This window comes from Lynx rufus, unplaced genomic scaffold (genome assembly GCF_022079265.1).
Source record: "Lynx rufus isolate CCGP_SWC_20201006 ecotype Redwood Valley unplaced genomic scaffold, mLynRuf1.p SCAF_7, whole genome shotgun sequence".
Classification (NCBI taxonomy): domain Eukaryota; kingdom Metazoa; phylum Chordata; class Mammalia; order Carnivora; family Felidae; genus Lynx; species Lynx rufus.
In genome coordinates, this window is record NW_025814889.1 from 88001054 (window position 1) to 88145232 (window position 144179).

General features: G+C 34.4%; 1 protein-coding gene across 4 annotated transcripts; it reads left to right on the forward strand.

The window, feature by feature from the left end:
• Positions 1 to 1013: 1013 nt before the first annotated feature.
• Positions 1014 to 119930, forward strand: USP15 (ubiquitin specific peptidase 15). Of its 4 annotated transcripts, XM_047066624.1 has the most exons (22): positions 1039 to 1170; positions 23762 to 23889; positions 31510 to 31640; positions 41015 to 41141; positions 47432 to 47577; positions 51510 to 51571; positions 69817 to 69903; positions 76291 to 76435; positions 98413 to 98586; positions 100012 to 100170; positions 100250 to 100474; positions 105427 to 105510; positions 105601 to 105695; positions 105791 to 105982; positions 106884 to 106999; positions 107173 to 107445; positions 107828 to 107898; positions 108215 to 108330; positions 108951 to 109100; positions 110690 to 110793; positions 114784 to 114872; positions 117941 to 119930. In XM_047066624.1, the coding sequence occupies exons 1-22, from the start codon at positions 1082 to 1084 to the stop codon at positions 118121 to 118123; spliced, it is 2946 nt and encodes a 981-aa protein (XP_046922580.1). In that variant the 5' UTR covers positions 1039 to 1081; the 3' UTR covers positions 118124 to 119930. The 4 variants fall into 4 exon arrangements, 3 of the variants coding, with proteins under 3 accessions (XP_046922580.1, XP_046922581.1, XP_046922582.1); XM_047066625.1 differs by lacking the exon at positions 69817 to 69903; XM_047066626.1 differs by lacking the exons at positions 1039 to 1170; positions 23762 to 23889; positions 31510 to 31640; ... (3 more) ...; positions 69817 to 69903; positions 76291 to 76435 and adding an exon at positions 92315 to 92434.
• Positions 119931 to 144179: the final 24249 nt, after the last annotated feature.

Here is a 144179-nt window from a genome sequence, read left to right on the forward strand (position 1 = left end):
CACACACACACACACACACACACACACACACACACACACACACACACACACGAACCCAGTGCAGCTCAGTTTATATTTCAGGTCGGGATTTCAAAAAAAGAGGTAATCAGTGTGCTCTAGTGGACAGATAGCACGTGGGCCTTGGAACCTCGGTTATGAACTTACCTCTCCACTTACCGTGTGACCTTGGCATTTGATTTTTGATACTCGATTTCCCCATTTGTAACATAATTGGCTATAATTAAAGCTGCTATTACTACATATTTCAGATATACACACATTGGGAAGGTGTGGTCAAGAAAATGTTACTTTATAACATCGGAGATACAGGCTTTCTTGCACGTTTTCTTCCTCTGTAGTATCTGGCATTATTTGATACATATTTCACACCCTGTTCACCGAGGAATCGGAACATGTTTTTCACTGCAGTTTGGCGTCTGGGTGTGCCTGGGGAGGCGTCACAAAGAGCCTATAAAAGGTTTCCACCTACAACAGGAGTAGGAGGGCAGGAAGGAGTCCAAGAAGGGCATCGAGGCCAAGTGTTCGGTTTCGGATTGCTCTTTGTTTGGGCCAAACTTCACCGAGCTTAGGTTCTGCGACTAGCAACCTAAAGAATGGTGTCTCAGAATGGTTAAAATTCTCTGCCTGCCGTATCTTAGTCGTCCCCACGCCCCCCGCCCCACCCCACCCTCCAGCGTGATTGAATGCGCAAATAAGGGTTTTCAGCCGTCTGTGAGAAAGAGGGAGGGGAAGGCAGAAGTCGAGGATGGACGGGGCGGTGGCACCGCTCTAGAGACAGAGGACCCAGGGTCCCACAGACAAGACATAAAACCTGGCGGTCCCGGGCCACAGGAGGCCAAGACGAGATGCTGAACGGGCGGGGGCCGATGGGGGGCAGCAGACCACGGCGGCGCACTCGGTCCGCCCCCGGGACCAACTCTTGTCCCGAGGTGCCTCCCCCCATTACGTCTCTTTTGGTTTCGACCTGCCGACTGGGCGGGGCCGCGGGACGCCATTCCCACAATGCTCTGGGGCGTGCCGCCGCCGTCGCTGCCGCCTCCGCTACCGCTAGTGGAAGAAGATGGCGGAAGGCGGAGCGGCGGATCTGGACATCCAGCGGTCTGACATCGCGACGCTGCTCAAAACCTCCCTCCGGAAAGGGGACACCTGGTGAGAGAAAGGCGTTGAGGTGGCCGTGGTTGCGGGAGGATGGGGGAGAACTGGGCGGGAACTGCGGGCCGGTGTCTTTTGCTAGTGACAGGTGCGGGCAGGTCCGGCGGCCGCCGCGCTGGGCAGCAAGAATTGGGCTGCTCCCGAAATGCTGGGGCAAAGGTTGGACCCGAGATGAGGGCCAGGGTTCGTGGCTTGTCGGGGCGCGCTGAGAGGTGTGCGAGGAGCGGCGACGGCGACTCACTCAGTTCTTTTCCTTTCCGTCCTCCTTCCTTCCGTAGTGCCGCTCCCACCTCAGGCCTTCCCGAATGATAGGTTACAGTCCTTCGGCGTTAAGTCTCCGAATTTTTGACAGGTCTAGGTCCCGCGGCTGATCAAGAGCTCACCCTCTTTCCTCCTCCAGTCGTTTCCTTTTCCCGGCATTGTCGGCATTCAAGTTCCTCGTTATTCTGTTGCTCGTATTCTTCCGGGAGGCGGGCTGCAGGATGTTTGCGGTTCCTACTACACAGGTGGCATGTGTCAGGGCGCCACTTAAGAGAAAGAAACCCTAGTTTCCAGGTCCTTGTCAAAAGGAGGGATAGGAGTACAGATCCTTAGGCTAATGAGGAGTACCACGTGGTCTTGTGCTTTCGGGGAGGCTTGGTGGAAACCGGCAGCATTTCTCTTAGAAGCGCAGCCCTCTCCTCGTTTGAAGGATAACGCAGGCCTGCAAAAAGTAGATAAGTCCACTTGAGGCTTAAGTCGCTTGCTAATAGTCAGACTTATGAAATACCAAAGGATATCCTTAAAACAACTGAAGGAAGTGTGTATACATTCTAATACTTGTCGGCCATTGCAAGTGGCGTTCAGAATAACTTAGATACGGGAATGTGTAGCGTGAAGAGCAAGTGCTCTGTTTATTAAGAAGGATGATGTTCCCCTTCACAGTGGTAACCATTATTTTCGTGTCCCATTGTCACCATATCGCTGGTATATAATTTAGAGTGTTTTTTCACCTCCTCTATGACTTATTGGAAGGAACATAAGATTTAGACCTAGTTAGGTCACTGTTTTCACCACTTAACCTGTGGTGTGACTTTGAGGAAAGTTAATTTAAATCGTTGTACCTCAGTATCTTCATCTATGAAAAATAGGCAATAATAATGTCATTATGGGGTTTTTGTCCTGATTCAATGAAATGCTCTGAAATATTATGTTTATGCGATAGCATTAAATTTTACTTTCTTGTCACCGCCATTTACTTCTAATAAAATGCTGTAGTATTAGGACGTTTTCAAGTTAAGCTAGTAGATGGCAGTCTTGGGACTTGAATTTTAATACTTTGATCTAAGTCTTGGTACTATTTTCCTACTTTGTGAAGCTACATTCTGTGCTTATATGATAAAAATCCCTGAGGGTGTAAACATACACTTGTTGCAGTACAACAGAAAATACGCTCTTTGGATGATTTAATCGTCATTATTGTTCATATTGGAGTGCTTATAACATGTTTATTCTTGTGTGGAAATTGGGTATTTCCTGAGACACAAGTTTACCTTAGTCTGTGGATTATTGAAGGTAATTCTTGCTTCCTACGCTTAAAAATTCTTGATTCACCTAGCCAATTACCACCTCATAGGAAGATAAATGTGGACTTCCATGAAATAGAAATCTAAAATTTAAATATGCCTCTTATTCATGTGGCTATTACTTCTCTTTAATGTGTGTTTTTGGTATACTGAGTAATAATTGGTGGTGTTGACACCATAGGGTGATAGGAACAGTATGTGTATTGTGGGCATTAAACTTTTTAAAGTTTAATGTTTCTCAAATAAAAGTATTTTTGCTTTTTGGCAAAGTTATTATAAAACATTTTAAAGATCTAAAAGAATACGGGAAGTCCAAAATTTGCATCTTTTCAAAGCTTTCATTTTAAAGAAAAGGAAACTGATGCCCGTATTTTTAGGTAACAGCAGAATGTGAAAAATTTTATTCTCAAATTCATTACCCTCCTTAGTTAAAGGGAAAAAGAATGCAGGAACAGGATAGTACTGGGGATTTGCAAAAACCAGTTTGGTTTATATGTAAGGCAGTTAATTTGCAACTAGGTGAAACCTGTCAAAAAAGGAAATAGTTCAGATTCAGTTTGATTCAGAGCTTTAAGGAGAATAATTTGGTAAGTACAAATTTGATTATGTACACATAATTACAGAACTGGTAAAGATATTTAATAATTTAGTTGTTACTTGGGTTCATGTTTTTGGGACTCTTTCAAACTTATTTTTAACTCGTTAAAAAGTTATTTCTTTTTAATGTCTTTTTAAAAGATCTTTAGATTAGTCATTTTTGCTTATTGGGGCAAATCCAGTCTGGTATTTTATAACTGAAATGGATTATATGTAGATGGAACGTTGTCTTCATATATGTGTGGAACCATCTTGGGAAAACTGGGTTAATGAGAAAAAATGGAAGATTTACCATAAGTTTATTCTTAAAAGTTTAATACTAATGTTTGATGTTATGGTCAAGGGAATTAAAATGAATAAATTTCATTAAGTAGTTTGTGAGCACTTTTGGATAAGGACGGGTTTCATAGTAGTCTTCTCGGTAACTAACACTTAAGCAGGGGTACAGATTTGATTCTGCTTGAAAACTAGAGTTTCTGTTTATTTGTAAATAGTGAATGTTTTTTTAATCTGCAGACTGACTTTCTATAGATAAAAATAAGTTGCACAAGTCTGAAATGAGGAAGAACAAATTTTATAACTTTGATACTAGGTTTTATAGTGACAACTCAAAATTGATGCAGAATTATACCTCTTAAAAAAGTGAGGTATAAAAGTGACACTGATCTGCATTAGAAGGAGTAAAGAAGTGGTCTTATAATGCTATTTCTTAATCTGTATTTTAGCTCAAAGGAGATATTCAGAAAACCATGAACAAGGTTGTTAGAATTTAGTAACTATAGAACTAAGGATAAAGAAGCTAAAATTGTTTAGATTGAATGAAAGATAACCTTCAAATACTTGGTGGCTTCTCATGACATGGAGAGAAGAGGAAATTTTGTTTAAAGTATGTTACATGTTAAGTATATTAGGGATAAAGGAACCTATTCAAGGGGGATAGGTAGTTAAATAAATGACTTACTAAGACAATTTGTGGGTTATGGACTACTCTCTTTGGAGATATAAGTAAATAAACAGATAACTACATATCATCAAAATCATCGCATTATTTCCCCATTTTTATGAAATTTTATTTCTCTACCAGTCGTTTTCACTAATTTTTATGTGTGATTTTAACTTTTATGTACAGTCTATGGTAATGCATAGCTAACTTACAAATATAAATTTTGCGTCTTTTTTTTATTTTACTTTAATGAGAGAGAGCGTGGGCAAGCCAGGGGAGAGAGGGTAGGAGGGGGAGATAGAGAATCTTTAGCAGGCATGGAGCCTGACTCAGGGCTTGATCCCAGGACACTGGGATCATGACCTGAGCCTAAATTAGGAGTCACCAGCTGAGCCACCCAGGTGTCCCTGTGTGTCACTCTTGTATACACCCTAATAACTATAGTAGGTTTAAGATACTTCAGAGAGTAACTTTAATTTGTATTTGGAGTCATTGCACATGATATGTATGATATTTTTGTTTAAATACAGTGGCAAGGAGTGGCCCATCAGATCAAGGTTTTCACATTAGGAGACATTCAGTTTTAGTTAGAAATTTTTACTTAGAAATCTTTGAGGCTTTATTTTATATGGTCTCTTATGTTTCTGAAACTTTGACACTGACAGAAAATACCTTAAAATGACAAATCAGTTTATAATGTAGAAGAGCACTATTAATCAGTGTAACCTCCAGATTGTTTACTACATGCTTGCTAAAAATTTCTTTTCATTACTATTACTGTAAATGTTAATTTTAGTTGTGCCAAAGTGTTAACCACTAAATTAGGGTACATGTCACATCATTTTCAGGAAATGAAACCAGAAAGCAAAACTGTTTTTTTAGTGTTGGGAAATTGGTGAAAATAAGGGCAGAAATAGTGACATTATTAAAGCATATTTTTTACATTTTGGTTGCTTAAAATCCAGAAAGGGAATTTTTCCTAATTTAAGCCTTCTTATAAGTTTTTAAATCACTTCTAAGTTCTTAGTCCAAAATTAATGTACCTTATTTGCCAGGAAGATCCAGAGCTTTTTAGTCAGTGATTTCATTTATCTGTTTAGTGACATTTAGGCTTTTCCCCCCAAATCCTATCCTTTTTGCCCCGTTAGCACATGTAAAATATTAAATGTTCTTTTTACAAAATAGTTTTGTGACAAGTATTAATCTTGCTTGTACATAAGTATAATAAGAAATTAGTGTCAGGCCACAATGTATAATATTACATTTTTAAAAAATTTTTTTAATGTTTATTTTTGAAAGAGAGAGACAGAGCACAAGTGGGGGAGGGGCAGAGAGAACCAGAAACAGACTCCAGGCTCTGAGCTGTCCGCACAGATCCCAACACAGAGCTCAAACCCACTAACTGTGAGATCATGACCAGAGCTGAAATCGGTTGCTTAACTGATTGAGCTACCCAGGTGCCCCTATATTACATTTAAAAACCACCTGCTAGGTACTGTTTTAAGTACTTACATATGTTAACTTGTTTACTCTGCTACGATTCTAGGGCACTAGAATGTGAAAGTGCTGTAGGAATCTTAGGCTCAGAGTATTCACATAGAGATATATTTGGGGTTTGTTTTTTTAAATATAATTTATTGTCAAATTGGCTTATATACAACACCCAGTGCTCATCCCAACAAGTGCCCACCTCAGTGCCCATCACCCACTTTCCCTCTCCCCCACCCCCATCCACCCTCAGTTTGTTCTCTGTATTTAAGAGTCTCTTGTGGTTTGCCTCCCTCCCTCTCTGTAACTATTTTTCCCCCTTCCTTTCCCCCATGGTCTTTTGTTAAAGTTCTCAAGATCCACATATGAGTAAAAGCATATGATATCTGTCCTTCTCTGGCTGACTTATTTCATTCAGCATAATACCTTTCAGTTTGGGATTTAAACCCAAGTGGTCTAGGGCTTTAATTCAGGCCCTAAAATCACTGTACTATACTGCCTCTTATTTTGAAGATGCATTTTAAAATGTCCCACTTTAAAAAGGCAAAAAAAAAAAAAAAAGGACATGTTTTCTTTTTAAATGGAATCTATTTTATATTTAGTAGCAGAATTCTACCATTTTATTGCCAACTTGTCTTTTCCGAGTGTTCAGTTTAGATATGTAGTATTTAGAAAAATTGTAATGTCTTTCTCCTGGAAATTGAAAATTTAATTCATTTAAAGTTTAATGGGTGATTAACTCGGTATGTAGAATAAATGTTATTTTGATCCAGAAGTTTATTTAAAATAAAGAAATTGAGATGATTTATTGTTGAAACTTTGAATTTAAATTGTTTATCAGTAATTGTAACATTTTATTAGAGGCTGTATGGTTCCTTCTCATACAGTTTTACAGAAATAACACATCAAGCAGACAGGAAGAACTTGTAGGATATTTTTGTTTTAGTTACCTTGCCTGTATTTTAAAAGTGTTGGCTTATAGTAAACCACAAACACATAAGGATCCCTTTTTGGACTATGAATCCATAGGAACAGCCCAGCCCAGAAATGCAAATATGAAAGTTTGGTATTTTATGTTCCATGTTTACCAAGTGATTTTGTTTTTCAAAAACAACTCTTCATTAATTTTCAAAGTCAAAAGACTTTTGAATTAAGACAGTGAAAATATTGATACCTCTTTAACATCTTCCTGAAAACTGATGGTTCAAGTAGCATTACTGCAAAGAGAACAATCAGTTTTGCCATATTAGTCATTAGATATATCCATTTTATTATATGAGTTTAATGTGATTTTTCTATTCCTCACTTTGAGAATCACTTCATTAATAAGCCATGATTATTGATAAAAGTGAATTGAAGCCATCAGACATATTAACAAGGAGATAATGGGAAGGTTAAGAACAACCAATGAAGGTGTTTACTTGCATTATCTGATTTAGTCCTTAAAATAAGGATCAAGTATGTATTTATATTCCTTTCTTATAGGTAAGGAAACTGAGCTCAGAGAAATCAATTGATTTGCATGTGGTTCACAGGTGGTAATGCCACCACTAGTGAACATTTATTGAATGCTAACACTGTGTCGTTCACTGTTGTAAATGCTTTATACTTAGAGTAAGTTTTCTTATTTACCTTGTTTTATAGATGCTTTGAAGAGTTCAGAGCTGGTTTAAATACCTGGTTTATAATGATTTAAATACTAGGTATTATCAATATCTCTTTAGTATTAGGAATGTCCTCATGCTGTCACTACTCAAATATATTGCAAATAGTATTTCATTAAATCATTATTCCTCCTTAGCTCCTTTATAGAGTTTTTCAACAGTTACTAAAACAGTTGTTTTTCTTCTTGACTCAGTTCAGTTTGTGCCTTTTATTTTCATTTCCCTAGTTTCCACTGCAATTCATACTCTATATCTTATATTTTTTCCATCGAAGTCATCTCTCCACACTCTTTTCCCATCTATTCTTTAAACAAGGGAAAGGAAGGAGCTCCTTTCAGTTTTATCATCCAGTTTACACAGAAGTCACTAACTACTAAAGAAACATAGAATAAGACTGGTAGTAAGTAACCTCAGTTTTGGATACAGTTTAAATGACATATCTGAAGGCCTAATGAAGAGTAACTCTTCAAAAAGAAGGAAAAAGGGGCGCCTGGGTGGCGCAGTCGGTTAAGCGTCCGACTTCAGCCAGGTCACGATCTCGTGGTCCGTGAGTTCAAGCCCCGCGTCAGGCTCTGGGCTGATGGCTCAGAGCCTGGAGCCTGTTTCTGATTCTGTGTCTCCCTGTCTCTCTGCCCCTCCCCCGTTCATGCTCTGTCTCTCTCTGTCCCAAAAATAAATAAACGTTGAAAAAAAAATTTTTTTTTCAAAAAGAAGAAAAGAAGGTGAGATTTTAATAGGAGGCAGAAAACCTTTGTATGATTAACCTGTATTTGGTTATGCCTACAACACTTTTTACTACTTCCGTCAGTAAGATTCTGCATGGTTTCTTTATAGCCCTCCCCCTGAAAAGGAGGGTAATGACTACCTTTTCTTCTCCCTGAGGAGGAGAGCTAGCTGTCCCTTCTCTCCTTTTAGTTTTGAGAAGACCCAAATAGTAATGTGATAATTCCTTACTGTTAGGAAAAATCATGTAGCAGAAGCAGCCATAGAAAGGACCTCCTTCGTGAAAGAAGTCAAAGACTTTCACAAGCAAGTCCAAGAGTGGCTCAGGCTATTCTAAATTTTAGAGAGCCAGTTAAATCAAAACCTGGAGCATTAAAGACCAAATTAATTACCCGAGTCAAAAGAGCATAAAGTTCCTTGAGTAAAATGTTACAAAAAAAAAAAGATTAAAAATGATGAGGTGAAATGATCATAGTAAAAGAAATATGAAGATTTGGGTTGTTTTATATTATTTAACTATGTTTAAAAAGATTGACCAAGTTTAACAGTTTAATCACAGGAGATTTATGTTTGATATAGATGGAAAATTTATATTCATAAATTTGAATGGGTTTCAAGCTGTAGAAGCTTAATTCTCTGGAGAAGTACAACTGAATAGTTACATGTACCATACAGTTATGGTGATGGTTACAAAAATTATCACTCATTTACCGTGTTAAGAGCTTTATACCTGTTCTCATTTTGCAGATAGAGAAACTGAGGTACAGAGTTATATGTACATAGTCACACTTGGATCAGTGGTAGAGCAAAGATTCCCAAGCTAGATAGTCAACTCGAAAGCCCACATTTTAAACTGAGTGCATGATGCTCATTTAAAACTGAGCCATATACTCATATTTTGGAAGCAGCTTTTTGAAAGAAGAATACTTTGAAGTTTTAAAATCAGGAAGTGATAGCTTTATCATATCAAAATAACACTTTCATCTGTTTTCCATCTGAGGAACCTGTAGGATATTCTGTGGCTCTCTCCTTGGTTTAGCTTTCTAGTCTCTTAGCAGTCTCATTTCTAACTTACATAGCTCTGCTTTGGTACTGATGGTGTTTCCCATTTCCTGCAAATTACTTACTGATTTCTGCATCATAGGGCTTTACACATCATTCATATTGTTTCAAGTACATTTTACTAATTCTTGACATTGACTTTCTTCAAAACCTAGCTCAGCACCAATTTCTGTAGAATCATCCCTAATAATCCTATCCACATATATGACCCTTCCACTCTAAGAAAGAAAGAAAGAAAGAGAGAGAGAGAGAAAGAAAAGAAAAGAAAAGAAAAGAAAAGAAAAGAAAAGAAAAGAAAAGAAAGAAAAGGGTGCCTTGTTGGCTCAGTCCATTGAGCATCCAACTTTGGCTCTAGTCATGATCTCATGGTTCGTGAGTTCAAGCCCATGTTGGGCTCTCTCCTGGCAGCTCAGAACCTGGAGCATGCTTCCAGTTCTGTGTCTCCCTCTCTCTCAGCCCCTTCACCACTTGCACTCTCTCTTTCTCAAAAAAAAAAAAAAAAAAAAAAAAATTAAAAACGTTTTTTAATAGTAAATAACAGCTTTATTGTGATGTAATTCACATATCATACAGTTTGCCCACTTAAGACTTACATTTTACTGGGTTTCAGTATTCTCTTAGAATTGTGCAATCATTACCTTAATTAGTATTGGAATATCACCCCTCCCCAAATCCTCTGTAACTATTAGCAGCTCCCTTCTTCCCCCCGTTTCTCCTCAAATCCCCCTGCTCTAGGCAGCTACTAATGTGCTTTTTGTTCTATAGATTTGCCTGTTTTGGATATTTTGGAATCATATACGTGATATTTGTGTCTGGCTTCTTCCGTGAAGTATTAGTACTTCATTTCCTTTTATTACTGAATAGTATTTCATCGTATAGATAATATACCACATTGAACTTATTCCTTCATCAGTTGATGAAATTTGAGTTGTTCATATTTTTGACTCTTAAGAGTAATCCTGCTGTGAACGTTCATGTGCAAGTTTTCGGGTAGATATAACTGATTTCTCTTGAGTATAGACCTAGAAGTGGAATTGCTGGGTGTCTATGTTTAATTTTTGAGGAACTGACAGGCTCTTTTCCAAAGTGGATGCCGTATTTTACATTGCCATCAGCAGTATATGAGGGTTCCAATTTTTCCACATCATTGTCAGCACTTGTTAATGTCTTTTTTTGATTACAGCCATCTTAGTGGATATAAAGTGGTATCTCATTGTAGTTTTGATTTGCATTTTCCTAATGATTAATGATGTTGCACATCTTTTCATATGGATATTGACCATTTGTATACCTTCTTTGGCAAAATGTTTATCTAGATCCTTTGCCCATTTTTAAATTAGATTATTTGTCTTTGTATTACTGAGTTTTGAGAATTTATGTGTTATAGATACAAATCCCTCATTAGAGAAATGATTTGCAAAATTTTCTTCCATTCTCTGGGTTTTCTTTTCACTTTCACAATTTTACTTGGCCTCCTTCCTGAGTTCCTTTTTTAATCTTAGTTTAGATGTAAAAAGAGGTCATAAAAATTAGTTCTTGCTAACTGATGAATTTAATGTGCAAAGCAGAAAATCGGTTGGACATGCTTGAAATTTAAAATGAAGATATAAAGAGATTAATCAAGGCATTGTTTTATTTGAAAGGACTTCATCGCTTTCTTTGGTTAAGTTTAACTGAAACAACGAAATCCTGAGTTATAGTTTGGTACTTTTTTAAAAAGCCTGTACATTATCTGGTTTATAATGGCTTAAAATGCTAGATATTATCGATACCTCCTTTAGTCTTAAAAATGGTTTTATGTTCTTGCTATGTAAATGTAATCTAAATAGTATATCATTAAATTAGAGAATGAATCTTAGAGTGAATTAGCATTGAGAATTGTTTATTCTGCTAATTCTGCATAAATAGTTATACATGTTTTTTTCTGAAATTGTGTGCTACGTTGAATTAGGCTGAAATATTTGTGTATTTTCTAAGTGGTAAAAGAATTACTATTTTATGTATACGTTGCAGAGAAAAAGGTGGGTTTTTTAGAAAATAAATGACATATTTATGTCAGTATTAGACAAAGAGGAACTGCTTATCTAAAAGTTGTAAGTATAAACATACTAATGGAGAAAAGAAAAGAAAGAACTATGCATTCATTAGCTCTATGATTTCCTAAATGCAGCTACTGAGATTCCCTCATTGCCCCATACTGCTTTTAAACTTCTTTGTGTCTAAGACTATTTCTCATTTATTGGCCCCTATATATCTTTCCTTAAATTTGCTTCCAGCGTGCATAAAAACACTAAACAACTTTTAGAATTCTGTCTTTACCCTGCCACCACCAAAAAAAGAAATAAGAAGAAGAAGAAAGAAACTTGGCCATTTTAGTTCTTATAGTAGGTTTTCAGCATTTGACGACTGTCTTAAAATTAACTTTATTTTGGGTCCTAAAACTGACCCGGCTACTTTGGAGCCACTGAAACCTATTCCGTCCAGACCACAATACAATTTGTTTTTCTTGATGCATTCAGATATTTAGCACGATATAATATAGACCTTTTTGAAGTACTTACAGCTTTATGTAAGTTTTTTACTCACTAAAGATTTGATTTGTATTTGATCCTCCCAGTAATCTTGTGAGGTATTTCCAGTGGTCTTCATGAAATGTAAATCAGATCATATCTTTTCCCTGCTAAAAATCTTACAGCGGCTTTCTGTTACACTTAGGATAAAATCCTTATTATTACCCTAAAGGCATTGTACAGTCTGAGTGCATTCTACATCTCTAGCCTTGACTAGCATTTCTCTCCCCACCCCCCCCCCCCCACCCCCTTATAAACTCCAACATCATTTAGTCAGTTCCTCCAACATACCAGACTCCCAAAGTTCTGGTCCTAGCACATGCTGTTCCTCTTGTCTAGATAGCTGTTTTTCTTACTCTTTCTGAAATGACTTCTATTCATATGCTAAAATGTTACTTTTTCAAAGAGGCTTTCCTTTGATCTGAATAGGGAGCCCTTATATATTTTCATAATTTCCAGTACTTTCCCTTCACAGCACTTATAGTATTTTACTACATGTGTTAATTACTTAATTAGTGTCCTCCACTGGACTCTGAATTCTGTGAATATAGGGACCTTGGCTATTTTGCTAGCTATCTATTCAATATGGAATAGTATATATGTAGTAGACGTTCAGTATTTATTGAGTGAATAAATGAATTGCCATTTCTAAGTTGAACAATCTAAAGGTTTTAGCACTAACCTCTTTAAGATATCACAGCAAGTAATGTTAGAAGATTTTGGCCTAGTCCTTTTTCTTTCGAGTATGGTTGACAACTCTATACATGATGCTCTGCTTACCACAAGTGTGGCTAACATCTGTCACCATACAACACTATTGTGATGTTATTGACTATATTCCCTCTGCTGTACCTTTTATTCCCAGGATTTATTTATTCCGTAACTGGAAGCCTGTATCTCCCACTTACCTTCACCCATTTTCCTCATCACACAACCTCCAGATATTATCAATAGTATGTCATTAAATGAGAGAATTAATCTTAGTACTTCCCTCTGGCAACCATCACTTTATTCTCTGAATTTATATGTCTGATTCTGCATTTTGTTTGTTTTTTAATTCATGTTTTGTTTTTTAGATTCCACATGTAAGTGACATCATACCGTATTTGTCTTTCTTAGTCTGACTTATTTCACCTAACATAATACCCTCTATAGCCTAGTTCTTTCTCTCTTCTAAATTTAGAAATTATATATATTCCAGTCTGATTTCAGGAGGTAGGAAGATTTGTAAGCAAAACTAAGCATGAAAACAAATTGAGATTAGATGTGAAAAAAAAATTCACCCATGATTTAGTATTCACCTACCATTCTGGAAAACCTCCTAAAAGAAAGATGGTGTTCACTTTTTGTGTAGCCTTAATTGACATGAAAGTGTTACTCTCGTATAGGCGTAGTGTGAACACTCAGGCTTTTTCTACTAAATTCTTGATAGGCTAAGATCTAACATTTACCAAAGATGCCCCACTTTGAAAATACTTATTTTCTTCATACGTAAAATGGCTAATAGTTGTTAAACTATGCCTTTTGAATAAGTATTTCACTTTTTATTTATAGCTTGGTAATAACATTATGATGTCCCTCTACTATTTCAGTTTTTAGGAGAACGCTTACTGTTTCGTAAAGAGGGGAATGGTACCTGGTTTTACTAAGCATCTAATACGTCTTTAGGTCTTTATTAAATGGGACTTGTAATCAAGTTTAATGTATTAAAAAAAAGCATTGAACTTTAGAGTCTGAAAACTAGAGTGCTTAATGAAAACAGGCCTTCCATTACTCATGTATGCAAGTAGAGTTGTATTTCATTAGTAAGTCACATTTTCTGAGTTTTGGTTTCCCCATCAACTAAATAAAAAAAGAAAGGAAAGGTTACTCTAACTATAAACTAACATGAAAGCACTTTATACAAAACTTTTTATAAATATAAGGTTTTTATATTTTGTTATGTGGTAGAATTCTGATTGAAGCAATGAGCAACATGATCATATTTGTGTCTTTAAAATGTCTGTGGCAGCAGAATGGAAGGGAAATTGGAAGCAGTAAACTTAAAGTGGAAAGACAGGTTGGGCAGCTATTGCAATAATCTATGCCACTCAAAAATGATAGGGGAGGGAGGTACAGAAATAAGGTACTTTTCTGAAGTTACTTGGTTACTAGATGTTATGGGGTAAGGAAAGGAGGAATACAGGGTAGTATTCTGGTTTCTGGCTTGGGAAATTAAATTATTGATGACATTTATTAAAGGACCCTTAGTGAAGGAGTAAACATGAAGGTGTGAAAATGATTAATGACTGGACGTTGAAATGTATGAAAAAACCAAGTTGACATGGACTAGTAGGAATTGGAAATATGATTTAAGGATGTGAGGACTGGCCCTGGGATGCAGATTTTGGAATCATTGGTATGAAGTACAATATCATTGGAGAGTATGAACAGTGAGTGAAGAAGAAATTAGCAACTCTGTGAAGTAGTAACATTTGAGCAGAGGAAGCGAAAGTTGCAAAAAAACAAAAGGTAATATCACATAGTTTAACTTAAAATTTTTTTTGCTTATTTTTGAGAAGGCGAGACAGAATCCAAAGCAGGCTCCAGACTCTAAGCTGTCAGCACAGAGCCCAACGTAGGGCTCGAACTCACAAATCGTGAGATCATGACCTGAGCCAAAGTCAGAAGCTTAACTGACTGAGCCACCTAGGTGCCCCTCACATAGTTTAACTTTAGAAAGGCTTGATAAGGTACATAATACTATGAATCCTTTGAATTTTTAAGAAACTTTTTTTTTAATTTTTTTTTCAACGTTTATTTATTTTTGGGACAGAGAGAGACAGAGCATGAACGGGGGAGGGGCAGAGAGACAGGGAGACACAGAATCGGAAACAGGCTCCAGGCTCTGAGCCATCAGCCCAGAGCCTGACGCGGGGCTCGAACTCACGGAGTGCGAGATCGTGACCTGGCTGAAGTCGGATGCTTAACCGACTGCGCCACCCAGGCGCCCCTTTAAGAAACTTTTTGAGGGCTCTTTGGGGTAGGAAGACTTCTTGTACAAGGGTGAAGAGTAAGTGAGGATTGAGGAGTAGAAACTTAAGCTTGATTGCAAGGACAAATCAGAAGAATGGAAGTAGATACAGAAGGAAATGAGTGTAAAAGTTGGGAGGTGATGTAGGGGAAAAGGGTGAAAGAATTGGCCCTTTTTACATGCTGAGTGGGAAAAAAAAAAAAAGATAAGATACAAGGAGAAACAAGAGAGTAGGGGTTCTTAATGGGGTAAGTCTCCAACAAGGCAGAAGGAAATTAAATCCAAAGCTTAGGATCAAAAATAATTACCTTGGATTTAAAGAGGGTTACATCCTTCACCAAACTGTAACAGAATCAGATAAGATTAAGATGTGACGCGAGAGAGTTGGACAGAAAGTAGAGGCATCTAACTTCCTCAGAAAGTAGGGAAGCAAGATTGTCTGTTCAGCCTAATGGATGAGAGAGTTAGACTGGCAAAGTTGAAATTTTTGGAAATAGAGAAGGCTATCTGAAGATATGCTGGAGGATTGTGGGTTATCTCTGAAGGATTTGAGAGACTGAAGACCATAGATCTTTAATCTCCACGAGATTTTCTTTACTAATTTTTGAACCCAGATAATATTAACATAATGATAAAAATATTTTCATATTAGCGTACTAGTGTGGAGAATCATGGGTAGTGCAAGGGTGAGACACTTATGACGTTCCTCGTAACCCACTGAAACAGAGGGAAATGGTAGTGATTAAGCTACAGCCAGAGGCCTCAATCATAAATAAAGTGATTTTGATCATATTTTGGTGCATGTTCCTCATGGCATTTTATATGGGAGCACAGCCAGATGTCTTCAGATTATTAAAAAAGGACTCTATAGATTTCACCTTTGGTCTCATCTATAAGGTATAGAGTGTTGTGCAAGAAACTTAAATTAGTGCATTCATCACAAAGCAATTTATTATTACCCTTCTACACTTTGGACTCTGGATATTTGTAGATTGGTATTTAGATGAATTTTAGATGGTTGCAAATCTATAAAGTAATACTTCGTACTAAAACTTAAACCAGCTTAAAATCAGTATATGTGTCAATTTTAGGATTTTCGATTGTTTTGCTTATATCATCTTCCCAGATATCAAGGGTTATAATCTGTACTTTCTATATTTTATGTGCTTTTCTTTTCTTTTGAGATATCACCCAATCATTTCTGCTTTTCTGGCTTACTTACTGGTTGCTCTAGTTACCAAAGGAAATAATTTCTTGAGAATGAATACATTAATATGTGTCAGAAGCATAATTTGATAAATTTAGAAATAAGTAAATCATGCTTTTTCCAAAGAAAATTCTCCAAAACTTATGTAAACTTTTAATTAAAATTCAAATGTGAATTTATCTATTTGGAAAAGATCATATAAGATATGAGATTAGTATAAGAGATAACATAAACCTACAATTTCAAAAATAAATAGTAAAACAAACTGCATTTTATACATTTTGTTGTACATATTTCTATCCCAATTTAAAAAAAAAAAACAAGTTGTATTTATAATTTTCTTATTTTTGTGGTGGAAATGTCTTTTCATTTATTGACTGTCACTTAACTCTTACCAGTTTTGACCTCAAAATTATTCAGTCTATACATTTGACTCCATTTTTGTGTGTGTATATGTATACCGTATATATAAACTGTTATTCTATCTTAAATAGAAAATATTAGCCATGTTTAATGTCCTATTTCAGGAAGACAGAAGAGTATAAAGGAAAATATAACAAAACACTTGTGTACACATCTCTTAGTTTAAAAAAATAAAACATTGGGCACCCAGGTGGCTCAGTTGGTTAAGCATCTGACTTCAGCTTCTTTTATGAGGTCGAGGCCCGCATTGAGCTCTGCACCCTCAGTGCAGAGCCTGCCTGGGATTCTCTCTACTCCTCCCCCACTTGTTGATGCACATGCTCTCTCTTTCAAAATAAATAAACTTTAAAAATAAATAAATAAGCAAGTAAGTAAAACATTACAGACACAGTTCAGTGTCCCTGTGTATGTTTCCCTAGTCCCATCCCCTTCCCTCCCTTGTCAGAGGGAGCCACTGTCCTGAATTAGGTTATTGTTATTACTTTAAATTCTATATTTTATTTAGTTTTATAATTACTAAAATTGTCTTATGTATATTAATATATGAATGGATCATTAAATAGTATGTACTGTTTGTGGCATGTTTTTAAGTTTTCTGTGGTTGCTCTGTGTGTGCATATCTGTTATCTTTATGTATTTGTGTTATGTTACATGTGTCTTATTTTTTTGGTTCAACATTGTAGTTTTGATATTTATCCTTATTAATACATGTAATTGTATTTTTCATTAGAATTCTTGTGTAATACATTTGGTATGAAAAGTGGATATTAGGTTTTTTTCCTCCTTTTTCATTCTTGACAAATTATGCTGCAGTATATATTCTTACAGTTGTATTTTTGTAAATATGTGCCAGAGTTTCTGTAGGGTAAAACTTAGTAATGACAATACATGATCGTGTGGTATATACATCTTCATCTTTAGTAGATATTGCCAAACTACCATCCAAACTAGTTGGAAGGAATTAGCAGGTTCTAGTTTACTCCCCTGTGGCAGTATACAAGTTCCTGTTACCCTACATGTTCTCCACAACTTAATATTGTTGACACATGTGCACATGCTTGTGTTCACCAGCTTCATGATATGGTTCAGAACAATATGGTATGGTGTTAGTTTCTTTTTTTTTTCCATTGCTGATGAAATTGAGTATCTTCTCATATGTATAGAGGCCATTATGACTTTCTCTTCTGTGAGTTGCTTTTTTTTCCCTTTTTCTGTTAGAAGAATTTTTTTTATTTACTAACTTGAAAGACTTTTTCATGTATTGTAATCCTTGGTCGGTTATGTGGAGTATAAGTATCTTCCCCAGTCTGTATGTTATCTCTTTACTTAATGGTGTCTTTGTTGTTGAATGGTAGCTTTTCATTTTAACCTTGGCAAGTTTATCAGTCTTTTTTTGCTTTTTGTCTTAACTCTTCTATATTCTAAGGTAATGAGGTATTTCTCCTATCTTTTTTTTATACTTTTACTTTCACATTTACATTTTTAATCCAACTATAACTTATTTTTGTACAGTTAGTTCTGTTGTAACACGGCATGTGTTCCTAAAAATCACTGTGTAATATGTAAAATCATGCAATAAAAAACACAGCATATGGGAAAAATGGGTCTGGGACACAGCACTCATAAAATTTTTGTCAGTGACACATTAAAAAACATAATAGGTGCGCCTGGGTGGCTCAGTTGGTTGAGAGTCCGACTTCAGCTCAGGTTATGATCTCACGGTTTGTGGGTTCAAGCCCCATGTTGGGCTCTGTGCTGACAGCTCAGAGCCTGGAGCCTGCTTTGGATTCTGTGTCTCCCGAACTCTCTGCCCATTCCCTGCTCATGCTCTGTCTCTCAATAATAAATAAACGTTAAAGTTAAAAAAATATATATATAATAAAAGTGATAGCACAGTTTTACATACGTTAAATTGTTAAGAAATATAGAACTACCATAATAAATATGACATTTTTCTTTTGAAAATGATGAAGTTGACTTGCGGAAGTAGGATTTAAAGGGTTGCAGCTTGTGAGTTATTGTGGAGAGTTGGAAGGAAAGTTTTCTGAAACCTGCCAAGAAGTTGTGGGATTTTTTGTTTTTGTTTTTTAATTTTATTTATTTAAGTAATCTCTACACCCAACATGGGGCTAGAACTCACGACCCTGAGATCAAGAGTCACATATTCTTCCAACTGAGCCAGCCAGGCGCCCCTGGAATCTGCCAAGAAGTTTTAACAGCAGATGTGGCAAATGTGACTCATAACACACATGAAGGTTTGAAGTGTGTGTGCTTTGTGCATTCCTAAGCCGTTCAGTGCAGCTGAGTAGTTTTCTACGTCACCTTGTGTGTGTTTAAGTGTTAGGACTATGGTAAAGCAGTCTAGGCATTTATGGGGCAGAATTGAAAAAGCTTCCTATTAGGGTTTCTAGGCATCTTACCTGCCTTACCCTAGTCCCAGCCCTGCTTGTGTATTAAAGTAGTGCTTTCACATATACCGAAATTTGTGCTATTGTCCTCAAATATATTAATCATGTTTAGTATATAAATACATTTTACATTTTCAAGTTTTCAAAACAAACATTAGAGTAGAACAGACTGCATATGTGAGGTAGAGCTCTAATTTTTTCCCCCACACATTTAACCGGATCTTTCCCCACTATTCATAATCATGTTTTGGCATATATCATAGTTCCACATACACATGAGTCCAATTCTTGTTTCTTTGTGCTGTTTTCATTGGTGTCTTTGCTTCTTTCTATGCCATGATCACATTTTTTTACCCACAGATCTGGCACTAACTTTGTAACCTTGGGCAAGTTATTTCTGTGTGCCTATGAAATTATAATAGTACCTACATTATTGGGTAGTTAAAGGAATAAATGAACGAATATATTAAAGTGCTTAGAAATATGCACCTGGCCCAAGAATAAAACTCAAATGTTAATTATTTTGTTATTAAAAGTAATTTCTTTAACTTAATAAAGAGTCTTGATAACTAGTAGGCTGATATTGCCATCTTGTTTTTCCTAATCTAAACTGAGAGGAAATGGGAAAGGCTTATGGAAGGATTCCCTGAGAAAGTGACATGTAGAGTATCTGAAAGATGATAGGAACTAAATAGATGTTGGGAGCAATAGGAGAATATTCTAGGCAGATGGAGCTGTAAGGCAAAAAATGGAGTATCTAGCAACTGAAAGAAAGTTCTTGTAGTTAGATCTCAGCACAAAGAAAATTAGTACCAGTTGAGACTAGATAGGTAGGCAGGAGTAGATAGATCAGGCAAGCCCTAGTAGGCAATGTTAAGGATTTTAGACTTCATCTTAAAATCAAAGTTATAACAGTTTATAAAGATTATTATTTCATGAGTTTTTTTCTTTCTTAGCGGTCTAAGAATAAAAGTCATGAAAAAATCAATCTTTACAAATGGTTCTAGCTATTCAAAAAAAAAAAATCCTCAGAAACTGAAATTGGTCCATCTGGATCCTAATAGCACACCAAGGATTAAGAGTGCTGTTGAGGGGCGCCTGGGTGGCGCAGTCGGTTAGGCGTCCGACTTCAGCCAGGTCACGATCTCGCAGTCCGGGAGTTCGAGCCCCGCGTCAGGCTCTGGGCTGATGGCTCAGAGCCTGGAGCCTGTTTCCGATTCTGTGTCTCCTTCTCTCTCTGCCCCTCCCCTGTTCATGCTCTGTCTCTCTCTGTCCCAAAAAAAAAAAAAAAAAAAAGAGTGCTGTTGAGAAAGGCACCTGGGTGGCTCAGTCAGTTAAGCATCCAACTTCAGCTCAGGTCATGATCTCAAGACTGGTGAGTTAGAGCCCCATGTCGGGCTCTGTGCTGACAACTCAGAGCCTGGACCCTGCTTCAAATTCTGTGTCTCTTCCTTTCTCTGCCCCTCCCCTGCTCATGCTCTTCCTCTCTCTCTCAAAAATAAATAAACATTAAAAAATTAAAAAAAAAGAAAAAGAAAAATGAGTGCTGTTGAGAATGTCTAAGTCCTGTCTTTGTTCACTTATTTGTAATCGTTGAGAGGTACTGATTCTGTTGTAGGCTTTTATCAGTTCACATTGAGGAGTCTTACATTTTGGCAGATACGCAGATTAGGGGTTAAGTTTTTATAGTATAACAAATCTATGTATATGTCTTGAAATATTTTTTTTTTAGTTGTCAACTTCATCTAATACTATTATCTTTATTGAGTATACTTGAGAAGTCTACATACTTTTTTTAAATTTTGAACTATTTATTTTTTTCAATTTCTTTAAATCCAAGTTAACATATAGTGTAATAATGGTTTCAGGAACAGAATTTAGTGATTCATCACTTACATTTAATACCCCGTGCTCATCCCAATAAGTGCCCTCCTTTTTTTTTAATTAATTAATTTTTTAATTTACATCCAAGTGAGTTAGCATATAGTACAACAGTGATTTCAGGAGTAGATTCCTTAATGCCCCTTATTGGCCCATCCCCCCTCCCACAACCCCTCCAGCAACCCTCTGTTGTTTATATTTAAGAGGCTCTTAACGTTTTGTCCTCCTCCCTGTTTTTATATTATTTTTGCTTCCCTTCCCTTATGTTCATCTGTTTTGTCTCTTAAAGTCCTCATATGAGTGAAGTCATATGATATTTGTCTTTCTCTGACTAATTTCACTCAGCATAATATCCTCCAGTTCCATCCACATAGTTGCAGATGGCAAGATTTCATTCTTTTTGATTGCCAAGTAATACTCAATTGTATGTATGTATGTGTATATATATATATAAATACACACACACACACACGCACATCTTCTTTATCCACTCATCCATCGATGAACATTTGGGCTCTTTCCATACTTTGGCTATTGTCAGTAGCACTGCTATGAACATTGGGGTACATGTGCCCCTTTGAAACAGCACACCTGTATCCCTTGGATAAATACCCGGTAGTGCAATTGCTGGGTTGTAGTGTTCTTCTATTTTTAATTTTTTGAGGAACCTTCTTACTCTTTTCCAGAGTGGAGAAGTCTACATATTATTTCTATAATAGATGTTCCTGTTTTTTCCTACATTTCCTTCATCTTTCATTACCACAAAATTCCACAAATAAGATATAGGTAGCCTATAATAGAAATATGGTGGACTTTTTAATTGAAAGTAGTGTTGAAAGCAGATAAATATCCATCAAATGGGAGAGTATCCTCTTACAGTAGTAGTATTATACAGAAAGTAGTCACTTCATGATCTGAGAGTTGAACTAGAAATATTATGGCAAAAGATGAGATGAATACTACCCAGTACAAACTTACACTATAACAGTAAAGGATTTATTAAATACTTTGGCAGGTAAAATGCCATCTTTTAGAAGTATCTTTTAAATATAAATAGAATTTGGTAGTATTTCCCAAGTAGTTTTAATGTAAGTTTTATAAATTGCTTGTTATTTATAGTATTACTGTTAATCTATAAATTCAGTGTGATTCCAATCAAAATCTTAATCATAGTTTTTGTGGAACTTGGTAAACTGACTCTAAAATTCATGTGGAGGAGCAAATGGCCAAGGTTAGTTTTGGCAATTTGCAAAATCAGCAAGCTGAGGGAACTTGCCCTAAAAAAATAAAGATTAAGATTAAAGTAATAAAGATACTATGAAATTGGCACAATGATTAAAAAAAATAGATGAAACAGAGGAAAGGCCATTTAGTGTGACATTAATTTGCAAAGAAAGCAAGTGAAACATCTGAATAATTTTATTTAGATATAGGAGACACTCTAAAAGATGTTTAGTGAATGAGGTACAATTAAGTATAATTTTCTTTATTATTTAACATGTAAAGTTATTGCTAATCTATTTATTTTAGAGACAGGGTTTTCTTAGGACTTAGTCTCTGAACTTTTTCTCCACATAAGTCTCAAGTTCTGCAGTTTGAGGACTTTCTGTTACATAGTTCTGACTATAGGTTTGGGGTACTAGTGTATAGATAATTCTACAAAACCCATTTTTAGGGAATTAAACTGCTGATGAATATTCTCTAGGAATTTGCTTCAGATATTTTCAGATATAACTGTAGGATTTCATTCCTATACTTAGTGCTGCATGTGGTAAGCACAGATACATAATGATGATGGTCTCCAAATAAACTTGGCTACCTGTGTTAGTACACATGTGGGCTTTAAACATCTTGTTGACCTTTACTCCTGATTTTGTTTGTGATTAAACCTAGTTAAGTGTGGGGAAAATATTTCTGGTAAAGAATTTAAAATAATTATGAGTCCATGGCAAAGCAGTATTTCATAGTAGATATAAAATAATCAGAATTAATTTGTAAACTTTTTTACGTTTATGATTTTTTTTTTTTTTAATTTTTTTTTCAACGTTTTTTATTTATTTTTGGGACAGAGAGAGACAGAGCATGAACGGGGGAGGGGCAGAGAGAGAGGGAGACACAGAATCGGAAACAGGCTCCAGGCTCCGAGCCATCAGCCCAGAGCCCGACGCGGGGCCCGAACCCACGGACCGCGAGATCGTGACCTGGCTGAAGTCGGACGTTTAACCGACTGCGCCACCCAGGCGCCCCTATGATTTTTTTTATATTTTCTTTGCTAGAACACCATTATTTGACTTCTTCTGTCACTGGCCATCTGATGAGAAGCCAATTCTAGATATTTGAAAATAAGATGAATACAGTTTCAATAAAGTAAAGCTTATAGTGCTTGGGTACCACACTTTGGAAACCACCAAAAAAGAAAAAAGAAAAAGAAAAACAATTCTGCTTGCCCCAGCAGATTTTACTACTGTATGAAAAACAGATGGAGACAGTATTATTGTTATTAACTTTGTTAGTGAAGAAACTAATTGTTTTTATAGTTTTAAAAAAGGTGTTATTATAGTTATTATAATCGATCTTGCAAACTTTTAATAATCCATTTTCCTTATCCCCAAAAACATAGAGTAAAATATATAAAATTAACGTACTGTATTTGTAAGTTTTTTGCAGAAGAACCATTTTCATGTTTCTTTATAGTTTACCATGTTATATTTTAAAGTTTGTTTTAATTGATTCTTAAGATTACCATTTGAATTGGTTCAATTGTCAGATATTTTATTGAATAGTTACTGCATTTTTTAAGAGGTACTGTTAAGGATTTTTTTTAACATGTATGTCAATACTTGTCCTCAAATAGTAGATATTTATAGAACAGTAGAAATAACACTTTACACAAATGAAATATTCTTTTTCCAGATACTGAGTCACGTTACAGTTATTCTCAATAATCCTTTGAAGTAGGCATATACTGTAGTATAAAATGAAGTATCAAAAATAGCTTCTTTGCTGTTCCTATAGTTCCTTTACTGATTTCTTTTCTTTTTTAGGTACCTAGTCGATAGTCGCTGGTTCAAACAGTGGAAAAAATATGTTGGCTTTGACAGCTGGGACAAATACCAGATGGGAGATCAAAATGTATATCCTGGACCCATTGATAACTCTGGACTTCTCAAAGGTCATTATTTCTTTTCTTCAGTTAGGTTGTAAATGTGTTCATTTGAATATGTTATAGTAAATGTACGTAATTTGGAAAATGTTAATGTAAATAGATATATTAGAAATTTCTTTGGGACTCAGTTGGTTAAGCTCAGCTCAGGTCATGATCTCGCAGTTCATGAGTTCGAGCCCCGTGTCAAGCTTTGTGCTGACAGCTCAGAGCCTGGAGCCTGCTTCGGATTCTCCCTCTCTCTCTCTTTCTCTCTCTCTCTCTCTCTCTCTGTCCCTCCCCTGCTCATGCTCTGTCTCTCAAAAAAATGAATAAATGTTAAAAAAAAAATTTCTTTGTATAATAGATTTGACCTAATGAACTCAGATTATTCTATCATAATTAGTTATTACTGTGTATTATGACAGATTGTTTTCATTTATTATGTAAGAAATGTTTATTATTCACATCTTTAAATGAAGAATGTAAGTTAGAAAGCACTATCTTAAAGCACTATAGTGCTACATTATTCCTAATGGACACATGATTATTTAGTTGGGGAGCACTGATAAATGTTTACATTCTTGGATTTTTGCATCAATCTTCTCCAACCCTTGCTACTTACCAGTTTTCTGTACCTCTCATTACATTTAAAGGGTATAAAACACAAGTACCAGAGCTTCCATTTCTGGCCAAGATGGAGTAACAGGGACTAGATTTACTCTTCCACCTGAGCAAACTAAAACCTTGACAAAATATATAAATCAGTGGTTCTCAAAACATTGGATACCAGGCATCAAAGAACAGTGATCCTTGAGATATAGGAAACAAATGTGGTAAGCCCTATGATTGCCTCAGCTTACTGCATTGATACCAGTTTTCAAAACAAGGCACAGAAGAGGAAACCCATGTAGAGCCTGGCACTCCCCCCAGTTGAGGAAAGAGTTTGGGATTCAGGGAGACCCAGGCCACCAGAGTTTTCAGTTTAGAGTACCAGATAGGAATGACCAGCAAAAAGAGACAGAGACCTAGAGATATACAGAGTCTCTCTCATACCTCCAACTGAGTATTGATTAGCTCATGTATGTGAAGGGGGTACCCAAGGCCAACGAAAGAAGCGCCCAAAAGAATTAGAGGGAACAATCATTGGGGCTCATATAGGACCAAGAATAAAGTGTTCATAACAGAGTGGAAAGCCTTATAATTCATGGAGTATACTGCGAACAGTTTTGCCACTGTAATAGGGCAAAATTAATCGTCCTGTCCTTTTATCCTGAAAGCATCAAACTTTATATCTTAGAACAAAATGCAAGAGTACTTAGAGAAATTCAGAAATATTCAGCATCCAACAGGATAAAATTTATAATGTCTTGGATCTAACAATATATTACCTGGTAGGCAAAGAAGCAGAAAAATATGCATAATGAGGAGAAACATCAATGTTTAAAAAATTTTTAAGTAGAAAAAATTAACAAATGGAACATACAAAACAAATTAGCAACGTGGTAGATTCAAACTCTTCTCTATTAATAATCACATTAAATGTAAATACCCCTAATTAGAGGTAGAGATTGGATAAGAAATAAGACCTAACTATATACTGTCTATAAGAAACCCCTCTTTTGATATAAAGGTACAAATGGATTAAAAGAATTGAAAAAGTATGGCATGTTATGGTAAGCAGAATTCTAAGACTGACTCCCAGTGACTGCTCTCTCTCTTATATAATCATCTCCCCTTTGAGTATGGGTAGAGCATGTGAATTAGGATGAGATGCCATTCCCAGGATTATTTATGTTGTATGGCAAAAGGGAGATTATCCCACCAGGTTTAATCTAACAACGAGTGCTCTTTAAAAGCAGAGACTTTTCTCTGGCTGGTAGAAGTCAGAGATTCAAAGCATGAGAATTACTCAGTACATCATTGCTGGTTAAAAATGGAAGGGGCCATGTGAGAAGGAAGGCAGGGGATCCTTTAGGAACAGAGAGAGACCCTGGCTCACAGCCAGCAAAAAAACAGACCACCTCAGTCCTGGCATCATGAAGAACTGAATACTGCCAACCGTCTGAATGAGCTTGGAAGCAAATTCTTCCCCAGAGTCTCTAGTTAGTAGATCAGCCCATCTGACGTCTTGATTTCTGCCTTATGAGACCCTAAATAGAGAAGTCTGTTGAGCCCCCCGAACTTGTAACTCACAGAACTATGAGATAGTAAATGGGTTATGGTTTTCAGCCGCTGCATTAGTTTGCTATACAGCATATAGAAAAGTAATACCTGTGCTAACACTAATCCAAAGAAAGCTGGAGTGACTGTATTAATATATAATTATATAATACATAAATAATATATCAGTAAAGAAAATGAGACTCTCAAATCAGCGACAGTTTTTAAGAAACTAAAAAAGAACAGATTAAACTTAGAAGAAAGAAAGTAATTTCAGAACAGAAATCAGAGAATAGAAAAATAGAGAAAAAAATCAATGAACCAAAAATCGGTTCTTCTCAAAACAAATATGATATGTCAATTATAAAAACGGAAAAATAAGCTCGTTCTTTGTGAAATAATAAAATGGGTCCATATCTAGTTTCTGACTAGCATCTGACTCTTAATTTCATCTTAGGTCATGGTCTCACAGTTCGTGAAATTGAGAGATTGAGCCCTGTGTCAGACTCTGCTGACAGCAGGAGCCTGCTTAGGATTCTGTCTCCCTCTCTCACTGCCCCTCTCCTACTCTTATGTATACACATGCACACTGTATCTCTCTCAAAATAAACAAACATAAAAAAAAAAAAGAGAAAAAAGAAAAGACACAATTGCCAGTATCAGAACACGAGAGGTAACACCAGTTCGGAATCAACAACTATTAAAAGGGCAATAAAGAATTATTACGAACTTTATGTCATTAAATTCAACAAACCAGATGAAAAAAAGTGAAACTGCCAAAGCTCATTCCAAAAGAATAGATTGCCTGAATAGCCCTGTATCAATTACAGAAAATGAATTTGTAGCTTAAAATTTTTCACAGAAAAACCCATCAGATCCAAATGGTGCCACTGGTGAATTCCACCACATATTTATATATACCTGTTTTACAAAACTCTTCCAAAATTGGAAGCTAATACTTTCCAACTCATGCTATGAAACCATCATTACCCTGATACCAAAATCTTACAGACATCCAAAGAAAACTCTTGTCTACGTATGTTGTCTAAACAGAAGTTTAGTAAATAAAGTCCAACAATGAAATGGGTATGTATGTGTAAGATATATATATACACACATACATATATACATATATATATATATATTTTATATATATATATGTATCATATAGAAAAATATATTTAAAAGATAATACATCAGGGCTCCAGGGTGGCTCAGTTGGTTAAACGTCCAACTTCAGCTCAGTTCATGATCTCGCTTTGTGAGTTCAAGCCCCACATTGGGCTCTGTGCTGACAGCTCAGAGCCTGGAGCCTGCTTCAGATTGTGTCTCTCTCTCTCACTCAAAAATAAATAAACATTAAAAAAAAATTAAAGATAATATGTAAGATAAAAGAATAAAATGAAGGAAGTGTCCTCAGCCTCATAAAGGGCTTCTACAAAAAACCTACAGGTAACATGAAAAAAGCAAGAGTGTCCATTTAGGTCTTCAGCTGACCTTAGAGGTTCCACCCAGTGCAGTAAGGCAAGAAAAAGAGGTAAAAAGCATACAGATTGTACAGGAAGAAGTAATAAATCTGCTTTTATTCACAGGTAACTATGCCTAGTTGTCCAGAAAATTTGATTGAATCTACAAAAAACAAAGTTTCTAAGGAGTAATAAATGAGATTGGTTTATAGGATATAAGACGATTATTTAAAAACCCAATTGTATCTTTTTAATTTTTATTTTATTTTAGACAGCAAGAGAGGCAGAGGGGGAGAGAGAGAAAATATCATGCTCAGCATGGAGCCTCACACGGGCCGATCCCATAACCTTGGATCATGACCTGAGCTGAAATCAAGAGTCAGACATATCCTTGCCAACACATTGTCCTTTTATTATAGCCGTCCTGCTGGGTGTGAAGTGATACCTCATTGTGATTTTGATATGTATTTCTCTAGTGAGTAATGATGTTAAGTATCTTATCTATGCTGTCTATGTATCTTTTTTGGAGAAATGTTAGTTCAGATCCTGTTCTTATTTTTTAATTGGGCTTTTTATTTTTCTGTTTTCAGTGTTACTTATATATTCTGGATACTAGCCCCTTATCAGATATATGATCTCCAGAAATTGTCTCCCAATCTGTAAATTGTCTTTTACTTTCTTGTGTCTTTGAAGCACAGTAGTTTTTAATTTTGATTAAATCCAATTTATATTTTTTTCTTGTTGTGGTTTTGGTGTCAGAATGCATTCCCTAATCCAGGGTCATAAAAGATTTACACCTATGTTGTCTTCTAAGAATTTTATAGTTTTAGCTGTTACATTTATGACTTTGATCAATTTTAAGTTAATATTCGTATATGGTGTGAGACAGGGATCAATTGAACAGATTAGAGAATCCAAAGGTAGATGCACACATATGTGGTCAATTGATTTTAAACAAAGATGTAAGAGGATTTCAGTAAAGAGAGGATAGTCTTTAAACATACTGCTTGAGCTTGAGCTTTAGGTATCTGTTCGCAAAAAAAAAAAACAAAAAAAACAAGAAACTGAACTTGGATCCATACCTGGCATTATATACAAAATAAAACAGATCATATAAATTGTAAAAAATAGGAGAAAATCTTTGTGACATTGTGTTAGGCAGATTTCTTAAATGTGATACGAAAAGCAAACTGATAAAAGAAAAAAACCTGTGCTCAGTAGTAAAATCTTCTTCAAATGATAAATGTTAAGAATGAAAAAACAAACCACAGTGTGGGAGAAGTATTTGCAGATCACCTAACTGATAAAAGACTTGTATGCAGAATAAAGAACTCTTGAAACTATATTAATACAGCAAAACCTAGTGGAAAACATAGGCAAAAGATTTGAACAGATGATTCACAAAAGAAAATGGAGTTTTCAAAAACTGCATAATTGCATAGATTATCAGCATCATTAGTCATTAGAGAAATGAGGTTTCAAATGTGTATGTGTATGTTTGTTTGATATGTGTATCAAAATGATTAAAATTTAAAAGAATGATACCCAAGTGTTGACAAGGATGTGAAATAAGTGGAGCTTCTATACACTGTTTTTGGAAATAGGAAATTTCTTAAAAACCTAAACCCATGTTTACCATAGAAACCAGTCATTCCACTCCTACATATTTACCCAAAAGAAATGAGAATATATATCCATATGAAAACTTATACACAGATGTGCATAGCAATGTTATTTGTAATAGAGAAAATCGGAAACAACCCCAAATGCCCATCAATAGCTAACTGGATAAACAAATTATAGTATATCCATATAATGAAATCCTACTCAACAATTAAAAGGAATGAAGTATAGGGACGCCTGCGTGGTTCAGTTGGTTAAGCGTCCAGCTCTGGGTTTTGGCGCAGGTCATGATCTCACAGTTTCATGAGTTTGAGCCCCATGTCAGGCTCTGTGCTGGCAGTGAAGTATTAATATGTAGAAACATAGATGGCTCTTAAGATAATTACGCAGTGTAAAGAAAGCCAAACAAAAACACTATATATAATTTTTACATGAGATTCTAGAAAATGCCTGTAGGAACAAAAGACAGTTTTCATATAAAACTACAAAGTGCACATTAGTCTATAGTTGCAAAATATGGATAAACAGGTAAGTGATTTTTGGGGGACAGGACAGTAGACTTAGATAAACAGAAAGTAGAGATTACAAAGGACTCTTAGGAATCCTTTAATGGGGAGGAATCTATCCATCATTTTGGTCATGGTGGTGGTTTCACATTTGTATTGATCTGTCAAAATTGACCAAATAGTTCACCTTAAATATGTGCAATTTATTGTGTATCAATTATGAGTCAGTAATTGCAGAAGTAACAAATATTGTCCACTACTTATAAAGTTACTATTTGATTCTGGTACATAGTAAAATCATTTACTCAAACTCTTGAATTATTGTGGAAAACAGCTTAAAAGTCTTAATTTTTAAACTTTTCTTTTCCTAAGTTTTCTGGAGGGCAATCTGTCAATAGTAGAAAGAAAATGGATGTTTAAGTAAACCAATCTATTTGAGTCCAATTTGTATGTGTAACCTTTGGCGAGTTAATCAGTACTGGAATCTGTTTACTCATTAATTTGGAGATATCTACCTCATGATACTGTTTTGAAAAGTCACCTAACAGTGTTTTCTATAGTAACACCTTTCATACTACCTGCAGTTTTCTGTATGTATGATCTTGGGAAAGTTACTGAGTTTCCCTGAAAATATTTTCTAATCTAAAATGGAGATACCTATCTTACAGGATTGCTTTGAGAACTGAGATAACATGGTTGTCTCCTGTAGTATGTCTCATAGGATATGATGCATAGAGGTGTTTACAATGTGTAAGTCTCTTTCACCTTCAGCAGGTTCTGAAAATATGTTCCAAATGATCAGTTTCCATAAAGAATTTAGAATTACAACTAAGGTTTTAAAAATTAATGCTTAGTTTGCATCTGCGATTGAAGTTTGTATTATAGAACTTAGAGTTTTACCATTTCTTCTCTACATGAAAGTTTTCTCAAAGTTCAGTGTGATTCTCTGACCATAGATTGATGCTAGATGGAATAAATAACTTGCTTTTAATCTTTTCAGAATTTTTCCTGCTTCTTGTTTTATATTGTAATGTCTAATTAAGAATATGTGTTCTCACTGAGCTGCTACTAACAACAATTTTGCTTACCATGTTTGTTAGTTTAAGACTGGCTCAGATTGAGAAAATCTTTATGTTGTGTGTAATTCAATGAACTATATGTGTTTGTTTCTGCACTTTGAAAATTCAGGTAACAGGACCAGATAATAAAAAATGAGTCTAAGATTAGAGCTGTCATACAGGTGTAACTCATGCTCTTGCTTCTAGATCTCTGGTCTGCCCTGCAGTAAGTTTTCAATTTAACCAGAATTTTGAAAATGATTATAGAATTAGAACCACATCAGAACAACTACCTCTACTTTAGATTTTGGGAGGAACGTAGATCATGGGCCTTCTGGAGTAATGATTTGGTTTTCAAGGTGCCCTTTTTTGATTTCCATCATGGTTCCCAGCCTGTATGCTTTGTAGTCATTGTAAAAGGTTATTGATTTGCTTCTGAATTTCCTTCATCACCTAATGCTAGAATGATCACTTTTACCACGTGAGGAATATCTGCTACTTGAAATATTGGGGAAACACTTTTCTTTCAGATCCCTTGGTATTTTTTTAAGATTACACCTTAGTATTTTTTTTAAGAGCTTAATAAAAAAATTATGTCTTTAAATGCTGTTCATTCACTACTGGTACACATTGAAACTTTTTAAAGCAACAGTTTATTTTGAAACATGTAGATTTATATGTGAATTTCTTCAGAGCTTTCTTCAGAACTCATTGGTTAAATATTTAAATTAGTCTCCATGAATTTAAGTAATCTATCATAGTTACACTATATAGTATTAGATATATGTACTATTGTTTCTTTTTACGTATCAAGTTTACTATTTTCTTTTGCAGATGGTGATGCCCAGTCACTTAAGGAACATCTTATTGATGAATTGGATTACATACTGTTGCCAACTGAGGGCTGGAATAAACTTGTCAGCTGGTACACGTTGATGGAAGGTCAGGAACCAATAGCACGAAAGGTATGTATTAAGCATAACTGAATAAAAATATTTTTCTCCAACAGTTCACATTTTTGTTTAGGAAGCTCTGTAGGGTATGTATTCTTACCTTCATTTTATAGGTGAGGAAATGAGGACAGAGATAGATTCAGGGTCTTTTAGAAAGTCACATCAGTTTAAAAACTTAGGCAGCCTGTTTTCTTAACCACTATGCTGCAAGTTTTACAGTTAGAGTTTAGGAACATTAAAAATGATGCATTATCAGGGTACCTGTGTGGCTCAGTTGGTTAAGCCTCCAGCTCTTGATTTCGGCTTAGGTCATGATTTTACATTCGTGAGATTGAACCCTGTGTCAGGTTCCATGCTGGGTATGGAGCCTGCTGAAAATTCTGTCCCTCTCCCTCTTCCCTTCCCTCTCTCTCTCTCAGTCTCTGTCAAAAAAAAAAAAAAAAAGACCCATTGTTTTTACTTTTTGGAACTAAAAAGTCATTTATGAAAGTAAGGGTGTTGTCATTTAACAGAATACCGAATGTTTAAAGTAGGTCTGCCAATCTTACACAAGTATTTAATAGTGTATCAGGCAGGGAGGGGGAAGAGAGGAAGGAAGAGTTTGGGGACCAGAATCTCTGAGCATATAATTATTTATCTTTTTTTTTTTCAACCCAGAAACAATTAAAAAAACAAATTAGGTAACACAAGCGTATAGACCTGTAGTAGACCAAACCATACATGGATTTATTTGGAACTGCTACAGAGTTGCTATATTAACAATTTGTATGTGTATATTGGTGGTTTAGGTATAGAATTAAACCTTGGGGTGCCTGGTGGCCTCGTTGGTTAACCGTCTGGCTCTTGATTTAGGCTCAGGTCATGATCTCATAGTTTGTGGGATCGGGCCCTGCGCTGACAGTACGGAGCCTGCTTGGGATTCTCCGTCTCTTTCTCTGTCCCTGGAATTATCAGACAGAAATTTTAAAATACTGTGCTTATGGGGAGCCTGGATGACTCAGTCACTTAAGCGTCTGACTCTTGATTTCATCTCAGGTCATGATCTTATGGTCATGACAACGAGCCCGTAGTCCAGCTGTATGTTGGACGTGGAGCCTGCTTGAGATTCTCCACCCCCCGCCATCCCTCCATCACTTGTGCATACATGCGTACACTCTCCCTCTAAAATAAATATGAATAAATAAATACTGTGCTTATTATGTTTAAAAATAAGACCGTTGAAGGACTTCAAAACTGTTAAGAATTAAATATAATTCTAAAAATATTAAGAACCAAATAAAATTTGTAATTCTAAAATAATATGAAAAAAATTAAGAAGTAAGTAATCACTATTTGGGTAAAACAGTAAGCAGAACCAAAGAGAAAATTTGTAAACTAACTGATAACATCAGTAGAAATAAATAGACTTGGGGCACCTGGGTGGCTCAATTGGTTATGCGTCCAACTCTTGACTTCTGTCAGGTCATTATCTCAGATTTTGTGAGATTGAGCCCTGCCTCGGGCTCCGTGCTGACAGCACAGAGCCTGCTTGACATTCTTTGTCTCTCTCTCTGCCCTGCCCCACTCATGCTCTTGCTTCCTCCCTCTCTCAAAATAAACTTTAAAAAAATATATACAGATTGAAGCTTAGAGACACTGAATGATGGAATATACAGAAATAAGCAAAGGCACTTTGAGCAAAGTACATTAGTTTAATATACATACAAGTGGACTCTTAGAAGGAGAGAAAAAGCAGAACAGCATAGAAGTAACATTGGAGGTGGGACACCTGGGTGGCTCAGTCAGTTGAGTGTCCCACTTCGGCTCGGGTCATGATCTCGTGGTTTGTGAGTTTGAGCTTTGCGTCAGTCTCACTGCTGTCAGTTTGGAGCTCACTTTGGATCCTCTGTCCCCCTCTCTCTCTGTTCCTCTACTGCTCACACTCTCTCTCAAAAATAAATAACAACAACAAAATTTTAAGAAGTAGTGCTGGAGATAATAGCTGAGAATTTTCTAAAACCAGTGGAAGGTAACATGCTACAGAATCAAATGCTGTGAAACAAACCCATGCTCAAAAAGATACAAACAAAACCATACCCAATAAAAATGTTCAATAGCAAAAGCAGAAAGATATTCCTCTTACAGCCAAAAAAGAGGTCTATTTACCTTCAAAGTAAGAATAAACAAAGAAATTATTTCTCAGAAGAAATGAAATCTGAAAAATAACAATAACCATCTTCAACATGATGAAAGAAAATCACTGCCAACCTAGAATGTGTATCCAAGGAAAGGATCCTTCAGAAAAGGATCCTTTGGGTAGGGAAGAAAGCTATTTTCAGATAAACAAATTGATAGAATTTGTTACTAGCAGACCTGCACTAAAGGAAATACAAAGCAGTTTTCAGAATGGTAAGAAAATTATTCCGTATGGAAGCTTGGAGACCCAGGAAAAAATGTAGATTAACAAAAGTAAATATTGTGAATAAATCTTAAGGCAGACTATTTAAAATGGTAGCAATATCTTATTAGGATGAATATATACATAAACTTAAAATACATCATATTAGTATATAAGTTAAGATAGTAGCCTCCAAGACAACCTCCTTATATCCATATCCTTGGGTAGTCCTTTGTGGCAGTAACATGGCAGAAGTTAAAGTGGATGTGTCACTTTCAAGATTAGATTTTAGGGTAAAGGGATCCAGAAGGTACAGACTTCCAGTTATAAAATCGGTAAGTCATGGGGTTGTAATGTGTGGCATGGTGACTATAGTTAATAGTACTGTATTGCATTTTTGAAAGCTGCTAAGAGAGTAGATCTTAAAAGTTCTTGTCACAAGAGAAAAATGTTTCTAACTATATAGGGTGACAGACATTGACTAGACTTTTTGTAGTGATCTGTTTCACAACATACACAAATATCAAATCATTGTTTTACATTTGAAACTAATGTTACATTTCAATAATACCTCATTAAAATAGAAAAGATGAGATTATAGAAGACACCTCAGCTCCCATCTTGGGTGCACACACCCTCTTGCACTCTGTCATTTCTCGTTCTGGGAAGTTTAACTGCATACTCAGGCAGCCTGTGGAATGGCTTATATAGTAAGGAACTGAGATCTCTGGGCAATAGAGAGAAATGGAGACCTGTTAACAACCATGTGAGTGACCTCAGAAGTGAATCCTCCAGTGTCATTACAGCTTTCAGATAATTGAAGCCTTAGCCTACAGCTTGACCTTAATCTCATAAGAGACCCCAAGCAGACCAACCTAGCTAAGCTGCTCCAGGTTCTTGACCCTCAGAAACTATGTGAACTAATGTTAAGTTGCTGAATTTTGGGATGATATATTATGCAGCACTAGAAAACTAGTAACTGGGATGCCTGCGTGGCTCAGTCAGTTGAACGTCTGACTCTTGATTTCTCCTCTGGTAGTGGTCCTGGGGTTGTGGTAGTCCTACAGTGGGCTCCCGCTGAGCATGGAGCCTGCTTGGGATTCTCTCTTTCTCCCTTTCTCAAAACAAAACAAAAAAGTATATAAAAGAAAACTAAGAACTAATTTTGGTAGTTCTGGAAATAGTGTGCTGCCTTATCAAAATTTGAAGTGTGGTGTGGCTTTAGAACCAGGCAGGGAGTAGAAGCTGTAAGAAATTATGAGTATTAATGAAAGCTTAAAGTGTCTTGAATAAATTGATAGCACAATTTTAGACTTTGAGGAGGCTGCCAGTGAGGACTCACAGGAAAGTGAGGAAAATCTTAATGGAACCCAGAAGAAGTGATCTTTGTTGTAAGGTAGCAGAAAGTTTAGCAGCATTTGTCAACTGCAGTAAATTGAAAGGTAAAAAAATATCTAATGAGCTGAATGATATGCCAAAATATTGGAAGTACTGCCTGGTTTCTTCTTGTGCTTCATATAGTCACATGTGAGAAGGGAGAGAGAAACTAAAGAAAGGGCTGTTAAAAAGGAGCCAAGACTTCCTGGTTTGGAAGATTGATGGCCTCTCCAGATGACAATGCTGAAACTCTGATGTGTTCCCAAGCAAAGATCAAACTTAAGTCACTCTCAGGAAAGCATGAACGAAAGTTGAAGCCAAGAGTACAACTGTAAAATTCTTTATTAAGACCTCAGAGAAGTCAAAGGTGGTACCTCACAATACTGTTCAGACAAAAGGCCCTTTAAAGAATTTCAGGGTGTACTTCACACTTCCTTTCAATATGTGGCTTCTAAGAACAGTGGAGCTTCTAAGAAGCTTAAGAGCATCGCCCTTCAGGCTTTCAGCGTAAACCCAAGATAGGACATATCTAGAGGACATTTGTGGATGTGACTTTTGTCTAATGGAATGAGACTCCAGTGAGATCCACTGGAGACCTGTGATGTTTTCACGAACTGCTACCATCTTGGACTACAGAAACAGTGTTAAGATCAAAGAGGCCTTTGATCTCTGAGACTTCTACAAGCAGAGGTCAGACTAAGAATTTACTCAACTGCACACATGTGCTAACTTTCATGAAAAAAAGTGTGATTCAGGAAACAAACAATGTTGTAAAGAGTCATTTTCAGGCCCTGATCAAGGAACTTTAAGTATTTGCCCAGGTGGATTTCAGAATTTCCATGGACTGTTGACTCCTTTGTTTCTCTCCCTACCCCATCCCCATCCCTTTTAACAGGAATATCTAAAAAATTGTCTTCTGTATGCCCCACCATTTTATTTAGGGTGTATGGTAGGCAGAAAACTTATATCGTAGTTCACAGGATTATAGATAGAGAGGAACTATACCCAAGATGTTTAAGAAACTATATCCAAGGCCTTATCCGTACCTGGATCCGATATAGATGACAAGTTTCTAAACTTGGAGTTGATATTATAATCGGGTGATACTAATGGGGACTTTGCAGGGATTAAATGTATTTTGCATGTTGTAGGGAGGGACTGTGACTTACTGGGAGCCAGAGAGTGGACTGTGGTAGCCAGCCTCAAAAAGCTTGCCAGTGACTGCCACCTCCTGTTACTTATATACTCTTGTGTAATCTCCCACGTTGTACCAAAGTTAGTCTGTGTGACCAGTAAAATATGGCAGAAGTGATAGTATGTCACTTCTGGGATTAGTTTCTAAAAGAAAAGATAACTGGTGTTTCTAACTTGGGAAGTACTCTTTTGTGTGTGCACTCACGCGTGTGCTCTCTGTCACTCTCTCCCTCCCTCCCTCCCTCGCTCGCTCGCTCGCTCACTCACTCACTCACTCACTCACTCTCTCGGATCAGTCACTCTGAGTGAAGCCATATTGCCATGCAGGCAGCCTATAGAGGCACTCACATAATGAGGAGTTAAATTCTCTGCCAGCAGCTGGAGAGGTTCTGAGAACTGCCAGCAACCACATGATTGAGCTTGGGAGCAGATTTGAACAACGTGGTTAAACAGCATGACCTAATTGACATGCATTGCACTTAGTGCAGAATACAGATTCTTCCTGAGTGGAATTTTTACCAAAATTGATCATATGCGGGGCCATCAAGCAAATTCCAATACACTTCTAATGTTAGAAATTATTCAGTGACTTCTGTCCCCAGTGGAATTTGGAAGTTGGTAACAAAAAGGTAACTAGATAATCTCTTAGCTATCTAGAAATGGAACATTATACTTGTAAAGTAATCCTTAAAGAAGAAATACAAAGTAAAATTAAACATTTTAAACTGAATAATAATAACACAACATGAAAGAATGACTAAAGCCATTCTTAGAATGTGCTAAGTTAAATACTTATATTAGAAAAGAAGTCAAAATCTTTTGTCTCAAGGAGTTATGAAAAGGAAATTAAGCCTAATCAAGAAACAATAACATAAAATAGAAAAAAACCTATATTAAATGAACAAAGTTGGCTCATAAAGAACAGTAAAATTAGATCAGTAAAATAAAGATGAGTCCGGGCAAGACTGATCAAAAATAAAATAATGCTTGGGGTGGGGGGTGGTGTCACCAAACTTTTTCTGTAAAGAGCAGATAGTAAATATTTGCAAGCCATGGTAGTCTCTGGAAGGTATTCATCTCTGCTGTTTTGGTTGCACTCATAGATGATATATAAGTGAATGGGCATGACTGTGTTCTAGTAGAATGTTATACAAAAATAGATAGCAAGTCAGATGTAGATGTAGCCTGTGGGGTCATAGTTTCCCCATCCCTGATCTCAGCACTGGTTAATTAATGCCTACCAACATCACAAAAAGAGGGGCAACTAGATAACTATGCATCTTATTTAGAATGTATCTCATTGAAGTAGTTTTACTGAATATTGCAAGAATATGAAGTAGTTTTACTAAAAATTGCAAGAATAAAAAAATGCATGGTGAACTTGCAGTTAAAAGACATTTTAGAGACTTTTGTGTATGGACTTGATTTGGATCCTGATTCAAACAGTATATTAAAAACGAAACAGTAGGGGCAGTTTGAATATTGACTGGATATTTGATATGAAAGATTCGTTTTAAAGTTTTTTTTTTTAATTTTTTTAATGTTTATTCATTTTGAGAGAGAGAGAGTGAAGCAGAGCCTAAGTAGAGGAGGGACAGAGAGAGGGAAACACAGAATTGGAAGCAGGCTCCAGACTGTGGGCTGTCAGCACAAAGCCCAATGTGGGGCTCGAACTCACGAGCCATGAGATCATGACCTGAGCCAAAGTTTGGAGGCTTAACCAACTGAGCCACCCAGGTGCCCCTAGTTTTAAAGTTTTTTTTAGGTGTGATGTGATATTATGGTCCTGAGTCCTTGTTTTCTTGTTTTTGAAGAAATAAGTCCTGAAATATTTGTGGATGGAATATCATATGTAGGATTTTTTTATGTATTAACACCCATGATTTTGAAATTTTGTTAGACTTCACTACTTGTCTGTTTTTACCACTAGGATAAGCATAGTACTCAGTAAGTGCTACAAAAATGAATGCAGCCAACTCCTCAAAAATAATAAATGTGTCCATTAGGCCGTATTATCAACTTGTTTTAGATACCAGATTTCCTTAGAAATCACTTGCTGTTTCCAAAGGGGGGAAAATGCTAATATTCACAGCAAAATGAACAAATAGAAATTATATTTATTTTAATTCAATATAAATTTTTATTTCCCTCACTAGTAAAGAGATTTTTACCTTTGTTGTGGATATCAATTAATGGAATTACTTTTATTTAGCCATAAGTTTTAAATTTTGGACAGGGAGCCAGATTTCATCTTGTATTTGCTTCTTATTCATATTAATATAACATAATTCACTTAGAAAAAAATGTTTCCGTGGTTATCTCTAATTCTGAAACATAACTACTGCTTTTGAATATTCACATTGCAGTCTTAATTTCAAATATATATTTTAATGTTTATAATAATTAGGTAAATATAACTTTATACCTTGTTTTTTATGAGCCTGTTTCTTCCTGTTGCACAGTCTTCATAGTCATTATTTTAAATGGTTATTTTCTGTGCATTTTTAATAAGGCAGTAGACTTTATATAAATAAATATAAATAAGATGTTATGTAAATAAATAATCTACATAAAACCGTAATAACACATACATAAATATGTTAATTATTTTTCTCTGCAGTGGAGCTACTGTATTCAAGCTTTAATTATTCATATAGTATGGTTCTTTCAAATAAAAACAGTTGAGAGGACAAACTCACATTTATTTAAAAGAACATCTTTTTATTACACTACTTTTGGAAGTAAAATCTAACAGTATTTTGAGTACTGATGATGAGGGTTTTAATAATATAAGATAGTTTTGGAGAAAAGAAAAAAAATGACGAGAAAAATCCTGAAACCCAATAAAGTGGATTTTGAAATAATCTTGGTGTTTTGTTTTCATTGTTTACAATGAGTTTCTGATAGTTGAATCACCAGATTCTTTCCAGGAAAATATCTATTGGTATTACTAAAATTAATTCTCATTTTTTAAAGAATAGGCTTATTTAGAAGAAAATATGTCTCAATATAAATCATAATGAGGGATTTTCTTTTTTATTTTATCCTGTTTTGTTATCCTATTACCCTATTCTATTATTGGTCATTCCATTTTTCCCTCCTAAAAATGAGGCCTATAGCCACCTCAGTTTTAGCAACCTGCCAGTGGTTAGTATTAATACTATTTTAGGATTCTCACTCAGATACTAGAGTCCCAGAGTGGAAATTTCTGATTGACAGGAATATTTGATTTCTAATTTTTCCTCTTAAATATAGCTACCAGTAATCCTATAAAATTAAATGATATGATATCTTTTGTTACATTCTTAACCTCAAAATAAATAAGCAAAAGGAATTTAAAACAAATTTCATTAGTTAAGAGACTGTAAGTTTGTAAAATTAAAAGATGGAGAGATGCAGGCTGTTGGCCTGTTTTAGAAATATGAATATAACAAGTATAATTAAGAGAATATAAATGAAAGAGTATCATAAAAATTAGTGTTGGATTGGACATTAAATATTAGCTAAGCTACATTTGAATTTGTTGATCTAAAACAACTTCCCTGCAAATGAAAGACAAATTTGTAAGTCCTTTACTGAACTGATGCTAAGCTTGTGAGTACAACAGTCTTTTGGAGCCTCCCTTTTGCCATATTTGTCTAATGTATCACATATCAGGCCGATTACTATTTTCAGAAACAGTATTCATGACTGAAATCCTACAGTTAACCTTTAGAAGATCAAAAGGAAATATACTTATTTAAAAGGTGACCCTAATATATATATATATATATTTTTTTTACTCCTTTTTTGCTTTGTTGCTTGCATGTTTAGCAGCTTTTTTTTTTTTCCATTTGTTGAATAGAATTACTAAGGGCGTATATAAAGGTCAAACAAAGTCATTTTAGGATGGAAAACTAACGTATCAGTTACAGACCATAGCTGAATATTTTGGCAGCAGTAATTTGGAGTTATTTTAAAGGATTTAACATATAGAGTGAATTAACATATAGAGTTAGCTGCTGCTGAGATTTTATAAAACTTACCATATTTAAAGGTTTTCTGCTAGAGCTCAAGTACTAAAAGCTAGAAGTAGGTCTGGATAATTAATCAGAGCTGTATTTACATTTGGGGTAAACTTTCTCATTATAAATATTGAATGTATTTGTTATTTATAGTATACCAAAATATCTTCATAGATCAGTAAATGCCTTTCCAAACTACCAGTTAATATCTAAAATGATTATTCATATTCTGTTAAATATTAAAATTTCCAAATATGTTTCTTGCTTTTCAAACTGTCTAGTATCTTTTATTTTATATTGACAGTTCTTAATAGATGTTTTTCATTGGAGATCCGTAGTTTTTTTCTAAAGCCTCTTTAGAGATATATATTGATTGCTGTTAGAGACAGTGAAATATATTGAGCTTTGGCTAACTGATTTCCTTTGGTTTTTAGGTGGTTGAACAGGGTATGTTTGTAAAGCACTGCAAAGTAGAAGTATATCTCACAGAATTGAAGCTCTGTGAAAATGGAAACATGAACAATGTTGTAACTCGAAGATTTAGCAAAGCTGACACAATAGGTATGCAACATCCTGTCCATTGCTATTAGAAATTTAACTGTAATTCTATTTCTTATATGCTTCTAGGATGATAACTTTTTTAGATTTACACTTAAACATTACAGATTTCCAAGCTTGAGGCAACAAATCTTAGCCTAGAGTTGAATCATTTATCATGTCTAGATCTAGTTTACATTATTAGATGAGTTTATTATTTGTGTTATTTTACTTAAAAAAAATGAAATAATTACTGTTTTAATTTAGCATTTGAAAAAATACATATCATGTTTGTAACATGAGTATAAATTAAAGTAGAGAACTGTAAGTAACATGGAAATTGTTACTTAACATGGAAAATGACAACTGTTTATTTTCTTTTTTCCTGTTTATTCTTTGGACTTTAAATACAATTAAGTAGCTACTTAAATAAGGCAGTAGGCTTAGTAGAGTTAGCATTTTTATGATACGTTAATTTTTTTCTTGTTTAACAATGAGTGGATTAGGAAATTATAGTCTCAAGTGTACCCAACTCCCTCTGTGTGTATGTATGTATATATATATATATATATATATATATATATATCTACATATCATTATATATTTATATATCTACACATATAAGTGCATATTAAAATATATGCAATTTTTTATTGTATTTTAAAGTCACATTTTAATTTAAGGTCAGACTATGTTGAATAAGATATTTTTTAAATAAATGATTATGGATTTAATAACAAAATTGTAGTTCATAGAACACAGCTCAAAATAAAAATTATAGAAGGTAGTTATTTTATAATAAAGTTATTGGAAAACAAGATGAATGGTAATATTGATCTTGTTGGAAAATGTAGACAGTGGAGACATAGCAGTTAATGAACAGAACTTCTCAGCCAAAAAAAAAAAAAAATTGCAAATTTATGTATAGCTTTCTTTGTTGAAACCAGTCATTAAGTATACTTTCGTTAAAAGCAAATAAAAATATTTCTGAATTTCACAAGTATATTTGACTTTCACCACTTACCCATTTCACAGCAGAACATACCTTTAAAACTGTATTTTCCATGAAATAACACCATTCTTCAATAACTAGTGCTTGGTTAATCATGTTTTTACAAATATGATATTATGTATGGATTTTCTGTTTTCCCCCTCTTTATTTACCTAGAACATTTATAAGCTTGTGATGCAATTTAGTAAACTCATTAAGTCATCTTTCTGAAATGAATGCTTAAGGGGTGCCTGTGGCTCAGTTGGTTAAGCATCTGACTCTTGAATTTTAGCTCAGGTCATGATCTTACGGTTTGCGAGATTGAGCCTTGTGTCGGGCTCTGTGCTGCAGTGCAGAGCCTGCTTGAGATTCTCTCTCTGCCCCTCCTTTGCTTGCATGTGCATGTGCTCTCTCTCTCTCTCAAAATCAAACTTTAAAAAAATACAATGAATACTTAAAATAGTAAGAATTCCATATATAAATGTCATTTTATTATATTAATATGTACAATTAGTTGACTTTTGAACTTCTAGACTTGTGGAACATATTCAGGAAAATAAAACATTTCTTCTGTATATGAAAAACTGAAAGTTATCAAATATAGGGGCACCTGGGTGGCTCAGTCAGTTAAGCGACCAACTTCGGCTCAGGTCATGATCTCTCAGTTCATGGGTTCGAGCCCTGCATTGGGCTCTGTGCTGACAGCTCAGAGCCTGGACCCTGCTTTGGATTCTGTGTCTCCCCTCTGTCTCTGCTCCTCCCCATGCACGCTCTGTCTCTCTCTCTCAAAAATAAAAACATTCAAAAAAATTTTTTTAAGTTATCAATATATATAAAATTGCATTAATCATGATATTAAAATATGCAGAGTAAGACTCTAAAGTCTAATAAGGGTAGTCTATTGAAATTAAATAATGTCTGAAATGTTCAGCTAGTTGGAATATAAATGAGAAGCTACTATACAGATAATGTTTTCTAGTTATTTTAAACTAGAGTTTGGTATTTCCTTTTCTCCTTAGCTTATTTCTGTAGAAAAATTATGTATAAATATGGGACAATCAGAAATCTTACTTTTAGAGAGGCACCTGGGTGGCTCAGTTGATTAAGCATCTGACTTCGGCTCAGGTCGTGATCGTGGTTCATGAGTTGGAGCCCCATATCGGGTCCCTAGGCTGACCGCTCAGAGCCTGGAGCCTGCTTCAGGTTCTGTGTCTTCCTCTCTCTACCCCTTCCCTGCTCAAGCTCTGTCTCTCTCCCTCTCAAAAATAAATAAACATTTTAAAAATTAAAATTAAAAAAATATTTATAAAAGAAATCTTATTTTAGAACATTAGTTCACGGAATAATATTTTTAAGCTCATTATATGAAGATCAGCTGGTTTAATTTCTGATTTCAGTACGAGCAGTGTGGAGTTCTCATATTAAGTACTACATAAGAATTTGTCTTATGGAGTTAAATCATTTGTAAAGAATCTGCTTCAAAAAGTTTTTGATTTGTATAGATTTTAATCAACATACTAATACTTTAAAATGCTACATACATTGGATATATACCTTAAAATTGTAAGTGACCTGAATTTTTGTACAGCCAAAGTTTCTTACTGTATTAGAGCATGTTTGTCAGTACTCTGGGTGGTATAAGTAGTTTGGGAGTGAAAAGAATGGAACAGAAAATATCACAATAGAAAACAACACGTGTATATAGGGCCACGATTTCTTACTGTAGGTCTTAGTTTTTAAAGTTCAGTAATCTGTACTTGAGCAAGTTTGCTCTCTAAGCAAAAGGTTTTACAAAAACTGAAATTTTGTAAAACCTTCACAAAAATTAAAATTAAACTGGGAATTTTAGAGACCTGATAAAATAGTTATAGTAGTTAGCAGTTGTGGGACTATGTTTTTGGCACTTTGTAGGAAATTTCTTTTTAAACTTCAGCAATACTTTATCTTCATTGTATAGATGATGAAGTTGGGGCTAAGAAAGGTTAAAAGACTTACTTAGGATCACCCTGGTTCCAAGTGAAAATATTCTAACTGGACACAGTCTCATCTTTTAATTATTGCCTTATATAATCTGTGCAAGGGTTAATTGGGCTGATTTTGTTTTTCTAAAGGAAGTAAGTTTTGAAATGATAAAAAAATTTGGATAATAAGAAAGGAAATATGGGATGTATATTTTTCCCTTGTGGTCTCATCTTGATTAAAAATGATCCAAATATTTATGTCCATAAAATACAGCTATATGCTATGTAAATAGAATTAAGAAATAGAAGTATTTGTTTTCTGGTTTTGCCAAATCAAAACTCATTTTCAGCTACTACTATTTACACTGACTTATAATAATAATGATAGTAGCCACAGGCAGGATCTAAATAATTTACCTCATTCAGAGCCAAAATGCCTTGCCTTTGAGTATTTTCCTCCTTAAATTGACATATTTGGATATAGAAAATGTTCCAATAAGAAACATAAAGTTTGGTTTTTATTTTTTCTTTACGAATACACTGGAAAAAACAATGTTATAAAATTTATTGAAAAGTACTTTGTTTCTATAAAATTTATTAATAGAATTGCTTAACTTTATTAAATATTCTTACTAGAAATGTTTGTCACAACAATTTTGTTTTTATTATATGAGGTAATAATTTTTCTACCTCTATGCTTTTTATTAACTGCCTGACACAGTCAGATTCATATGTGGAAAAGTCTACACACCCTCTCAATACCTTGACATTCTCAAGTGACCTTTAATCTGTATCCAATTTGAGGCATTAATTCCCTAGTTATACCCTAGATTGTCGTTATCTGTAGCTGCACCTGGTGAATCTCAATGTGAGCATCCTGCTTTCTAGATACCACTTACTCTGTTCCCATTCTCACTTGACTCTGCTGCGTCAGACCTTCAGACCTACCAATCCCTTGGCACTGCTGCTATGATGGTCTCTACTTCTACATTGATAAATCTGATGGTAATATCAGTCTTCCATTTTCTTAACCTGCCAGCAAAAATTAATATACATACTCACTTTTCCATTTACAAATATTTCCTTTTTACATGGCTTCCAGGGCACAAGTTCTCACTGCCTGCATCTTCTCAGAGAATCTGAAAAGATCCTCTTCATATTTCTGATCTCAAAACATCAGGGTATTGCCATGCTTAGTCCTTGGATTTCCCCATGTCTTTGGTGATTTCCTTCTGTGCCCTGACTTCACATACTTTCTGTGTATCAATATCTTTTGAATTTATATCTCCTACCCAAAACTCTCCCTTAATTCCAGTTTTAATCATTCCCTAACTTCACTTCTGCCTGATAGGAATCTCAAGATACAACATGTACAAAACTAAAGTCTGTCCCTTCCCCCCAAAAAACCTGCTACCCTGTCATTCTTCCCCATCTGAGTAGTCCCCACTTGTATTCTTCCAATTGCTCAGGCTCAAAACCTTGGAATCATTCAGATTCTCTTTTGTTTCATGCCCTGCATGTAATCTAAGCAGTGTATCTTCTAAGCAGTTCCTTCAGAATCTGTTCTCATTCTGACCACTTAACATTGCTTCTCCCTTGGTTTTGATTGCTTCATTAGCCTAGTCTCCTACCCTTGACTCAGATAAAATAGTATATTCTCATAGCTCACAAGATTCTATATAATCCATTTCCACCTTGCTCATTTCACTTCAGCCACACTGCTGCACCACAGTATTCTGAAACATGCCAAATGCATTCTTATCTCAGGGCCTTTGCAGTCCTTTCTTCTGTCTTTAATGTTCTTCCCCTATATGTGAGTAGATTGCAGAACTCATTGAAGAGGAAATTCCCATATGTGTCTCCATGTATTGTATTATGTATCTGTGTATTAACAGATAAAGGTCTGAAAGAAGAAATAACAAAATGTTAACAGTGGTGTTTGTATTTCCTGAATTTTTGCAATGAACAAGAATTATTTATGCAATCAGGAAAAAGAGCACTTAGTTTTATAGAAAGACGAAAATGACCTCCCTTCCTCAGCTTCTTCCTCTACCCTCCTTCCTAGGTAATGTTCTGTTTCTTGATATGGATGCTAGTTACGGGGTGTATCCACTTTGGAAATTTATCATTATATACTGGTGACTTGTGAATTTTTCTGTTATATATTTATATTTCAATAAAAAGAACAAAAAGGAAAAAGACCAACCCACCAAAATAGAAAGCAGTACTGTTAGTATATTTATTTTGTGTAATTATTTAAATATTCTAGCTAATTTGCGCCAAGTTTTCAGATACACTGTAAGATTTCCTGTTTATTTAAAGCCTTAATCAAAATCTGATTGACTATAAGACTATTAATGAATTTTAGCTAAGTAGAGCATAAACAATATTATTAGACTAAAATTAATGAAGTAGGATAGGTATAGGTTTTTATATTTCTTCAGAGAACATGTATTGATAGGTTTAGTGTTTTATAAATAATTTCTTCCCAAAGCTAGCCAGGTACTCTAAAATGTAGAAGTATTATATATTTCTTCATATGTCATAAGATATTTTACACTTTTCATGAGTCTAAGGTAGGCAAGTTACTGACCAGAATTCAATAGTTTTAATGCTATTTTCTAATAATCTCTCATGTTTAAAAATTTTAAAGATTCATTTAACTGTATGGCACTGAAATTTAATTACATCTCTACTCTCATATGTGGGGACTCCTGTTGTATAGCAGGTTAAGCTGCTCCAGGTTAAAAATACTTTTTCTACTCACGTAATTGATTTAGAAATAAGGAAAATATATGGCTTTACTATGAAAACAAGATATTTTTACTAATACAGACATTCCTTCAAGAAGGCACTTTCCTTTGTGTCCATTTATTCTGTTTAATTTTAGTGAACTATTCAAACTGTAAGTTATATTCAATTTAATATAAATTATCCTAAAATTGGTTATGTTACAATTAAAAATAAAATTTTCTATCTGTAGTATCTGTGACTCATACTTCTTCTGAGTCCATCATATCATCAGAAAAATACATTGAATTTATAATGTGTAAAAAGTTAAACTTCATCCTGTATAATATAAATTATACTGGAGTGTTACATGATTAAATTTTTCTACCTTGTGAGATCTTTGTTTTCCCAAGTAATTATCTGTCAGAATTATAATTACCATTTTGTTTTTAAAAAAACACATTGGTCTTATCTTTTTTGTTCTTTATATATGTCCTACATATTTGTTCACCTATTCTTGCTATTATATCAGTATTTTAAATTTAGGATTTTTATGCTGGTGAGCACTTAGCTCTATGTGGTATATTTTAAAATATGTATTATATTTATATATCTTTCCTCCTTAAATCTAGATACAATTGAAAAAGAAATAAGAAAAATCTTCAATATTCCAGATGAAAAGGAGACCAGATTGTGGAACAAATACATGAGTAATACATTTGAACCACTGAATAAACCAGACAGCACCATTCAGGATGCTGGTTTATACCAAGGACAGGTATTGTTTAGCAGTACTGTTTATTTTAAGCATACTATACATGAAGCTTTTTGGAGTCACAAACTTTATGAATATCTTGACAATCTATAGTGGGTTCTACTCTCTCTGGCTTCCTCTTTCTAACTCATCTCTTCCCTGTTCCTGCTGTTCATTGGCAATAGCTTTTGCTTCCCTCCTTGAGCTTGAGAATAACCTACTTTTTAAAAAGAAATGATTTTCCATCAAAAAATAGCTAAAAATATAGGTCAGCAAACTTTCTGTAAAGAATCAAATAGTAAATATTTTTGGCTGAGTAGGCCATATGGTCTCTATCACAACTACAACTTTGCCTTTGTAGTAACAAAGTAGTCATGGACTATATGTAAACAACAAGCTTCATTTACGAAAGCAGTCAGTGAGCTAAGTGAACTGTAGTTTGCCAACCTCTGCTAAGGTATCAACCCCCAATTTAGTCCTTCTTTATGATACAATCCAAAGAAATGAATGTGTTGAAAAATGAAGATGTTTAGACACAGTCAACAAGTCCTACTGCTTCTACCCTCTAAATATTTCTTGAATTAATCTCTCTATTCCATTCTCAGCCCTATCAGTAGTGTCTTAACAGATCCCTCTGCATCCAATCTTTTGCATATCCACTCTCAGTCTTTCATATTTCTGTTAGAATACTCTTTCTGAAATGTAAAACCTCAGTGTTTCCCTTTTATAAACCTTTCCTGGTTCCTTAACAATTAAATAAAGTCCAGGCAACTTAACACGGCATGCAAGTCAAGGTTTGACCTTTTTGCTAGTCTTCCAGCATCTTACATTATCCTTGCCTTGTGATTTGTACTCTGACAAGTACCAAACTGAACTGCTTGTAGTTCTCTAAGCATACTATCCTATTCCAAACTCCTGTGTTTTCATTTGTGTTATTCCATCTGCCTGTTATACCCTTCTTCCCAATGCCTGCATCCATCCAGCAAAAAGTCCTTTTAAACATCAAAATAGTCAAATTAACCATTCCATTTTTTCATGTAGTCTAACCAGATCAAATCTTTCATCCTTCAGATTCCAATTCAAATGTCACGTCATCTCTTCAGCCTTTCCTGGTCTATTTTTCTCAGTATCTATTTCAGGTATAGGAGTTTTCTACTTTGGAGAAAAAATTATTCCCTTAACTTTATAATGATTTATGTATAGGTCTTTTGTGTCATTCGTTATGTACTTTATTTATATGTTGAGCTTCCCAGCTAGACTATGAGTTCCTTGTTTTAGTTGGACTTTGTGTCTATGTATTTTTGTTTTTATTTTTAGTACCTAACACAGAGCCTGGTGCTCTGATATATGGAGGGTTTTATTTTGTTCTGTTTTATTAAAAATAACTATTGACATTGGTATTTTGATCCAAGTTAAAAAATTCAGAACAGAAGAAATTAATTTTTAGTAAAAGTCCACTGTATGTCATGTATTGGGCTATAAAAACATTAATTTTCAGACTTATTTTAGCTATAGTCTTAATGGAAATCTTACAAAAACTAACAAGTATTATAATTAAAAGCAGAGTTAACCTGACTGAAGGTGGTATAAGGAATTTGGAACTCTGTTGGTAGTCAACACTCCCCTCCTTGGCCAATTTCCTCTTTGACTCCTGAGTTACCATCCATAAGTCTTGAACTCCAAGAGTTCAATTTGAAACACATGGAATCATTTCTTTAAATGTTTTCCAGGATCGAACCCATGTAATGGCTGTTATCCATCCATCACGTACACTAGAAAACTGAGACTTAGACAATTTAAATAATTTGATGTTCCTGATGGGAATGCACTTGTCAGCTTGCAGCTGACGATAAATTATTGTAACAAGTTTAAATATCCTTAAGAACATTTGATCTTTTGAAATAATGATGTTTCAAACAACATGATTTAAATTTTCCAGATTTTGTAAACAGTTATTTTCTGACTGATGATAAGTGAACTCACATTGTCCTGGACTTTTTAAATTTTTACTGAAATTGAAAGTAAACTGAAACATCAGAAAGTGAAACAAAGATACATAATTGAAGAGTTTGCCTCCCAAAATGGGCGATTCTTATCTCTCTCCCTTAAAAGAGTGTGTGCGTGTGTGTGCATGTGTGCATGCACACATTCAGCTTAATTAAATTTTGAAATATTTCTGAAATAGTTTTCTTCTTGAAAGTTTTAACCATGAGCAAAATTTTATTCAGAAAATAATATATTTGAATAAAGGAGTGAACATTAACATTTCTGATGGCCTTCAAAATTAATATCTGATTGTAAAACATGAAATTTTAACTACACACACTATTAGGAATTAAAATATTATGGTTCACCTTTAATTTTTCAGTTGTAGGACCTTCCATTGGAAAGCAAACCATAAACAATGATAACTAAATGCATAATTTTGGAATTTTTATAACTGAAGTCTTTCATTTTATAACTAATTTAAGTCTTCCAAATGACTGAAGCTTACATATATATGTGTGTGTGTGCATATGTGTATGTGTATATATATGTGTGTGTGTGTGTGTGTATATATATATATATATATAAAACAAAACATATATATATTCAAATTTGTAATGCCAAGACATGTTTTCTCTCTATGTGTAGTTCATATATAGATGTCTGTAGAGTTATAAGTTTCAGTAAAGAAAAACTTCAGGAGTTAAAAATTACTAAATTCAGTTTTATAAATCTATGAAAATATATGAATATATGATTATATCGGAATGATATCAGAAAATTGAGGAGAGTGATAAATTGTATATGATAGGAAGGGAGAAAAGTATGATCAGGGAGAGATCAGGATAGTAGGTAGAGTGCTCTTATTCTTTATATACTACACATGTACTTCATACACGTTCCTTGAATGTAGGAAGTATTAACACTTAAAGATAACTTTTATATTTTAATTAGAATACTCTCAACAACCTGGTTCCATTAATTTTTTTTTATTGATGCTTTATTGTTTGTTGTATGTGCTCTGAAACAGGCTTACATTTTATATTATTAGGATCCAAATGCCAACTTACAAATGGCCTGAAACATACAGTCCACAAAAGTATTTTACTGAGAGTATGTAGAGTAGGTTACAAAATCGCAATTTCAAGAAAAAGAGTTGAAGGTGATTATGTAGGATGTATTCACAATTTGTAATGCTTGAGTTTACTTGAAGACATGTTTTCTATGTTATAGTTCTCCCATGGAAATTTGGTTATTAACGTATTGATATATCACATATTTCTTTTGCTAATTTAGTTATTTTTGCTTAGTTTTTCTTCTTTGCACAGATTCACCCATAGCAAAAACTGGAAGAAAGACTTTTTAGACTGGCAGATAAGGGGGAGGATTCTGACATGTTTTAGAATAAAGCATAGTTCCCTTGCCCTGTACTTTACATTTATTAGAATTGATTTCTGTCTGCCTTTACCATGCTGCAATAAAGAACTTGAGTCTGAATCTCACAAATGTGACTCTATCATTTATACATTAAAAGATTCTATAATTTACATAGTGATAACGTAAATAAAGACAAATTTTAAAGCCCCAAATAAATTATGTGTGATCTGTAATTTGGAATTATCTGTGGGGCTATTTTCCGGGATTTGCATAATGATAGCTAAGTTTATATATCAGTATGTTTAACAACTTTGATCTTTTATTGAGCATCTGGGTTTTTTTGCATGGTACTTACTATGTCACAACCTATAAATAGAAAAGAAATAGAAAATATACTCCCTAAACTCAAGGAATTTATATTCTATTTATATTGCCCAGCTTTGGAATCAAAATTCAAATACCTCTTCACCTTGTCTACTATGTCCTTTAATCCCAGAGTTACTTTAGTTTCTTAGTGTATTCACCTAATCTTCTAAAGCTATCTTAACTTCAGAGTTAAGGAAAAACACTCTTTTATTGTGTCATATTTACAGGTGTTAGTGATAGAACAGAAAAATGAAGATGGAACATGGCCCAGGGGTCCTTCTGCTCCTAAGTAAGTGCTCCCACTTTTTATGGCTGATTGCATGATCTTAAAGCCTTTGATTTCAGATAACAAAATCCAGAATGATAGAAGATACCTAATTGTACATTGCAAGTATATATTCCTACTTTATATTTAAATATTTTATTCCCATTATAGACGTTTTCTAAGTTTGCATTTAAATTAATATGCTATAATTAAAAAGCCTTCCAGTTCGGATCTCTTTTAGAATAAGGTACAATATACATATGTTATAAATATTGTTACATTGTCTAATACATCAAATCACTATTAAACATTTTGTTTACTATTTTTCAAGCTTTTTGTGATTTCTTTTAAAAGTATCTGTTAAAGAACACTATCAAAATGAGTCTGACATAAAGTTAATATTTTTATTTATTTAAATGTTTTAGAATATAAAAGCACAAGTAGAGATAGAGGAGTATAAGAATTGCTTTTGATGGTAAATGAAGGAAGGATGAAAGAATTAGAAATCGTTTTAACATTTGTTTGAACATGGTAAGAACCCTTAATTTGAGATCTACCCTCTTAACAAATTTTTTAAGTGTACAGTACAGTATTGTTAACTGTAGTCACATTGTTGTGTAGTAAATCTCTAGAATTTCTTAATCTTGTATAACTGAAACTTTATTTCTATTGCACAGTAATTTCCCATTTCTCCCTTCCCCCCAGCCCCTGGCAACCATCCTTGTACTCTCTGTTTCTATGAGTATTTGACCAAGTTTAGATACCGCATGTAAGTGGAATCATGCAGTTTTTGTCTTTCTGGGATTGGCTTATTTTACTTAACAGGATGTCCCCCAGGTTCATCCAAGTTATCATATATGGCAGGATTTCCTTACTTAACACAGTCTTACTTCCTTAAAAAAGTCTGGATAATATTTCATTGCAGTATATGCCACATTTTCTTTATCCATTCATCCATCTATAGACATTCAGGTTGTTTTCCTATCTTAGGAATTGTACTGTAGTGAACAGGGGAATGGAGATATCTCTTTGAGATAATTTCGTTTCTTTTGGATATATACCCAGAAGTGAGATTTCTGGATCAGATTGTACTTCTATTTTTAATTTTTTGAGGAACCTTTGTACTGTTTTCCATTGCAGCTGTATCATTATACGTTTCTACCAACACTATACCAGTGTTTCAATTTCTGTACATCCTGTGAGCACTTGTTATCATTTGTTCTTTTGATAGTAACCATCCTAATAGGTATGAGGTAATATCTCATTGTGGTTTTGATTTGCATTTCCCCAACAATTACTGATGTTGCGCATCTGTACTTATTGACTATTTGTATGCCTTCTTTTTGAGAAATGTTTATGCAAGTCCTAGGCCCGCTTTTTAATCTGGTTATTTGTTTTTTTGCCATGGAATTGTAGGAATTCCTTGTATATCTTGGATATTATCCCCTTATCAAATATGTGGTTTAAAGATTTAAAAATAAGACGTGAATCTATAAAACTCCTAGAAGATACCTTAGGGGGAAAGCATCATGACATCTGTCCAGGCAGTGATTTCTTGAATATGACACCAAAGCATAAGCAACAAACACAATAGAGAAATGGGACTACATCAAACTAAAAAGTTTATGCACAGTAAGGGAAACAATAAACAGAGTGAAAACACAACAAACCGATTGGGAGAAAATATTTGTAAAGGTTTTAGAATGATCAGTTTTATACTACATTATCGAAAACACTTAGTGCCAGTTGTATTTCAATTTTAGACTTTTCAAACCTTTGAGAAATAATATGGTGCCTATTATTTTAGTATATCTGTAGAATCCAAGGGGACTCTCTTAACCAAATACATTAATCTTAGCAAATATTCACACTAAGTAGGATAAAGGACTATAAATAGTTTAATATCAGTTTAGGTTAGGTTTCCCTCAAGTGAATTGTGAAATATTTTAAACATTTTCAGAGCTTTTGAAATTTCAGAATTTTCATAAGGGATTATAAACTTATAGTTTGAAATACTTAAAATAATGATTCTTAAATAAATTAAAAGTAATTTATTAAATGTTAACCTCACAAATAAAAGAGAAAAATGATCTGGTACTTAATTTTTATCTTTAAAACTAAAATGCATCTTTAATGAGTGGCTCTCTGTCCTTTTTATCTTGTGAAGTTTTTTTATTTAAATTTTTTATGAGACCACTTAAGTATATTAATTAGATTTTATTATTACTCCCACTTAGTAGGGTGTAATATAAGGGTAGAACTTAGAATAAGAAGATATTGAAAGCACATGGTAGATAATTGTAAATTTCTTGATTGATGAAGCTTAGAAGTTAGAAATGTTTTCTTTGTGAATATTTACTTTTAGTCTTTAGATCAAGATAAATGTGCTTTTTTCTGGCTTATTGTTAGATTGTTATGTATTTGTTAACAGCTTTAAATAATTTTTGAAATTTCAAAGTTGCTTGTGCCTTAAGAAATACCATGAGTTCTAAGGATTTAGAGATCTTTTCTACTTAAAATTATTGATTTTCACTTGAAAGATAAAACTATATATTTTCTTTTCTTCCCTATTTGCTAGCACACAATACCATTTTTATTAAACAGCTGCAGTCCTTCTATAAGAGAAAACACAATTTCTCGTATATAATACCTAACAACATAAAAAGTGTTGGTGAATGAAAGTACTATACTAGAAATGTGCTTAGTTAAGAGTTCCATTCTTCACTGAATTACCCAGTATTTTAATACAGAACCCAAATGTTAAAGCATGAAAACATTATACATATATATATAGTATATATACATGATATATATATACACACATATACATAATATATATATATTATAGTGTCTATTACTGTATATTATATAGTATCCATTATATACTATAGCCTATGATCTAGTATCCATTTACTATAAAATATGCCTAATACCATATAACAGAATGTCCTAAATTGCCCAATGATAGTTCATTAGAATGCAAAAAAAAAAAATGTTTTTTGAAATTAGCATCAGTGTATGAAAAGACTCTCAGAAAACTAAGAATAAAAGGAAATTCTCCTAACTTAATAAAGTCTGTATACCCAAAGTCTGTAGCAAAAATTATATTGAGAAATTTTGAACACAAACCAAGTAAGATTGAAAGTGAAAGAAAAAATTCACTATTTGCATATGATACAGTCATCTATGTAAAACCCAAAACCCATCAGCAGACTAGAACTGAGAAAATTCAGCAAGATTCTTTAAGATTAATTTGTAAAAATTAATGTGTTTTTTATACCCAGAGGTCAGCAATCTTTTTAATAAGGAACTAGATATTTTAGCTTGTGAGCCATATGGTCTCTGACTTAACTATAACTCTGCCAGTAGAGCTTGAAAGCAGCCATAGACATTATGTCAACAAACGGTTATGGCTGTATTCCAGTAAAACTTTATTTACAGAAAAATGTGGCAAACTGGAGTTAGCTTGTGAGCCATAGGTTCCTGACCCCTGCAAATATCATTAGTATATACTCCATAAGTAACCCAATCAGAAAATAGTATAACAAAAATTAACCTAATTAGGAATGCATAAAACCTTCATGGTAAATAACCTATTAGAAGACAAAGGATTATCATGTACTATGTGTTTTAATCTGATGATGCCTGTTTCTTGAAATCTATCCTGTCACTGACTCCTGTTAAAAATTCTATCCTGAGTTTTGTTTTGTTTTGTTTTTTGAGAAACTTCACAAACTCATTCTAAAATTAACATATCCCAGTAAAGGTCCAGGATTAGCTAAGTCACTTTTGACAAAGAAGAGGAAGGAAGCTCTGAGCCTATTACATAGTGAGAATTACTACAAAGCCATAATAATGAAAATAGTATGATGCTAACAAAAGAAAGGCAGATACACTGGAATAAATTAATGAGCTCAAAAAAAAAACGCTCATGTAAATATGAGAACTTGGTAAGTGGCACCACTAGTCAATGAGAAACAGGTTGCTTAAAGCAGGTAGATGCTTAGATTATATTAGGAAAACTAGCTGTTTGGAGAAAAACAGGATCACCAGCTTACACATTATTTACAAAGACTGACTCCAGAAGGAATACTCAAATATGAAATGTAAAACTTTAAAGCTAATAAGAAATTTCAGGAAATATCTATATTTTAAGAATCAGAGAACATAATGTGAAAATTAGTGGGTTTGATTACATCAAAATTAAGTATTTCTGTTAAAGGAACCATAAATCAGTAAAAGGTCAAGTGTCAGTTTTTTTAATATCTAAAACCTACATGAGAATAATACCTTAATGTACAAAGAACTTTTATAAATTAACAGAAACAAAACAAAAATCTTTTAAAAAATAACTGAAAGATATGAATAGTTTAAAGAAGGGGAAGCTCCATTGCTGACAGGCAGATGAAGAGATATACAAACTCACTTGTAATCAGAAAGCTTGACGCACGAGGTACAACCTAACAGCCACCAAAATGACAAAAATGTAAAAGATAGCTAATACCGAGTTTTGAAGGGTTGTAGGAGAAGCGTTATGAACCAGTGGTGGGAGTGTTCACCTTAGAACTGCCATTCTATAAACCAGTCGGTGTCACCGAAATCAGGAATTGTTTAATCCCTCTGACCCAGCACTCAGGGGAATTTTTATGCAGGTCCCTGAAGATACAAGCTTTGTAGCTGCATTGTTGCTGGTAGTGGGGATTTGGAGGCAGCCTAGCTAAAACAAGTGATGGTATGCTGTGGAATACGAGAGCGGCAGGTAGAAGTACACAATGACAAGATCTTTAAAACTGGGTAAGGTTTAAAATATACAGTTGAGAGAAAAGAAAAAACAAAATGAGATTTTAATTAAGTACCATTTACATAAATTTAAAACAAAGCAGAACATATTACATAAAATTATAATATTTAAGAGCATAGAGAAAGCACCTAGTATAGAGGAACATAGGAGTACAGATTAGGAAGAAAAAGATGAAGGAATTACCACTTCTTTTATATGTATAAGTAAGGATGCACATTGTTTTTTCTGGGCAAATGCCAGCTTTAAAAAGTGGAATTCTTTGTGTTCATTGAAGTCACATTATAAGCACATATAACTTAAATTCAGCTCCAGCAGAGAGCCTATAATCTTAGGCCCTCAAGAGAAATTTCAGCATATTAATGTGTAGAACATTCTATTGCCATTATATCTGGCAGGAGACAACTCCTAGTCCTCAAGATGGTGTGAAGATGCTAGTTCTAATAAACATCACTAACCTGGATTTTTCTGGTGCTCATATTGCTTACCACATACCCGGTTCCTACATAGAGCATCAAAAGTCGAGGGGAAAACATTAAAGTTGTAATAGGGTGATAGAAGGAAGAATCATCTGTTAAATTTGTTAAAATATGGTTTCCTAGGCCCCATCCCCAGAATTTCTGATTTGGTAGAGCTGGGTGGAGCTCCTGAATTTAACATTTCTAATTAGCTCACAGGTGATTCTAATGCTGTTTGTCTAAGGATCACACTTTGAGACATTCTGTAGGTAATGTTTCTTAATATTTACTGTGTGGGACACCATAGGTGGCAGCTTCCAAGGTCTTCACCCCAGATAAGCAGAAGATAAATCTTTATGGTGGGCCCAGGAATCTTCATTTTAGGTGCTGCTTATGAACAAGAAAATACCATTATAGTAGGCATATGTTTGTTGAGAGAAAGCATGTTAGTATCTAATTGTCTGACTTTACTACACCACTGAAAACAGGAACTAAAGTGCTCTGAATGTCCTAAAATTGTCCTGAGCCCATTTTTATCATAACTGAGCCTGTATATCCTCAGCTGAAGCTAAATTTTTATGCTACTTGATTGAGAAGAAATGCTAAATATTAAGAAATGTTAAGGGTAAAATATAATTTTGTTTAAAATATGTAGTCCTGCAGTTATAAAAATGCATATACCCTAAAATAACCCAAAATCCATGTTAGAAATCTAAACCTACCTAAAAAATACACAAGAGTTTTCCATCTGGATTTTTCTGCTAGATACCAGCATGTGATTTGAAATTTTCAACTTCATATTTATGTTATTTTTTAAAAACTAAGTGCTTAGTTTTTTCAGAACTTGCACTTCTCATCTAGATTTGCTGATTTCTTACAACCTCTAAAAACACAATCTTTTCTAATAATACCTTAGAGAAGTTTTAACCCACAGTTTTCTGTTCTGTTAAATTTGACCATTTATTTTCTAAAGATGTTGGCATCAGGTACATAGTGTAATTATTCAGGTGGAGATATATAGTTAGTTAAATCTTGTATTTCTAAAAAATTATTTTACAGTAGATAAATTGTAAAAGTATAGAAGTTCCTAAAAAGAAGAGAAACCTGACCAACAGATGATCCCTTACTTTCCAGTTTGTTTAAACATAATACTTTTTTCCTTAGCCATAGCTTCTGAAGTACAACTTTATTAAATTTTGAATTCATTCAAAAATTATGCAAATTTTTTCTCTATGGTTTTATTTAGGTATAGTTATTTCAAAGAATGGTTTTGAGATTATTAATATTATAGAAATGAAAAGATCCAAATTTTACGGTTTTACTGAAATAAAATTCTTGTGAGAGCAGCCCAAGAAACTGATTTAATTCAGGTATTTTCAGTAATTGCTCACAAATATTGATAAAAGGCATGTTGATTAAGTATCGGGTGAATAAAAGTTAAGTGTTATTGATGATTGTGAAAGGCAGTTTTCATGGGCTAAGAAAACATCCAGAGAAAGAATCCAAAATCAACTAGATAATGCATGAAAGGCCAAAAATACTCTAATGGAAAACTTATCTTTCGGCCATCTGTGTTGTTCTAATTAACAAATTCCAAATTGGTGACCAAAACACTAAGTATAAACTTAATCTGGTGCCATATTAGTTTTTTTTACAGCACTCTGTCCCTGAGTGCTCTGCTTGGCGAGAGGGAGCATTTTATAAATAAAACTATTGCATACTACTTTTTGCCCAAGATAAATAATAAAAACACCTAGGTGACTCTGCAGTATTGTTTTTGTTTACTATCGTTTTCAAATCTGTATTCGCTTAAATACATTCAAAAAGTGCATAATTCTTTAGAACTTTTTAGAGAGTGATTAAGCCCAATTTGCTTAATAATAGAACATTAACTGTATAAATGGATTCAGAAATGGTGCATAGACCTATTTGACTGAAAATTATTAAAATAAATATTAGGAAACTCCTACCACGTAAAGTATTGGTTTCATTTTAACACATTGCACTGAGACTTTTTAAGTATTTGTACATGATAGGTTCTGCTTATTTGAAACAGATTTGGTTATTACAGTTCTGTTTGGGTACTAAACAAGCTATAGTTATTAGCATTCACAGAAAATGCACCCTCAAAGTTTCTATGAAAGTATACAAACTTGTTACCAATCTTAACCTTGTTCAAACACAGAGTAGGGGGTTGAATGATTTGAGTTTGTGGGAGTTGAGAGAATGGCTCATAAGCCAGCTTTCAGTTCCTTGTCCATTCATTTATATTCACATATTTTAAATTAATAATGTGTCTTCTATTTAAAATGTAAGCTCTGAGCCATAAATCTAGGGTAGTATTCCAAAATCTGCAGTTTGTTGTCATTTTTTAAGACGTTTTGAATTTTTGTAAGTTTTCTTGCATGCTTTATATCATTTTATTTTGTTCCTATTTTGTTCTCCTTCAGTAAGAGACATACAGTGACTTTTTCCAAGACTCTAAGTTGAGATAATGGAACAGCCAAACAAAACTGCCTAGTATGCAGTTAAAGATCAGGAACCAAAGCTTGGAGAGTAATAACTGCAGGTGCAGAGTTCTATTCCTGGAAGTGAGAAATATAAGCATATATGAATTATCTAATAAAAAATGTAAAGAACTAAATACTGAATTTTAAAGGATGTCCCTAAGAAATGATATAAAACAAAAAGATCAAATAGAGTAATCCTGAACATTTAGGAAAACTGGGAACATATTATATCGAAGAGAACAAGGGGAAACACTTTCAGAAGATAGCGAATGGTCAGCATTGCTAAGTGATGCAGAGACTGGGGAGAGGGATGGGGAACAAAAGAGATTCTGTGTATTTGACAAGTTGAAACAGTATGTTGGGAATGAGAAATAGATGATAGGGAAAGAGGAATTGAATAGTCAGAAAATGGAACAGCTGGTATAGATCAAATCACTCACCATGAAATGTACTGACAGAAGAAAGATAACTAAGAGGGTAAATTGGTTGGAAAGGCAGGGTTCCAAGAGAAACTATATATAAATCTTTTTGTTATTTGAATATATACATCTTTCTTAGGTATTTGTCACCTAAAGATAGGCATCATAATGATGTTAGAATGAAGTTCCTGTGTGCTGCTGGTTATCAATAAGCAGCTTTTTTCTGGTTATTTTAGATGTCCAAATTCTAAATTCTTTTTGGAAATGCTTGTGCCTACACATAAATACACTCCTCATAACTGTACTTTGAGGTTTCTCATTTTAATAAAACACCCATTAAGACCTTGAGTGGATATATACACACTCCTTTGACATGCTGAAAATGCACATGGACTAAATAAATATTTCCTTCCTCTAAACACTGTACCAGCTTCCTGTTCTGGAAAAATAATATATAATCTAGTACCAATACCATGTCTCCCAAGTTTTGCCAAACAGCATGGTCATAGTCAAGTTTATGTTAACTAGTGTCCAGATATTTATTTATTTAAATTTTTAAAAGTTTTATTTATTTATTTTGAGAGAGAGACAGCATGAGTAAGGGAGGGGTAGATAGAGGGAGAGAATCCCCTCCATGCTGCCAGGGCAGAGCTTGGCATGAGGCTCGAACTCAGGAACCCCGAGATCATGACCTGAACAGAAATTTAAGAATCCATCATTCACCCAACTGAGCTACCTGGGCGCCCCCTAGTGTCCAGTTATTTAAAAGCCATTAATTGAAGTTAGAAAATTTAGTGTATTTCATGCATAAATGAATAAGTTTACAGTTCTCGTATAGATGCTTAATAATCACAGGTACTCACAAATAATTTTTGGATATATTCTTTTTTGTTCCCTGGTTTGTTCCAAAAAAGATTTGAGCAGTTTATGGTAACATGTATAAGTCAATGTTAACCATATGAATAGATACAGAAATCACTCAAATGTAAACTAAACTTAGTCACAGTAAGGTGAAGCCAGAGGAGAAGTTAGCTGGCGGGAGCAAGTAAGGGCTTTTGAAGTTATCAAAATTGATCTGCAAATATATGGACTTGATTTGGGTCCCGATTCAAACTAACCAACTGGGGAGAAAAAAGTGAACATGAACTGACTGTTTAATTGGGACTGGCACTGGTATCGTATCTCTTGTGGGTTAGGGATCTATACTATAAATTTTTGTTTAAGTTTGTATTTAAATTACAGTTAGTTATCATATAGTGTAATATTAGCTTCAGGAGTAGAATTTAGAGATTGATCACTTACATAGAACACCCAGTGTTCATCTCAACAAGTGCCCTCCTTGATATCCATCACTGCCCACCTCTCCTCCAGCAACCCTCAGTTTGTTCTCTATAGTTCTGTGTAGTTAAGAGTTTGTTTTATGGTTTGCCTCTCTTTTTTTCCCCTTATGTTCATCTGTTTTGTTTCTTAAATTCCACATATGAGTGAAATCATATAGTATTTGTCTTTCTGTGACTTTCTTTGTTTCGCATAAAACACTCTAGCTCCATTCATGTTGTTAGAAATGGCACGCTTTCGTTCTTCTTTATTGCTGAGTAATATTCCATTATATATATACAGGTGAAATTATAAATGTCTGGAATTTGCTTTAAAATAGTCCAGCAAAAACATGGGGAAAGGAGGCTGAGAGGATACAGATAAAAGTGGCAGAATGTTAATTTTTGAAGCTGAGATCTGATACTGGGCACATGAGGACTTGCATATATTTGGAAGTTTCTATAATAAGTTGAAAAAAAATGGGTTGCAGTTTTGGTACTGGGATTCATAATGACTAAAGGAAAGTAACTGTAATTTTATTTTTAAGTGGAATGTTTTATGTTGTAAGTACCATTGGTAGTCAAAATAAGGAACAAAAATAAAGTTATGAGAACCAATTTATACATAAATTCCCCTAAACTTTCTTCCATTTATCTTTAAATATCTAATACCCTGCCTGTTGTAGGAGAGGCACACAGCAAATGCTTGTTGAACTGAATTAATCTGTATCTTGCAACAGTAAAAGTGTTTAATTTTTAGAGAGATTTAAACTTTTCTTTTTCTCCAAGAACTTATCTTTAGAAATGGGGAGGGGTGCCTGGGTGGCTCAGTTGGGTTAAGCAGCCGACTTCAGCTCAGGTCATGATCTCATGAATCATGAGTTTGAGCCCCACGTCGGGCTCTCTGCTGACAGCTTGGAGCCTGGAGCCTGCTTCGGATTCTGTGTCTGCCTCTCTCTCTGCCCCTCCCCTGCTGATGCTCTATCCCTCAAAAATAAATAAACACTAAAAAAGAAATTAAAAGAAATGGGGAAAGTTTAAAATTGGTCTTGTTTTTCTTAATAAGATAATTTTTGTTTTACAATGTTAGATTTTACAACATGGAGTTCTTTTATGTCAGATTTGAAAATAACTATAAAATCTTTCATTGTTTTGCCATGTCAGCATTCAAACTTAACATCTCCATATTTTGGTTGCTCAAAATGGTTTTTTAAATTACATGGTTTTCATGTAATTTAATTATTAAGTTAATTTATCAAGAATATTCAGTTAATTTATCGAGTTGTATTTTTCTGTTGAAGGAAGAAGTTCAACTTAGCCTTGAATTGCATGCTTTTAGTTGAAACTCCAGTTTGAAGTAGGGCAGTTCAGATACTATATTTGTCAGGCATGAAGTTTGAATTTCTGTCTTCGTGAAATAATTTCAGTTAAATTGATGTTTTACTGTTTTCTGTCTTAAGACTTGGATCCCTATTTTATATTATAACCCTAGCCCAAATTAGCCAAAGTTAGTTTAACACTAGGTTACTGGCTTAGTATCTAATCTATGAGTGATATTCTAAGCGCTTTTTTTTTCTCTCTGTTCTCCTTAAAAATCCACTAGAGCAGGGTTGCTGAGGAACGGTGTAATTTCTAAATTACTTCAAAGAAATAGATCTCAAGAGCTCTGGTTATAATCCACAGACTGGCTAGTCAACCCCTAAATTAACTCCACAAATGTTAGCTAGATTGGGCTATGTATAATTTATGTCAGAAGCTGGAATCAGAATAAATAAGTGATCTGTTAACATTTATCAGTAATGTCTATAATGGCATTTTAAAAGTCTTGATATACTTTAGCTTTACCTGTGGACCACATCTATCCTTCTCTTTCTTCTGATCATTATGCTTTTTAAGAGCAATCTCTCTACCAATGCTATTTATCCCAAATAGAGCATATCCCAATGCTTCCTAGACCTTGCTTTTTCTTTCACTATCTCCTCCCTTCTACATATGTATAAATGCCTACCATACTGCCACACATATAGTAGACACTCAGTTAACAGTAATTCATTCTTATTTTTTTAATTTATTTGTTTAAATTCAATCTAGTTAGGGGTTCCTAGGTGGCTCAGTCAGTTAAGCATCCAACTTCGGCTCAGGTCACGATCTCACAGTTGGGGAGTTCGAGATTCACATCAGGTTCTGTGCTGATAGCTAAGAGCCTGGAGCCTACTTCAGATTCTGTGTCTCCCTTTTTCTCTGCCCCTCCCCTACTCATACTCCCTCTCTCAAAAATAAGCAAACATTAAAAAAATTTTTTTTAATTCAAGTTAACATACAGTGTAGTATTGGTTTTAGGAGTAGACGTGCTCATCCCCAACAAGTGCCTTTCTTAATGCCCATCACCTATTTAGCCCATCCCCCCACAAACACCCCTCTAGCAAACCTCAGTTCTCTGTATTTAAGAGTCTCTTATGGTTCACCTCCCTGTTTTTATCTTATACTCCCTTCCTTATAAGTTCGTCTGTTTTGTTTCTTAAAGTCCACATATGAGTGAAATCATATGATATTTCTTTCTCTCACTGACTTATTTCACTTAGCATAATAGACTATTGCCATCACATTGTTGCAAATAACGATTTCATTCTTTTTGATCACCAAGTAATATTCCATTATACACACACACATACACATATCTTCTTTATCCATTCGTCAGTCAATGGACATTTGGGCTCTTTCCATAATTTGGCTGTGGTTGAGAGTGCTGCTGTAAACATTAGGGCACATGTGCCCTTTCGAATCAGCATTTTTGTAACCTTTGGATAAATACCTAGTAGTGCAATTGCTGGGTTGTAGGGTAGCTCTATTTTTATTTTTTTTATTTTTTTTTTACTTTTATTTATTTTTGAGAGATAGAGTGAGACGCAGTGAGAGTAGGGGTGGGGAAGAGAGAGAGGGAGACACAGAATGCGAAGTAGGCTCCAGGCTCTGAGCTGTCAGTACAGAGCCCGATGCAGAGCTCGAACCCACAAACCGTGAGATCATGACCTGAGCCGAAGTCGGATGCTTAACTGACTGAGCCACCCAGGCGCCTCTCTGTTTTTAATTTTTTGAGGACTCTCCATACTGTTTTCCAGAGTGGCTGCACCAGTTGCAGTCCATCAACAGTGCAAAAGGGTTCCCCTTTCTCTGAATCTTCACCAACATCTGTTGTTTCTTGAGTTGTTCATTTTAGCCATTCTGACAGGTATGAGGTGGTATCTCATTGTGGTTTTGATTTGTATTTCCCTGATGATGAGTGATGTTGGGCATCTTTTCATGTGTCTGTTAGCCATCTGGATGTCTTCTTTGGAAAATTGTTCATGTCTTTTGCCCATTTCTGAACTGGAGTATTTGTTTTGGTGGTGTTGAGTTTGATAAGTTCTTTATGGATTTTATATATTAACCCTTTATCTTATGCGTCATTTGCAAATATGTTCCATTCTGTCAGTTACTTTTTAGTTTTGTTGATTGTTTCCTTCGCTGTGCAGAAGTTTTTTTCTTGATGAAGTCCCAATAGTTCATTTTTGCTTTTATTTCCCTTGCCTCTGCAGACATGTATAGTAAGAAGTAACAGTAATTCATTCTTTTCTTTCTTTTCCCGTGTCATCTTCCCCCCAGCCTATAAATATAAATCTATCCTTTCTTTAAAAACAAAAATAAAAACAAACACCGTAAACTTACTCCAAATATCATTCTTTATTTTTTTTTCCTTTGTTGGTCAACTTTAAAAAATTAGTACTTACAGGGTGCCTGGGTGGCTCAGTCAGTTAAGCATCCAACTTCAGCTCCAGTCACAATCTCATGGTCTGTGAGTTCGAGCCCCACATTGGGCTCTGTGCTGACAGCTCAGAGCCTGGAGCCTGCTTCTGATTCTGTGTCTTCCTCTTTCTCTCTGCCCCTCCCCTGGTCATGCTGTCTCTCTCTCTTTCCTCTCAAAAATAAATAAACATTAAAAAAATTTTTTTTTAATTTTTTTTAACGTTTATTTATTTTTGAGACAGAGAGAGACAGAGCATGAATGGGGGAGGGTCAGAGAGAGAGGGAGACACAGAATCAGAAGCAGGCTCCAGGCTCCGAGCTGTCAGCACAGAGCCTGACGCGGGGCTCGAACTCACGGACCGTGAGCTCGTGACCTGAGCCGAAGTCGGACGCTTAACTGACTGAGCCACCCAGGCGCCCCTAAAAAAAATTTTTTTAAGGTAGTACTTAATTATTCCTTGCCACTCATTTAAGAGTGTAACAAAGTTCTCATTTGACTTTTTCTCATTTTGTTTCATCTTATTTGACCTTTCTGTAATACTTCTTTTTGTTAACTATCTCCTAAAGAAATTCTCTTAATTTGAGTCTATGATTCAAGAGTGTTTTCACTTTCTCTAACCAATTCTCTGGCTGGCTGGTGCTCTTCCTTTCCATAACTGCCATGTTTGCTTGTGTGGGTTGTGTACTGCACAGTTTTTGGGCATTTTCCACATTGTAATCTCTCTGTGAAAGGACCTCCTTGGAATTGTGCAATGTACAGCTTGTCTATATGCAGCAGCTCTGCTCACAACTTCAATGCATTGATACTTCACAAATTTCCATCAGATGACCCCTCCTTTCATACCATAATAGATTCTCAAAATCAGTGGATAGACTACGCTAATTCTGTCCCTCAGCTCAAACCCACACAAACATCCCATTCTGTATTTCTAGCCTAGAACTCTCTTCTGAATTCCAGACTTTTTCTAAATGTGGTATAGGTTTCGCCATATAAGATTCACCTACAATCTTTTTTACCCCACCTTCTCCCATTCCCTCAACCTAATCTATATCCATGTCCTGTATTCCCTACTTCAGGTACCATCTCAGAGCCATCTTGAATTCCTCCTTCAACTTCAATCTTTGCACATTCTACCTCCTAAATCAGATATTTTGATCTTAATACCCCTTTACATTCTTAAAAATTATTAAGGACCCGAAGAACTTCTTTTATATGGGTTAGAAATAAAAAATAAATTTTTCAACATTTATTTAAAAATAATAATACTAAACTATTGTATCTTTACATAAGTAATATTTTTATGAAAAATAACTTTCAAAACAAAAAAATTATACTGAGAAGAGTGGAATTGTTTTACATTTTTGCAAATTTATTTAATATCTGACTGAATAGAGGACAACTAAATTCTATGTGCTTCTGCATTCAGTTTATTGTGATACATTGTTTGGGTTGAAGTACATAGAGAATCCTGAGCCTCACACAGATAGGTAGAACAGAGAGAAATATTTCAAATAATTGCTACCACATCTGAACTCAACCAGTGGTAGTTTAATGATCAAAGTTTAATCGCAATGTGGAATCTGAAACTGAAATCTTATCAGTGAACTTTTTATACTGTTATTTTAAAAATCTATCATGTGTAGGGGCGCCTGGGTGGCTCAGTCAAGCATCTGAGGCTCAGGTGATGATGTCACAATTCATGAGATCAAGCCCTACATTTGACTCTGTGCTGACATTGTGGAGCCTGTTTAGGATTCTCTCTCTCTCTCTCTCTCTCTGTCCCCCTCTCCCCCCGTCCCTCCCCTGCTTATGATCTCTCTCTCTCTCTCCTCTCTCTCTAAATAAATACATAAACTTAAGAAATATCTATCATGTGTAACTTGATGTAGTTGGAAAATACTAATTGAGTTATGCAGACAGTCCAAATTAATGACATATTTCATTCTACAATATTTTTAAATCACATTTGTTAAAACGTTACCAATCTTACAAGTAGTGGGAAGCTGTCAAGCCTCATGGTGGCAAAGTCAAGTTTTACAAAATTCTGTTTTTTATATGATCACTTGAATGTTATCATTGGCAACAAATACTTTGTTTTCCTTGAAGTGATAGGCTCCCTTCATTTATTTTTGAGAAGATGTTCTACCATATAGCCTTTTATGTGAAAGAATGTTGCTGTGAAAAGAGTTGCTAGTTCTGCTTGAAATTCAAATAATTATGCAAGTCTTTTTCTTCATGACAACCATGTTACTTCAGTATAGAACCTTTGTGCTTTCTGCAAACTTCCCAGTTGGTCGCATAATAGTAAAAAGAAGTGTATTTAAGGGTCAAGATTTAATAAAATCAGTATTTTCTATTTTTTCAACATGGATATTCTTAAGTGAAAATGACCATTTTCTACTGCAAGGGGCAGTGAAGAATACAATGACTATAATTTGGTGCTGCTGCCTCAACTCATGCTAAGGTGTCAGCAGTTTCACCACCATTGTTTTTGTGCTATCATTGCAAATATCCACCTGTGAAAAAGGTCAAATAATACTTAAATAGCACCTTGAAGTTATTATGAAAATAGTTTTGACTTCATAGATGTACAGTCTGAAAGAATTGTGCGACCCTCTAAGGGTCCATTGAGAACCACTTCCTAAACATCCAAGACATGTTGCCCTTGCCCACTCAATAGTCTTAGCCCCATCCTTTATTAATTTTATTAATCACCTCTGGTTTCCTAAATGATCTCTCAGTCTCCTTTCTTTTTCTCATGAATTAGCTATCTAAAATACAAATCTGATTGTGTAGATACACATTCTTCCAAATTTTAACGTGCCCAGCATAATGAAATAAAATAAATTCCTTCATAGAATATAAAAGTCTTTTATTATCATGCCTACCTTATTAACTTCTGTTCCTGTCACTACCTGTTTCCTGTTCTTTAAGCCAAACTGAATTTTTTGATACTTCCCTAAGCACATCATGGTTTCTACAGTCCCATACATTTGCATGTGCTGTTCTTTCTACTGGAGGACTCTCATGTCCAGTTTCTACCTTTCCCTCCAACTCTGCACATCATTTTGAATCACTTCATTTTACTACCCACAAAATTTTATATTTTGTTATAATTTTGAAATTTGTTACAGGATTTGCACTATGTTATAGTTACTTTGCTTATGTGTCTTTTTCTCCCATTAGATTGTGAGCTATTTGAGGTCAAGAACTGTGTCTCTCCTTGTATTCCTAGTATTTACCAAGAGCAAGGCTTATAGTAGTCACTTAATAAATGTTTTGAGTGTTTCAGTGAATTTCATAGAAACTTCTAATATTATCCTTGGATAGAGTTGCTAATGAATAATAAGGGGAGAGATGGGCAGAAAAAGGAAAAAAATATATGTGCATCAGCCACTTTATTGGATACAGTAATGAATCTTTATTTTCAAAAATTTTATTGCAAGTAAAATTTAAGAGAACATTTCAGTTTATTTCTGTGTTTCTGAAAAATTGAAGTGAATTAAACTAAAATGCAGTAAATGGATCACATTTTGAAAAATTAACTTCCTTTAATTCATTATAACTCAATCTCTAATAAACTCGTGAGTTTTTTTACTTCGCTAATTTAGCATTCTTAACATGAAAGCAAAAATGCCAGGATACTTCTATATTTCTATTAATATTTAAAAACTAGTACCTTAAAATATTAAATAACATTTTAGATGTGTTCTCTCTTTTATGTTAAAACTTGGCTGATTTTGTTTTATGTTTTTAACTTAAGCACGGTAAAATAATATCTTGTAAGATCTTCTGTCAGAAAGGCTTCTAAATAGAAGTCTCACTTAATGTAATCTACCTATATACAACCTGTAATAACAAAAAGAAGCACCTTTAAAATAAGAAAAAAATCTCTACTGAGATTTCATAATATACAAAACCTCAAAAGATAAATAAAATTTTTGTGTGTAAGACATTTTTTTGCCCAAAATTTATTCTCCAAAATATGTTGCAAGTATATAGATTAGGTGAAATCCAAATCACCTAAAATTTATAGACTTCAAACAGATTCTGTAGATATACTTTCCTGCCCATTGACCATTTCATTGTTCATTAGCACCTAAGTAAAGGAAATAAAATAATTTTTTAAAACTACTCACTTTGGACCTCACTAATTTAGAATTTATGATGACTGAGATGCTGAACTGAAAGTTAGCTTTTTACAGCTCATAGACTAGATGTTACCTCATAAAATAAAATTATTAACAAAATTACAAGGGAAATTAAATCTTTAAGAAAGTAATCATTCCTGTGTAATGGATTTGTGATTATAAGTTATGCCTTTAAAGCATATTGGTTGATTAAAAGCCATTAGTAATTGAGATTTCTCCAAAAAGATTCTGAATTAATGAGGTGTGTAATATATAGTCAGATGTATGTCCTTTCAGTTTTTGCAGAGATAACTTTGGCCAAAAATTACTTCTTGGGATTTAGTTATGAATTATTTTATGCTATTCTGTCCCTATTGCCTTAGATGTTAAAGAATTGTTAAATTCTCAGATATCTGTATCATTGTTGTGTATAATTAGAATGCCATGGTACCCACTGGGACCCAAATTGGATTGCTTTTATGTGCTTCCTTTAAAAAACTGATATTTTAGTTCTACTCATTTAATGAAATTATTGATTGTAAAATATTAAGAATGGTTACTTGAACTCAGAAATGGGTGTACTGAGTCAGTAGATATATAGGAATAATAAATATCAAGTTGTATATTTAATTTGGTAAATTTCTTTTGAAAATAGTTCCCTTTTGTACCATTATTTTTTATATGAAAGAGTACATAGGAAATAGAAAAACAAAGGATATACAGTGATTTTGCTCATGAATCTGTTTTCCAGCATTCATTTACTACATACATTGTCATCTGTCTTTTCTTTATTTCATAATTAATTTCAAAATTCAGCATTTTTTATCTAATTTAACATTTTCATATTTTTAAAGGTCCCCAGGTGCATCCAATTTTTCAGCTTTACCAAAGATCTCTCCTTCATCTCTGTCAAATAATTATAACAACATCAACAACAGAAAGTAAGCACTGAATCTTAAAAACTCTTTGTTTAATCGATCGCCCTATTGTGGTTGCAAAAAATCTCTTGTATCTAAAATTTAGGATAAAGTCTTAATGCATTAAAATTGATTTTTTTTTTTAAATTACGGATCACTTCTTCTAGGAGTAACTTTACAAGAAAGAAATCACAGTTATAAACTTCTTTAATACATACACTATAGTAATTCACAAAAAGAAATAAAGTACTTTCAGAATTTTACATTTTAAACGCTAATTATTGAAATTTATATAGAAGTCTGTTAGAACTCGATTTTTTAGGAAGAGTGTAAATTTCAGATGTCACTGACCTACAATATGTAGTATTTTTTAAAAGTGTGTATCAGTGATTCTCACCTGGAAAGCATACACAGATTTTCACGTTCATCAACAGGCAATCACTTTTTCTTTAAAAAGTTTAGAGAAACAATTCCTTTGCCCCATCATGAATAATATTCACAATCTTGGAATTTGTAAGAGTTGCATGAAAGTGTGTGTTTTATGGCCATAAGAAAAAAGGTTAAAAATCACTTGGACTGCACTATAACATCTGACATGAGTGTATTACCTTGAAAACTGGCTTGGTTTCTGTTTTCTAGAAAAGGATAAAAAGAAACCTTTTATTGTTTGTGATTCAGTCAAATTAGGGGAAAACCTTTAATCTAGACAATTTTATCCTTGTTTTATTTTTTGAATATATACATTACATTGTCGTTTATTTTTTAGGTTGACTGTATTTATGTAGTTAAATATTTGCATTGTTTGGCCAGTTCATAAAGGGCATCTGGTTTCCCAAAGAATTAATTTCAAAAGAATAAGGCTATTTGTGAAATAATATTTAAAATAACATCATTAAATGAATTTATAGGTTAAATTCATTTGACCTTAAAATTCATATTTAAGGTGGGGAGAGGGCTTGACAAAAAGATTTTAATGTACATCTAGATTATAAATGTGTAAGAATACCCAAAGTAATTTTGGAAAGGAAAATGAGAAAGGATTAACCCTACTAAATAATGACAACCTGTTATAAAGATATAAGGTTTCAAGCAGCATAGTAGTGACCCAAGAATAACATCTACAAATCAATGAAATAGAAAAGACAGTCCAGAAACAGCCCTTTATACATAAAAGAATTTAATGTGATCAGAAAACATTGTAGACTAATGGGGAATGGGCAGATTATCCAGGAAATGTTGTTTGGAAAATTGGATCACGATTGAGAATTTCTTTGTAAAACTTTATATTAAATTGACTTAAATTGTTAGGCATATAAAAAATGAAAGGCAAATAAATGGCGAAAATACTTGCTACAAATAGAGGATAAATATTCTTAATATATCAAAGCTGTAAAGATCAGTGAGAAATTTTCTAAGACAAGTAGAAAACTGGGCAGTGATGCAGCTGGCAATAAAAGGAAAATAATTAAAATATATAAACATTTAGAGATGCCTGGGTGGCTCAGTTGGTTGAGCGTCCGATTTGAGCTCAGTTCGTCTCACTGCTGGTGAGTTTGAACCCCACATCCGTCTCTGTGCTGACAGCTCAGAAGAGCCTAGAGCCTGCTTCAGATTCTGTGTCTCCCTCTCTCTCTGCCCATCCCCTGCTCATTCTCATTCATTCTCTCCCTCTCTCTCTCTCTCAAAAATCAATAGACATTAAATAAGATAAAGTAAAATGTATAAACATTTAAATATTCAAATTCACAACTAACTAGAAATGTGCAAATTAAAACCATAAAAAACTCCATCCACTTCTTTCCATCTCAGTCTCACTGGGAAACATTAAGTAATTATACTTATTCTTGCAAGGAGTGGTTGGAGTATCAAGATTTAAAACATTCATCCCCTTTAGTAGTTTATAAAAAGACACGTACCATAGTGTAATAACATTACATTGTATTGTAATAGTGAAATATCAAAGACTCTATCCAGTATTGCAGTTTAGTATGCTCTTTTCTGTTTAAAAATGTATGTCCACAGGCAAAAAAGTGAAAGGGAATACCCTTATAATCTGGTTTGTATTATTTTATATGGTATCTTTTAATTAAATTCATCAAAGTAATTTTTTCATAGGAGATAAAGTACTTCTTGTATTTCTACCAATTGGAGATGCTCACACATTTACTGTAAAAGAAGCAGTTCCAGGTATAATGTGTTTATAGTTATTCTTTGGAGAGACTTTTAACATTGTATGTAGACTGTATTGAGCATAGACTGTATTTTGACCTTTTGACTGGAGTCGTCTTATTAGTATATGTGGTCTGGTGAGTCTCTGTTTTTGTCTTATCTCCCTCCTGTAGTAAAAATATGATGTTACAATCGGATCTTAAAACCTCTAACTGCAGAAGATACTGAGAGGAATTGGAGGATTTTCTTAAGTTTAAAATATGATTAACTAATGATTCTCCTCCCATGGATAGATTATATTTTTAGGTATAGTTGTTTAATTTAGACACTAAAATAGTCCTTCATATTAGGAAATTTTTATAGCAAATAGCTAATGAGTTACCACCACGCTTAAAAGTCAAGTTTACTTTTCTTAGGTGAAACAAAATTTATAAAATGGAAAAAATGTTTTACATTAATTTGACTTAGTATTTTGATTATTTTAAATTAATATTTGAATTTAAATTAATATCGTCATTATCTAAATTATTTCACAAAATTTCTTTCCATTCAGCTTGTAGAAATAAGTAGCGGCTTAAGGCTTCATATGGAAATAGCATGCTTCATTTAATTAAAAGTATGTAAAAAGGCTAATGACATTTTTTAGATAAGTTGCATTTTTGAAACTTCAAGTATGTGGAGATATTCTACAAGAACAAAGTATGTATGAAAATCAGTAGTTATGACTTACAAGTTTATATGAAACTATCTACAGTTTCAAGATTTGAATTAAATGGATACATTACTAAGATAAAATTTTTCACTACGAGAAATAAGGATATTGGTCATAAAGATAGTAACAAAGTATACTTGGAACTATTTCATATAAATTTAATAAAGCTTTTACTGAAGACTAATATTATGAAGAATCAGTTGTTCACCCTGATGTAGTAATTTTGCCTGATCTTACATACAGTATTTGGTTGTGCCTCGATTATAATTTAAGTACATTTTTAATATGCACCAGTTTCTTTCTGTTCACTGCATTTTTCTGTCTTGCTGCATTTGCCTTGATAGAATACTGCCTTTAAAAAAATCTTTTCAATGTGTGTGTTGTCCCAACTCGTGGCATTCCACATCAGAACACATTTCTATTTTTATGTTAATTCATTTAAAGCTCTTTTATTTGAAATGGAAATGACTCCCTGTAAGAGATTAAACTGTGAAAAAGAACTTGATTTTGGAGACTGCCAGAGCTAGCCAGCCATATGGCTCTTTACAAGTTACTTCTGGAAAGCATCATTCATTAACTGCAAAATAGGTATCATTGTACTTATGAGGATTAAATTATAGATTTTTAATGCTCATAATGTCAAGTGTAAATGCTAATTGAAAAGTCAGTCTTAAATTTGTATAGATCTCACTTTTACCAAAAAACAACTTACTTTTTTCAGTGTCTTCATTTAGGGTGATAAATTTATAATACAGAATTTATATAGTATAGTAAGTGCTAAAATTCCCATTAAGATTACAGGCATATTTATTTTTGCAAAATAGCATAGCCTTAGAGGATAAGGATTAGTTTACAATCTCTAGGAAAAAAATAGTCATGAAAGATAACAGAGGCTATCTTTAGGCCTAGGTTTCCAGGACTTTGTTGAAGTGTTTAAGAACTGCTAGTTTTGGTATTTTCCATGACTTTAATATTTGATTCACAAAGCACATAACATGTGGATTATAACTGGCTAATCTATATAGTATTAACATATTTTAAATTTATCACTTTTCATTACTATCATTGAGCATCTAGACTGTTTCAGTTTTTGAGCAAGAATTATACTTATCCTGTCACTTAGTCTAAAATGTAGATATCCTTTAAGGATTCAAATTTTAAATGACAAAACAAAAGGGGTGCCTGGGTGGCTCAGTGGTTAAGCATCGGACTTCAGCTCAGGTCATGATCCCCTGGTTTGTGGGTTCAAGCCCGGCATCGGGCTCCGTGCTGACAGCTCAGAGCCTGGAGCCTGCTTTGGATTCTGTGTCTCCCTCTCTCTCTCTCTCTCTCTCTGCCCCTCTCCTTCTCACACTCTGTCTCTCTCTCGCTCTCTCTCGCTCTCTCAGAAGTAAACGTTAAAAAAAATTTTTTTTAAGACAAAACCAAAAAATTGTTCTGCAAGTAAGTTTTTTGTTCATTTCTCAGTAAATAAAAATCCCTATCGTAGCAAATTCCATCCTGTTGCCACTACGAAGAGGAGAGCTTCCAGCATCCATTCAGGTTACTTGTGGGCAGAGATAGATATCTGAATATATACTTAAGGAAGATGTATGTAAATGTGTTTTTAGTCTTTTCGTGTGTGTGTGTGTGTGTGTGTGTGTGCGTGTGCGTGCGCGCGCGCGCGCGCGCACGCACGTCTAAGCATGAGCATGCATTTGAGCATACTTTTGCTATATACTCTGCTCAAATTCTATTATAGTTTTATATCTGGAACATGTAGCATGTATAGAAAATATAGACCTTTCATTTTTGTATGTAGAGACCTTGATTTTTAGCACTACTTATAGGACTAACAGAAAAACAGAATTTAGCTTTTTGTTACATGTCCTTGAAGAAGTTAGATTTGATAATCCAATCACCAGTTACTGACTGAAGAATTGCTAATAGGTGTCTTGTACTTTTTTAGTTATTGGGCATATAAAATATGAATCATAAGGCTAGTGACCTGACAAAACCAAAAGATGCTTGTTTTTTGTTTTATACTTTTTTTTAGTTTAAAACAAGTAAATATAGTTATAAGTCTAGAAATTCTGAATTTGAATTAATCAAGGTTGCATTTCTTTGGGCCCTCTTTTTTTTTTTTTTTTTTTTTTTAATCTTAGGATATATTGCTTTTTTGAGTCTTGGAGTTGGTCTTTTTATTTGGTGGGGGGGGTATGCTCTTAAAAATGCAAAAGTACTAGTTGGTTAGCATCGTATGTTTAGTTTTTGGTTGAGGTACTTTTGTTTAAACTGTTTAGCTTGTTGGGGTGTGTGTGTGTGTGTGTGTGTGTGTGTGTCTTTACTAAAGGGTTTGTTAAAACAGGTAGTAGTATAGTTCACTTAAAGTGTTATAATAGAAAAGTGAGAATATAGAAGCTACAATAGAAAGTATTTGAAATCTTAAGTAAAAATTATTTTTAAAAAAGAATACCAGGAATAAAGTGTAGCCAATTGGGATTGTCAGGTTTACTGATTCATCATGTTTATTTGTAACACTGTATTCTTTTATTTGAATCATCATTTGCTTTTAGCAATGACCTTGATTCTCATTCAGGTTTGTTCTAATGAATAAAAAAAATTATGGTTGAAAGTATGCTTTTGAATAATAATCTGAAGTGTCCATTGTAAATATTTTATAAAATAACCTATTAAAAATTAAGGAAGAATCCATCCTTTTCCACAGAATTATTTTTTATTACATGTAAAAAGAAAGAGGACAATTTAACTTATTGATTGACTTTCCTTAGTTCTTTCTAAAATTACCCTGGTTCCCTAACGTTGAAGATGACTTGGCTCTTTGTTTTTAAGATTAATATTTATTCTACTGATAGTCTAAATTATCCTAAGGTTATATTCATCTAGTTGAATAAACTACATTATTGTAACAAGCCAGAAGAAAGAAAAGGCAAATAATACTGGAATGTTCTTGCGTAGAATCATTTCATTTTGCAGCCTTGATCAGCCCAGGCTTTTTCTGCATTTGAATACTAGATTTTGCTGGTCTAGCATAGAAACTATAAATAGAATCTTCAGTGCATCAGACCAGTGATGTCACAGAGGCCTTGGAAATCTCTTCTCTCACCTGTAACTAAAGCACAACTCCTGTTTCTACTGTTCTCCTTCAATTACAGTAGCAGGATGTAAAAGGGACATAAATGAGATGATTTATTGCTGTGGGTGGTGTTTAAAATCTGAATGTTTTAAATTTGATGGAGCAATGAAGAATGGAGCAAGCTGTGGAGCTGCTCCGGCTAATCAAGGGTAGAAAGATATAACAGTGGTTTGTATTGGTTGGTGTGGCATAGTGTGCAGTGATTTTGTTGATGGGATGTATCTTGATTAGAGGGGTTCTTTTGATTTAGATTCATATCTTTAAAAGTACCTGAGTTAATTTTTTTTATAAAGAATTTAATGACTGACCACCTATCTCAAGTTTAAAGTACTGTGTTCATATAACTATATTATAATCAGCTGCATTATGAAAAATATTCTTTGTTTTCTTCCAGTGTGAAAAATTCAAATTATTGTCTCCCATCATATACTGCTTATAAGAACTATGATTATTCAGAACCTGGCAGAAACAATGAACAGCCAGGCCTCTGCGGCCTAAGTAACTTGGGAAATACGTGTTTCATGAACTCAGCTATTCAGGTAGGTCCTTTCCAAAGTGAAACTCATGTGTTTCATGGAAATCAGCAATAAAAGAAGAGTAGACTTTTACATATCAAAACATAAGTATTATATATGTTTTGAAAGTTTCTGTTTTCATGGAAGATTTAAGCATGTATATTTGATTCACTCATTCTAGTACTAGTATCATTATCATGTTCCTCAATTAGGTGGCATATGACTGATTACCACATGGTGGAAGATTAACTATCACTTCATGCAAAAATATAATTTCAAACAGAAAACCTAGACTCTTAAAAAAAAAGAAAGAAAGAAAAACACCACATGAGATCTCTCCTTTACATATTCAGTAGAAATTTCATGCGTTTTTTGGACATCTGTGGGAATGTTAGAGAATGAATCTTTTATGGTCACCAGTCCTCTAACTCTAAATAAATTTATTTTTAAATCTTTTTTTTTAAACTTAATATGAAATTAAGATTTTTTTTAATGAGAAAATTCTATGAACCTCCTTTTGCATACATATTTTAACAAATCACTTTCCCTTAAAGATCTTTTAATTTGGGGATATAATTGATCACTGCCCCTTTTTTCCCTTTGTCTCTCCATGGAACTCCCCTTTTCTTCCTGCTCTGTCTATATCCTCTTCCAACTTGTTAAATGTTTATGTCTTTGATCGACTTTGAAGTAATGACAATAATCTATATATTTTTTAATATCTCACTGTTTATAAAATTAGAGCTGGTTGTTTCATTCCCCTTTGATAGAATTCTGTATTTCAAAAAGCCCAAAATAATGGTATATTATTTTTGATATTTCAATTTTAATCTTTTTTTTTTTCTTTTGGTCCTTTGTTTTGGGGTGTTTTTTGTTTTTGTTTTGCAAATTCTGAAATTTTATTTTTAAATATGAATTTTTTGTTCTCTATTCATATTTTAATAGTAAATCTCCTATGCCCATGTGTCATCCCACAAAGATATAGATTACATATAGAGTATGGATTAATTAAGGACATTATTACAATTCTTTTTCACTAAGAATAGTATACGACTCTTAACCACCCAAATTTCTAAATAAATCCTTTTGTACTTTGGCATTAATCAATTTGTCTCCTAAATTAACCATTGCCTTTGCAGCATTCTTGGAAAATTAGAACTTAATTGTCATAATTCTCTAGATCAGGAATTGGAAATCTTTTAGAAATGCATAGGGGACATAAATACGCTTAATTTCTGATTTCTTGGTTTAGATTTGAGCCACTCAGGAAATAGCCTTTCTGTTCAAGCATATACTGTGTAAGGTTAATAAACTCTTCCTAAACCCTCTTTGATGAGTAATATTATTTATACTTTAATGTGAATTTTTTTATTCAAAATTATTTTTCTGGGATCCTAGCAATTTTTTAAAACATTTACCTTTATTTTTCTGGGACAGGAGAATGGGAACATCATCTGAGAACAAGTCAAAACATATTATTATCCTGACAGCTATTTAGATAAAGTGTGTGGGTGCTGAGCTTGCAGAGACAGGAACAGGCCAGACAGGTTCTCATTTTATTTGGGTATCTGTTGGACTACTCTACCTGACCTCTGAACATCATCTTTAATACCATCTCTGGAAAATGTTTTATATAAATGGTGGTTTCATCAGTACCAGAAAACCCTGTTCTTGTGTCACCAGGTCATAATTTTTGTATAACTCCTATCCTTGCACTGCCAAAATTATTTTGGTTCTAGACACTTGATGAAAACTTGAGAAATTTTTTTTGTTTTCTTTTTAATCTAGTGTAGAAAACCAATCCTGATGCTTTCTCATAAGGATTAAGAAAATAATTTTAACATTATAGGCACTAAAAAATTTGAGTCTCTCAGAAGAGAACGAGTTCATGTTCATGCTAATCATTCAGAGAAAGCTCTGGCTTTCATTCAAACTGAGTTCCTTTGAAGGGATTATTACATTCTAATTACCTCTGCCTTTGATACAGTCTTTAGTGTTTTGTTTCCAGATGGTTATAATTTCTCAAAAATGAGTATTAAAATTAAATCTTCTAACCACTTATGTTGAGCTAGATTTGGCATTTGTTGAACTTTCTTGTATATGTTTAAGGTATCAGAAACTTCTATTAGTTTTTGCCTCACTTTAAAGCATTGTTATTACAATAAATTGGTAGGTCTATTGCTGACCGTCTCTTAATATTATATCGCCTTCACATGTTTCATTTCAGTTGAAATTAGATTCATGAGGGTGAGGTTTGTTAGGGTGATAGTTTGTTACTTTCTTGTACTAGTCATAAAATAAGAAAAACTTTTGATGAAAACTTAAGGGATTTAAAATTTTTAAGCAGTGGATATTATTTCATGTCTGTGTCTTGGCTGGAAATTGTATTTTCTCTAAAATAAAAATCTCTACATCAGTTTGGGTAAGAGAAAAAGATGAGTTTTTATTTTTGCTACTTTTGACTTTTAATCTAAATCCACAGTTAGAAAAGCTAGTACTAGTTTCATTTTCTTAAAGCTTTTGTGATTTTTGATTGGTTAGGTGTCCACTCTCAACCTGAACACTCACCATTAAAGGGAATACAAAATGTTGGTAGCCTTTATCCCTGTTTCATGAACACGTATGTAAGTTGTTAGGTCTACAGATGAAAGGGGTAAAAGATAACTAATAGAGTAGATTTTTTTGAGTATTTTTTTTAGATACTATTTCCTCAATTATCCTTTTTTTCCAGTTTTCTTGTAATACCTGTGAAGTTGAAGACAATTCATGAGCTTCAGAAATATTCCAATATTTCTCCTGATAATTTGAATTTCAGTGTAACTTCTTATATTTACCAATCCTAAAAAATGCATAGACATTTTAGTATCTCAGGCAGTATAATTACTGATATATTTTAAAAAATGTGAGTGGAAAGCGTACCTTTTTTTTTTTCTATGTGAGAATGGATTATGCTTATTAAGCGATCAGTAGCCTTGAGGTAATGAAATCTTTTGGTTTCTTATTAAAAACTAAGTGGCACCAATCTTATTATGAATTTAATATTATTAGTGTTATTTAATTATATTGGTATTCAAGATTTTGTCTGATGTAATGGTATGAATGAATATTAAATTTTTTTGATGAGAGTAGTACTGCCATATAGTTCTGATTTCTTAAGTTAATATTTATTGAATATCAAACATGTGAGATACTTTTGGACATAAATCCTGACCTCATGAAGATTATAGTCTAGATAATTTGATTTTCACACTTTCTGTATTTCATTATGAAAATCTTTTTTTTTTTAATTATTACTATGAAAAGTTTAATTCTATCCTCTTTTTAAACAGATGCAGTGAAGTTGTTTTGGGTAAAGGATGTGGAGTCCCATCTGCTTTCTCTTACTTTCTTTTCTTAATGGCCCCAGAAGCATTTTCATGGGATTCTAAGACTCTAAGGAACAGTCTAAAAACTATATTATAGCAAGAAAAAAAGAAAAGAACACATTAAAAACTAATAATATAGATTAGGAGCACAGACTATAGAGTTACACTGTCTGGATTGAAAATATGTCTCTCCTATTTATTAGCTGTGTTGCCCTGTTTACATTATTTCCACAACTCATTTTTCTCATGAGGAAAATAATAGTACCTGTATCTTAGGAATTTCATGAGGATTAAATGAGTTGAATATAAAGCTCTTAGAATAGTGACTGGCACATCATATATGAGTAGGCATTAGGTTAATATTTTATCTTCTTTTTTTTTTTCTTTCTTTAAATTCAGGGAGCTAAGCAGAGTGACTCTGGAAAAAAGTCTACCTTCAATAACCCCTGTATTTATTCCCCTTTCCTACAAGTCTTATTCCACTTGGGTTGAACCTAGTGAATGAAGAAAGAATTAATTATATTTTTAAATTCTTTTTCACTCAGTATTATTTTAATAATGGTATTTATCATCTGCTCCATTTCTGAACTGTGTTTAACTCTCCCTACACAAACTGATAGGCAAGGAATATAATAATGAAGAACTCTTTGTGCATATTTAGTCTTCAGAGAGCTCAAAATTCTTGAGATCAGGTTATCCCTGGCCTCAGCCTCCTCAGTAGTTATGATTGTAGGCATATACCACCATGTCCCAGTGGTACAAATAAGTTAGCAAAATAGTTTTCTAATGTCCTAAATCTTTGAGAGAATGTTTAGTTATAAAAGTTTGCATTATTGGGGGCGCCTGGGTGGCGCAGTCGGTTAAGCGTCCGACTTCAGCCAGGTCACGATCTCATGGTCCGTGGGTTCGAGCCCCGCGTCGGGCTCTGGGCTGATGGCTCAGAGCCTGGAGCCTGTTTCCGATTCTGTGTCTCCCTCTCTCTCTGCCCCTCCCCCGTTCATGCTCTGTCTCTCTCTGTCCCAAAAATAAATAAACGTTGAAAAAAAAAAATTTAAAAAAAAAAGTTTGCATTATTGGAGGTAATTTTAATTAGCATCAGTTGAGTAGATTCAGGAGCACTCCAACCCTTGTCTTTTTCATTGTCAAGGCCTAGGAAGCTCATGATTGGCTTCCTGGAAGAAGCAACTCTTCAGATGGATTTGAAGCAGGGAAGTGATATGGTCTTTTCCACTGGAAGGCAGCATGGCGTAAGATGGTTGTTTTCAAACTCTTTACTTGGAAGTAATAGGGCTCCTTACTGTAGGAAGTCATTGAAAAAAAAATAATCGAGGGTCTGTTCTGTCATATAGTGTAAAATCAGTTGTGATTCCAAGCATTTTTAAAGTCAACTTTTTTATTATTATTATTATCTGTTGGATTAGGAAAAAATCTATTCAATAAATTCAGAAGAATGTTAAATAGAAAGCTTAAAGTTTATTTTTCAAATAAACAGAATGAGTAATACACAGAAATAACATTTTTTTAAGAAACTAAAATCCTGTAATACCGTGAAACAGTGGAAAAGATATTACTGAAGGTATTATTTTTGTGTTGTAGTACTTTATAGCTTTGCATATGATGAAGTATAATGCTGTTCTTCTCTCACCCTGAGACATTCTTTTTGCATTAATTGGAACACCAATTCTTAGAAGCCCGGTTTAACATGAAGCTAATTTTGTTTAGCCAGATTTATAGTTAAATAAATGAAATGGTTTTCATCAAAAAAAGAATGATTTAACCCCTGAGACTTAAGAATTTAAAAAAAACAGTTGAGGATCTTGAGGAAATGACGACTTCTAATAAACAGAGAATATAGCTAAAAATTCAAATATTTCTTTGTAGGGAAGATTTTTAAAAAATGATAAATGGCATACAATATTATGTTAGTTTCATGTGTACTACATAATGATTTGATATTTTTATATGTTACAAAATAATCATCTGTCACCATGCAAAAATACAAAATTATTAACTGTATGCTGTACTTGACGTATCTAATCCAGGAAATTAAAATCAGTTATTTGAGTTCCTCCCATATTATGTGCCAAAAATTACATGGCACTATCATCAAAAATATGTTGAATCATCTATCAAATGGCAGCTCACTTGGGTCTTCTTTCCATTTTGATGTAAAATGGAAATGACCTTACTTATATTAGAACCATTCACTTTCTCAACACAGATACCAATGTTTTTACTTTTCTCTTTGTTTGAGCTAGGGTAAGAGAGAAGTCACCCCTTCTTTCAGAAAGAGAAAGGGGGATGCACCCGGGTGGCTCAGTCAGTTAAGAGTCTGACTCTTGATTTCAGTTCAGGTCATGATGTCACGGTTCGTGAGTTTGAGTTCCCGCTGTTAGCACAGAGCCTGCTTGGAATTCTCTCGCTCAGCCCCTCCCCTGTTTGCACGTTCTCTCTCACTCTCAAAATAAATAAACTTAAAAAATAAATAAACTTGGAAAAAAAAAAAGAGAACGGGGTGGAAAAGGAAAACCTGATTTGTCAGGCATTTTATTTGGGGGAAGAATATATATAGCATAGTTCTGTAAGAATATAGTTTTCATGACTGGGGGAGAAATGGTATCTTTAAAAGAATGACTTGAGCCTGTGTAACTTGCCTCATAGTGATTTTTTTGTCATGAAAACACGCCTTCTTAAAATTAAAAAAAATTTTTTTTTTAGTTTTTAATTTACATCCGAGTTAGCTAGCAACAATGATTTCAGGAGTAGATTCCTTAAGAAAAGATGCCTTTCTTAAAATCAGATACTGAAGCAATTAAACTTATTTGTCTGCTCTTCACATTTTCTGAATGAAAATACAAATTTCTCTAGGTTTAATGCTTCAACTTCTGAATTAATATAGACTTAAATGTTTTATCTGCCCCTAATTCTATAATAGGAAATGACATTAAGTATAGATTGTGGAGAAATAGAGGGATGATTTCAAGGAGTTGTAAATAATTACACCTGATTCTAATACAGAATTGTTTCTACATTATTCTGGCTATAAAAAGATCAACACCAATTTACATATACTCACTAGGTTGGATTACTTACAGTGATCACACCTTATAGCAGTGGTTAATACAATCAGACTAAAATATCTTGTATTGATTTTTTTTTTTTTTAATTTTTAAGTAAACTCTATACCCAACATGGGGCTCAAACTCACAATCCCAGTTTCAAGGTCCACATGCTCCATGGAGTGAGCCAGCCAGGTGCCCTTCTTGTACTGATTTTAATAATTGTTGTAAGGATATTTATTTGTAGGGGCACTTGGGTGGCTCAGTCAGTTAAGCATCCAACTCTTGATTTTGGCTCAGGTCATGATCTCAGTTTGTGAAATCGAGCCCCTGTTCCAGGCTATGTCCTGACAGCACAGAGCCTACTTGGGAGTCTCTGTCTCATCTCTCTGATCCTAATCCGCTCATGCTCGTGCTCTCTTTCTCTCGAAATAAACAAACAAAAAAAAAGGTATTTATGGGGTGCCTGGGTAGCTCAGTTGAGCGTCTAACTCTTGATTTTGGCTCAGGTCGTGATCTCTCAGTTCATGAGTTTGAGACCCACGTCAGGCTTCATGCTGACAGCATGGAGCCTGCTTGAGATTCTCTCTCTCTTTCTCTCTCTGCCCCTCTCCTGCTCGCTCACTCACTCTCTCAAAAATAAACATTTTTTAAAAAAGGATGTTTATTTGTAATCAAAGGAAAATGTAAGAAATGTCAATCTATAATTTATAACAATAACTACAAATTTCTTCCCCTCTAAAAATAAAAACCGAAAAAAAAAACAAAGTGGAAGTGGTTCCAGATTTACTTCTATCACCTAAAAATCAAACAGTTGATTTTCTTGATGGCAGAATGTTTTCTAAGATCTATTTCCTCCTTTATTAAATATACACTAATATTCAACACTTTATAGTTGGAAGATTCTAAAATATGTCAGGCTTATAGTCTAAATTCCAAATTGCTATTATGGAATAGTGTCACTAGAAAATATAGGATATTGGACTGATAGAGCCTTAAGAAAAGGAAAGGCACACTAAATCCCCTCTAAATCCCTCTTAAGGGCTTGTTTTGTTATCTTTTGTCTATTTGTTTTAATGTATACATATAAACTCTGGTCAACTGAAGCTGTGCTATATTTATTACTAAAATCTCCCTAATCTTCTGGACTTTTTCTTTTTAATGTCCTTTATCTTAAAATCACCTTTCTATTTTAGTTTTTGCGTAGAAATAGTTTGTGATTATGCTTATTGCTCATGAACCACTTCATTAGTCACTTTACAAATAATTGCTTAGTTACATATTCCTTTAGTAGTGTATACATGTATGGAAACCAGTTGCTAAGTAATATCCATAAATTCTTAACAGTGATTTGTAAACTATGCTATACGGGGCAGGGAGAGGGTCAGTGAGTTGGTTACTGAAAACCATTACTTAATAATATTTGAAATAAATTACTCATTTCCCTAAACTCATATTAAAAATTAACAGCCCAGTAAAGAACCTGCAGCCTCTGAAAACAGTACCCTTCTTTGCAGAGTGCAGGTTTTTATATCATTGTCACTTTCTTAATTTCCTCTTCACAGAGGTCTGTCAGGGCATAAGGTATCCTTATTTCACTGATGAGAAAATTGAGGCAAGGAAAGTTTAAGTGATTTGTCTAGAACAAGTTAATAAGTGAGTTAAAACTCAGTTGTTATTCCAAACATTCTGAGATAATGTATCTGTCAAAATTATACTAATCAACTTGTAAGAAATGCATAAAAATACTTAATTGTGGTCAGATATACATAACATAAAATTTACTATTTTAATCACTTTTAATGTCCAGTTCAGTGGCCTTAAGTATACATATTGTACAGCCATTAAAAATGTTTTTTATCTAGGCCAAGTATATGGTCCCCTTAATACAAGATGGTCCCCCAAAAGTAGTATTACTTTTGTACAGATCAAAATAGTTTTGTAGGAGATTATATACACATTTACTCATTTGATAGAGTGTTCAAAACATTTTAAAACTCCTTTTGGAATTGCTTTCCTTTTTCTTAATATCATTGATATTTCTCTTCTTTGATGATGAAGTTGATTTTCAAAAACCTGAAGTTTTTCAGAACCTTATCTTCAGAGTATTGTAGGTGATCAAGCTGGGTAATTCTTTTTAATCAAATATACTTATGAATTCATCCATTCATTTACTCAGCACATATTTATTGAGGGCCTACTAAGTTCCTTTCGTAGGCACTAATTATAACGTGAACAAAACTGTATTTGTTTCCATGGAGCATAGTCTAGTAGAGAAGATAAACATTAAATAAATCATGAATTCTGATAAGCAGCATGAAGAAGAAAAATGGGGTGCTCTGAGAAAATAACAAGAACTTGGAGAATACCTGCTTGATCTTGGGTGTCATACTGTCCATAAGTAACATTTGAGTTATGACCAAAGAACTCATGAATTAGGTGTGAATTAGGTGAGAGTTGAAGTTAGATGGAGAGCAATAACGTGTGCAAAGCCTCTAGGACAGGCAAGTTTGAGGAGCCAAAAGATGAGTAGTAACCTGTGGAATAATATTTGAACGGGAGTGGTATAAAATGAGTCTGAAGAAGTAGGCAAAGCCAGATCATGTAGGGGGAATTTGGATTTTAATGTATTATGAAAGCATTAAAGATTCTTAGGCTACCGTAATTTCATCTGATTTATTGCAGTTATCTCCTAGCTGATTTATCTGCTTACATTCTTCATCCTCATGACCTTTTCTCAAAAGAGCAGCCAAAGCTATCCTGTTCAAACCTAAGGCATTTCCATTACTCCTTGTCTGTAATACTAAATGCTTTCGTATTTCACTCAACCAAAGTGAAGTTCTTAAAACAGATACAAGGTGCTGTGTGATATGGCTGCATGCTATCTTATTTCCTTCCACTTTCTTCCATGTTCCCTTTTCTCCATCCTTATTAGCCCTAGTCTTGTGATGCCAAGAATGTTCATGCCTCAGGATCTCTGAACTTAGAATTTCCTAGCCCTCGAATTTCTTCCTCCAGATACTTATATCCTTGTTCTCTCTCTTCCTTAGGTCTCTTATTATCAGTCAGAACCTTCACACTCACTTTATATGCAGTAGTAACCACCCTCTTCACATTCCATACATCAGCTATGACCAGCTCATATGCTCTCTACATATTTGGGTTTGTTGTCTGTCTGCCTTCGCCTACTTCACACACACACACACACACACACACACACACACACACACACGCACAGAGTTGCATGCTCACACACACACTCCATGAGCTCAGGGCCTTTGTTTTAGTCACTGCTATAGACCCAAATATCTGTCTACCTCCTCCTACCTCTCTCTCACATACATCCTCCATGAACACAGGGGCTTTCAGTCACTGCTGTACTTCTGTTACCTAGAACAATGTTTGATATGTAGAAGGAACTCGAGTTAATGAAAAGTGAAGAAAGTCACGTTTGTCTCTAGGTACTGGCTTGTGCATCATAATTATAGCCATTTAATGAAATTGGAGTGATGGGAGGAGAGGCACAGTAGCAGGAGCAAATTTCGGGTAGGGAGAAGAATATGAGTTAATTTTTTTAGGCATATTCAGTTTGTGACAACCATGAAACATCCCAAGTTAGATACATTATAGGCAGATGGATATTCTAACAAGGAATACAGACCAGAGGCTTAGGTTAGCAATGGAAGTATGGCTGCTTATAGATGATATTTAATATCAGGTATAGTTGCATCTAAATGAGGGCATCTGTGAAAAAGAGGTCCCAAGACTAAGCTTTAAAATGTAACATTTGAGTGGAATAAAAACACTGCTGTTGCCAACAGGAGAAAAGAAGATTGTTTACAAGTAGTTTCTAGATTTTGTGTTGACTTTCATTATCCTAAAAATACGAGACCAGGTTATTTGCTAAGAATGAAAGAGTAAGATTGCTTGGCAGTATTGAAATCTCATTTGAGTCTGGAGATCAATTTAGAACGGTGTGGGTTTATTCACTTGAAATTTTCTCTAGCAGTGTTTAGCTACATGGTGCGTACAGTAGATGACTGGGTTCATATAGTAAGTAACTGGGTTTATCTAGGGTTGGAGAGAGAAAGGGCAAAGGAATTAAGAGCAGCTAAACTAGTTGTCTTGTTTTTATCGGGGTAATTTATTTAGCTAATCCAACAAACATCCACTGAGTCTCTGGGTACCAAACAGTATTCTAGCCATTAGTAATAGAATTGAAAAAGACTGCCTGTGCTCTTAGAAGTTCTTGGTGTTGTGAATGAAATAGACGTATAAATAAATAAGACACAGTATGTGATATGATAGAAAGCATGATCAGCCAAATGTTACAGAAGCAAAGAAAAATGAGCCCCTGGGAAATAAGTGAGGCTTCACCAAGGAGGTGACTTTTGAGTCAGGCCTTGATTTTATTTGATAAAGTACACTATTCATAATGACTTCTCTTTTATTCATCTGGTCATAAAAATAACACTGAATTACCAAAGGTACAAATACAACATTACAGCTCATGCTTGTTCCCATAATTTTCTATCACAAAAATCCCTACATTAGAAATCTATTTTACCATACCATGGGGTGCCTGAGTGACTCACTCAGCGCCTGACTTGAGCTCGGGTTAGGATCTCACAGTTCATGGGTTTGAGCCCCATGTTGGCCTCTGTGCTGACAGCTCAGAGCCTGGGGCCTGCTTCAGATTCTTTCTGTATCTCCCTCCCCCCCCACCCCCCTGCACCTCCCCTTCTCTCACTCTCTCAAAAATAAACATTAAAAAAATAAATGAAAACAAATCTATGTTACCATACAAAAAAGCTCATTGAGTATACACACATGAAACACATATTGGCACCCACTGTATGCTAGATATTAATGCTTTTTCATATGTGTGCCAGCTCTATTGAAAAGCACCTAAAATATTTTGAGCAATGACAGTATCAAGAAAACATACAGCCTTCTAAAGTGATTACATCAAAGATGATGTTCATTTGAACTTGAAGGGTTTACCAGAAAATCACTGCTTTATAACCATGTCGTGTATAATTAAAAATTGAAAGTCTGTCTCTGGCTTTCATTTAGAGAGATGTTGCTTTGAAAATAAACTGAATCACTGACACACATGCACTAATCTATATACACACGTATATTCATTATGTATATATGAATATAAATATATATCTATTTATATATGTAAATATAAACAGATATATATAGTTGTTGTTACAGATTTGGTATGTAATTGAAGTATTATGAATGATTCTTCGGTAATTGCCCAGGACCTAATTATTATATACTTTGACAAGAAAAAGTTTTCAATAACTTTTGAAAAGAAATTATAAATTTTTAACCAAAATGTTACTAATTGTTTATAAGGAAATTCTTAATAGTAAGCTAGAACATTTTAAGATTCCTCTTATTCTCATTGTACCATACCTGAAGTGTCTGTGTCATCATGATTATACCACCATCTTCCTGGGACCTCTGCTATCTTCCCAAAACTTGTTCCATTAATCATCATATCTTTGTTATGTACCTTTTACCTCACATTTTCACTGTGTTCCTTTCAGCATGCATATATATATATATATATATATATATATATATATATCGTCAAGTCTTTTTTTTTTTTCTTCTAAGTGAGGAGTGAAGAGGACTCTTAACCTTGAAAACTGAAAATAATGGTTTGTACTTTCTTCCTACTTTCTCATCTTCCATTCAGTCGTCCTCTGCAGCATAGCATAGTAGTTACAAGCATAGGTTTTGGAACCTGACTGCTTGGATTCAAAACCTAGTTCTGCCACTTGGTTGTGTGATCTTGAATAAGAAGCTTTTTAGTTTCTTCATCTATTAAATGAAGATAAATTGTTTAACAAGTGCTTGGTACCTGGTAAACAATATGCAGTTATCAACTATTGTTATGTCATCACTGTGACCATCATACCACCCCCAAAAAATTGCTTTTGATAAAGTCATTCTTGACCTTCTGTTTGCAGGGTTGTTTGTAGCCTCTTTATCTTTGAGATGTCACTCTTTACCTTTGAGATGTTGACATCCACTTTAACTGACAAATCTCAAATCTGTCTCCACTATAATTCTCCCTCCTGAGTTTCCTTCCAGTATATAACAATTAGATGGACATTTCTGCCTAGATAATATTACACTTAAACTAACCTTGGCTACTAAGACCAAACACTCTCCCAAGAAACCTGATCCTTTTATCTCATACTCCCTTAGTTGCAACTGTCCACCCACTAACCCAAGTCAAAAACTGGAGACTCTCCCCAGATCCTGTTCATTTCACTACCTCTTAGTGTCACTTCCATCCATCTTCTCTTCTGTCAGTACAATATTTGAGTACTTGAGCATCTTTTATGTGACCTGTTGAAATATATCTCTAACTCCTATCTTTATTCCTTCATTTATCCTCTTCCTCTCCATTTAGTGCATTGCTTCCAGAGTCGTTGTTTTAAAATGCAAATATAATTATTTATCTCTTTGCTTAAAACTTGCTTCTCATCACCTAAAGGATAAAACCCAAATGGGGCTTTTCCTACCTCTTAAGCCAAAACTAAAGGTTCTTGGAATTTGTTATGTATCAAACTTGTTTGTGTATACTCCTTCCTTTTCCCTCGTTGCCTTTCCCACATCTCTATCTCTCCCCCCTTTCCTCTCTTTCTTCTGGATAAATACCTATTACACAGTGAGAGTCATGAAAGTAGAGACTGTCTTTGGTTTTCTTTTATATCCCCAATGTTTAGCATAATGCCAGATAATGATTAGAACAGTATTTCTCAGAGTCTGTCTATGGATGAGACAGCATGGTTGACAAATAAGCATAGAAATTAAGTATAAGTGGTCAAACTTTTCTAGCAACTTGGTCAGGGTATTTTATATCTATTAAATCTCATAATAGAAGATGAGGCTTTGTTTTTTTGTATGTCGTTTTTTATTTCATTTTTCTAGTGGTTCATTTTTACTGTACTTTATAAAAGTCTCAGTCTATGATGATTTGGAAATTGTTAAGAAATTAGTTCTTTCACATAAACAGAGAAATACTGCATTAGAAAATTTACCAGAAATGTTTAGAACTTCACCTGGACCAGATTAATGATCTTTCTGGAGCTAACTCCAAAAGAGCACATTAATTTTAAAAAGAATAATAGCACATAATATATGTATTTACTTCTTGCAACCGTGTAAGTCAGAAACCCAGCTATATATAAAGTTCAAGAAATAATACAGCGTTAGGTTCCACTGGTGTAACCAGTCTGATGGCACTTGCATCGGACTGCTATGTTAACCCCAGCCTGGCAGAGCAACCCCCAGTCCCACGCAACTAGTTCCATGAATGCACAGTGAATGATAGGAAAAAATCCTTTTGGAACATTATTTTTATATTACTAGAAACTCTTCAAATAATAATTTTCTGTTCCTAATAAATATCTGTTGAGTGATTATTTAGATAAATTTAAAGTTCTTTTGGATTATGAAAATAATCAGAAACCCTTCATAGTTCATGCTATTACATGGTCCTTAAACTTCTTTTTCAACTCAGCTGAAGTATTTATTGTCAGTTTGGGGTCTAGTGTAATGAAATAATGAAGAGAAGTACATGACTTGGTGATTTCCCTTAAAGAATGTAAAAATTCAGTTAAACTTCGTGAAAAATTTCTGCTATCCTTTCATGTATGCCTTCACAGGGAAACTAAAAGATCAGTGAATCAGAAATTTGTGATACTTATTTTTTCAAAAATGTTTCTATACTGAATATTATGTGCAAGGCACTGAACCACACACAAAATTATGAAGAACCATTGCTTTTTCTAAAGTCCTTCATCTTGCTTGCCTAAAATAGTGGCATTCATTTCATTGTGAGCCAGTTTTGAATTATTAACAGTGTAGAGCAGATAATAATACTAAATATTACAATTGAATTCATATGCTTTAGTTCTTTAAAATAAATGCAATTTATACTAAAGTTTATTAATATTATTAGAACCATTTGATTTTAGCTTGCTTCCTATAAATAATATTAAACATAAAATCACTCATTAAATAGCCTCTTACCAAAAAAAATTTTTTTTTCTAGACAGTTGATGCTGTAGCTGAGTAGTTTGAAAACCTCACTAAAATACATTCTGCCTGAAACTTGCAGTATTGTTGTTGGTATAATCATCTCAGAAGCTTTCAAATTTACTTATATTAAAAATAGATCTTCCGTCTAGTTTCTGCTGATAGCTTTTAGTATGAAAATTAATGGTCTTTACATAATCATGGCTTTTTTAACATTGAAATCTCTAGTTATAAGCTTTACTCACTGCCAGTAACGGGGTAGACCTTTTCACAAACTTAGAATTCTCCTTCCTCAATTTTATAGATTAGAGAGAAAAATAACACTATTTCTTTGTTAGCCCACAAAATGTTCCCCATTAGTTCTCCTATTTCCCAGAGCTTTCATAATAATTCTTTATTGAATTTAAGTATTGTATGAAGAAGAAATTTCATAGAATTTGAAAGAAAGGGTGACAGCAGGAACTTAAATGAAATTTAATTTATGTCTTAAGCATAGTGACCAGGTTAATAACATACATTGTTAGAACATTATCTTTGTCCAATTCAAAAATGCAGCCTTTGAAACTATTTTATGTAAAGTTCCAATATTTTAAGTTGAGTGTATGTCAGTTCTCTCTTCTCTGACTAGTTGGGAGAGGGAAAAACAGAAGTTTTGGTTTTTGGGGTTTTTTTTAAATAAATAAATTTATTCCCACTTGTATTTTACTTACCTGAATTTATTTTTTAAAGAAAGCTTGGAGGGAGATTGGAAATGAAAAGCAAAATAGAATGATTGTATATGCTTTCCCAAAATATGTGGAGAAGCTTCAGAATTGATCTCCCAAATGTAATGAGATTGGCCTTTCCTAAGGGAAAAAGTAACGAAGAATAAAATATCAGGTGTCTTAAAAATACCTCATTTTTAAAATTTACTTGATGAAGGGGCAGGCTTATATTTATACTTCTTCATTGTAAAAATCTACATCATACTTTCCTTTCTCATCCACTGTTTCATTACAGAACTAGAGCCAATATCCCAGTATTTAGAGAAATGCTTCAGAATTCAGACCTTTTTAGAATGTCTATACTGTTGTCATGACAAAATGAAAAACGATAGCATGGCAAATCTGAAAATTCTTTATCCATCTAATATTAAAATCCAGGAAAAAAATATTGGATTATTCTAAGGTCACTTCAGGTGTAATTTTTTAAATTATAAGAGAAGAAAATGGTTTCCTCATTTTAGATTGGGTTTTTATTTTTAGTATTGGTTAGTTTGAAGGTATAGCTACTTTTTTTTTAAAGGGTGTGAGTGGCATTACATTTTGATCAGTTACAGAATGAGTTACACAACTCAGAGCTTTAGGTAATCAAAAATTAAGTTTGTTTTCTTTCCTGTTCTAGTTACCGGTTTACTAAAATAGTGAGCATACATGATCACTTGAAAATTGGGCTTCTGGAGCACCTGAACAGAAAGGGAGTGGTTCATATTCAGCATTACAAAAGACAACTTTCTCTTTTTGAAGGGGATTACTTTGGCTATTTTCCAGGTACTGGGGAAATTCCAGATTCATTACAAGTTATTGGGATGGCTATTAATTATTCATTTCCTAAAATATGTTGATTACAGACTTGAGATTTGGTTATATAGTAGAACTTTATTTCACTTCATCAATTAAAAAATGATATAGAAATTTATAGTGAAATACAAAATTGAGACTCTTATGAGTCATTAATTTTTTCCAGAGAACTCTAGAAACATCAGTCTTATTGATCAGAACATATTTAACGGAAGAACTTTTTGAAAATAATGTAAGAGCAATAGGATTTGTGCATGTGTGTATAAGGAAAACTTATGTACAGAGCATTGTAGCCTTTCCAGCTAATTAAATAATGAAAGAAAATCATAACCTCACATAATATTCCAATTTTACATGTATGGAAATTTGTAACCAGAGAGTTTTTCATAGAGAATTATTACTTTATAAAATAGTTGAATGGTATATGCATTCTTTTTAAAAATAGTTCTTCATGGTGGCAGTGGTTAAAGTTCTATATACATTGAACCATATTGCAGAATGTCCACTGATTGAGACATTCGATTATTTAGAAGAACTCTCTTCAGAATTTTTATACCTCATTCTAGGTTGAAGATTTAGTGAGGAGTCTTGATAAAAATATATTTCCAAATACTTTTCCTTCACATGTCTTTGACTTATATGGATTTATCCTGATAGCTTGGGGCATTCACAGTAGCTGTTTTTCTTCATTAGAAAAGCCTGCCTAGGCATTACTGGGACTTTTGTTTTTGAACTTACAGAACTTTTAGATAGGTTATAGTTATATACCAGGGTGTAATTCAGGTCTCTCTAGTGTTTTCCCACTGTTCTCAGTTTCTGTAAGGACAGCTTCCAGTCTTTCCGTCATACAAGTTTTCATTCATTCAACACACCTTTATTAAGGTATGTGTCAGGCATTGTGCTGTAGACCCTGAGGTACAAAGGTGAAATAGACATGGAGGCTGCTTTCAAAATAAGCGCAGTGTAAGTGAATTCAAGGTATAGAGTTTGCTCAGAAGAAGTAATATTAGTTCTTCCTTGAGGTGCTGAGCAAGATAAAATGTTGTAAGAGATACTGACATGAGTGTTAAAGAATAAGAATTTCTTACAGGGGAAGAACATTCTAAGAAAGGGAGGAAGAAGTACATGGCTAAGGTTCAATCTTAATACATTAAACTAAGGACTAATATGTCTTAAGACTCCTAATTTAAATTCACATTCAAGAATACTCTTATTACTTGGGGTTTCTATTTTAAATGCATGTGTAAGCACAGGTAGAGAACCACAGAGCCACTTTCAGGAACAGATACTTAGTAGTCATGTCTGCTCACAAAATGACTGGCTTGCACATACCCAGGCATTCTCATTCCTCATGGATAAACCAATTTTTCATACTAGCTTATGTCCTGACCTTCCAGTTAACCAACTGGTTGTTTTATCACAAAGACTAATTTAAATTAATGAATGCCAAAACTCTTTAACATCTACTAAATGTGAAATTTAGTTTTTTAACTAAAGCAATTTTGCTTGTTCATTACTGTAAGTTTTTACTTCCTCCTTTTTACATTAAGAATTGAGACTACTGGTACAGAATCCTTCTCTTCATTCTGTTTATTGCTTTATTTTTAACATAGTATTTGATAAAATTCTACCAATTGTAAGAACCACTGTAGGCACCAATGTGGCTTAAGATCTGTGTTTTATTATGAGTCACATCACCTCATACTTGAACTTCAGTTTTTTTGGTGGTGAGTTGTAAGAGGTAGCTCTCCTTGAAATACTGAAGTGTTGGTATCTGTCAATGTCAGGTAGTTGAAATCTGAATTAACAAAGGTGAACCTCAAAATGGCATATGACTGGTAGAACATCACAAAACTCATAAGTAGCCATAAAATAACATACTAATACTATTTATGTAATCCCTTTTGTTTTTACAATAGATTTATTTATATCTGTATTCTCAGGTTTTGCTAGGAGAAACCGTTTATGTTAGGAAAGGATGAGTTTTGTTCTGTTCTGCAGTTCAAGAATCATTGAGAGTGAGAAATATATCCACATAGGTGCATAAAATGTGTGATTTCAGGTCCATATTATGTCACTCAATAAAGTATCTTACAGGTTAAAAGGAGAAATTCCCTTGTCTGTATATGTCTTAAGAAAGGAATTGTTTTGGGACAGTCCCAATCAGATGGAAAAGTGATACTTGTTATAGCAGAGGAATCTTTGAGAGAGATGCTTCAGAACTATGGTTATTGTTGTTTTTATTATTGAACTAACCAAAATCTTTATTCTTTAAAACATTATATTTAATGGCAACTAGTCTAAATGTCCAGTTTTCTTGTATTTGTCAAAGATGTTCATTCTTCTAAGATAGCCCCATGTTAAAAGATAGAATGAATTGTATAAATTATAACTCAAACTGCAGTATGACCAATATTAAGAAACTACCTTCTTACTTCTGCCACGGTGATGGCATTGAATACTGACAACACTTGAGGCATGGAAATACTTTAGTTGTTTGACCTGTATTCTAATTATACCTTGAAATTTATACCAAAAATTAAAAGAGAACTTTTAGTATTTTAAGTGGTCTTTATACTAGTCCAAGAATATAATGATTCCCAGAATAATAATTTCAAGGTGAGGGAGAAAAGTATTGTATTTTACAATATGAGAAAGAAAAGTCTGACATCAGTTTCAGTTTTTAAATTACTATGATATGTGCATTAGTAGAACACTTAAACTGTCTATTGAATTTCTGTATTTATATATGTTTGTATAAATTTTTAGAAAAATGTAGCTTGTGAGTTTCTTAACACAGTATGTTCTGGTGTATATCTGAAACTAATGTAACATTGTGTGTCAACTATACTTAAATTTTTTTTAAATTATGTTTAACAAATAGAATGTTTTTTTTTTAATTTAAACATAAGGGTTACCTCAAAATATATTGGTTATGATATCTTGATAAGTAATACAAGCACTTATTAAAACTGTGTTTTGTTTTTAGTTTGTTATTGTTCAATTATAGTCATCTTCAAAATGGCTTGTGTCACTTTGAAAATAATCATTGGTCTCTGTATCAAGGACTAAAAAAAATCCAAGCAGAGACCCACTACAAAGTAGATAGTGAATTGAATGAAAGTTAAAAGGATGGGAAAGTTTTTTGGTGTTTGCTTGTTTCGATGTTTCAGTTTATTTATTTTACATAATCTCTACTGTGGGGCTCAGGCTCACAACCCTGAGATCAAGAGTCACACAAAAGCATGGGCAAGTTTTTAATAGGTGCTGTCCTTCTTTTGGTTTATATAATTTAAACCAAGTGATTTAAACCATTAAATCAGGTGGAAGTGCTTGATGAAGTTTTTGAGATTATCCATTACCAGCTAATATATTTTTGCCTCCCTAAGTAATAATTCATTCAAGAAAAATTTGCTCTGTGCCAAACATTGGAGGAAAGGATTTAAAAAGCCAAAAGGATAAAAACATTTGTATATATAGGCAAAAACATGTTTTATTAAACGTGTGTTTATTGTACACATACTGAGTGCTGGAGATATACATATAATTGATATTATGGTTCCTGCTCTCATGAAGGTCACAGTCCATTTGGCAAGACAGATAAACTAAAAATTAAAGTTACAGTATATTAGAAAATAAGTGGTATAGTACAAGTGAGCATTATGCAATATGGAAACATACCAAAGGAAACATTAGAAGGAAATCTAGGAATACTTCCCAGACAGGATACCTGAATCTTGATGGTTTAGTAGAAGTTAATAGAACAAAGAAGGTATATTTCACATAGATGGATTGATGTTGCAAATCTAAGAGTGAGAGAATACATGGAGGTCAAGGAACCTCAAGTAATTAAATGAGGCTAGGATAGAGTCACATAAAGGTATTAGCAAGATAAGAGGCCACATAGGCGGGCAAAAGACAGACTTCTCAAAAATTGAGATTTCAATCTGAAATTGCTATTATTTTTAGCATGAAAGTGATATAAATTTTAGAAAAATCACTCCGGATGCTACTGGAAAGCTACAGATTTTAAATTATATTTGGAAGTTCTTTGCAAGATAAGGATACATAGAATTAAGTGAAAACAAAGTTCAAAAATTATTCACATCTGTACAACTTGGTTCTTAGTTTGGTAAAACCATAAATTAGGTTCTTTGTATAATTGTGTTACATTAGTAGAATATCATATTCTTAGTATAACCCTGAACTGATCAAATACAAGGATTTGAAAACTGTTAATTGTTGGAAATGCTGTCTGACCTCCCCTTTGCCTCATTGACTATATAGTGTTCATCCTGTTTGTATTAAATCAGATGATACTACTAAGTGGTGGCATTTAGTTTAGCCATGGTGTATTCTGGGTTGCCTGACCCTACCTCTAGTGCTGGGTTTATAGTTAAAAGAACATATAATGCAAAAGGAAAAGAGAATGAATCTCAAAAGCTGTGTAAGATTTTGAGAGGTTGACATGTAAAAGGAGTTCAGAAGTTGGAAAGTATCCTTTCCTGAATCGCCTCCTACACTGTAATCTACCTTTATCTTCCTCTTGCTCACATAAAATTTGATATTTGCTGAAAATGGCTTGTAAATGACACTAAGGTCTATATAGTCTACTCTAAACATTTTTATTTGCTTTCATTGCCTAAGAATTAATTATATAATAACAGATTCCATGATATTATAAACAATTTCCCTTTTGCCTTATTATGGGTACTAGACTACCAATTTGAGCAGTATTATTTTTATTACATTGAAAATACCAAAATAGATGTTATGGTTACTTACGTAAACCTAAATTAATTCATAATTGAAACCACAAAACAGAACATCATAATTTATTTCAAAAAATCAAATATGCTTAATTTTGAAGTTTTAGTCAAACAGTACATGGTATATAGACATAGTTTATGGCATGCCAGTTATTGGCATGAACCCAGCAGGTTGAACTTTTCATAGCTACCAAGACTGTTTAATCCCAGACTATTAACCTAACTGAGTGGTAAGCAAGCTGTGAAAAACTTTGACTCCCAAGACAAATGTCTTCCTGCAGTAAAAAAAAAAAAAAAAAAAAAAAAAAAAGTATATGTCAGTCATTACATATTCTATTTAATGACTCTAGACATCTAATTCATAAAGTAATATTGGGTTCTTAATAAAGAATAATAACATTGGGTTCAAATTATATGGTATTATCAACTTAAAATTATTCTATCTTGAGATAAAGTGTTACAGAAAAACTGTACTTCTGGCATCTATTTTATTTTAACTCCTAAATTATTTCATTCTGAATAGAAAGGAGATGGAGAATTAACTAATTCATAGTTTTAATCTTGCCAAAAAGGAAAATTGAATTGTCATGATACTGAAGAACTGGAGGAAGTAGGAACACACTTAGCCAGAGTTCACATAACAAAAGTTAAGTTTCCTCAGGCTCAGCGAATCTGTACTGTCCCTTCTAAAATTGGTTGACCAAATGGAAAATGTAAAGGCTGCTCTTTCATAAGGAATTGACAATGGAAGCAATAAATACCTCTTTAAAGTTAATTTCTTGCTTGCACTCTATCTCAGTTTTTACCTACTCAGGCTAATTTGCAGGTGCCTGGGATGAGTAGACAAACCATAATTTCTACCAATCAAGTAAAAGAAGGAAAGAAAACTCTGAGCTTCTCTCCCATTTAACAGGTAGTTTGCTGTGGTTAAAATTAATGCAGATTTTACAGCAACAAATAATAGCATTTTCATTTATTATAAGTAATTGATTTGAAATTTGGGAAATGAATAGTTGAGTGCATCATTTGAGTGTTCATTTGACCAGTTATTTATTAGTTCATGAGGCCATCATTTAAATTTTTCTCTATATATTATGGCAAGTCCGTTTGTTTCTCTCTTCATTTTACATGTTTAACCTGTGGTTACTTTTACTTGAAAATGTGTTTTATTCTTTGCAGTGTTTGAGCAACACTCCTCCACTTACTGAATATTTCCTCAATGATAAGTATCAAGAAGAACTCAATTTTGACAATCCCTTAGGAATGAGAGGTGAAATAGCTAAATCTTACGCTGAATTGATCAAACAAATGTGGTCTGGAAAATTTAGCTATGTCACGCCAAGAGCCTTTAAGGTTAGTATGGTTAATACATTTTCGTTAGGGCTATATGACCCCCAGAACAAAAATGTGTTCTTTGGGGGAAGCCCTGAAAAATCATAGCTGTTACATTGGCTTATGGCCCTCCATAGGGACCTAGCACAAATAGAAAGATACACAGTATATCAGTGCTGTTCAATTTTCTGGGTGGGAGGTGTGGTGGACGATTACTTTAAAATGTCTAAAAAATCTCTGGGAGATGGGGAGGGAAATATTGAAATAAAGATTGGAAAACACTGTTATGGTACAAAATGACAAGAAAGAGACAGCAGAGCATAGGCAGGTTGCTTTATAATAAGTACATATATGAGAAACCTACATAAATTTATTTATACAAATGTAAAGGCTAAATTTGGGCATGTCATTGAAGTCTAAGCACTCAGGTTATTTTGAGAGTCCTTGTAAATTTGAAAAATTATTAAAATGAAACTAGTCTATATAACCAGCGCTAAATATGAATTACTTTCAATATAATCTTTACACTTTTAAGTTCATTCTTTTTTGTGAAGTGGTTTCTTACAACCAATAAAACTTTAATTTGTCATTCAAATAAGAATGAAATTTAGTTTTATATAGTTAAAAGAGTTTTCCTATTTATTTACAGGTGAGATCTATGGGAAATTTTAAACTTCAAAGAGAATAAGAAGCTTTCAGCCATTTTTTAATATACACAAATGACGCTGATATAGGACATCTGCTAAGCAATATTTTATTAACTGTATACTAGTTCCTAAAACATAAAAACAACAAATCAAAATACTCCTGTATTTATCTTAACTTTCTAAGCTTTGAACAAGCTAGTTTAGACAACCTATTTCTCAATCCTTACCCAGGATTCTAGTTAGTTTCATTTTGCCAGCTATTCTCTTTTAAAATTATGTGTAAACAGGCTCTTGATATCTGACTTTCCTTTCACATTTCTTTTCAGTCTTATAAAAAAATAGTACTGCAAAGACTAGGAAAATTATATATGAACACAAACATTCCTTTTATCTCTGGAATTTACCCTCTTTTTTATACACAGAAACTAAAGGAGAGCGTTGTAATTTTTTCTAGTGACCCGGAAATATTATTGAATTTTAATAAGTTTGAGTATTTCCAAATCCTTTGTACAAAACTCTACCATATTTTCTCCTTGTTATTTCCTCAGGTCAACATTTCTCCATTAGAGATTAGTTAAAAATGTTTTTAGATATGTAATTATCTGTATGAACTTGTGTGTCTGTAGTTACCATATCTGCAAATGACTGCCAAAGTGCCACAAGTTGTTTTGAGGGTTACAAATAGATTGTAACAGAGTCAGTGAATTCACAAATATAAAATCCATAAATAATGAGAATCATATTTGTTTTAATCAATTTTGTTCCCGTAACTGATTTTGTATTTTTGCTTTTCTTGTAGACGCAAGTAGGACGTTTTGCACCTCAGTTCTCTGGATACCAGCAGCAGGACTGTCAAGAGCTATTAGCTTTCCTATTAGATGGACTGCATGAGGATTTGAATCGAATTAGGAAAAAACCATATATACAGTTAAAAGATGCTGATGGAAGGCCAGATAAGGTAAATTTAATAATATCATTGTCACCATTGTTACAATAATGTGATATTTCTGTGTAATATGTGTCTGTTTTTCTTACAGATAGTTGCTGAAGAAGCCTGGGAAAACCATTTAAAAAGAAATGATTCTATCATAGTAGATATATTTCACGGCCTTTTCAAATCAACTTTAGTTTGTCCTGAATGTGCTAAGATTTCAGTAACATTTGATCCTTTTTGTTACTTGACACTTCCATTGCCCATGAAAAAAGAACGTACTTTGGAAGTTTATTTGGTTAGAATGGATCCACTTACCAAACCTATGCAGGTAGGTCATGATTATTTTCTTTGCCTTTGTTGCTTTTATTAAAACTTAGTGTCGAGGGGCGCCTATGTGGCTCAGTTGGTCTAGTGTCTGACTCTTGATTTCAGTTCAGGTCATGATCCCAGGGTCGTGGGATCAAGCCCCATGTCAGACTCCACACTAAGCTTGGAGCCTGATTAAGACTCTGTCTCTTTCTATCCTGCCCCTCTTCCACACTCGCATGCACTCTGTCTCTCTCTCTCTCAAATTAAAAAAACAAAACAAAAACTTAAGTGTTGAGACCTTGTGTCTCGAGCACAATTCAATAATTAAGTTTATATATGTAAGAGATTTTATAAGCTAAATACTTTGGAAATTAATACACCTTTTTAGAATTGTGAAAGGCTGAGGGATGTGTAAAGTATCATTATTTGTAAAAATAAAATTCTCAAAGGCTTTTTCTTACAAAAGAAAAAATGAGAGGTTCAATTTTGCAATGTTATGATAAATATTTTTCCTATTTTCCAACTTTAAAAATTTTTTTTTTTCAACGTTTATTTATTTTCGGGACAGAGAGAGACAGAGCATGAACGGGGGAGGGGCAGAGAGAGAGGGAGACACAGAATCGGAAACAGGCTCCAGGCTCTGAGCCGCCAGCCCAGAGCCTGACGCGGGGCTCGAACTCACGGACCGCGAGATCGTGACCTGGCTGAAGTCGGACGCTCAACCGACTGTGCCACCCAGGCGCCCCCTATTTTCCAACTTTAATGTTAATTGTAATTTTTTTTCTAGTGTCTTTTGAAAATAAAACTAATAGTACACATTTTGATTCATGTTATGATAATGGTATATTTAAATACCTGTAATTTTTAGGCATCTTAACAACTTGGAGGAGAAATAGAAATTTAGTTGGGCTGGGATGCCTGGGTGGCTCAGTCGGGTGAGCGTCCAACTCTTGATTTTGGCTCAAGTCATGATCTCACAGTCATGAGATTGAGCACCACATCGGGCCCCATACTGGACATGGAGCCTGCTTAAGATTCTCTCTCTCTCCCTTCCCCTTTCACCCCTCTCCTTCTCTCTCTCAAAAAAAATAAATAAATTTAAAAATTTTAAAAAAGGGGGGGCACCTGGCTGGCTCAGTTGGTTAAGCGTCCAACTTCAGCTCAGGTCCTGATGTCACCGTTCACGAGTTCAGGCCCTGCATTGGGCTCTGTGTTGATAGCATGGAGCCTGGAACCTGCTTTGAGTTCTGTGTCTCTCTCTCTTTTTCTGCCCCTCCCCCACTCATGCTCTCTCTCAAAAATAAGTAAACATTAAAAAAAAAATTAAAGAAATTTAGTTCAGCTATAAATACTTGCTTCAGTAATGTTCTAATCTTCTAACAGTTTGGAGTATCAAACACTGGTTATTCAATTCAAGAGCCCTGAAAAAGGCCTTAATATCAGTTGTCAGCCTGATTCCATTGCTTAGTATTATAGGATTATTTTTAAAATTTGTGAAGCAAAGCACTATATTTCCTCCCTTTATTAATCCTTTTCTGACACATGACCCACCCTAACAAAAGTAGTTCCTTCCTCTTCTACCTTCAGTTCTCCTAAAATTCTCTTCCTGCACTTAACCAAATTTCCCTATAACTTTGGTTTACTTAATCATTTCTCTGCTAGACCATGAGTTCTGCTGCAGAAATGCATTCCTAATGGAGAAATATTCAAAAATTCTATTCATTCAAATATGTGTTGGACGCCTAGTGAGAGTGTAAAGCTCTGTTTGGCAAACGGTTCTGGAGGCTAGAAGTCTTACGATCAAGAGTGCCAGCATGGTTGGTTTCTAGTGCAGACTCTGTCTTGTCCTCACTGTGTTTACATAGAGAGACCACATGTATGCACATAATCTGTAAGGGCACCCACCTTTTTGATCTCATCTAAACTTTCTAAAAGCCCCATCTCCAAAGGCTATTACATTGGTGGTCAGGGCTTCAACATATAAATTTTAAGGGGACACAATTCAGCTAATAACAATGTCATGAAATCGATACGAAACATTTGCTTTTAACGCATTTACAGTCTTACCATTAATTTAGTCAAAGTGTTTGGTTTTACTGTCAGCAAGGGCACAGTAAATGAAGTGTTCATCATAAAAGTACAGTCCTTTCATTCAAAGTAATTAAAGTGTGGTGGAGACTAGTCATGTATTCAGTTGTAGAAATTCCCCCTATTTCTTTTGCTGCTGCTTTTATGTTTCCTTCCTGAAGTCAATGAGCCTGATGCCCTTGTGTCAATATTTCATTCAGTAGTACTAAGAATATTAAGGAGGGCCAGTAAAGACCCGCTTTTATTTTTGACCGGGGGAGATGTGTTCACATTTCTAAAATCACATCCTTTAATAAGTATAGAATTAACATTCTTTTCAATGGAGGGAAACCATGGCAATGCTAAACTACACCCTTACCTCTCTAGTTGTAAGTTTACAAGTATATGCCAAAGAGTATAGTGGAATGAGAGAGCAGCATAAAACAAGTAAAAATTGATCACAACAAAAGAATATACTCTGTTCCTCCACAGTACATTTGTTAAAGACCGTATTCTCCCATGCCAATAATATAATCTATATTACGTAGAGACAGATTGCATTCAAATTACACATTAGCCCAGAGGCATGTATTGAATATTCTCCCATGATTTGGATTTTAAATTATTTTTCCAGCAATATTAATTTCATTAGTATACCTCTTTTCTCACTTGATTTTTTTTCTCACCAAAAGTACAGATTTGTAGAGGTTGGAGTCATGGTCAGCACAGAAGAATTGGGAGGTTTTTTTCCAGTTGGAGGCTGTAACAACTCAAATACAAAAAGATAGCATCATTAACAATGTGCTTTAACCAGCTGGAGAGGAAAGGGAAATTAGCTGAGTTAACCTACTTGATGAGTTTTCCCATCACCGAAGTTGATTTAGGTCATAGAAGTTTATTAGTAATTGTATTGAACATGTATTATGTATTGGAACTTAAGATTCTGCAAAGTGCTAGAAATACAAAAGTGTTCCTGTTTCTTGTTCCCAAGAAGTTTGTCATGCAGTGTGAAAAGTGCTATAATAAGGTACTTTAGGAGTATATAGAAGGAGTGACATACCCAAACTGGTAATAATGCCGGTGTTGAATCCTTAAGGATGATTAGGATTTAAACAAGTGAAAGCTGAAAATAAAGGTATTGTAGACCAAGAGATTGGCATATACAAAGAGCTAAAGGTGAAAGAGGACATGTCCCACTTCTGGAAATTATAAGTAGATAATATGGTAAGTGCTCACAAAGAATTTTGACACCATGATAGGAAGTTGGACTTCATCTTAAAAGCTAGGGCACCCATCGAAGGTTACTAAACAGATTTGTATTAAAGAAAGAAGATTCAAGCTAGTACAAAGATTGGATTGGAAAAGCTTAGGTCAGATGTACTAAGACCATGTAAGAGGTTTTTGCAGTGATCAGATGACAAATGAAAAGTGCTTGAACTCTTAATATTAGTGTCAGGATGACAGTTTGAAGAACCAGTTGAGTATAAGAAACAAAAATGTTTACAAGTATACAAAGATGATGCCAAGCTTACTGGGTTGTAAAACTGAGGAAATAGTGGTGTTATTTATTTTAATGGGATATATAGGAAGAAAGATTTAGGAAGAAACCTGTTTTAATATTGGATATGTTGACCTAATAATGACTTAAATCATGTGTAGTCCTGGACATGCTGAAATGCATGAAGAAAATTTAGGTAGAGTTTTCATTAGGTGTTGAGTTTATGTATCTAGACTAGAGAAGAGATGTCTGTTCTTGAGATAGAAATTGGGTAGTGAGGTCTATGAAAATGATAGTGAATATCTTAGAAGCATGAGATCCCCAAGGCTAGGATGACCTTATAATCTATCACCTAAACCAGAACTCTTAAAAATAAAAGGGGCCATTATTAATAATTATACAAGGACAGCGGACTAAATCAGGACTGGCCAAAGCAGACTGGGATATATTATCACAGTCTCTAAAGAGAGCATATAGAATTCAGAAGAGGGCTAGGGTCAAACTCTAACAGGGTTTGACAACCTTGGTTACAGTTTAAATAAAGAGATGAAGACAAAAGCCATGAATGGATTGATAAGTGAATGGGAAGTGAGGAAGTTAAGATAGTCCATGTAGACATTACTTTTAACAATGTTATTTAGAAAGCAGAGGAGAAAGATAATTAGAGGGGAATTTTTAGAGGGAAAGCAATGAGGGACTGGTTTCCTTTTTTTTTTTTGAGAGATTTGTAAATTATATGGTAACTGAGAGAAATGAGAGAAAAAGCAAATAAGAGATGTACAGAATTTCTGGCAACTGTTGAAGGATCTGTTGAGACTTGGGCACTATGAATTTGTAGCAAACCAGCCTCTAAAGTTGGTCAGGTTCCTCCAGCATATCCAAACAGCTCTAAGAAAGTATAGCAAAAATAAAACTGAATAACAAAATAAAGGTTTTGCAATAGAGTAGTTGAAGTGATGAATCAATCATATGGGATCTGGGTGGAAGGTGTATGAAGACAGTAGGAAGCTGGTAAACTTGGAGAAAATTGAGAATTACAAGGACTAGAGCTCTAAATGCAAGCCAAGAATAGGAAAAAATGAATTTCCAGGAAAATTAAGTAGTGGTTGGTTAGTCAGTAGTATGAAAAGAGTTTAAGATATCAGAGGTGAAGCCAGTTTATGACAAGGTGCAAGAAGTGAACTCCAGTTGAAAGTAAGTGTGGGTCTTTGTATCAAAGAGCCAAGAAACAGTAAGGCTAAGATAAATTATCCCAATGAAAAATGGTGGCGAGGATGACGGCAGGATTGGAGACAGACACTGTAAGCCAAATACCAGGCGAATGTGAGGAAGTCACATGAGGTCATTTCCAACTACTGAATATTTTTTCCAAAGTAATCAATTCATTATAATTTTTTGTTTTTTAGTACAAAGTGGTTGTCCCCAAAATTGGAAACATACTTGATCTTTGTACAGCATTGTCTGCTTTGTCAGGAGTACCTGCAGATAAGGTAAGATGTTTCTGGGTTTGAAGTATGTAAGTTGGAGTTGAGTTTTTCAGTGACGTAAAACCAGATTAATAGAAATTTATTTCCTTTTAGATGATAGTTACTGATATATACAATCATAGATTTCACAGAATATTCGCTATGGATGAAAACCTTAGTAGTATTATGGAACGGGATGATATTTATGTGTAAGTATAAAATTCATTGTGCAAAATATTTGGGAAAAATTCAGAGGAAATAATGTAAAAGTTTTCAGAGTTTATGGTCAGTTTTGTCCTTACAGGTTTGAAATTAATATCAATAGGACAGAAGATACAGAGCATGTGATTATTCCTGTTTGCCTAAGAGAAAAATTTAGACACTCAAGTTATACCCACCATACTGGTTCCTCACTTTTTGGTCAGCCTTTTCTTATGGCTGTACCACGAAACAACACTGAAGATAAACTCTATAATCTCCTGCTTTTGAGAATGTGGTAAGTGTCAGACAGTTCTTCATTGACAAAACAATAAAATAGTTAATAAAAAATATGCAGCATACTATCAGAATATAATTTGATAACCCTATATTATCTCAACTTTGTTTAAACAGGTAGCAACTTAAAAAATCAAATTATAGTTTAATTTTGTCTCTTAATCATGTAAAACACATTACTGAGGTAATTTCAAACCCTGAAAGTGAATTCTTTTAGCTGTTTTACACCGGAAGTTTACAGTTGGAAGAAAATAGGAACTTGTCATATCAGCACTGTGAAATTAAAACAAATTTCAGATATTTCGTTTTGTTAAACACATTGCCAGTTTAAGAACTCCTACTGATGGTTTTATTTAAAAGGATAAACGTTCATGCTTGATAGTATTTTAAGGCAACCCCTTTTTTGTCTTCCTAAAACCTTGATTTGAATTATAATATAATCAAGACTTCCATTTGATCCCTTTTATCATTTTTAACTGACATATGTAGTATTCTTTCTTGCATACCTCTTTGAATTGTTACAATCCCAGAACCCATACATAAAGATCATATTATAGAGTTATGAGTAATCTTGGCAATAATACATATCATCTAAATGTGGATATTTATATAGTAATTTTTTTAAGTCAAGAAATTATTTGCCACAAACTTTTAACATAGAAAGATGTTAAAACCCTAGAAGTAACAAATTGCTGTCTTTCTTTTTATATAGACAACCAAAACAGAAATGATTAGTCACTTGCACTTATGGTGCTAGATCCTGAGTTTGAATTTATCCTTGAATGTAGTATAAGACTAGCATTACTCCATTAAAAAGTTATGTTTTACTGAAGGAATGGAAAATGTTTTTTTAAGGTTTCTACCTTCATAGAACTTAAATTTGATTTCTGATTTTATTTAAGCCGATATGTCAAAATATCTACTGAAACCGAAGAAACCGAAGGATCCCTACACTGCTGTAAGGACCAAAATATTAATGGGAACGGCCCAAATGGCATACATGAAGAAGGCTCACCAAGTAAGACTTTCCTGTTAAATTATAACACCTTTCACTTGGATTATTGCCTCAGAAAAAAAGAAGATGGGGATTAAGGAACTGAAAAATATCTTCAAGCTGGGAAAAATAATGTTAATATTAATTTTGAAATGTAGCATTGGGTTTATTTAAAGACTTCTAATGTCTAAAATTAGGTGAGATGGAAACAGATGAACCAGATGATGAATCCAGCCAGGATCAAGAACTTCCCTCCGAGAATGAAAACAGTCAGTCTGAAGATTCAGTTGGAGGAGATAATGATTCTGAAAATGGATTATGTACTGAGGAAACTTGTAAAAGTCAACTCACGGGACACAAAAAAAGACTATTTACATTCCAGTTCAACAATTTAGGCAATACTGATATCAACTACATCAAAGATGACACCAGGCATATAAGATTTGACGAGAGGCAGCTTAGACTAGATGGTAAGTGTGAAAAATGGCTTGAACACTGAACTTGAGCAAACCATGTTTTTTTTTAGGTGAAAACTATGAAATTCAACAGTCATGGGAAATAACCTTTACCTATCTGTATAAAATCTTGAATGAAAAGTCTTAATTTCTAAGTATATTAAACACATCACTGTTTATTAAATGGGGGTTGGACTTATTCTTAAGTCTTGTATCTTTTTTCTTTAACTGCTTAAATATTTTAATGGCTTGGAAATAGCAATTTATCCTGATCACCTAGTGCAAGTAGAAAAGATGGCTATTTGTTTATTCTGGTATATATCTTAATATTAAAATATGTTGATTTTAACATGAAAGCATATTAAGTTTTAAAGGAGAAATATGTTTTCCATCTTAGAAAGATCTTTTCTTGCTTTGGATTGGGATCCTGATTTGAAAAAAAGATATTTTGATGAAAATGCCGCTGAGGTAAGTCGTCGTTCATTCCCATGTTGATCATACTGTTTTGTTACACTCTTTGCTGCTACCAGATGTGTTTATTTTGCTGGTTATAGACTAGAAAAGGCTTGTTGGTTTCGAACATGCTTTCTATTAACAGTTTCAATCATCCATGTAGGTGTGTAAACATAAGTTTTTTAGACGTGTGTAAATCTCAGCTGAAAAAAGCTTTATAATTCTTCTGAGAAAGTTTAGGAGTTTTTCATTACTATTCATAGTGAGATGGTATCACTAAAATGAGTTTTGTTTCATTTGTTCTCTTAACTCAAGAAATACTTCTCTTTAGGATTTTGAAAAACATGAAAGTGTGGAATATAAACCTCCTAAAAAACCCTTTGTGAAATTAAAAGATTGCATTGAGCTTTTTACAACAAAAGAAAAGCTAGGTGCTGAAGATCCCTGGTAAGAGACAAAGTTAAAAAATGTTTCTAATTATGTTTTAAGGATTTATACTAAGGTATGTGCTATATATCAAGTTGAAAAAGTACTAAATTCCCTTTGATAATTTAAATAATAAGCATTTCTTTATATGATAATAGTCTGTTAAAAGTGATTAAAATGTCTTTAAAAATATTATTACAATGTTAAGCTCTAATCTCATTACTGTATTCTCTCTAATAGCTGTTTTACTATGGATAATTAATTTTAGTTACTTTTTCCCAAGAATTTTTTTGCTGTGCAGCCATTTTGATAGAAACCTTTTTAGGAAAGTCATACGTTTTGTGGTGCTTTAATTCCATTAGAGCCCAGAAGTATTAAGATTTTCTAATGCTTATTTCTCAACATAGTTCTGTGTTCTTTTAGCATACTAAAATGTAAATAATCTAGCCTTCATCATTTCTTTGATACCTATTTACATACTAATTTATCTCATTATCTGATTTTTTTGAAGATAAAAATGATAAAGGAGTTTATCAGTCTGGTATATATTAGGTGTACTGAATAAAAGAACTTTCCAAGCATTTTTTAATTATTATTTTCATTACCTCTATCAAGCTTTAAAGATTTCTCTTTATTTTTAGGTATTGTCCAAATTGTAAAGAACATCAGCAAGCCACAAAGAAATTGGATTTATGGTCCCTGCCTCCAGTACTTGTGGTACATCTCAAACGATTTTCTTATAGTCGATACATGAGAGACAAATTGGATACATTAGTTGATTTTCCCATCAAGTAAGTTTTGATTGTGCTTTATCAGCATTGGACAGCTGTAGGTTTTTATAAACATAAGGTAGCATCAGATCCAGTATTTGTGAGTCATTCTAGCAGTTTGTAAGGGTCAGTAACAATTTTATTCCTTTTTAGATATTTTTCAAAGTACAAAAAGAAAATACACCTTTTTGAACAACAAAATAAAAGTAATTTTATGTTACGTTATCATACGGGTTCGTTGGCCCTGTTTATATATCTGAGATACTCTGTGGGATCTTAGTGATTTTGTTTTTCCTAGGAATTATTTCATCATTAATCATCAGTTATTCCTTGGTATGCTTTTTAAAGAAGACTGGAATAATGTGAAACAGAATAATGTAATTGCTTAAAAAGATGACACAGTAGTGTGATCAGTCATTCCTGTTGTGTCATACTTCAGTTTATGTATCGCATTGTCCAGAGTATTACATCACTTTTTTAAAAAGTCTGGAGACAGCATCTCTGTAGTCTTTTTTTTTTTTTTTAAGCTTTCACTAAATTTAATAGAGCATTCATAAGGACAAAAATGAAATAGTGTATTCTCATTCACGTGGTCCAGGAAGGACTTCATCACATAACATTTTGCAGCAATAACTTGGCACTCTCCCATTTTGCTAAAAGAAAATCGATAGTATTCTTCTATATTTTATGATATTTATGCACCACAAGTTTGAGACAGTTAATAAGTAGACAACTGCCATAGGCAGGTGTGTGTACTAGATGACTGGAAGTAAATAGATGATGTAATATTGAAAACATTCTTTGGATTGCTTATTCTGATTGTTGATTATAAAGTTAAAAATGTTTTGCAGCTTTTTACCAGAAACCAATGGCAATTTTGTCCTTAATTATGAATCATCAAAGTTGTCAAAAATATAACATTTTAATAGTGTGTAAGTATAAGAAGAACCAGCAGTAATGATAATCTAGAATCTATGAGAGATATATTTGAAATTTAGGATCATTATTGCTTTTTGATGACACAAGTACCCAAAAATGAATAATGGTAAGCTATAAAATGGTCATGTTACAGTTTTGTGCATGACAGATTACAAACAGTTGGCTGCATTTCAAAGAATGTTGCCTACTCAGGATATATAGATAATCAAAACCAGGAAAATAGAATAAATATTGGGTTTAGATATATCCACATTATTATAAAATTTCTGTGAAAGTTTGTTTTCACTATTGTTTTATTCTTCCTTAAATAAATAATTACTAAAAATGACTTCAAAAATCTAAAAAATTAAAAGGGTCCAGATGGTAAAGGGTGATGACTGTTTTACTAGTATACTGAAAGTTAAATGTATTAGCACAAAAACATTAATCTGAATAACAGCATTCAGTAGAGAATTTGGAAATTCCCAACCTTTTAAGAATAATTTTGCCAAAATGTTAACATCTCAGAGGGTGTGTGTTTGTGTGATTTGTTTTACAGTTCTTTGGTTCTTAGTGATTTCTTTAGTGAAAGAGCTATTTTTTATATAAATGAGAGTCAAGCAACATTGACAGAGAATAGAATTCATGACATTTAGAGAAAACAAAACTGATTTGATCTCTTTGTTAAACAGTGACCTGGATATGTCAGAATTCCTAATTAATCCAAATGCAGGTCCTTGCCGCTATAATTTGATTGCTGTTTCAAACCACTATGGAGGGATGGGAGGAGGACACTGTAAGTTGACAGTTACCATTTTGCTAAAATTATGATGCTTGATAACTGCAGACTTTTTTTCTTAAGATATTTACTACTAAAAAAGGAAAATATGGGGTGCTTAGCGGCTCAGTTGGTAAAGCATGTAATTCTTGATCTGGGATCATGAATTCAAGCTCCACATTGGGACCTGGAGCCTCTAAAAAAAAAAAGCGGGGATGGGGGGGCAGTAGGCCAGGGTAGCTTAGTTGGTTAAGTGTCTGACTCTTGATACCGGCTCAGGGCATGATCTCTGCCCCCTGCTGTGCACTGGGCATGAAGCCTGCTTAGGACTCTCTCTCTGTCTTTCCGCCACTCGTGTCCTTTCTCTCTCTAAAATAAAAATTTTTTAAAGGGGAAATATAAAATGTGTCTTACATACAGTAGTTGTTCAGTAAATTTGACTAATGAATGAATTAGCTTTTGAACCTTTTTTAACATCAGGAGTAAAGTATTGAGTTAATCATACTTTTCACTTTAATGTAAAGGGACATCATGGTCAGGACTCATGTCCATTTCCATTCTCCTTCCCTTCCCCTTTCTAAAATGCTTGATGTATGTGTTATAAATCATGTGTCATTGTTAGTTTTTACATGGTCGGTGCAGTATGTTACAGATCTTACATTTTTCTCTTAACACATAAGACATCTCTATGTTACTTTGTGTCCATTTAGTTAATTGCTTCTAACCACTTAGGACTTAGATCTACCATATTTTATCTCTGCTCATTTCATGGTCCACATCCAAATTGCGTTTAACTTTCTAACACCACAGGACTGATAAAAATTGTTGTTTATGGTCCCCTGTGTGAGAATTTCTTTGAGCAACATACCCAGAAGTGAGATTGCTGAGTTACAGAGTATTTAGGTACTGCCAGATGGCTCTCCAGGACAGTTATACTAGTCCACACTCTCCAACTGATAGATTTTTCTGTTGGACCATCTTTGCATTCCTACTTAACCTTTTAAGTTTTGTTTTGTTTTGTTTTGTTTAGAAATTAATTTTTGTTTACTTAAAATTGTGTTTAAATTCACAGTTGAATGTGGTTAACTAATTTTATTTAGAGTGGTTAAGATTTCATTCATAAGTGAAATGGTCTTGTAATTTTTTTATATTCTTTCTTTGGAATCAAGATTACAGTCTGTCCTAATAAAACAGTCTGGGATAGTTTTTTTCTCCATCCTAAAGCAGATAGTATAGTATAGGAATTAACTATTCATGAAAGTCTAGTAGAATTCACTTGTAAAACCATCTGGTTTTATGTAGTTTTTACATAGCCATAGTTTTTTCTATTTATGTCATGATTATTGAAGTCTATTCACTTTTCTTTTCCCCAAGATGTATGCATTATGGCTTTTTCTACTTTTCTAAAAATGTATCTGTGTATTCCACTTTATTTGAGAATCATTATATATAATACAGTTATGCGATGTCTTTGTCCCTTTTTCGTTCTTTTCTCTAGGTCCAGAGGTCTATCTTATTAATCTACTCAAAGAATTAGCTTTTCACTTTATTAAATTTTTCTTTTTGTTATGTGAATGTATTCTTTCTCACTGATTTCTTTGTTATATTTTCTTCTTGTTTTTTTAATGTTTATTTTTTTATTTATTTTGAGAGAGATGGAGAGCATGAGTGGAGGAGGGACAGAGAGGGAGATACAGAATCCGAAGCAGGCTTCATGCTCTTGAGTTGTCAGCACAGAGCCCAGTGAGGCACTCAAACCCACAAATCACGAGATCATGACCTGTGCCAAAGTTGGACACTTAACTGAGCCATCCAGGCGCCCCACTTTGTTATATTTTCTTCTTGTTACTTTGAGTTTGCTCCATTCCTCTTTTTTTAACTTTTGGTTTGAATACTTTATTACCTTTTGCTTCACTTTTTTTCCATGCTCTCTTGAAGGCTATAATTAAAGCTCTAAATTTCCCTCTAAATACTGCTTTATTCCATAAATTTTGAGTTGTAGTATTTTCATTGACTTTAAATTCTATATATCTTTTTAATTTCCTTTATGATTTCCAGTTAGTCTAAGGTCGTTTAATCATCTGCTTTTCTTTTTACTTTTTTAATGTTTGTTTATTTATTTTGAGAGAGAGAGAGAGCGAGCAAGAGCACAAGCAGGGGAGGGTCAGAGAGACAGGGTGAGAGAGGATCCCAAGCAGGTTCCACACCATGAACACAGAGCCTGATACAGGGCTTGAACTCAGAAACCATGAGATCATGACCTGAGCCAGAATCAAGAGTCAGATGCTTACTGACTGAGCCATCCAGGCACCTCATATGGTCTGCTTTTCAAAACATAGTTTTTTTAAAGCTCTCCTTTTGTCTTAATTTTATTACAGAACAATTGGTTATATTGCCTGTATTATATTAATCCTTAGTTTATTAAAGCTTCCATGTGCCTTAACTTAATACAGGGTCTGTTTCTTAAATGTTTGTGTGCTTGAAAAAATATATATATTTCTCATTCAGACATAGAATTCTATATGTTTCTAATAACTTGTTTATCAGTTGTATTCAAATCATTACTATCTCTGGTTATTTTTGATATATTTGTTATATTTCTGGGAGGAACTTGTCAGGATTCTTACTAAAATGTTGATTTATCTATTTTTACTTTATTAGTTGTTTTGCACTATTAGTTGCACTTATGTTTAAAATGGGTAGCTCTTTTTGTTTCATTCCTTTTACCAGTATTTGACTTTTTTTATTTTGGTATCAGTTGGCTTGCAAACTCTGTGTGCCTTTTTGTTGGATTTGTCTCTTATAAACCATTTTATTCTTAGACCTTGTCTTTTTATTCAGCCTGGCAATATGTTTCTTTTAATTTGTGGGTGCATTGGTATTCAGTTCAATTGACAAACTTACAACCCACATTAGGATCCACCCAAAAGAGCAATAATTTTGTTTTGTGAGGTGTAGAATTATCCAGAAGATATAGCCTATAAGGTGTCACTTTTTAGAAGCTATGACAGCAGATAATTGTTTGGGGGACATTTTGTAACTTTGTTTCCTCGGTTATTAGATAGTTTATATAAAGCCTAGGATGTGAGAGGGAGCATTTTTTTTTAACTTTTAAAGCAAATCTTTACTTTTTTTTTAAGTTTATTTTAAGACAGAGAGTGTGAGTGAAGGAGGGGCAGAGAGGGAGAGAGAGAATCCCAAGCAAGCTCTGTGATGTCAGCACACAGCCTGACATGGGGCTTGATCTCACGAACTGTGAGATCATGACCTCAGCTGAAATCAAGAGTTGGATGCTTAAACAACTGAGTCAGCCAGGTGCCCTGATAAAGCGAATCTTTAAAAATGTTACAGATTAATCACTTTTTATTTTTCTCTTGCTTAGTACTTTTGTTTTTTGGTGTAAAAACTACAAATTACTGGGATAGTATTATTGAAAAAAAAATTTGTAAATATTTATAAAAATAACTGAAATACAAAATTTAAATTATGTTTGAAATGTCAAACTCTGTAGTCAGGGACAGACCTGGCTTTAAATGTTAACTCAGCCAATTAACAGCTTTACCCTTGGACATTAAATTTCTCTTCATGCTTCACTTTCCCCATTTCTAAAACTAGAAAAAGAATAAGATAATACATGTAAAGTACAGAGCTTTGTGCCTGATCCGCAATAAGCACTACATAAATGTTAATTCTCATTTATTGTCATTCATATTGTTATTCTGTGCACTAAAAAATAATAGATCTATTCTGTTGTCCTTGGGATTAAAAAAAAAAAAGTCACAGATTTCAACTTCTTTGAAAACCATCTTAGGTATTTAGATTTTAGGAAATTATGCTAAAACCTATAATCGATGGAATCAGTTGAATGTGTAAAATATAGGCCTTGTGTACATGATTATCGTGCAGCTTTAGTATGTATTCCTTATATAGATGATTGTAAAGATTTGCAGGATCCCCCCAGAAACCATAGATCATTCCAGTCACAGAAGTGATTATATTTTTCATTAGATACTGCTTTCGCAAAAAATAAAGATGATGGAAAATGGTACTACTTTGATGACAGTAGTGTCTCAACTGCATCTGAAGACCAGATTGTGGTAAGTGTGTCTTTTACTTCCTGAAAATTACAAGATCCATTTTTTTTTAAAGATGCCCATGGAATGGAACACTCTAGTCTGTATTCTAGCCATTCTAATAGTTAAGAGAGACTTGCTCTGATTTAAAGAAATGTAAAATTGTCCTCTAAATGGAAATTTGTCTTCTAAATCTGCCCACTAACATAAACATAAATTGCAACATGAAATTTTTTCTGGTACTTTTCAACATGAAAACTGGAATTTAAAATTATTCCTTTGGGAAATGAGCTCAGATATTTTGGACATTGACTACTTAAAATCAGAGTACTAATATAGAAAACAAGAAAATCCTTTAAGGGTCTTCCTTACCATACTTGTGATTTTTAAAGTAAAGTCTTATCCTGTATGACAGTTAAACATGTAAACTCAAAATTACATGATTAGATAAAACAAATTAGAGATTTTTTTTTAATTAACCTTGTGTATCTGTTACTTTGATATCTTCTGAATAGTAGAAAAATGAGGAAGTAACATCTATTCACATTTACATCAGTTAACCAGCTACAGCTGGAGCCAAAATATTGGCATTTGCTTTGCTTCCCATCAGAGCATATTTTTATTATCAAATATTGATTGGTGAAGGGATGATGAGTTGATTCTAAGAAGAAAGCTAACACTCACTTGATAAAGGTTTATTTTTCTATGAAAGTTTGCCTTCTATGAATTTTACTGTTTGACCACGATATTATAAAGAGTGAGAAATGTAGTATTTGCTCCTGTGAGCACGGAGCTCATATTTCCCACGTAGAGATTTTCTTTTGGTGTTCAGAGCACTGACTGCTTTATTTCCCAGTTTCAGTTGAGGGCAGAAACCAGCTTTTTCTTGAGTTCATAATGCCTTAAATGTCTTCAACTTATATTGTTCAATTTAGTAAATTAATAAATTTCTGAGCTCTGTTATTGGCATAGTTTCAATTCACCATTGGGTGAAGAGATATGAAATAATTTTGACTTGTTTCTCTACAGATATTTTAAGTTTGTGTGTGTGTGTGTGTGTGTGTGTGTGTGTGTGTGTGTGTGTGTGTTATGTACTGTTGCTTATCTCCCTATAGCTGTAACATAAAAGAAAGACTAGAACGCTAATATTTTTAAAATCTGTATGTGCCTAAGTTAATTACATTTCCAGTTTATATTTAGACTTCTAATTTCAGCTCTCATCTGTCACTTTTCAATCGTGTTTTCCTCTTTAATCTCCCAGCCAGAACATCCTGAAATTACCTATATTCTCTTTCAACATGTCTTTGACAGTGCTGCCCTAATCTTGCCTTCAAATAAACAATATATCTTGTTTTTATACAATACATGTATTTAATGTTACCTTACATCTTAACAATGATGATACTTCATTTAGTCAACAAGTATTTGAGTACCTTCTTCATGTAGGACTCAGTTCTAAACAAGATTAAAAGACCGCTATCTCTAACTTAAAGAGGCTTACAGTCCAGAGATGAGAGAGAAGTAAATTACCAATTATATCATAAGTACTATTAAATATCTTGGCTATAAGGAGAAAGGACAGCTATCTCTGCTGATGTGGGGTGTAAGGAGATAGGACCAGTGTAGGGGAGTTTGCATAATAAAGTGATGTTTGGCCTGAGTCTGCAACTACAAATAGAAAAATTAAACAAAAGAAGCAAAGAAAACAGTACTACAAAAGCAAGGAGGCATGATAAAACATGGTATTTAGCAAAACAGCAAACAATGTGGTATTACTGAAAGGAAATACCTGTTAGGAATATGGGGCAGAAATTAGGCTAGAGCTAAACGTGGCAGTCGGATCAAGGAAAATGACATTCTTCACAGTTTAAAGCTTTTCTTAAAAACTGTGAGAATCATAGGTGATTGTTAAGCAATAGAACATTATTAAATTTGGAATTTGAGACAAGAAGCAGGCTATTACAGCCTCCAGCAAAAACAAGGCTGTCATGTCACTTCAGCAATACAGATTTCTAAATTTAAAGCATGGTAGTAGTAATAAGTAAGCAAGTAAAAATAAAGTTGTGGTAGTATTGTATAAACAACAGGGAAATGGATTTATGAGATTATGAGTTCAGGAGTGAGTACCAGCCGAAGTTATAACTTTGCGTTGTTGGTCTTATACTTGAAGCCATAGGTTTGAATGAGTCACCTGGTGAGAAGATACAGAGTAAGAAAGAGTGGTGGGCAGGGGACAGAACATGATTTTTTTTTTTTTAAGTTGGGATTTACTAAGCCCACAAAAAAGTCAGACGCAACCGTGGAGATAGAAGATCTATGGTAAAGTAGTGTCATGAAAGCCAAAAATTGTTTGATGTAGGAAAGAAAAATAGTAAAGCATTAAATGCTACAGCGGGACTGAATAAAAGAACTTTAAACAGTATCCATTTAATTTGTTTACAGCCGGTTATTGCCCCTAGTGAAAGCCTGAAATTTCAGTAGAATGATGGGCGCAACAGATCATGCTGAATATAGGGGTTTGCATGAGAGTGAAAAATGGATATTATTTGGTGGCTCTGTCTATAGCCTGGCAGCTGGAGCAGGTGGTAGAGTGGAGAGGGATTTATAATGGGAAGAGACATGAGTGTTTTTTATGCCAAGAAGTCCAATTGGAATCACTAAATATACGCAGTGGTGACAAATGGAGCAGTACCCTGAAAGCAGCAGGAAAAGCTGGACTCTGGAGCAAACTGAGAGGGAAGGGATGAGTATTAGAAAGAAGCTTCCCTTTTCCTTAGACACAGGAGGGAAGCAGACATAGAACTGTTTCATGTGGCAGTAACTAGGTTAATCTGTGATAGAGTTGCATTTATTCATCTGTTTAGCTAATTTAAAAGAATAAAAATATTCATTCTAGTGACTCTTCTTCCTTTATATATAGAAGTGATCTTGTATTTAACCAATTTAAATAAGTTCCGTTTGTCCATGTACAGTTTTTCTATTTGACTTATGCCCTGTCTCCAAAATCAGTTACCAGGTGAAAAATCCATACTGTGCTTAATATGATCTTTGAGACTTATGCCCATTTTGACATCCTTTGTTTGTTTCAACAGTCTAAAGCAGCATATGTACTGTTCTACCAGAGACAAGACACTTTCAGTGGAACTGGCTTTTTTCCTCTTGACCGAGAAACTAAAGGTGCTTCAGCTGCCACAGGCATCCCGTTAGAAAGTGATGAAGATAGCAATGATAATGACAATGATATAGAAAACGAAAACTGTATGCACACTAACTAATGAAAGTCCTAGAAGCCATAAAAGAGAGACTTTCCTGCTGGTGGTATGAATGATGAGGTTACCCACCACATTAAACAAAAGTCTGAGATGGGGAGTTTCAGATAACCGAATGTAAATCCTTTATCAGATTTTAACTTGTGCAGTACTTGAAGTGAAACACAATGAAAACTTTAACAGAAATTGTCTCTTAATACATTTACAGTCTTGTAATTACAAGCTAAATATATATAGGAAATCACAAATAAATCCCTTTTAAGTTTGCTGCTGTTTTGATGAATTATGTTTTCTTTAATTTTTTGGATGTGAGTTAATTGATGACAGATGTTAAATTTGTGGATGTTGGTCATTTATTTTGCTCTAATAATACTGCAAGAAAACTATGGCTGAACTTAGTTTTTGGATAATCTAGTTCATGTGCATTAGGCTGCCACATATATTACTATGATATTTAGCTGCGGTATCAATGTGGCATAAATACTGCAGTAGTATTCTTGGAAAACCAAATTTTCAAATCTGTCCCTGGTAATCAACATGGGCCTATTAAAAAAACAAATCATGATACAGGAAACAATCTTGGAAAAGTTCTTTTCTTCTGTAGAATCATTAAAAATCCAGAATGTTATGTTCATATTACTGCCGCTGTGAAAAACAGGTTCTAGATTTCACACTCCATCTAAAATCATTTTTCAGTTAAATGTAAGTATTTTTTACTGCTATTGAGATCTATTCCTTAAGTATTCAAATTTTGTTGACTTGCTTTAAAACGCATATCTTTAATCTGGTGTTGGTCCAAAATTAAAATTTTTGCTGTCTGTTTTTCTCTACCCCATTTTTTGGTAATTTGGCAACCTTTAACCCTTCCAATTGCTATAATACATATAAGGACAGACTTATGGTATTCTGTGTCCATAGTAATAATTACATCAAGCTTAGATGAGAATTTTTTTTTCATATACTGGCCTTTAAATCATTAATGGACAATTGGCTTTAAAGGTAGGTCTGTTAACTTTCTTTGTGTGTTCCTGATGGAATTCACCATAGCCTTACAGCTTTTCTCAGAAGGTAACTTGTTATAAGAGAATTGGCATTTGCATGTTCTAGAGTCAGAACCTGTATAGTATATAAAGTATACAAACCTTGAATTTGATTTTTAGTTCACCACATTCAAGGATCCAGGATGCCAAAAATATGTGTGAACATTTGAAACATTTTTCATTTGCTGCTTTTTCCCTTTGATCTAGTTGAAAGAATGTATTGTCGATTGGCATACAATACTGCCTTTAATAGAAAAATCTAAATGCTGGGGCACATTTCACATATCGACTACCTGAGAAATTGCTTTGTGTCCCACTGTTATTAAAGCAAAAAGTATAATGTTCTTCACTTGAACTAATCAAATACAATAGATTATAAATTGTGTATTGTAAATAAAAGTTCACTCTGTGAGTGCACATTTTGGTAAATTATTTATTTATGTTAGCATTTAAAAGTAAAAAAGAAAAAAATGCATTTGACCAGGATAAATGAGGTATGTTGATCATGGCTTTGCTTTATACCTTGATATTAAAGCTGGTTTTTCATCCTGGTATTTTAAAAGCTGCTTTGGGTTTGTTTTTTGTTTTTTGTTTTTTGTTTTTTTTCCTTTTTTCTTTTCTTTTCTTTCTTTTCTCCTTTTTTTTTTTTAATGTAAACTAACCTCCTGCATGACAGAGGTTAAAATTTTGTCTGCACTTGAGTTCACTTGAGTTTACATTTGAAATGTGCATGTTTATTTATACAGATTTCAATAAAGCTATTTAAGGCCTTATTTAAGTCTTTTATTTCTTACTCTGAATCTTGATAAAAATTCTATGTGGGTAGGTGACTATATGATAGACTTTTTAGTTATCATATAGTTAAAAAATAGAAAGGAAAGCATGTCACAGCTAAACAAATCCTGTTAAGGATGTGTTTTAAAGTTGAGTTTTTAAAAATATGCATTAAACATATATTTGTGCACCTACTAATCACTATTCTGTAGTCTTGAGATATAGCAGTAAACAAACATCCCTCCACTCAGAGCTTGCAGTCTTTCTGCTATCTACCACTTAATAGACTTTCCATTTTTCTGAGGTTTAAAGAAAAACCAAATTAACTTTTCCAGCCCTAAATTGTAGTCTCCACCCTAACTGTCCATAGAGACCATTCCTTTTTAATGCCTGCGATTAACTTTTATTCCCACTAAAAGAAGTGTTTCAAAATAGAAAAGGATGTTAATAATACCATGGAATTTGTCAAACTCAAATTACATTTTCAGCTGCAAAAAAACTAAAGGCAGTGCAAAAGGCTAGTCCATGCTCTAATTAAAAGTAGATATTCATAGGTAATAAAGGTGGTAATAATGCAGCCAACCTAGAATTCTGTTAGCTTTTCTACTTGGTAGTCATATGACTTTGAAGTTAATCTCCCCTACTATCTTTCTTCATCTGTAAAATTATAACAATGGTAGTATTCATTGAGCATTTACTCCAGACCAGGTAGTGTATTAAAGTGTTATATGTATTATCTCATTCATGCCCACAGTAGCTATGAGACAGACATTGATCGTCACCATTTTTCATTTGAAGAAACCAAGGTACAAAGCAGTTAAGTGATATTCCCAAGTTCATTCAATTACTGTGTGATAGAGCCAATATTCTGCCCTCAGATATGTGCACTGCCTCCCACTTTGTTACAGTGTCTGCCTCACAGGCTTGTTGAGATCCCAAATGAAATCATGTATTTTATGGAAAGGTGCTTTGTAAACTATGTGGTATACTCATTACTGATTTTAAGTGTAATATGGCATTTTTTTCCTTGTTTATCTGACTCAAGTACACCCTTCTGTATATTTCTGCAAATGCAGCCCTGATTTTCATGACTTTTTTTCTTCACCTGTAGTTTAGTTTTAATCTCTGAGCAAAAGCAACAGTTTAATACTTTGCTTAAATATCTTGCTTTCTCCTATAGTCTGTTCTTTTAGCAGTCCTCTATTTATCCTTGCTTTCCTGGCAATGCACTATAAAACCACACAAAGCATTGATTTGGGCAAGAAGAAACCCAGTAACTACCAAAGCCAGTGATTCTGTATATGGATAGTAGTTGGTCACCAACTAATTTCATTGAGATGAGGACATCTTAAAATAAGCCAGGAAACTATGGGAGATGAAGGGAGTCCCAGTAGCTTACCAAAGGGGTGGGGATGGGGCATATTCAAGTTGGAACCTTCCACCCCCCAGAGGAATTGACACTACAGTCGTGTATGGTGAAAATAAAAAGTCAACTTTCAAGTTGCTTTTTATTTTTATGTTCTTTATAGACAGTGCACTTGATTACTGCCAGCTTCCCACCCTCCTTTCTTGGTATGCTTCTGATCTTTGTGCAGTGTGCATTAGCACATTCTCTTTAACTCAGTTTTTAAAGTACAAATGTACTTATATACTAGGGCATGGGACCAGACATCCTCTAAAATCTCAGAGGAGTAAGACTGTAAAGAAAGTAATTGCATTTCTGGAGGCAAAGAAGAATAGTGGACACCTTCGTTTGTATTTTTTACTCAGTAAAATAAAATTTCTCTTTTTCTTTGAAATCACTTCTCTTGAAAACATAATTATGTGGATAATTCCCCAATAATTCTTTTAATGACACTTAAAGGGCCAGAGGATAGTAGAGAGGTGGGAAGGAGAGTACATGCATGTTCTTGACGACTTACATACTAAGATGCAGAACTATAGTAAATTGTTTTGTGACCAGATTTTTCCAATGAGAAATCTATATAATTTTCTTATAAGCATGTTAGGTTGTAGGACATTTCAATTAGATATGTATGTTTTTGATATGTTCAATTTATATTTACTCTGTATTAAAAATTTTTCCAAATAGCTCAGACAACAAAACTTTCATTTAAAAAGTATATTTAAATTTTTATAAGCTACATGAGTAGGTTTTTAAATATTAGAATTGGGAAGATAAAATGTATATGGTAAAATTCAAATTATCAGTCAAAATTTATTTTCAGTAATGATGGGGTAAAGAATATTTTGATGGATAATATAAAACTACAAAAATCATTTTTGGCAAATATACGCATTGGGAAACATACTCCACATCATACCGTAGTCTAATGATATCCCAACTCTGCCTTTGAGAGCCTGGAAATTGCCAGGGTAATAAGAGGAAAAGAGCCTACATTATAAAGGGAATCCAGAAAGTTGGTAAACCATTCATGAAAATCAAGCCTTGACAACATTTTGGACTAGAGTCTCAAAGGACAGGAAGAAAATCAAATGGATTTTGAGGTTTTTGTTTTTTTGTTTTTTCCCTAGAAATGTTAAATGTGATTACACAAAGCAGCTGAAAATACAGGTATCTCTTTGGTAATTGTTCTTTTAAATGGAAATGCTGTAAAAATAAGACCAATATCTTCCAGTATGCACAAAATCAAATATTTTAAATGTTCAAACTGTTTTGGTAATTAACTATATTCTGCAGAAAATCCTGGTTGAAGGTGGTACTCATTTTGCTCAAAATTTTCCTCCTATCAGGACCTTGTAGCTTGTTCTATATAGTTTGGTGAAACAAACCATAGTTTCATTTACTGTGATCTTCAAGTCCATTGCTAGCTGGAGTTAAAGCTCCATACATAAAAGTAAAAAGTATTGAACCATCCCAATAGTCTTTTCCCATAATGTATATTATTACATTTTTTTCAATAATTACATAATTTCTCAAACTTGTTTAAAAGCTTAAATATCACTTTGTTTTTTAATTCTTAAACCTTTAGGATTATTAAATTTTGTAACATCTCAAATCTCTTATTAAAACTTTTATTACAGTATTTGCCTTTCTTTCAAACCTTATAAGAGAACATTGTAGGTTCACAGACATTGTAACTCCTTATTCCTCTTCTGCTCCTTGAGTCTTAGATACAATGTACATAATTTAGACTCCACTAAAATATTCTGCTTGTCTGGCCTTCCATGTGTGCCTTCACTGTTTCATCTGGCCTGCTTTCTTCTGACCTTCAATTCTCCCTATGAGCAAATGAAAGTATTTCATTTTCTTTATAGTGAAAACCATCTTTCCATTATATCAAATGGTGAATTATCAGTGTCCTGAAAATAACTTAAAACAAAGCACCCTACAAACAAATACAGATCATTTTAGAATTGCCCTCAATTGAGAGAAACAAAAACAATAAATTGTAAATATAGAGAAACTATTTGTAGTGTATTTTTTTGAGGGTGGATTCCCGTAGAACTTTTAAATATTGAGTGACTTTAGTAAAATTAAACTCTTTAGTTTAAAAAACTCGGAATTACATTCCATTTTGAGCCATGTGTCTATGCGTGAGTTGAGGTGATTGATACTGCAGATGCAAACAGTAAACATCAGTAATTACAGATACTTGGTTAGTATATTTGTTGGGATACCATGAGATTTGGTAGGGAACATTCTAAATTTAGAAACCATTTCCCCACAGCTAGCTCTAAACAAGTCATTAGCTGATGTTTCAGTTTTCTCAACCATAAAATCATATCAGTTTCTTGTGAGGAAGTAATGGACACGTAGGTGTGAACTTCCAGGTGTGCAAAATAAGACCATATTTTGTAGTATGGACAACGAGAATGTTGTAGCATCACTCATAAAAGACTTCTTAAATGGAAGGCTCAAATTCAACTTGGGAAATTATTGTTGAAGTATATATTCTTAGCAAAAGAATAACTAATGGGATGGGCCAAATTAAAATTTGTTTTTTGTTTTAAATCCTTCTGACTCCTGTAAAAGAGCAAAAGTATCAGTGTGATGGTAAGCTTAAAAAATTTCATCATGGATACTAGAATCCAGTTGTATACTAACAATATGATTTTTAAAGCTTTTTGTGAGCATAATTTCATAGCTTTTAAATTTAGAACTTTTTCTCTGTCTTGGGCAGACATGGATTGTGCTGGGTTTTCCCCCCAATTTCATTAATCATTGTCTATAATCATTTGAGTTAAAGATAATAGTCCAAACTCCAGAGTTTATGGCTTTTATTTTGTCTGAATATATTTAGTAACAATTATAATTATTTAATTATATATTTAGTCTGCATGTCATGGCAGACTAAAATGTTGCATCCTGTTTTGAAAAATGTAAATGTACAATCATATCCACTCACCAGGATTATGCCTCCTGGCCACCAGCCTCTTCTTACTCCAGTTCATTCTTTATTCTGCCAGAGTGATCACCATTAAAAAAAAAAAAAAGGAAGAAAAGAAAGAAAGGAAAGGAAAGGAAAGGAAGGAAGGAAGAAAAAAAAAGAAAGAAAAAGAAAGAAAGAAGAAAGTAAAGAAAAAGAAAAGAAAGAAAAAGAAAAGGTCAGATTCTATTCCTCTGTCCAACTTCAAGTTCTCCTCTGGTTTGGAGCATAGACTCAGGAATTAAACCACTTGAGTTCTGGGCCTGCCATTTTCCTGCAAGTCCTGTCACTCTCTGCCTCTCACTCCTAGTTTACAAACTAGATCAGCTCTTGAACTCCCACCTAGGAGGTCTTGGGGTCTGATTAGAAGGAAGTCTGAGACTGTCAAAACTGCATATTTGCTTAGCAAGCACATGATTTTTCTCAGGATGCACAGTTTACTAGTGGGCTACTAATTATTTGTGAGGAAACAGAACTCCCCATCAACCTGAGCCATCCATTTCTGGCACTGCATTACCTACCTTTCAGAATTGTGAAGTTTGTGTCTTGATCTTGGTGAAGAATGTAGCAGGTTTTATTACTAATAAAGTACCCACGTGTAGGAATGATTGTTCTCTTTATCATTCATTCTCAGTTTCTAATGAGCTGCTTTTAGCAAGAGAGCAAAGAGTAAGGTAACCAGATTGCCCGTTCAACTGGTGTTTAAGGGAAAAGGTTGAGAATTTGGCCCTTAACTCTTTACCTTTCCTCAAACATACCATACAATTTGACAATGCTGGGCTTCCCCATATATGATTCTAGTTTGCAGGGCTTGCCTTATCTTCTACCTGGCAAACTCCCATACACGTTCTTCAAGACGTGTCCCAGCATGCACCTGCTTAGTCCTCCTGACACATAAGTTGCCATAACTTTCTTTACCCCATTAAACTGAATTATCTGATGGGAGGATCCTGTTCAGTGTTCCTAAATGTGGTAATTACCAAATGAAATTTTCTTAAAACTCAAACATCATTGTATTGTGATGTTGTTTCATCCCTGACATATTAAAAAATATATATTTTAAAGGTAAATTTGTTCACGAGTGGACACTAAAACATAAAAAATACAGTGAGAGTCTAAATTCAGTATCATTTATGAAATTTGGAATATTCAAAATTAAATGTAAATAAGAACTATAGTTTATATTTTCTTTTTTAATGTTTTTATTTATTTTTGAGAGAGAATGCAAGCAGGTGAGGAGCAGAGAGAGAGGCACACACAGTCCAAAGCAGGCTCCAAGGCTCTGAACTGTCAGCACAGAACCCGACACGGGGCTTGAACCCACAAACCGTGAGTACATGACCTGAGCTGAAGTCAGACATTTAACCTACTGAGCCACCCAGGTGCCCCTATAGTTTGTATTTTCTAAAGATGTTTTTAAACATTGAGGCACATGTGCCCCTATGAATCATCACTCCTATATTTTTGGGATTAATTCCTAATAGTGCAATTGCTGGGTCGTAGGGTAATTCTATTTTTAATTTTTTGAGGAACCTCTACACTGCTTTCCAGTTTGCATTCCCACCAACAGTGCAATACGGTTCCCACTTCTCCACATCCTTGTCAACATGTGTTGTTACCCCAATGTTTATAGCAGCGCTATCAACAATAGCCAAATTATGGAAAGAACCCAAATGTCCATCAACTGATGAATGAATAAAGAAGATATGATTTATATATACAATGGAATACTAGTCAATAAGAATTAAATCTTGCCATTTGCAACAATGTGGATGGAACTGGAGGGTATTATACTAAGTGAAATAAGTCAGAGAAAGACAAATGTTTTCACTCATAATGTGGAATTTGAGAAACTTTTAACAGGACCATTGGGGAAGGGAAGGAGAAAAAAATAGTTTCAAACAATACAGAGAACAAACTGAGGGTTGATGGGGGGGCGGAGTATGGGGAGGGAAAATGGGTGATGAGCACTGAGGAGGAGGGCACTTGTTGGGGTGAGCACTGGGTGTTGTATGTAAGCGATGAATCATGGGAATCTATTCCCGAAGCCAAGAGCACACTGTATCTTAGCTAACTCAACAATAAATTATATTTTTAAAAATAAAACTACTTGTAAATTTTAAATTAATAGTAAAGATTTTGTATTGTAAAGAGTATCTTCCAACCCAGATCTTATCTGGTTTCTATGGCAAAGTAAAGCATGCTGTGACTAGGCTAATAGTTTCCTTCTGCCCAATATTACATGTTAAGTCTTAAGATTGTCCATTTTACTTGAAAAGAGTCCAAGGTTTTCCAGGAGAATAAACAACAACCAAAAAGATCTAGATTCTTTTTGCCTCTGCATTGACTGAAAATGTAGTCAACAAGTCTGTCTTCCTCCATCCTCTGAGAAGGCAGAGTTCTTAAGTGCTGATGAGAGGCTTACCTAGCAATTGCTTCCAGGCAACCTGACAAGTGGTACTGCATTTAAACAAACATGGCGTCCACAAACATTGTGTCGAGACCCCATCTCCATGAAAGGGCACAATTTTTATAGTATGAATCAGCCTGAGTGGTTACTGCTCTTACTATTTAGAAGTTCCTAATCACCCCCACCATCACCACCCAAAGCACACTGGAATAATAAAACATTAACTATTTGGTTGGAATACACAAAAATAGGTGTGCAAATTACTAATTTGGGGAGTGAAATAGTTTTCAGACTTGAATCCCCATTTTAAAAAGATCTCACTTTTAAGACAAAAATTCTTATTGATGGCCAAGATGAAGACTCAGTTTCCCAACAGAGTAAGTTAATTTTGAAAACAAAAGGAACCAAATGTTGAGAAAGGAGAAAATAGTCAAGTTTGGTTGGAAAAGAGGTTTTATGTGGGTTTTTTTTTCTTTCGCGGGTGAGTTAAACTATAAAAATATTTTCACAGAAATATTCCCCAAAATTCCCTTTAAACAACTAGGTAAACTTGAAACATCCTGCATCTTCCCAATTTTGTACAAAGGCATGTGAAAGATGAACTGTTTAATGATACCAGTTGTAGTTGTGTAAAAATCAAACAGCCCAACCAGAATTACTTGCATACATAACTCATTAACAAAACCTCCAAACCCTAGATAAATAGACTCAGGAGGAAAATTAAATTGCTTAACTTGTTCAAAATATGTTTTCTGAAGCACATGGCAAATGATTTAATTGATGTATATTCTAGAAGTAAGTAACAGTTTACTATTTGTTTGTGCTAACAGTTTGTGCTATTTTAATAGGCTCACAATGAGATGAAAGGTGCTAAAACCAGGTGTTTCTTTAGTGCTAGTGAAATTGTTAGAATTCTGAAAACTGCTTTCATACTAAAATTATTAACTAATTCAAAACTTAGCTTCAGAGTTTAGGGTAGTCCTACCAGCCCTTTTTGCCCTCAAAGTGAGACAGCCTAAGACCAGAGCAGAGATAACTCCTTACCTTAGATACTAGCCATATTTTCCCTCTCCCATCAAGGGGCCCGCTTACCTTTCACAGATTCCGAGACACTTCTGTTCACTTAAAACTTTTATGCCTGTATGTTTCTACCCCGATACTTGGCTGGTATCTCTGTAAACCTGAATTTTGACCTAGCCATTCTTTTGTAACTTTTGTCTGTTTCTACAACTACATTGTATCTACAAGGGCATGGGTTATCTGTCCAGACTCTGACGTTTGCTCATACTCTGCAGTTGTGGTTTGGTTTGTCAAAATGTGATGTTGGGATTTAACCCTAAAATTCAAAGTTACAGTTTCACCTTCTGTGTCTGTGTAGGTCTTCTCTTCTTTGACTGCCCTGATCTGCCTTCCTCCTAAGCTGCCCATAATGAATAAGAAAACTATACTGACTGCACTGCCTATAACTAGACTGTTAACTTAAGGGATGAAGTAGGTACTTCTATAGTAAACCATTTGCGACTGTATTTCCACAACTGTGACATCGTTGTTGTTGTTGTTTTCTTAATGTAATTTCAAATACAGAAAAACCAAGTTCTTGGACAAATGTCAGGATCAAAATCATTCCATGAAAATTTATCATAAAAATAATTGGGAAGGGGTGCCTGGTAGGCTTAGTCAGTTGAGAGACCAAATCTTTTTTTATTTTTTAATTTAATTTTTTTTAATTAATTGTTTTAATTTACATGTAAGTTAGCGTATAGTGCAACAATGATTTCAGGAGTAGATTTCTTAATGCCCCTTACCCATTTAGCCCATCCCCCCTTGCACAACCCCTCCAGTAACCCTCAGTTTGTTCTCCATATTTAAGAGTCTCTTATGTTTTTGTCCCCCTCCCTGTTTTTATATTATTTTTGCTTCCCTTCCATTATGTTCATCTGTTTTGTCTCTTAAAAGTCCTCATATGAGTGAAGTCATATGATATTTGTCTTTCTCTGACTAATTTCGCTTAGCATAATACCCTCCAGTTCCATCCATGTAGTTGCAAATGGCAAGATTTCATTGTTTTTGATTGCCGAGTAATACTCCATTGTATATATATACCACATCTTCTTTATCCATTCATCCATCAATGGACATTTGGGCTCTTTCCATACTTTGGCTATAATTGATAGTGCTGCTATAAACATCGGGGTACATGTGCCCCTACAAATCAGCACTCCTATATCCTTTCGGTAAATTCCTAGTAGTGCTATTGCTGGGTCATAGGGTAATTCTATTTTTAATTTTATGAGGAACCTCCACACTGTTTTCCAGAGCGGCTGCACCAGTTTGCATTCCCACCGACAGTACAAGAGGGTTCCCATTTCTCCACATCCTTGTCAACATCTGTTGTTTAATGAGTTGTTAATTTTAGCCCCACTGACCAGTGTGAGGTGGTATCTCATTGTGGTTTTGGTTTGTATTTCCCTGATGATGAGTGATGTGGAGCATTTTTTCATGTGTCGGTTAGCCATCTGGATGTCTTCTTTGGAGAAGTGTCTATTCAATGTCCATTTCTTCACTGGATTTTTTGGGTGTTGAGTTTGAGAAGTTCTTTATAGATTTTGGATACCAACCCTTCATCTGATATATCATTTGCAAATATCTTCTGCCGTTCTGTTGGTTGCCTTTTAGTTTTGCTGATAGTTTCCTTTGCTGTGCAGAAGCTTTTTATTTTGATGAGGTCCCAGTAGTTCGTTTTTGCTTTTGTTTCCCTTTGAGAGGCCAAATCTTGATTTCGGCTAAAGTCATGATCTCATGATTGGTGAGATCCAGCCCAAGTCATACTTTGTGCTGACAGTGTGGAGCCTGCTTGGGATTCTTTCTCTCCCTCTCTCTCCCTTCCCCTCCCTTGCTTGCACACTCTCTCGCTCTCTCAAGATAAACAAACATTAAAAAAAAAAAAAAAGAATGAGAAAATACATTCCAAAGATACACATGAAAATGTTCTTTGATGAGGCATTGACATTACCACATTACCTCCATATGTTGTTAAATAGAAAATAACATATTAACAATCACCAGAAATATAAAGAAATTGGTAAATGGAAACAGATACAAAAATAACCAAGATGTTGGAAGTAGCAAACAAGAACTTTAAAATAACTATAATAAAGATGTGATATATATACACAATGAAAATTATTCATCCGTCAAAAGAAATAAAATCTTGCCATTCACGATGGATGGAGCTAGAGTATATTATGCTAAAGGAAATAAGTAAGAGAAAGACAAATACCATATGATTTCACTCATGTGGAATTTAAGAAACAAAACAGATGAACATAGGGGAGATAAAGAGAGAGGGAAACAAACCATAACGACTCTTAAAGAACAAACTGAGGGTTGATGGAGGAAGGTGGGAGGGAGGTGAGGTAGATGGGTGATGGGTATTAAGGAGGACACTTGTGAAGACCACTAGGTGTTAGGTAAGTGGTGAATCACTGAGTTCTCCTGAAACCAATATTGCACTCTATGTTAACTAACTAGAATTTAAATAAAAATTTGAAGAAAATAAAAATAAAGAATCAACAGGAAAAGTTTAGAATGAATAAGAAATAAAGAATTTCAGGAACTATATGAAAATTATAAAAATAACCAAATGGAAATATTAAAACTAAAGAATAACTGAAAGCAAAAACTGTTTTGGATGGATTAATGCAGAACAGAACTTAAAAGTAGGTCAAAAATTTATCCAAAATAAAAGGTTTTTTACTTAATTAACAGGAACTCAAAAACCATGTGAGACAGAACCAAACAGAAGAGACAGAGAATGGAGCAAAAAAATGGAATTGAGGAAAGATGGCTGAAGTTATTACAAATTTGATAATAAAAAAATTGACTCATTAAGACAGAAATGCAATAGGGAAACACTGGACTTAAAACCACACATAGAAAAAAACAAAATGATGCATTAGATCAGACAGGGACCTAACAGACATTTACAGCACATTCCGTCCAAAGATAACACAACACACATTCTTCTCAAGCACACATGAAATATTTCCGAGGATATATCATATATTAGGCCATGAAATAGGATAAATAAGAAGAAAACCACATGCATACCCTTAGTAGTCAAGCTGCTAAAATTCCAAGATAAAAATAAATTCTTAAAAGCCACCATAGGAAAAAAGTCACATTATTAGGAAATGATGTGACAAGTAACCATTTCATTAGAAATAATGAAGGCTGGGAGAAAATGGGATGACATCTTTGGGGAGCTAAGGGATGGGGTGGGGAGGGACTGTCAAAGTTAGGATTGATACACAAGAAAATACCTTTCAAAAGTGAAGGCAAATTAAACATTTTCAGAGAAAACCAATTTGTCCATTAGTAACCTATACTGAAGGCGTATTGAGGGAAATGCTGGAGGAATTTGCAGATGGAAATTCAGGTCTACGTACAGGAAGAAATGAGGGTTCTGGAGATGGTGAATAGAATATGTGGATAAATATAAAACAATTTATCTTTCTTAGAAAAATCAAATAGTTGTTCAAAGCAAAATGATAATGTGCAGTGAGATTTGTAATGTGGGAATAAAATATATGTATAACAATAGGATGAGTGGAGTGTGTGGGAAATTGTATTGTTATAAATTTCTTACATCTATGTGTGAATTAATGCAAAAAGATTATGATATATTAAGTACACATATTATAAGTCATGGAGCAACCACATACACACAAAAAAGAAATGAGGCTTAACTAAAAGCCAATAAAAGAAGGGTGCACATGGGTGGTTCAGTCAGTGAAGCCTCTGACTCTTAATTTCAGCTCAGGTCATGATCTCACGGTTCCGGAGATGGAGTCCCACACTGAGCTCTGCACCAGCAGTGCGGGGCCTGCTTGGGATTCTCTCCCTCTTTGCCCCTCCCCTGCTCACGCATGCTCGCTCGCTCTCTCTTTCTCTCTCTCACTTTCTCTGATCTCTCAAAGTAAACTTTTTCAAAGACCCCAAAAAGAGAAAATGGAAAAATAATACTATTGTCACCCCTCCTTGCCCAGAAAAAGTAAAGGTAGGAAAGGAGAAGAAAGGAACAAAGAACAGAAAGAACAGGTAGAAAACAAAGGAAGATGGTAGATTTCAACCCAACCATATCAATCAAGTTAAATGTAATGGGCTAAATTCTCTAAGGCAGAGAAATTGTAAGATAAGACAAAAAAAAAAAAAATCCAAGTATGAGCTTTTCCCAAGAGACACACTTTAAACATGAAGACAAGTTTTAAGTGAAAAGATGGAAAATGAAAAAAAATGGAAAAATGATATACCATGCAAACACTTAGCATAAGAAATTTAGTGTGTCTACATTAATATAAGATGAATGATACTTTTAGAGCACTATACACTACAAAAGCATTGTGGAATAGTCTACATAAACCAAATGCTGGCCCATAATTAAGTCAGCCAATTGTTAAGGATGGAGGTCATAGAAAATATGCTGTCTCACCACCAGATAATGATATTGGAAATAAATAATAAGCTATCTAGAAAATTAATGGGTCAAAGGAGAAAACTACATGAGAATTTGTGGGGTGAAGTGAAAACCTCTTCAAGGGAGATTTATGACTTAAAATGCTTATTTTAGAATTTTTAAATTTTAATTTTATTTTTTGAGAGAGAGAGCAGGGGAGGGGCAGAGAGACAGGGAGAGCGAGAATCCCAAGCAGGTTTGACACTTGTCAGTACAGAGCCTGATGTGGGGCTCAAACTCACAAACCATGAAATCATGACCTGAGCCAAAATCAAGTCAGACGCTTAACTGAGCCACCCAGATGCCCCTAAAAGGCTTATTTTAGAAAAGCAGCAGTTTTAAAATAAATTGTTTAAACATTCTCAAGAAACTCATAAAAGAAGAGCAAACTTAATGCAAAGAAATTAAAATAAGAAGAAATCGGTAAAATAGAAAAAGAAAATCAAGGCAAAAGCTGGTTTTTGAAAAGTCTAATGGGGACGCCTGAGTGGCTCAGTCGGTAAATATCCGACTTTGGCTCAGGTCATGATCTCACCGTTGGTGAATTCAAGCCCCACGTCGGGCTCTGTGCTGACAGCTCAGAGCCTGGAGCCCACTTCGGATATTGTGTCTCCCTCTCTCTCTGCTCCTCCCCCACTCACACTTTGTCTTTCTCTCAAAAATAAGTAAACATTAAAAAAATAAAATAAAAGTCTAATAAAAGCAGTAAATTAGCAAGACTGTTTTAGTTTGCTGGGGTTCTGTAACAAAATGCCACAAATTGTATATTAAAAAACAGAAATTTATTTCTCTTTGTTTCCATCAAGACACTGAAGCCCACTACAGCTTCTGTTTTGTGAATTACAGTAAGATCAAGAATATTCCTAGAGCAACCACCTGAAGGTTCTGAAAAGTACATGAAACTGAGGGGATTATGGAAGGAAGTCAGAAGTTGGAAAAGCAATCCATAAAGGGGTGGGTTTCCTGAGTTTCTTTTGTCTCACCGCTATGCTCCTAAGACCAGGCCCACTTAAAGAAATCTCAATCATGTAGATGGCTAACCTCCAATGGAGCCTTGTTTTCCTTTCTAAATGAACTGTGAAAGGGGAACCTTGCAGGCTGGAAAGTATAACAGGAATTCTGGAAAGGAGAGATTTATGGAAGGTGATTAATTAACTCAGCACAACACTTAACATTCACCTCTGAGTTGTGCATGAACAGGAGAAATCTAAAACATCATAACCTTTAATATTTAGACCATTGCTCAAGTCTCATACTAACCCCTAAGAAACACATGTGCAGGACAGACCCAAAACAATATAGCCAAAACACTGTGGCTTGAACTGAGATTTAAACCATGGCCCAATTCTCAGACTAAATCTGAGAGGTGGATGTGTGGGAATGTCTGAAAGGAAAATAGAAAAGACTTTGAAAACGGAACTGAGATTGGAAGCACTGCCCATAGAAAGCAAGACAGAACTTTTGGTCTGAGCCTAAACTGGGTTGATTGGTTAAGGAAAAAAAAAAAAAAAAAAGTTAACATCTTCCATAGGATTATAAGAGAACTCACAGTCTCCATAGTATCACAGTCACAATTTCCAGGATAGAATCCAAAATTACTTGGCATACAAAGCATGAGGAATGTGTGACCAATTCACACAGGGAAAGAAAACTAACAGATTTCAAGACATACAGCTATAGTAATAAGATTAGTATTGGCAGAGGGATAAACACACAGAGATCAATGCAACAGAAGAGAGAATAGTGTCACTCAAGGACAACCGATCAATCTTTGACAAGTTGCAAAAGCAATTCAGTGGAGAGAGGATAATGTTCAACAGTGGTGCTGGAGTAACGGGACAGCCATAAGCGAAAGAATAAGCCCAGACTTAAACTCACACCTCAAACAAAAATCCACTCAAAGTGAATCATAGATTTAAATGCAAAGCATAACACTATAAAACTAAAGATAACATAAAAGAATCAAACTTAGTGAAATTGCAAATGCTGGTAAGAATACAGAAAAACTGGATCTCATTCATTACTGGTACAGCCATTCTGGTCAATATCTGGACATTTTCTTTTATAACCATATATGCAATCATCATGCAACCCAGAATCACTCTTGATGTTTATTCTAGAGAAATGAAAACTTAGGTCTTCATAAAAACCTGAACATGATTGTTCATAGCTTTATTTGTAATAAGCCCAAACTAGAAACAACCAAAATGTCTCCCAATAGGTAAATGGTTAAATAAACTGATATATCCATATTATGGAATTCTATTCAGCAATAAAAAGGAAAAGGCCTTTTCCTTTATATATCCATAATTTATTTCCTTTATCCATAATATGGATATATCAGTTTATTTATATTTATATATGTATTTATACACACACACACATATATATATATATACACATATATACATATGACTTTATTGGATGTCAAGGGCATAGTACTGAGTGAAAAAAATCCAATTTCTAAAGGTCACATACTGTATGCTTCCATACATATAAAATTCTCAAAATGACATAGAAATGGGAAGGAAATTAGTGTTTTTCAGAGGTTAGGTGGTGGGCGCAAGAAGTGATATGATTATAAAAAAGCATAAGAGAGATCTTTACGATGATGCAATAGTTTGGTATTTTTACTGCAGTGGTCATTACACAAATCTACACATGTGATTAAATGATACAGAACTATATACAGACATTGTACTGTCATGTCTTGATTTTGATATTGTACTATAATTATATAAGATGTAGTCATTGGGGTAAACAGGGTGAAAGATACATAGTGCCTCTCTGTACTTTCTTGGCAACTTTTTATGAGTCTATAATTATTTCACAATGAAAAGGCTTTAAAAGTTAAATATCTAATTACTGGATGATTTCAATAGCATAATAGCAATCTAAGAGAAAAAAAAGTGAACCTGAAGAGTGATAAATTATACAGTCTGAAGAACATGGTGGAGGGGGGGACTTTTAATTTTTTTTTTTTTTCAACGTTTATTTATTTTTGGGACAGAGAGAGACAGAGCATGAACGGGGGAGGGGCAGAGAGAGAGGGAGACACAGAATCGGAAACAGGCTCCAGGCTCTGAGCCATCAGCCCAGAGCCGGACGCGGGGCTCGAACTCCCGGACCGCGAGATCGTGACCTGGCTGAAGTCGGACGCTTAACCGACTGCGCCACCCAGGTGCCCCGAGGGGGGGACTTTTAAAAGAAAGAAAAAGAACAGAGCATCAAGGACCTGTGGAACAATATTTTTAAATTTTTAACATACTTTTTATTGGGACCCCAGAAGGAGAAGATAAGATTGGAGCCAGGAAAATTATTTGAAGAAATAATGCCCTCACACATCCCAAACTTAGTAAGACATAAATTTACAGATAAAGGAAACGTGATAAAACCCAAACAAGATAAACTCAAGGAAAAAAACATTTAGTCACATTGTAACAAAACCACTGAAAACTACTTAAAAAACTATTTTTTAAAAATCTTAGGGGCGCCTGGGTGGCGCAGTCGGTTAAGCGTCCGACTTCAGCCAGGTCACGATCTCGCGATCCGTGAGTTCGAGCCCCGCGTCGGGCTCTGGGCTGATGGCTCAGAGCCTGGAGCCTGCTTCCGATTCTGTGTCTCCCTCTCTCTCTGACCCTCCCCCGTTCATGCCCTGTCTCTCTCTGTCTCAAAAATAAATAAACGTTAAAAAAAAATAAAAAAAAAAGTAAAAATCTTAATAGAAGGTGCCTGGGTGGCTTAGTCAAGTATGCGACTCTTGATTTTGGCTCGGGTCATGATCTCACCGTTTGTGAGTTCCAAGCCCTGAGTCAGGCTCCCCACTGACAGCATGGAGTCTGCTTAGTCTTTCTCCCTCCATCTCTGCCCTTCCCCCTCACACCTGTTCTCTTCAAAAATGTCAAGGTCATATAAAACAAGAAAAAACTAAGGACCTGTTCTAGATTAAAAGGGTGTATAGCAACATGGAATTAAATTCAACATGTGATCCTGGAACATAATAATTTTTAAAAAGTTTCTTTTTTAACTTTTTTAATGTTAATTTATTTTTGAAGGAGAAAGAGAGAGAGCGTGAGTGGGTAGGGGCAGAGAGAGAGGGAGACACAGAATCAGAAGCAGGCTCCAGGCTCTGAGCTGGCAGCACAGAGACTTATGCAGGGCTTGAACTCACAAGCTGTGAGATCGTGACCTGAGCTGAAGTAGGAGGCTTAACTGACTGAGCCCCCAGGTGCCCCATTATCCTGGAACATAATAGAACTCACTGGAGGGGATACCTGGGGGGCTCAGTCAGTTGAGCGTCCAACTTCAGCTCAGGTCATAAACCTCATAGTTCGTTGGTTTGAGCCCCACGTAGGGCTCTCTTCTGTCAGCATGGAGCCCACTTCGGATCCTCTATCTCCCTCTCTGCCCCTCACCCACTCACAGGCACATGTGGGTGCCTGATCTCTCTCTCAAAAATAAATAAACATTAAAATATATATACGTATATATTTCCAAAAAATCTTAATAGAACTAGAGAAAAATGAAATTGCCTATGGAAAAACAATGATTTGGATGAGTTTGGATTTCTCATCTGAAGCCATGAAACCCAAATAACAATGAAAGGACATCTTTAAAGTGCTAAAAGAAAAGAACTTTCAACCCAGACTTCTCTATGTAGCAAAATTATCTATCACAATAAAGGTGAAATAAAGACATTCTGCAAGAGATTTGAACAGGCATTTCCCCAGAGAAGATATATAGATGGCATATAAACAAGTGAAAAGATGCTTAACATAAGCCATTGTAATGATTTATGCAAACTAAAACCACAGTGTTAACACCACTATAGATCAATTGGAATGGCTAAAATAAAAATTACTGACAATAGCCAGTTTTAGTGAGTATGTACAGCAATTGGAACTCTCATCCATCACTAGTGGGAATGCAAAATGGGGTAGACACTTTGGTTAACAGTGGCAGTTTTTTATACAGTTAAATATACACTAACCATAGAACCCAGAAACCTCACTTCTAGGTATTTCCCTGAGAGAGAGGAAAACTTATTTAATTCATAAATGCATAGAACCCATAGTATGATACACCCAAAAAAATGTTAATTTTACCTGCCAAATTGTTAATTTTATTCTAATTTTTTTAAAAATCTGACCAAAAAAAGCCTTGAAGTTTTACTGCTGATATCTGCCTATCTATCACATACTTAAGGAACACATAATTCCAATCTTATAAAAACTCTTCCAGAAAATAAAGAAGGGAACATTCATGGATTCATTTCATGAGGCCAACATAAACTTGATACTAAGACCTATCAGGTTCAATAAACACAGATGCAGAAATCCTCACACACACACAAAATGTTAGCTTAAGAATCCAGCAATTTATAAAAAGAATAGTACATCTGGGATTTATCCCTAAAATTCAAGATTAGTTCAAAAATCAGTGAGTCATTGCTCAGTGGATACAGAGTTTCAATTTTGAAAAGTTCAAAAACTCTGTTACAGAACAATATGCTTCATATATTTTGATGGTCTGTCATTAAAAGTGTAAATTTTAATAATTTTTATATCTTCTTGCTGTATTGAACCTTTACTAGTATGTAATGTCTTTGTCTCTTGTAGCCTTTAAAAAATCTTAAGTCTGACATTAGTGTAGCCAACCCTGCTCTCTTTCAGTTACTATTTGCATCAAATATCTTTTTCCATTCTTTCACTTTCATCCTGTTCATGTTTTTGGATCTCAAATGCATCTCTCTTACAGACAACATATAGTTGGATCATGTGTTTTTATCCATCCTGCCAATCTCTGTCCTTTTGATTGAAGAGTTGATTCCATTTACATTTAAAGTTTTTACTGATAAGGAAATACTAACTTATGTCATTCTGTTATATTCAATCTCCTTACTAGTAATCGGTCTCTTTGCATTTTCTGTATCTTTTTAAATTTAAAAAAATTTTTTAAATACACACTTATTTTTGAGAGAGACAGAGATGGAGCGTGAGTGGGGAAGGGGCAGAAAGAGAGGGAGACACAGAATACAAAGCAGGTTTCAGGCTCTTAGTTGTCAGTGCAGAACCCGACATAGGGTTCAAACCTACAAAATTCAAGATCATGACCTGAGCCGAAGTCAGATGTTTAAAAAATTGAGCCACCCAGGCACCCCTAGATTTTCTATATCTTCATGATTTAGTTTCAGTAGCCTGTATGTGTCTAGGAATTTATTCATTTTTTTTTAAAAAATTGTCATATTCAATATTCATTGAATTCAATTCATTCAATTATTTATAGTAATATGATCTTCAGTATTTCTGTAGTAACAGTTGTAATGTCTCCTCTTTCATTTCTGATTTTTTTTAATTTGAATTCTCTTTTTTCTTGGTGAGTCTAGCTAAAGGTTTGTCAATTTTTTTTTTTTTCAGAGAACCAGCTTTTAGTTTTGTTAATCTTTTCTCTTGTCATATTAGTCCCTATTTTATGTATTACCACTCTGATCTTTATTTCCTTTTTTCTACTAACATTGGGCTTAGTTCTTTTTCTGTTTTAGTTCTTTGAGGTATAACGTTAGATTTTTTTATTTGAGATCTTTCTTTTTCATAATGAAGGCATTTATTACTATAAATTTCCCTCTTAGAACTGCTTTTGCTGCATCACACAAATTTTAATAATGTTATGTTGCCATTTCGAGATTTTTTTTTCTTTCCTCTTTGATTTCTTCTTTGTCCCATTGGTTGATCAGGAGCATGTTGCTTAATCTCCACATATTTGAACATTTTCAGTTTTCTACTTATAATTAATTTCTAGTTCTATGCCATCAAGGTCAGAAAAGATATTTGATATGATCTCAATCTTCTTTTTTTTTTTTTTTTTTTTGAGAGAGAGAGAGAGAGAGAAAACATGAACAGGGGAGGAGCAGAGAGAGAGGGAGACAGAGAATCCCAAATAGGCTCTGCACTGAACTCACAAACCATGGGGCTTGAACTCACAAACCCTGAGATCATGACCTGAGCTGATATCAAGAGTCAGACGCTTAACCAACTGAGTCACTCAGGTTCCCCCTGATTTCAATCTTCTTAAATCTATTAAGACTTGTTTTGTGGTCTAGTATATGATATATTCTTGAAAATATCTCATGGGTGCTTGAGAAGAATGTGTCATTGTGCTGCCGTTGGACAGAATGTGCTATAAATGTCTGTTAGGTCCATCTGATCTAATGTAGTTTTGTTGTGTTGTATTTTGTTTTGTTTTGTTTTTCTAATGTGTAGTTTTAAGTCCAGTGTTTCCTTACTGATTTTCTGTCTGGATGGTCCATCTACCCATTGTTGAAAGTGGAAAGACTCCATGAATTTGTAAGTTATAAGAGAAAACTACTAAGAAATTTTTCCCCTGAATCTGTTTCAGGTCCTCTACCCCACTCCTTCTATACTTCACCCACCTGTGCTAGTAGTGCCCCTTTAAGGGATCAAGTGGGAGAAGCACCAGGTTGATGAAGTTGGTTCTCTGCTATAGTGTTATCAGCTCTGATTACATTGCAGCAGGCAGATGACTTACCTGAACATATTGGTACAATACTGCTGAAGCTGTGTTTCTCCCCCCGTCTCCTCTCTCCCCTCTTCTTCACATCCTTTGGGGAAGTACCGTGCTGCTATTTAAAAGTGTGAAATGTGGAGCCGCACTTCCTGTATTCCCAGCCCACCATGTAGCTATTTAACCATGGGAAATTTAACTTAGCCTCTTCCTGCTTGAGTCTCCTTATCTGTAAAATGGATGTAGGAGTGTTTATTTGATAGGATTATTATAAGAACTACATAAGAATATTTGTAAAATGCTTAGATCAATACCTATGTGTGCCACCTTAATTGGATTCCTATTTCATGTGCCTGGAACATACTAAGTGTGATATTTATATCCCTGAAATAAATCTTTCTCTGAAATAGAGGTGGCAAGAGTCCTTGGAAGAATAGGTCTTGTCTCTTTTCCTCTTCTCTCTCAATCCCTCTCCAATTTTCTCTTTTGCTACTTCTCACTCACTTAGCAAATATTTAGTGAGCAGCTGTGTGCCAGGTGGTGTTTTAGGCTGTGGTTATATTTTGAATTCAAAAAGCATTATCGGGGGGCCCTGGGTGGCTCAGTCAGTTAAGCACCTGACTTCAGCTCAGGTCATGATCTCATGGTCTGTGGACCCAAGCCCCGTGTCAGGCTCTGTGCTGACAGCTCAGAGTCTGGAGCTGCTTCAGATTCTGCGTCTCCCTCTCTTTCTGCCCCTCCCCCACTCGCACTCTGTCTCTCTCTCTCTCAAAAATGAATGAACGTTAAAAAAAATTTTTTTAAGCATTGTTCTTGTCTTCTTACAATATAATGAAACAAATCAGTACTTGAACAGACTATTACAATGCCTTGAGGTGGGGAGAGGAGAGGAGAAGGCAGGATGCAAGGTATTCTGTGTTTATGCTGTTCCTTTATTTCTCTTTCTGTCTCTCTGTCTCTGTCCGCTTTCTTTCTCTCTCTGTGTGTATGCCTCCCGAAGGAAATTAAACTAAGAAATTTTCTGGTCAAAGTACACAAAGAGCTAGCTATCTTCTATTAATAGAATAGAATAGGGGCGCCTGGGTGGCGCAGTCCGTTAAGCGTCCGACTTCAGCCAGGTCACGATCTCGCGGTCCGTGAGTTCGAGCCCCGCGTCGGGCTCTGGGCTGATGGCTCGGAGCCTGGAGCCTGTTTCCGATTCTGTGTCTCCCTCTCTCTCTGCCCCTGCCCCGTTCATGCTCTGTCTCTCTCTGTCCCAAAAATAAATAAAAAACGTTGAAAAAAAATTAAAAAAAAAAGAATAGAATAGAATAGAATAGAATAGAATAGAATAGAATAGAATAGAATAGAAAAACCTGTCTATTAGTAGACAGATTTCAATTATTACTGTTAGTAGCTAGTCTGAGATAGTCTGGTTGCAGTCAGTTCCAGCCAGCAGGGGGCAGGAGTGTCTAGCTGTACAAGTCATTGCAGTTCTTTTGGTCTTTCCAAAACCTATGTTAAATAAGAAGTGCTTCTAATTTGATGTGTCAGATCTTTTCATTTTTAAAAAAAAAATTAATGTTTATTTATTTTTGAGAGACACAGCATGAGCAAGGAAGGGGCAGGAAGAGCAGGAGACACAGGATCCGAAACAAGCTCCAGGCTCTGAGCGGTCAGCACAGAGCCCTACTCGGGGCCTGGACTCGAAAACCTCGAGATCATGACCTGAGCCGAAGTCAGACACTTAACCGACTGAGCCCCCCAGGTGCCCCAGATCTTTTCGTTTTTCAGCTATGCAATTGGTGCATAGTAAAAAATGGCTATGGGTATTGTCATGTTAAAACTGGTAAATTGGAATCAGTTTCTGATTATGACTCTTGATTTTGATTTCCCACAAAGATTTGTCCTCTCCTTAGACCTCCAAACAAAAAAAATCTATCTTCACATTCAGCAGATCATGTCAACTGGAGATAGGAATGGAGGGAAAAACATTACTCTCAAGATATCAGGCCTCATCAGCTGGGCAACCTTGGACTGGCTTATTTAACTTCTCTGAGCTTTTGCTTAATATGTTTTCTTTCCTTTTTTTTTCTTTTTTAATGTTTATTTATTTTTGAGAAAGAGAGAGACAGAGTGTGAGCAGGGGAGGGGCAAAGAGAGAAAGAGGGAGGCACAGAATCCCAGGCAGTCTCCAGGCTCTGAGCTGCCAACACAGAGCCCAACGCGGACCTTGAACTCAACAAAACCAAAGGATCATGACCTGAGCCAAAGTTGGACATTTAACCAATTGAGCCACCCAGGCATCCCTGCTTAAGACTTTTTCGAAGACTAGAGTGGAGGTTATATTAGACTGACCAGGGAAACACACCGTTCAGGGACTGTGGACATTCAGAGGATACATCCAGGTTAGGAGCACCTGGTGACTCATTTGGATAAGCAGCCAACTCTTGATCCCAGCTCAGGTCATAATCTCACGGTTTGTGGGTTCGAGCCCTGAATCTACAGTGTGAAGTCTGCTTGGGATTCTCTCTCTCCCTCTCTTTGTGCCCCTCCCCCATTGCTCTCTCTCCCTCTCTCTCTCTCTCTCTCTCTCTCTCTCAAAATAAATAAATAAAAACTTAAAAAAAAAGAAAGAGGATTCATCCAGTTGACATTGAAGAGCTAAGCCACAGATATCACCTTGCTGCCTAGTATCTTGGCTTTCTGCACTCACAGTGGTTACAACAGAGAGCCATGCATTCCCAGATGTCAGATCCAGCTCAACTGTGTTAAAAATCTAGGCTTCTTATGTGTTTCCAGGGATCTTACTTTTTATCCCTTTGTTTAATATTTATTTTACAAAAGATGTTTTGAGTTCCCACACAACATACAAATTGTTCTCTAGCCTTGTTGCAGGCTTTCATAGGCTTCATTTGTGCTTTCTAAATATTCCTTGAGACAACCCGTATAGAGAATACTCCTCAATTTCCTTGTTTTTATTATTTAATTTCTTCTTAATCATGAGTGTTTTATTTTAAATGTTCAAAAATCATACAAGTTCAGGGGCGCTTGGGTGGCTCGGTGGGCTGAACATACAACTCTTCATTTTGGCTCAGGTCATGATTCCAGGGTCATGGGATCAAATCCACACTGGGCTCCTGCTGAGCATGGAGCCTGCTTAGAATTCTCTCTCTCTCCCTCTGCCCCTCTCTCCTGCTCATGCTCTCTCCCTTTCTCTTTAAAATTAAAAAAATAAAATGAAAATTTTTAAAAATTAAAAAAATAATACAAGTTCAAGATAAAAATTTTGAGAAATATATGTTGAAGACAAAAATTGTTTAATATTTTATTGACTAGTGACAGCCAGCACTAATGTTTTGCTATATATCTTTCTAGTCTGGCTGTCTCTACCGTTTTTTTTAAATTTTTTTAAAGTTTATTTATTTTGAGAGACAGAGAGAGCAGAGGAGGGGCAGAGAGAGAAGGAAACACAGAATCCAAGGCAGGCTCCAGGCCCTGAGCTGTCAGCACAGAGCCCGACGTGGGGCTTGAACCCACGAACTGTGAGATCATGACCTGAGCTGAAGTCAGATGCTTAACCGACTGAGCCACCCAGGTGCCCCTGGTTGTCTCTATCTTTAAGAAACATGGAATCACACTGGATATGACAGACGCTGAGAATTGTCTCCCACTATTTGTTTTTCTTATCTTCTTTAGTAGTAAGATCCGAAAGTTTTAGTTCAGCCCATCACCTCAACTTGCAGCCTGGTGTGGCCATTCGACGTTAAGTTCCAGCCAATGGGCTATAAGTACAAATGAATGAATGGAAAATTCTAGCAAATTTCCTTAAAGTAGCGGCATGCCCTTCCTTTCTTTCTCCTCCTTCCCCCTAGTTAGAATACAAACAATAATGATCAGAGCAGGAGTAGCTAGCTTAACTACAAGAAGCCCCATGCTGAAACTGGCAGTACAATAACATGGAAGGAGCCTGAGTTTCTGGATTACCTTGGGATGGCCATTCCAGCTTGGACTTCTATGTTTACACGAAGGCAAAATGAGTTCAACCTTGCTAAGCCGTTGTGCTTGGCATTTCTGCAACTCACAGCCATACTTAATTCAAATGAATATACTGGGTGACGTGTGTATCTAACACAATCACATTCAAATATCCAGTCTCTTTTCCTTAAGGGGGGCGGAGGGCAGAGAGAGGGAAAGAGACAATCCCAAGCAGGCTCTGCGCTGTTAGCACAGAGACCGATGTGGGGCTTCATCTCACATATTGTGGGTTCATGACATGAGCTGCAATCCAGAATCAGAAGCTTAACCGACTGAGTCATCCAGTCGCCCCTACTCTCATCTACTGTTGGGATTTTATTGTTCTTTTTAGAAAAAAACATTATTGTTTTATATTTATAAAAGAATATGTAATGAATGTGTAAGTTTGAAGAAT

Excerpts from the sequence above, each read along its gene's own strand:
- USP15 (XM_047066624.1), top strand. The coding sequence starts at position 1,082 with ATGGCGGAAGGCGGAGCGGCGGATCTGGACATCCAGCGGTCTGACATC. Across the intron at positions 23,890-31,509 it reads TAACTCTGGACTTCTCAAAG|ATGGTGATGCCCAGTCACTT; the intron begins GTCATTATTTCT and ends TTTCTTTTGCAG. Across the intron at positions 107,000-107,172 it reads ACATGAAGAAGGCTCACCAA|GTGAGATGGAAACAGATGAA; the intron begins GTAAGACTTTCC and ends GTCTAAAATTAG.